The 139107-nt window shown below is 37.7% G+C and overlaps 11 protein-coding genes, 4 long non-coding RNA genes and 1 pseudogene across 27 annotated transcripts; 9 read left to right on the top strand and 7 right to left on the bottom strand.

Moving 5' to 3' along the window:
* Positions 1-14139: 14139 nt before the first annotated feature.
* On the bottom strand, positions 14140-14691 carry LOC131329001 (uncharacterized). Its single transcript, XM_058362017.1, has one exon. The coding sequence runs from the start codon at positions 14689-14691 to the stop codon at positions 14140-14142; it is 552 nt and encodes a 183-aa protein (XP_058218000.1).
* A 12757-nt stretch (positions 14692-27448) lies between these two features.
* On the top strand, positions 27449-33306 carry LOC131317934 (E3 ubiquitin-protein ligase BIG BROTHER). Of its 2 annotated transcripts, none has more exons than XM_058347641.1 (9): positions 27449-27718; positions 28081-28119; positions 29989-30168; positions 30625-30853; positions 31255-31289; positions 31809-31853; positions 32525-32652; positions 32823-32931; positions 33010-33306. In XM_058347641.1, exons 3-9 carry the CDS (start codon positions 30025-30027, stop codon positions 33073-33075), a joined length of 756 nt encoding a protein of 251 aa, XP_058203624.1. In that variant the 5' UTR covers positions 27449-27718; positions 28081-28119; positions 29989-30024; the 3' UTR covers positions 33076-33306. The 2 variants fall into 2 exon arrangements, with proteins under 2 accessions (XP_058203624.1, XP_058203634.1); XM_058347651.1 differs by having other exon boundaries at positions 27514-27677.
* Positions 33307-40346: 7040 nt separating this feature from the next.
* Positions 40347-43173, top strand: LOC131317919 (protein FAR1-RELATED SEQUENCE 5-like). 2 transcript variants are annotated; one of them, XM_058347622.1, is made up of 4 exons: positions 40362-40404; positions 40693-40753; positions 40843-42990; positions 43066-43173. In XM_058347622.1, the coding sequence occupies exons 1-4, from the start codon at positions 40377-40379 to the stop codon at positions 43157-43159; spliced, it is 2331 nt and encodes a 776-aa protein (XP_058203605.1). In that variant the 5' UTR covers positions 40362-40376; the 3' UTR covers positions 43160-43173. The 2 variants fall into 2 exon arrangements, with proteins under 2 accessions (XP_058203612.1, XP_058203605.1); XM_058347629.1 differs by having other exon boundaries at positions 40347-40404; positions 40693-43167.
* A 1529-nt stretch (positions 43174-44702) lies between these two features.
* Positions 44703-46236, bottom strand: LOC131317916 (uncharacterized). The gene is made up of 2 exons (XR_009197449.1): positions 46097-46236; positions 44703-45178 (listed from the first exon to the last, which is right to left on the bottom strand). It is a non-coding gene; the product is annotated as an uncharacterized LOC131317916 (long non-coding RNA).
* A 3265-nt stretch (positions 46237-49501) lies between these two features.
* LOC131317891 (uncharacterized) lies at positions 49502-53798 on the top strand. 4 transcript variants are annotated; one of them, XM_058347593.1, is made up of 6 exons: positions 49502-49859; positions 49991-50046; positions 50572-50621; positions 51012-51530; positions 52124-52298; positions 53373-53798. In XM_058347593.1, the coding sequence occupies exons 1-6, from the start codon at positions 49715-49717 to the stop codon at positions 53541-53543; spliced, it is 1116 nt and encodes a 371-aa protein (XP_058203576.1). In that variant the 5' UTR covers positions 49502-49714; the 3' UTR covers positions 53544-53798. The 4 variants fall into 4 exon arrangements, with proteins under 4 accessions (XP_058203576.1, XP_058203568.1, XP_058203561.1 ...); XM_058347585.1 differs by having other exon boundaries at positions 50566-50621; positions 52127-52298; XM_058347578.1 differs by having other exon boundaries at positions 50566-50621.
* Positions 53799-60849: 7051 nt separating this feature from the next.
* Positions 60850-76555, top strand: LOC131317879 (ATP synthase subunit O, mitochondrial-like; annotated as a pseudogene).
* LOC131317886 (uncharacterized) lies at positions 61563-67881 on the bottom strand. The gene is made up of 2 exons (XR_009197442.1): positions 67703-67881; positions 61563-64570 (listed from the first exon to the last, which is right to left on the bottom strand). It is a non-coding gene; the product is annotated as an uncharacterized LOC131317886 (long non-coding RNA).
* Positions 76556-81922: 5367 nt separating the features above from the next.
* On the top strand, positions 81923-85598 carry LOC131317870 (transcription factor MYB83-like). The gene is made up of 2 exons (XM_058347549.1): positions 81923-82305; positions 84390-85598. The coding sequence occupies exons 1-2, from the start codon at positions 82010-82012 to the stop codon at positions 85054-85056; spliced, it is 963 nt and encodes a 320-aa protein (XP_058203532.1). The 5' UTR covers positions 81923-82009; the 3' UTR covers positions 85057-85598.
* A 5623-nt stretch (positions 85599-91221) lies between these two features.
* LOC131317862 (uncharacterized) lies at positions 91222-94283 on the bottom strand. Of its 2 annotated transcripts, none has more exons than XM_058347540.1 (3): positions 94183-94283; positions 93137-93379; positions 91222-91516 (listed from the first exon to the last, which is right to left on the bottom strand). In XM_058347540.1, the coding sequence occupies exons 1-3, from the start codon at positions 94234-94236 to the stop codon at positions 91397-91399; spliced, it is 417 nt and encodes a 138-aa protein (XP_058203523.1). In that variant the 5' UTR covers positions 94237-94283; the 3' UTR covers positions 91222-91396. The 2 variants fall into 2 exon arrangements, with proteins under 2 accessions (XP_058203523.1, XP_058203519.1); XM_058347536.1 differs by having other exon boundaries at positions 91228-91528.
* Positions 94284-99306: 5023 nt separating this feature from the next.
* Positions 99307-99916, bottom strand: LOC131317855 (photosystem II 5 kDa protein, chloroplastic-like). The gene has a single exon (XM_058347525.1). It carries the CDS (start codon positions 99809-99811, stop codon positions 99464-99466), a length of 348 nt encoding a protein of 115 aa, XP_058203508.1. The 5' UTR covers positions 99812-99916; the 3' UTR covers positions 99307-99463.
* Positions 99917-101099: 1183 nt separating this feature from the next.
* Positions 101100-103605, top strand: LOC131317844 (uncharacterized). 2 transcript variants are annotated; one of them, XR_009197419.1, is made up of 3 exons: positions 101100-101420; positions 102212-102386; positions 103482-103605. It is a non-coding gene; the product is annotated as an uncharacterized LOC131317844 (long non-coding RNA). The 2 variants fall into 2 exon arrangements; XR_009197418.1 differs by lacking the exon at positions 103482-103605 and having other exon boundaries at positions 102212-102462.
* Positions 103606-104129: 524 nt separating this feature from the next.
* Positions 104130-104629, top strand: LOC131317838 (uncharacterized). The gene is made up of 2 exons (XR_009197417.1): positions 104130-104428; positions 104551-104629. It is a non-coding gene; the product is annotated as an uncharacterized LOC131317838 (long non-coding RNA).
* A 2313-nt stretch (positions 104630-106942) lies between these two features.
* On the bottom strand, positions 106943-125543 carry LOC131317812 (uncharacterized). 5 transcript variants are annotated; one of them, XM_058347477.1, is made up of 13 exons: positions 125423-125543; positions 123861-124091; positions 123641-123767; positions 122344-122471; positions 122197-122266; positions 121991-122093; positions 118806-118923; positions 118567-118648; positions 117019-117080; positions 113048-113120; positions 112881-112961; positions 108016-108096; positions 106943-107494 (listed from the first exon to the last, which is right to left on the bottom strand). In XM_058347477.1, exons 2-13 carry the CDS (start codon positions 124061-124063, stop codon positions 107330-107332), a joined length of 1293 nt encoding a protein of 430 aa, XP_058203460.1. In that variant the 5' UTR covers positions 124064-124091; positions 125423-125543; the 3' UTR covers positions 106943-107329. The 5 variants fall into 5 exon arrangements, with proteins under 5 accessions (XP_058203460.1, XP_058203467.1, XP_058203477.1 ...); XM_058347484.1 differs by having other exon boundaries at positions 123861-123986; positions 125423-125518; XM_058347494.1 differs by having other exon boundaries at positions 123861-123962; positions 125423-125518.
* A 1761-nt stretch (positions 125544-127304) lies between these two features.
* LOC131328996 (uncharacterized) lies at positions 127305-129056 on the top strand. Its single transcript, XM_058362003.1, has 3 exons — positions 127305-127882; positions 128218-128285; positions 128782-129056. The coding sequence occupies exons 1-3, from the start codon at positions 127761-127763 to the stop codon at positions 129054-129056; spliced, it is 465 nt and encodes a 154-aa protein (XP_058217986.1). The 5' UTR covers positions 127305-127760.
* Positions 129057-129083: 27 nt separating this feature from the next.
* On the top strand, positions 129084-130830 carry LOC131328985 (uncharacterized). The gene is made up of 4 exons (XM_058361992.1): positions 129084-129155; positions 129249-129842; positions 129957-130079; positions 130539-130830. The coding sequence occupies exons 1-4, from the start codon at positions 129084-129086 to the stop codon at positions 130605-130607; spliced, it is 858 nt and encodes a 285-aa protein (XP_058217975.1). The 3' UTR covers positions 130608-130830.
* A 391-nt stretch (positions 130831-131221) lies between these two features.
* On the bottom strand, positions 131222-133508 carry LOC131317800 (large ribosomal subunit protein eL15-like). 2 transcript variants are annotated; one of them, XM_058347458.1, is made up of 3 exons: positions 133423-133508; positions 132445-132611; positions 131222-131644 (listed from the first exon to the last, which is right to left on the bottom strand). In XM_058347458.1, the coding sequence occupies exons 1-3, from the start codon at positions 133424-133426 to the stop codon at positions 131570-131572; spliced, it is 246 nt and encodes an 81-aa protein (XP_058203441.1). In that variant the 5' UTR covers positions 133427-133508; the 3' UTR covers positions 131222-131569. The 2 variants fall into 2 exon arrangements, with proteins under 2 accessions (XP_058203441.1, XP_058203433.1); XM_058347450.1 differs by having other exon boundaries at positions 132445-132644; positions 133423-133503.
* Between the last annotated feature and the right edge of the window lie 5599 nt (positions 133509-139107).

Here is a 139107-nt window from a genome sequence, read left to right as displayed (position 1 = left end):
TCCGATCCGACTAGTCGGGTAGTCTATTTTCGAACCCATAACCGATCCACAGAACTATCAAAACCGTCCGTGAAACCGAATGTTTTTGTCGGGTCAGGTCCGTCGGATGTGTCGGGGTTGGGCTAAACGAATCTCAGAAGTTCGAACAAATCAAATCTCAGATCTCAGCCAAACACAACTGCAGAGCTTCACTGATTCCGTCGTTCCAAGGTCGAACGGTGGACTCTAGACGCGAGGGATGTGAGAGAGAGAGGCGGAGGCGACGCCGTTCTCCATCAGATCCACTTTTTACGCCGAAATTTTTTGAAAAAGCAAGTGATAGAAGAGAGAAAAGGCAAGTGATAGAAAAGGCAAGCCCCATCTGCATTTCCCTTCCATGGCTTCAATCTGATTTTTCTCTTGAAAAGAGAGAATTGATGCAGAGAGAGAGTGAGTGAGGTTCCCGTTCCGGAACGTGAAATAAGTACTTATTTTTTAAGAAGGTAATTTCAAGCTCAAAAATAATAGATTTATTAAAATCTAAAAATATGCAATATGGATCTAGTTTGAAAGATCTCATTGAGATCTTTAATACGGTGCAAAAAAAAATCAAAAAAATATTTTTATTTACATTATTTTTTAGTTTGAAAATATGAAATAAGTATTTAATTTTTAAGAAGGTGTTCTGGAACGGACTCTGAGTGGGTATTAAAGATAAAATGTGGGTTTTGAAGTACAGAAGTTCAGAACTTCTTTTCAGGCAAAGTAGGCGTGGGTTTTGAAACTTGCACTAGCATTAAATGGGTGTACCGGTGTAGGACATCATATACTTCCTCCGTCTCAAATTCTTTGTCCAGTTCGCAAAATAGAGTGTTAAAAATAATACAATTTTTGCAAGAAAAATCAAAAGTTTTTCAACTTACTAGATATCAATGAGTACTTTTAATTTGTGAAAAAAGTTTGAATTTTTTCTTGAAAAAATTGCATTATTTTTAATACTCCGTTTTGCGGACCGGTCAAATAATTTGGGACGGAGGGAGTATGTGTATAGTATATAATATATAATATATGTAATATGGTCGGGCGGGTCGGACCCCGACGGGTCCATTGAGATGGACCGAACCCCGAATCGAGACCCCATTTTTTACCAAAACCCAACCCGTAACTATCCGATATATCTGTTCTAAACCGACTGAGACCCTTCGGGTCAGGTCGGACCCACGGGTTCGCGGGTATTTTGCACAGGCCTAATCCAAAGGGACTATTATTGAACTATAAGGGCTCGTTTGGATGAGGACTTGTGAGGCGGTTTAACTTTCCCCCCTATAAGCACGTGGGCCCATGGTTATTTCCTGGTTTGGGAACCGAAATTTGGAGGGGTTTTCGTTTATCCCCCTCTTCTATAGTACCGCCGAAGATTCAGTGCCGACCCTAATATTTGGGTTGTCATAACCCAACCTCATATTTTGTTGTCCACCTACTATCAAGTCATATAAATTAAAAAAATATACAAGTACAAAAAAAAATCAAAATTACATATTAATATTATCTTTTAACTTGAATAACATTAAAAAAATCAATATCAAAATGTAAACTCCGATTATAGTACTTTATGATTAGCATGATCCACTTCAAAGAAAACTTCTCCTTGCATTTTTTGAAACAAAATTTTCAATTGAGTCATCATATTTTAATTATCTAAGAACTTGGGACTTTTGATTTTTTGGATTTTTTAGTTGATATATGTGAGAAGAATGATTTGTCTCAAAAAACATAAAAAATTAAAAAAAAGCCGCAAATGCCCAAAAATGCTTTTAGTAGAACGGAGCCTCATTTTTCAATTGAGATAAAAAAATGCCTACTAAAATTAAAAATTGGGAAGAAATAATATTATTTAAACAGAAATGATTTATATTCAAAGTCCAAAAACAACATTAAGGACAAGAGCTTTGGGGCTTTTATATTTTTTCAAGAGAGAGATTAAAAACCTGATCTTTGGAGGGAAATGGACTGGCGGGGTTTTACGTGGTTTGATTTTGAAGATTTTTAGAGCATCTGAGGGAGTAGTTTTTTGCAAAATAGAGTAGATATAAAGCATGAGAGAGAGAGAGAGATAGAGAGAGAGAGAGAGAGAGAGAGGAGGAGGAGGAGGAGGAGGAGGAGGAGGAACAAAAATAAAGAAATATAAAAGAGAGGGTGGGGAGCTGGGATTCAAACTCAATAGCCCAAAACTTTGACAGTTCGTTAGTGACCACAATATCAATCAAGCTCTTTGTGCTATTAATGTAAACTTTTTTATACTTGTACCTACGTTTTTTTTTTTGGTTGCCCTAACCCGGGGGGGTTGCCCAAGCCCGAGAACTTGCAGGGCTTACCCCGAGGCCGGTCCTGTGAAGACTACCTGAGGGGGGATAATTTTTGGTTAGGGCTTGAGATGTCCAAAACTTATCTCCATAATCCCCCTTGAAATTTGTCGATTTCACCCCTGGTAATGCCCCTTCCGCCACCCCAGCTTCCATGTCAGTCGCTACCATTGGTTTTGCTTCATTTTCGAGCAGAGAACTGGGGTTTTGTGCCGATTTGGAGGGTGCAATCGATTTGTTTTTCGATTAACTGAGGTACGGCATCGAATCACTGGTTTTGGTTGATTTTCGAGTCCATTGATACTTGGATTTTCGTTATCTCCCTCCTATACGCAAGGGGGGTTGCCCAAGCCCGAGAACTTGCAGGGCTTATCCCGAGGCCGGCCCTGTGAAGACTACCTGAGGGGGGATAATTTTCGGCTAGGGCTTGAGATGTCCAAAACTTATTTCCATAATCCCCCTTGAAATTTGTCAATTTCACCCCTGGTAATCCCCCTTTCGCCACCCCAGCTTCCATGTCAGTCGCTACCATTGGTTTTGGTTCATTTTCGAGCAGAGAACTAGGGTTTTGTGGTGATTTGAAGGGTGCAATCGATTTATTTTTCGATTAACTGAGGTACGGCATCGAATCACTGGTTTTGGTTGATTTTCGAGTCCATTGATGCTTGGGTTTTCGTTATCTCCCTCCTATACGCAATTTGGTTGTGTTAACTCCATGGATCTGTGGGCTTTTTACTGCTTTGTGAGATTTTTTATTCAAGACTACAAAACCCTATTGAAAACTGTGATTGTGCGATTATAGATCAAGATTATGAAACCCTACTTAAAAACTCCATGGATCTATATTTTTCTGTGTTTTGTGTGTCGATTTTTGGACTGTTTTATCCGAGTCCATTGGCATTTTTTGGCACCAAAATATGGAACCCCTTGCTGCTTCGTCCGTCGATATATCATATATGATCACCCGAAGCGTAGGGCTAATATGTTATTTGAAGTATAATAATCTAGAAGTCTGGGTATCGTACGCCAGGGAATATCATTACGGCTAATTGGATTTGTAGAAGTAAGAATTGCGGCCTTGAGATGACTAACTTTAGGAATAGTTTGAAACGGATAAAAATGTGCGATAAAAGTGTTATTTGAAAACGATTTAAACTAAGCGGCTAAGTATAGAGGATTTCAACATCCACAACTTGAATCAATTATCTTTTATTGCAAATTACTCGGGTTGAGATATGCGTCAACGATCTCCCAACCCGGAAGATTTATCATTAAGACTATTTACTAGAAAAGGAGTCGAAACACGAAGAGAGTTCTAGTATTCATTTAGCAAACGCAAGGGATGACATAGCTCCAAGCATCGATGCGTGGCAAGTAGGCTTGCTCTTTGTAACGCCCCGATTTTCGGGAATAAAATCGGAGGCATTAAATATTAATTTTTGGAAATTTATTAAATTAAATTCAAAATCCAAAATGGATAATTCATCTTAAAGATTCATCTATTACAAACCATTGTGGAAATACTGAAAATAGTCTTTGTGGTAATAATCTAGACAAAATAATAGAGACGTCCTCTAGGATTGATAGGATCCCAAGCGTATTCTGGCTCGACTCCCACATCTGGATTCTCCTCTGCATAAAACTGCTCGCCTTCGGAATTCTGTGTCTCTTCTTGATTTTCTGCAAAATCTAGCACGGATGCCAGGCAATCCGTACCTAAGTGATAGAGTTCATCCCGTAGTATAATCCAACCCAACTACCCCCTTACTTTACAGCTAACAAGTAATCGGATAACAGGAGGCGAAAAGTAAAATAGAGATTTTTCTATATAAACCAGTTATTACTATCCATTAACCTAATGTGAAATTTAAGATCTCTCCACGAGATCTTTCCTCCCCAACCGCTAGCCATGCTCGGTCCCATGAGATCACTTCCCTTTGTTGTCGCAGATACACCTAAGTTATATACCGAGTGTGCACCCCAATAACTACAACAAGAGGAAAGCTTATCATGCCTGAATCACAACTAGGGTTCGCCTATCTTATACACCACTTCACAAATTACTTCACAATCATCACTGGACTCCCGCCAGTTTTAATCTCATCACATCTCAAAATCACGCCTGCAGGCAATCTAAAAATAAAACTTTTCAATTCATCCATTACCTAGCATCGTCTAGGTGAATTCTATTCGCATACCACCCCATGTCTTTAGGGTCCAATCTAGCATTTCAAATCAAGTATCGGTGCAATATACAATTAAATCGAATAATAATTAAAACAAACTACAAGCAAAGCAATCACACAACCTTTTATGAATGGGCCATTGTCCTTAGTCTTGTATGGCCATGATAATAATAAGTAAGAACTTTTTAAAAGAATTTTAAAAAAACTATTTTTCTAGGTTCTCGCTAATTATTTCTAAGTAATTAGATTGATTAAAAACTAATTAAATACATTAATTAGGTAAAAATATTAGAATAATTAACATGACCTTAATAAGAGTCCTAAAGGTCCTATGCAACCAGTTGAGTGTCAAAAGTTGGGTTTGGAGGGTCGCGAAATTATTTTAAATAAAGATATTAACAAAAGTTGTCGAAAGTAAAATAAATGGATAATAAATTATTTAATAAATAAAATAGGTCGAGATTAATAACGTTTCATCTTCGGAAGGTAAGGAGTCTAAATAAAATTAATAATAAGGTTTATAAGGGCGTATGGGAAATTTAATGGGAAACACTGTAAAAATAATAATAAATATTAAATTTAAAAAAATATATGAAGTTAATAAGATATCATCTTTGAGATGCGAGGAATCAAAAAAAAAAATAGTTTGGGTGTTAAAAATGTTATTTGTAATGTCGCAAAGATTTTTCGTTTATAAACTTTAAATGAAAACAAGAAAAAAATTTAATAAATAGTTATTAAAATAAAAATATATATGATATTAACAAGGTATGATCTTTGAGATGTGAAAAGTTTAGGAAAAATAGTCCGGGGGTCAAAAATGGTGTTTGGGAGGTCGCAAAACACATTCGAACCAAAACTGCCCAAACCGCAGGGTCTGACTGCTTTGACCTTGCGGTGGACCCTCCAGCCGCAAACTTGCATCTAGTTCTTGCGGCCCGAACCTTGCGGCCGCAAGGTTGAACGCTGGATTCGTTTTTTTAGTTGTTTTGGCTCGGTTTCGATGCATGGGATCGGTCGGGGCATAGAGTTAAGCATATAAACACTTAATATACTTAGAGAAGTGGTTGTGAGAGATTATAATACCTCGATTGAATCGAATTGAATCAAAAACGAAACTTGAATTTTTGGAGAAGGTGACTTCGGTTTCTTCGATCGAGAGGCCTTGGGTTCGAATTGGATGATGTTTAAGGATGCTTGGGGTTGGGGAAAAAGTTTGGAACGGTCAATTTGGGTTTCGGTTGGTTTTTGGATACAAACCTACTTTTCTTTCTCTCACTTTCTCTCTCTAAAACTCCATGGATTGGAGTTTGATTTTCTTCGATTTTTCTCCCTCTTCTGGACTGGTAGGGCGTGGGAAGTATCATGGTATGTCCTATGGTCGGAGTGATGGGGTATTTATAGGAGAATTTTGAAGAGGGTGATAACATTGAATTAATGAAAATTCTATCTCTTTGGGCTTTGAGATGGACGAGATAAGGATGGATATATGGTCAGGGAGGAAATAGAGACTGAGTAGGAGAGGGAAAAACGGAAGGAGTTTGTATGCATGCATGCATGCAATTTGTAAAAAAAATAAAAATAAGATAAATAGGATAAGATAATTATATTGGTATATATCTATTAAGGAAGGAATTTTCTTGTTATTACGAATAATACCTTTTTTTAAAATGATATTATTAATGGTAAAACAAAAAAAAATACGGGTTGTTACACTCTTACCTACGCATGATCAAAGAGGTTAACACCGCCGAAATTTGATAGACAAATACGAACTATCTTGATTTTTCAACTAAACATGAAGATTTATTAAGAGAAACGCACGATCAACCCAAGTCATGGAGTGGTAATGATCACCCCATGACCAAGCCTAATTAACTACTCACTCATGCTAGGAATTGAATCAACAAAGCTAATTATTGAAAACATAATGAAATTCAAATTAAATAAGAGATTAAGATAGATCAAGAGTGTAGGTACAACTTTAATGAAGAGTAAAACAACTAATTACAATTATCTAAGGTAGAAAATGCAGGATTTAAGCAAGAACAATGAAGAACAAGCAAAAGTAAGCAACAACAAATGAAAAATCCTATTCTAGAACTAAAAAGGTACTATGTGTTTAGATATTGTGACATAACGGGATTTATATACTAGTCCTCATTCGCGCACGAAATCTCCCAAAAACGCCTTTAAAATCCGCTGCGAAGGCCTTCGGTATCGATACAAGGGTTTCTTGTATCGATACCGGATAGCTTTGAGACAAATCCACTGGGGCCGCCATAGTGAACCGGTATCGTATAGCAAAACACTGTATCAATACCCAATTGCAATTGGCATTTCCTAGTTTCTCTGTTTCAACCAGGTATGGATACGAAATAACGTCGCATCGATACTGCCTTCAAATTTTGGGGCTCTTCAGCTTCTGGCCTATGACTTGGCTTCCAAAGGTCTTGGCCACTCGTCGGGTCTTTAACACTTTGTTCTTGGGCCCCGGTGGCTCCATTTCTTGATCATCTTGAGTCTTGGACACCTCCGACTCACTTTAAGCTTTAAAACCCTCTTATTAAGCGGTTTTCCTACAAAATTGAATTAACATACCCTACGTGTAATATCAAATAAAAAGCTAAATTAACTAAACATAAAGCGGTAAAGTTAAGGACTTAAGCGCCAAAAATAAGTATTATTGGGTGCTTATCACTTGCTGAGTTCACGAATTTGTGTTCATCTTTTTTTTTTCGTTTTTCGAATTTGTGTTTATTTTTACGTGTGCTTCGAGTCCATTGTTTTCTATTGATTTTGTTCATTAAGGAAGCTTGCCTATGCATACATATCCCGAATTTGAAATATTTTACATTTCACATTACATTTGGCTAATTCATTTGATGAACAAAGTTGAATCAATGAAACCCTTGTTAGCATTTTTTAGAATGTCAAGATTAAACAGAAAACAAATAAGGAGAAGAGAAGAGCAGGAGGGTGTCATGGCATTACTTGCTTTTATTAACGCTGTAATGGGTATTTTTTTGCCTCTACTTATTTATCACGTCCACGGCTCGCCATCCTCATCCCGAGTTATCTCTGAATCAAAACTTTTACCAGACTCACATAAACAAAATCAATAGGCTTATTAAGGGTAATGATGTCAAATGCCACGACTAATTGAGGGTGAATAGGCTTACTTTTTTGAAATTGTGTTGTTTAGTCCGAGGTGTTAGGTTAGGGGACTCACGCAACATATGTCTTGAGGAGAGGGTAGCAATATTTTGGTGGGTCCTCTCTCACCATACCAAGCAAAGGCGTACCAAATTTGAGTTTTGGAGATCTACTGAGACAATAAGTAGGCATTTCAATGTTGAACTCCAAGCTGTCTTGCGCCTTTACAACATGCTCCTAGTAATACTCGAGCTTGTACCTATTAACTACCAAGACAGTAGATTGAGTTGGTTTCAGGTACTCTTGTGCTTAGTTGTTCCTACTTCTTCCATTATAAAGATTTCCTGTAGTCGCCCATATTTACTTACATTTAATACTCTTCTCCACATTTGTTAGATTTCCTGTAGTCCCTCATTGTATGTTCCTAACTAAAATACCCAAATAAAAAATTGATTGGCTAAATAAAATAAAATAATTAAGCAACTAAATAATTATCAAGCAATAGACTGAAAATAAAAGAGTTAAGGGAGAGAAATATCACACAGAGATGTATAGTGGTTCGGTCTGAGCTTTGTCTACTGCTCAGCCTAGTCCACTGGCCTAAGGAGGAGTCGCTGTTTTACTAATCAATTTACAAGCTTCTAGTTTCGATTAAACCTTACAACCGCAACGCTAACTTTTCCGAGGAGTTAGCCGAACCGCTAGAGTTTATTTTCCAAACTCTAAAACCACTCATAGGACAAAACCCAGTTCTGTAACTGAACCACTGTAACACCCCGATTTTCGGACACGTTAATTAAATCCTTTTCAACTGATTTAAGCGCCCCAATTTTCGGACACGTTAATTAAATCCTTTTCAACTGATTTAATAATTCATAAAACTGATATATAAGAAATGAAATTTTATTAAATAGAGTTTAGCAGCGGAAACCTCAAATACCAAATTCAAACCTACTTAATTGTCTTACAAACCAACAAAATGAAATAGAGTTTGACAAATGTGATAACACTTATGAAAATTTAAATAATAGTACGTCAAATTAACAGAGCTTCTAAGGGTATGGCCTCTAAGGCTCAACAAACTCCCCTTCCTCAGCTGGGAGGTTATGGGCATGCGTGCCCTTTTCTTTTTTTTGGGAAAAGAATTCTGTTCCCTTCCCAAGGAGAGAAAAATGCCGGTTCACGGGAGCGCTTTTTAGCTGGACGTCAAGCGCTCGCGAAAATACAGAGTCACCACTCGGGTTTGAAGGTCCGACACCCAAGGAACCGTATTTCGAAGCACTTGTCGCGCTGTTTTGATTTTGAAAAAGTTAATGAACCAGTCCGTCATAATCATATCTGGGTTCGGGAGCCAAGTTATGAGAGGGGAAGGATTTTATGGCACCCCTCTCGCCCAATCCAGAGATCGGTCTATACTTAGGCATTTGCAAAAGATGTTTGTTTGTGATTCTGTTTGATTAATCAATTTTTAGCCATTTAGGGCGGGGAACAGTTTAATGGGGATTAAAACTGTAACATGTTTGCAAGATGTGAAAGATAGCATGGATGAGCAATTAGTATAGGATGAGAACAGACTGTTGTGGGAGTTTAAACAAATTGGGAGGCCCCTATTTTGGAGTGATGTGCGCAAGAAGAAACCAGCATGCACTGAACAAGTCACTGCATGCTGTTTTACTCCTGCGCGCACAACTCCAAAACACGCGCGCGTCGGTGAGCTCAAACCCACAGCTCTTATTCTCAAACCCTTTGGGCTCTGGAAGGACTAGTGCACACCCAAGACAAACCACGCAGTTTATAGGCAGCATAATATACAGTTTAAAGCCTTACAAATTAATAAAACACCCCATAAATAGTGTGTGGACAAATTAATGGCCTAAAACTAAGATACCCGTGCAAGGCCACTCACTGGTCAGAGGCAGACTATCGCGCGACGGATCCATTTTGGCGCTCGAGGATGCGCCATTGCGCTCTGTCGCGCGATTGAGGCAGCCTGGCGCGCGATGGTGCGCCCTGGCGCTCTGTCGCGCAATAGAGCCAGTCTGGCGCGCGATGGTGCGCCCTGGTGCAACCAGACCAGTGCGTGGTTTACACATTTCTGGGTTCTGGGACAGGTCCAGAATGGTCCCAGAGGTACTCCATAACAGCAGAAACTCATATTGAACTAATACTAGCAGTTTATACTAAGTAAAGCGGTAAACTGATTATTATCATACTTGCAGAATGATCTATATATACATAAATGCAAAATAGTAGGACACCAATCCCCACGCGTTCCATCGCATGCAGCATCGGAGTGTCGCACGAGAGAGTGGGACCATCGCACGCTGGTTCCTACCATGACGGTTTTTGAAACCTTGCCAGTTTTAGGACCAGAACTGGTATTGATTACCAGCCTTGGCCCTGCTAGCCCCCCTCAGGGATCAGAACAGAAAATAGAACAAAGGTAAGCTATACCTTTGATTTTGAGTTTGAAAGAGTATTTGAGCTTTTGATGTTTGAAGTTGATTGGGGTGTTAGACCAGAGTGTTGCGCGAGAGAGTGGGACCATCGCGCGCTGGTTCCTACCATGACGGTTTTTGAAACCTTGCCAGCTTTAGGACCAGAACTGGTATTGATTACCAGCCTTGGCCCTGCTAGCCCCCCTCAGGGATTAGAACAGAAAACAGAACAAAGGTAAGCTATACCTTCGATTTTGAGTTTGAAAAAGTATTTGAGCTTTTGATGTTTGAAGTTGATTGGGGTGTTAGAGGATTGTTGAGTGTGAGAAAATGGGGAAGAACAAGCTATGTTCTTGGATGAGGTGTGAGAATGAAGGATGGTGTGTGTAACCCTTCTTCAAATTTTTTGAACCCTTTAAATGGATGAACAAAGGGGGTATTTATAGGGAGGAATGGTGAATCTGGTTGGTGCCAGGAGAGGAGTTCAGCCAGTCCACGAGGCTGGCTGAAGTTGCATTGGTGGCCAACTGTCCTCCTTCAGAAAGGTTGGTGGTAGGTTGGATCGTCGCGCGATGGAGTCAGTCTGTTGCGTGATGGTGCGCCCTGGCGCTCTGTCGCGCGATGGAGTGAGTCTATCGAGCGAGGGTGCGCCCTGGCGCGGACCAGTAGGGTTTTTGGTTTTTGAAGTGGCTTAGGTTAGGTTAGGTTCAAGGGTTTTGCAAACTCTCAAAGCTCAAACACGCTATCATTCCCAGGGTGTTCTTGATCCATTTCATCATCGGGGAATCAAAAACCGTAAGTAAACTAATCTGGAAGCCCAGATTGGGGTGTCTACAGAGGTCTTCACCCAGGTACGGATCGTCTTGCAGTAGATTCTGCTCTTTGGTCTCTTGATTACCTGGCATGAAACGCCAGCCCAACGGCACTATAATGAGTTTTGAAACTCAGTAGATAAATCTTACCAATTAACCCTTACTCTACAAACAATCACATTATAATAAATAGAGGTAAGAATCGAAGAGCACAAAACTTATTTCATTATATAACTATCTCAACGTAAATAAATTCCAGAATCTCAACTTCTATAATCATTCCAACACCGCAGTATTCACCACGTTCCAAACTCAGAATTTCACTGGATATACTTTACAGGTCCTGCTAGGCTACCCTCTATAACGCGAGGTCCTAGTAGGCTACTCTCACAATTCGAGGTCCATCAGGCTGCCCTTAAGGTCCTGCTAGGCTATTCTCAATACCTGAGGTCCCGCCAGGTTACCCTTGAGGTCCTGCTTGGTCACCTCCACAGTTCTAGGTCCATCAGGCTGCCCTCAAGGTCCTGCTAGGCTACCCTCAATACCTGAGGTCCTGCCAGGCTACCCCTGAGGTCCTGCTTGGCCACCCTAGCTACACCGGGTCTTTCAGGCTACCCTCAAGGTCCTACCAGGCTACCCCTGATCACACGAGGTCCTGTTAAGCTACCCCCGAAGTCCTGCTAAGCCCACCACCTTTCATTTATTTTCTTTTCCCACTAACCAGAACAACGTCTGCATAAGTTCTCTAAGTCCACAACTCCTCCAATGTCCATAATGTCCTTTCTACGTTCTCGGTTCAATCAACAAAGCAATTATTTTAAATGACGAGTAAACATATCATACTATCACCACATACACAAGATAATTTAACCACCGTAGGTCACCTCCAGTGAGCTTAGGTCCAAAATAACCTCACAACAATTTCGATATATTTCAATACCAGAGTAACTACAAGTGGATCAATAATAACAACAATTCATAAAAAGTCAATAAAACATAACATTATCGATAGTTCAAAAGACAAAATGAATTTTGAATAAAGTATTTGGTTTTGTCTTTGTGACTTTTGTGTTTCTTAATGATTTAGTACGCAGGTTCATTTTAGTAATTTCTAGCACTTTGAGGGTTGACGAGCCTTTCGTAAACCATAGGGTCAGTTCAATTAGTAACTTAACTAATCTTAGCGATTGTCTTGTGGTATTTAACCTTATGGTGAAATTTATAGTTTCACTTAATTAGTTAAAATCTTACTAGGCGAGATCTTCTAATTGTTTTAATATTCTACAGTGTCACATTAAACTATTCACCTAAACACCATCTAGTTTTATCAAACTAAATTACTGAAGTAGTCAATCAAGTTCCACTAAAAGGCATACATTTTTATTAACTACAATGATGAATTATAATTATTTAACCTCACACTTTTTTTTTACTAAAATCTGACAATATACCCATATAGTTTTGTTTAGTGAAATATAAACTGTGTTAGTTAAACAAGTAAAATTAATTATCTAGTACATCCGTATAACATCTTAATCATGTAGCTCCAAAAATCTTCTATTTGTTTTAACTTTTTTACACTTCTAAACATACTAACTATTTCGTGCCTTACTAATTAATAAATACTAGTTTTATTCCATACTCATATAGATCAGTAGAAAACTTATACATTTCAAGCACACGACCAACATATCATTACCATTATAAGGCCCAAGCTAAATGTATATCCTTGATTAAGTTACTAACAACAGAACTAGTATTACCCGAATAACCAAACAGATAGTTAATAAGGTGGCGGCTGTAAGGCCGTGACTCGCGGACTCGAGGTACTGACTTGTTCGAACAGTTTTTGGTAGTTTTGGTTTCTCTTTGCACGGGCTCGATTCAAGCCACGGTTTTCATCACAACAAAACTATTTTGATATTCTTAGAGTTAAGGGGTAAAGAAAAATCTACTTTGGTCCTTGGAGTTCTAGCAAGGATTTTAAAAAAAAGAGGTGAGCAGCGGCGGCGATGGAGGAACTCTGTGATCGTCTTTTCCTCTTCCCTTTTTCTTTTTTTTTTTCTTCTTCTTCCTTCTTTTTCCTTCTTTTTCTCTCGGCAAAGTGGAAATGAATTTTGGGGAAGGAATCTGTTTCTCTCTTGATCAAACAAAATAAAACAAAAACGGGAAGAACAAATAATGGAATAAAGACTTTGTATCCTATTCTCTGCTGTCTCTCTCTCTCTCTGCCGAGAGTGGGAAATGAATAATGGGGCTGAAATTTATTTATTTTGGATAGATGATGAAGCCCACATTTCTCTCTCTCTCTCGAAATATATATATGAGAGAGTGGGGAGGGATTTAGTTTTGTAGAGGAGGTGGAGGAAAGTGGGGGAGTTATTGTTTTTCTCTCTCCTCTCTCTCAGCCGAATAAATGGGGGATTGGGTGGGTTTTTTTTTTTTTTTTGGTTAGGATTCTAATATTTGTATCCTTATCATCCTAGATCAATTCGAAGTTTATCTCTTATAACCCTATTTCTTTTGAAGGGGGTTATATATATACACACGCGTATATTAAAATTTAAAATGTTATATAGGAAATTCAAAGTAACTATATGAATTAAATACCTGGTTACAATAATTAAATCGATTAGTCTAATTTAATTAGTGAGTCTTAATAAAACATTGTGAATTTTAAAAAAAAAATTAGGGCCAAAATTAGGGTCGTTACAACCTATCTCCCTTAAAACAATTTCGTCCTTGAAATATAAGAGCTTTCGTTCCGTCAGTTGCAATTGACGTCTGTTGACTTCCAATTTATTCTTCTTCCCACGATCTTGGAATGAGAGTTGGTAGCTATCCTAACAGCTTGTCGTGTTACGTCGAACATCGAGTCACTATTGATTATGGATCCGTCTATCCCCCTTAAATTTAGGACACATGTAGCAGATACAAAAGCGTGCAATGTTCCAAATTGAATAATGCTTAAATATATAGGCTGAACAGTTATGAGATTACCTCGGATTGCCCTAGGATCGTATTCTTCATAATCTCCTTGAAGTGCGAAGATCCTGCCTCCAAATGACTGATTTGGCTTTGCTGGACCATTTCCTGTTCCAAAATTTTGATTTTGGCGGGTAGGTTGTAGCTGTTGATTCCATTCAGTTTGTGGCTGATTTTGACCTCTTTGTTGATTTTCAAAACTGATTGGTTTTGCAAGTGCCTATTGTTCCCCATTTCTGAAACTTCCAGATCCATTCAGTCGAGGACAGGCGAACTTGAAATGGCCTTCTTCATTGCAATGGTAGCATTTGCCTCCCTGGTCATGATTCTTGCTTTGCTCTTGATTCGAGTTCTTCCAGGGTTGGTTAGATTGCTGTGGGTGAGCGTAGGGTTTGGGTGTGTCGAACCCCATATTATTGTTGCGAATTGGTCCTCCAGATGAGAGGTCATTCTTCTTTTGCTTCTCCCATGTCGACTTTGAATCAAATTTCTTGTGCTCCATCATGAGTGCACATCTCACCACATGTGCATAGGTGGGGTACTCATGAGAAACCACACTAGTACGAATAGAGTGGGACAGACCCCATTCGAACTTCCTAGCTTTCGCAACATCAGTGGGCCGGTACTGTGCCAGTTCTTCAAAACAAGCAGTATACTGGGTTACTGTCAAGGTACGCGGCTTAAAGTCCATAAATTCCTGGGCCATGGCTTGTTTCATCGGTGCTGGGAAATATTTTTCTAGGAAAAGGTTTTCGAACATCTGCCAGGTCATAGTTGTCAAATTGTGAGTGGTATTGATCAAGTCCCACCAATGATCTGCTTCCCCTTGCATCTGAAATGTTGCTAAGGCAATGCGATCCCCCGCATTGGTTACGTTAAGTACTTCTAGGTACTTGGAGATTTGTTTGATCCATGTTTCTGCAGCGCTAGGGTCCGCTTCCCCATAAAAGATTGGAGGGTGTCATTTGCAGACTGCATCCAGAAGTTGATCCCTACTCCTAGTTAAAGGTCCACGTGGTTGTTGCTCGTCGGTTGGATGTCGTGGCTGTTGAGGGTTGGCGGCAGCAGCAGCAATAAATGCTTGCATCAGTTGAACTAAGTTCTGTTGCGCTCCTTGCTCATTTGGTTGTGGTCCGCCATCTTGTCCATTGTTTTGGCCACTATTCTGGCCGTTGGCATCGTTGTTGTTTCCATTAGCGTTATTATTTGTTCCATTACGTGTGTTCACCATCTATAACGATCGAGTTCTTAAGTTAGGAGGGGGGTTTCTACATTTCGTACTTTCCAAATCAGGTTCTTTTATTTATAGTACAAGTAATTAATCACCTATGTTCCTACCAACACTTAACCACACAAGTAATGCCACATAAGCAGGTAACGTGTCACATATAAGTCAAACATGTAAGACCTATGTTTTCTCACAGTACGGTTTCGAGTCTAAGTCGAACGACAGCTATTAAGTAATTAAAAACTAGACTTAAAAGTATCATAGATAATAGGTAGAATTAACTACTACTCAGATATACGCTCTTGGAAAGTGATCTACCCCAATCTACCCAAGGCCGGGGTTTTGAACCTAAGCTCTGATACCAAGTTGTAACACCCCGATTTTTGGACACGTTAATTAAACCTTTTCAACTGATTTAATAATTCATAAAACTGATATATAAGAAATGAAATTTATTAAACAGAGTTTAGCAGCGGAAACCTCAAATACCAAATTCAAACCTACTTAATTGTTTTATAAACCAACAAAATGAAATAGAGTTTGACAAATGTGATAACACTTATAAAAATTTAAATAATAGTACGTCAAATTAATAGAGCTTCTAAGGGTATGGCCTCTAAGGCTCAACAAACTCCCCTTCCTCAGCTGGGAGGTCTTCACCCAGGTACGGATCGTCTTGCAACAGATTCTGCTCTTCGGTCTCTTGATTACCTGACATGAAACGCCAGCCCAACGGCACTATAATGAGTTTTGAAACTCAGTAGATAAATCTTACCCATTAACCCTTACTCTACAAACAATCACATTTATAATAAAAGGAGGTAAGAATCGAAGAGCACAAAACTTATTTCATTATATAACTATCTCAACGTAAATAAATTCCAGAATCTCAACTTCTATAATCATTCCAACACCGCAGTATTCACCACGTTCCAAACTAAGAATTTCACTGGATATACTTTACAGGTTCTGCTAGGCTACCCTCTATAACGCGAGGTCCTAGTAGGCTACTCTCACAATTCGAGGTCCATCAGGCTGCCCTTAAGGTCTTGCTAGGCTATTCCCAATACCTGAGGTCCCGCCAGGTTACCCTTGAGGTCCTGCTTGGTCACCTCCACAGTTCTAGGTCCATCAGGCTGCCCTCAAGGTCCTGCTAGGCTACCCTCAATACCTGAGGTCCTGCCAGGCTACCCCTGAGGTCCTGCTTGGCCACCCTAGCTACACCGGGTCTTTCAGGCTACCCTCAAGGTCCTACCAGGCTACCCCCGATCGCACGAGGTCCTGTTAAGCTACCCCCGAAGTCCTGCTAAGCCCACCACCTTTCATTTGTTTCCTTTTCCCACTAACCAGAACAACGTCTGCATAAGTTCTCTAAGTCCACAACTCCTCCAATGTCCATAATGTCCTTTCTACGTTCTCGGTTCAATCAACAAAGCAATTATTTTAAACGACGAGTAAACATATCATACTATCACCACATACACAAGATAATTTAACCACCGTAGGTCACCTCCAGTGAGCTTAGGTCCAAACTAACCTCACAACAATTTCGATATATTTCAATACCAGAGTAACTGCAAGTGGATTAATAATAACAACAATTCATAAAAAGTCAATAAAACATAACATTATCCATAGTTCAAAAGACAAAAGAATTTTGAATAAAGTATTTGGTTTTGTCCTTGTGACTTTTGTGTTTCTTAATGATTTAGTACGCAGGTTCATTTTAGTAATTTCTAGCACTTTGAGGGTTGACGAGCCTTTCGTAAACCATAAGGTCAGTTCAAATAGTAACTTAACTAATCTTAGCGATTGTCTTGTGGTATTTAACCTTATGGTGAAATTTATAGTTTCACTTAATTAGTTAAAATCTTACTAGGCGAGATCTTCTAATTGTTTTAACATTCTACAGTGTCACATTAAACTATTCACCTAAACACCATCTAGTTTTATCAAACTAAATTACTGAAGTAGTCAATCAAGTTCCACTAAAAGGCATACATTTTTATTAACTACAATGATGAATTATAATTATTTAACCTCACACTTTTTTTTTACTAAAATCTGACATTATACCCATATAGTTTTGTTTAGTGAAATATAAACTGTGGTAGTTAAACAAGTAAAATTAATTATCTAGTACATCCGTATAACATCTTAATCATGTAGATCCAAAAATCTTCTATTTGTTTTAACTTCTTTACACTTCTAAACATACTAACTATTTCGTGCCTTACTAATTAATAAATACTAGTTTTATTCCATACTCATATAGATCAGTAGAAAACTTATACATTTCAAGCACACGACCAACATATCATTACCATTATAAGGCCCAAGCTAAATGTATATCCTTGATTAAGTTACTAACAACAGAACTAGTATTACCCGAATAACCAAACAGATTGTTAATAAGGTGGCGGCTGTAAGGCCGTGACTTGCGGACTCGAGGTACCGACTTGTTCGAACAGTTTTTGGTAGTTTTGGTTTCTCTTTGCACGGGCTCGATTCAAGCCACGGTTTTCATCACAACAAAACTATTTTGATATACTTAGAGTTAAGGGGTAAAGAAAAATCTACTTTGGTCCTTGGAGTTCTAGCAAGGATTTTAAAAAAAAAGAGGTGAGCAGCGGCGGCGATAGAGGAACTCTGTGATCGTCTTTTCCTCTTCCCTTTTTCTTTTTTTTTCTTCTTCTTCCTTCTTTTTCTCTCGGCAAAGTGGAAATGAATTTTGGGGAAGGAATTTGTTTCTCTCTTGATCAAACAAAATAAAACAAAGATGGGAAGAACAAATAATGGAATAAAGACTTTGTATCCTATTCTCTACTCTCTCTCTCTCTCTGCCGAGAGTGGGAAATGAATAATGGGGTTGAAATTTATTTATTTTGGATAGATGATGAAGCCCACATTTCTCTCTCTCTCTCGAATATATGAGAGAGTGGGGAGGGATTTAGTTTTGTAGAGGAGGTGGAGGAAAGTGGGGGAGTTATTGTTTTTCTCTCTCCTCTCTCTCAGCCGAATAAATGGGGGATTGGGTGGGTTTGTTTTTTTTTGTTAGGATTCTAATCTTTGTATCCTTATCATCTCAATTCGAAGTTTATCTCTTATAACCCTATTTCTCTTGAAGGGGGTTATATATATACACACATGTATATTAAAATTTAAAATGTTATATAGGAAATTCAAAGTAACTATATGAATTAAATACATGGTTACAATAATTAAATCGATTAGTCTAATTTAATTAGTGAGTCTTAATAAAACATTGCGAATTTTAAAAAAAAAAATTTAGGGCCAAAATTAGGGTCGTTACAACCACAAACTCACTACCTCAGTACAACCACTGAGAAAAATATGTGAAGTGAAAAACTCTCTCAAAGAGTGAATACAACAATTTTGCTCTCAAACCTTCAAACTAATAATGTGAAAATGAAGTATGGGAGGAGGATATTATTTGCTCTGGATTGCTCTGCGTTTGAACGAATTGTGCTTGGTGAATTTTCCTCTGCTGGACCTCTTTCTTTTTATAGCTTGAGAACATTTGGACCGTTGGAAGTTTTTCCGTTTAGATGAAATCCTCTAGCAGCAAGTTTGATCTTCAATAGGCTCCGTTTGTTTGGGTGTAAAATGTTTTACCTATTTTCCGGTATTTGATTGTGTAAAAAATGAGGAAAACATTTTACATGTAAAACATTTTCTAGTAATTGGATGAAAATGATTTATCCTTAAATCCCACTACTTACTTTCCTCGATCGTCAGCCCTGATCCACGTTCAATTTCAATATTCTCAAATCTCTTCACCGTTTAAGCCGCCACCCCCATCCCCCCCCCCCCCCCCCCCCCCCGTTCTACACTATTTTGTTGATTTCTAAAAATATTTTTCAAATACCAATCAAACACTGAAAAATAAAAGTTTAAAGTTTTTTTTTTCTGAAAAAAACATTTTACATTAAAACAAACGGAGCCTAAATGCAAGGAGTAATCGTTGGGCCGTAACTCTGAATTTGCAACGTTCATATATCTAAATTGCAAAGAGCAGAAGTCAAAAATGGTAAAGCTGAAACAAATCCAAATCAGAATACAAGGAACACACTATTGGTTGTTTCAGATTCAAAGGAACAGAGTTGGACACCGCTTGAAAGAATAGTAAAAATGGATTGGGCCTATGACTTTGTTTTCATTTGACCGAAGTGGATCAATTTGGATACAGCCAATTAATAAAAGTGGATTGGGCCAAAGCTATTAATGAAATCAAGAGCCGAAGACTCGTTGTTTTTTTGATAAAAGGAGTTCTTTGTTGGCCATGCTTAAACCAAGAAAAGGTGGCATGAGACTTTCCTAGTAAGTACAGTATAAAACAAGTTTTTACACAACTGTACCCATGTAGTATATTTTTGCCAAGAGAATGGTTTATTGTAGGGGTGAGAAAAAATCCGTCAAACCGTGAATCCAGTCCAAATCAATCCAAATCAAAAGGTTTGATTCGGTTTTTTTAGTAGTGTGGTTTGATCATGGTTTAAAAAAATTAGAAAACGCTTTATATGGTTTGGTTTGTGGATTCACATTCATGGTCATAGTTCCAAACCAATCCGAACCGTATAATACATTTATATATAATTTAATTATTACCACTGCCCTTTTGTTGTCTTAAGATGTTTAATAGTTGGTATTCTTAGTTTGTTCATTTAGTGACTTACCAGTATTTCATTTTCTTAGTTAAGACTTGAGGCAATATTGATATTCTACTCTTAATTAGTTGGTTGAAGTTAGTGTGTTTTTATAATTTGAATGGAATTGGTTTTAATATAAGTTTTCTTCTAATTTATCTTTGTAATTTTAAGTACTTTAAATTTTTTTGAAGATGATAGTTTAGTTCAAAGCAAATCGTGGTTTAAACCGAAACCGAACCGTATTTACATGGTTTGGTTCTATGCCTTTTGTGGATTGGTTTGGTTCTCTAAATTCATAATTCGTAGGTATTGATTTGGTTATTGGTTTATCATAAAACCGAACCAATCTGAACCATGCTCACCCCTAGTTTATTGATGACTGAACATATATCAACGCTTTATCCATTTCAATAGAGGTTTTAATGACTCGGTTTTAACATTATACTATTTAAGAAATCAATTTTGTCCTAACTCATAATCAAAATCAATTATTTCTAACACCATCCTACGGAGGCCAAACATTGGGGCCACTGAGAGTTATGCTCGATTGTTACCTTCAAGACCCCGATATTAGTCGAAGTACGCGCAAACTGACTCGGGCATTCAAATATAATTAAAAAAAAATACATATAATGAAGATTTTAGTGGAGCTGTTTATGTAAGTAATTTAGGAAAGCCAATTAGGTACTCCATTTCTTTGAAGTGCGTGAGCACTGGACATGAAGGTGTCCTAGAAGGAGGGATTTTGACCACAATTGGTGCTTGCTTGCTCGTAGTACAATGCATGCACAGTATGGATAAATGGTTCCACCAAGACTGCACGAGTGTGTCTCTGGGTCCGAGCCATTTTTTTTGGCTTCCTCCAAGACTCAACGTTCAAGAATGGTCTTTGTATTTCCCAACGTATCTGCCTCCCCGTTTGGAACTCCCATCAACATGCACCAAATCCGACCAAATAAACATGGATGGGGGCACGACTGCGCTAAACACTCCTAAAAAATATAACCCCTCCGTCCCGTCGAAACCCGGGGAGGTGTTTTGCACATTCAAGCCGTCCGTTCGGCAATTCAATGGTTCATATTTCATCTCCGCAATAAACAATTCTGATGCTCGGATGGTGGAGATGAAATTTGGACCGTTGGATTGTTGAACGGACGGCTCGGATGCAGCACAACACGGTGTTGTGCGGCTGATGCACAACACCATTTCCCAGTTCCCGTCTCATACTGTTCCTTTTGAACAAAAATTATATATATAATTAATTAATGTTTCCTTAAAAAATTGGATTAGATTTTCTTCATGATGCGGTATTCTCTATATTCTAATAGAGTTAGGTTCCGGTGAGGGATCCCTCATTTTATTAAAATGAGGGACTCCCCTTCCCGATTGAATTTCGATGATCCGAGCCGCTCAAAGTGATCAGAACGTGATTTTAAGGGTCCCCGTGAGAAATCAGCAAAAAAAATGACCGGGAAGGGCTTCATCCGAGCAGTTTTCATTGAACGATTCAAAAAAAACTTCTCGGATGATGCCCTTCCCGGTCATTTTTTTTGCTGATTTCTCGCGGGAACCCTTAAAATTACGTTCTGCACACATTGAACGGTTCGGATTTTCAAAATTTGATCGGGAAATGAAAGTCCCTCATTTTAACAAAATGAGGGATCCCTCACTTGAAAATTCCTCTATATATATATATACTATTTTTTTTTTAGGACTTATTCGTGAAAAGTTGCCTACATTTTTTTACAAAAGCATATGAGACGGAGGGAGTACATGCTTTTGTCTTTTATTTGTCGAGCATTTTAGGAACATCTTAAATAGAAAAAGTCCACAAGTAATATGGAATGGAGGAAATATTAAAAAAAAAATGAGGAATGCATTTAATTTATTTAATTTTTGGAGCAGAAAACGCAGGTACCGAAATCGAACAATGCAGTTCAAATTCACAAGTGCGTACAATTCTGAGACCCTAACATTAATTCTTGTTTTTTTGACGAAAAACATAACATGAAATTGGCAGGGAGAATAATATCCGAAAGTGAGAAAAGCATATTTAAAGATAACATTTCAAGATTATTATTATTTTTTCATTTGTTAAATCTAATTTATTGTATCCTAGGGGACTTGAGGAGAAAGATGAGTACTAACGGGAATCGAACATTACTCATATGCATAGAAATATAAGGGAGGCACCAACTATACTTTACTCTACTTGTAAACATTTCAAGAATTCAACAGTGTGAGAACGGATATTTTTAGGCAATGGCCGCTGTGCAATTTAAGTCCGTGGATTGGACCGTGAAATTTACGCTACTGGCCTATGGGCTTACAGGTGCCCCCACTTCGAGGATCATCTCATTTGGGAGCTATTTTCCTATACAGAAAGTCTAAAGAAATCGACGAAGCATACCGACAGGAGTCACCGACGGGCATGCGAACCCCACTCAAGCCTTTCTGTGGCTCCCTTCAGTTTGTGTAGCAGGGTTGTTTCCTATATATGAAAGTTAAGCACACAAAATAAAAGGAGAATTTTGCATAAGTCCACTATAGCAGTTTCTAAACCCATCTAGTCCACTTCTAAGTTTCATAACCCACTAAATCCACTAATAGTTTTAATGACAAAAATACCCCACCTAAGAAACAAAGGCTTTGTTTGGCTAAAACGAAAATGTATTTTTTTCATTTTTTTTTTGTTTTTGTTGCAATCAAGCCGTCGCCGCCGCTGCCACCACCATTGTAGCCGCTGCTATCACGCCACATATAACGTTATATGTGTAACAAAAAACGTATTTTTTCATTTTTCTCGATTTTTTTTATTGAACCCACTGTACTTTACATTTAACGTTATATATGTGACAAATTTCTCTTTTTGTTTTTTCCTATTTTTCTTGTATTGATTTTTTAACGTTATATGAGCTATAAAAAATTTCTAACATACAACATTATATGTGTGGCAAAAATTTTCTAACATGCAACATTTTTTTTCTTCTTGTTTTTAGTCTTTAACGTTATATGCTGGTCCATACAAAAATATAACATTATATGTGAGTTTTTGAATATCTAAATATCGCAAAAAAAAAAAAAAACATAACATGAAACATTATATTTGAGCTTCTGTAGTTCTAAATCTCACAAAAAAAATAGAATATATAACATTATATCTTAGTCAAATCACATATTTTCACGTATAAGTCGGAGAGGCTGCTACGTGGACCAATTCAATAAGTGATCAACAACGGAGTATATACCGTTATATATGACAAAAACTCATATATAACATTACACGATACAAAAGGTCATATATAAGGTTATATATAATAATATAACGTTATATATTATTATATCTCTCTCTAACTGAGCATGTTTTAAAAAAATGACATTAAATAATAACAAAAACACACATAAATATATTTTTTGTGTGACACAAAAAACACAAACCTCATCGCCGTCCTCATGTTAGCCACGCTCGCCACCGGTTTGCTCCGCCTCATCATCCTCTTTTGATCCACTAGAAAGCAGAAACAAACCGGGGTCGTGCTCGGGGTTATCGCGGGGTCCAGCGTCATCTTGCTCACCGTCGTCTTTCACACAGATCCGGTCTGAGAGAGAGAGAGAGGGAGGGAGAGAGGGGAGGCTCAGATCTGTTTTGTGATATAGGGTTTCTCTCTCCATATGTTATATAGGAGGGTTTTTTGGTCTTGAAAAATATCTCTTTTTCAGTAAATTGGAGTTATTAGGTTATATAACTATATTAGTGGACTAGAGGGGTTATGAAATTTAGAAGTAGACTTAGTGGGTTATAAACATGCTATAGTGGACCTCCCATCAATTTTTTACAAAATAAAATAGATGGTCTATTTTTGACATCACACTTGTACTCAACTTTTCCCCAAAATAATTGCGGCTACGATTATCGAATTTTAATTATATTATTTCGAATGATTTACACATGTCTCTGACTAAGAGACCGAAAGGGAGGCTATGGTGAGTTCATAAGTCTAATTAAAACGTTTAATTGTTGTTGGTAAGTATTAGGAGGTCAGAAGTTCAAGTCTCCTCACCTGCGTGTGGATGTTCTTCTTTTAAAGGACTTTTCTTTTATTTTTTTATTGGAAAAATGACGGCCAAGAATGTGTTTTGACAATTAATACTCGACAAGGACATTTCAGCATTAATAAATGTTCTCAGCATGTCCTTAGATTAATTATCAAAATACGTCATGAGGCGTTATGTTCCCTTTGTTTCTACCCTATAATTGGCTTATTTCTTGTATTGGTTGAGTTGTTAAGCTTGGTTATCTCGTAAACTCTTACAAGTAATGTAGTGTCACGGCTTGTACTCTGTCTTGATATCGTAAAAATGATTTATACTATCGATTGAAGAAATATATATTAAAAAAAGGTTCAGACAACAGATTTATAACACAAATAAAAATTTGGATGTTAATTCAAGAGCCTCAACTAATTTTATTTAAAAAAAAAACTAAAATTAAGAAGTTACCAAACAATATCTTACGAGGTGTTGCCCCATTTTTGCATTTTGGATTATTAGTTCTTGGCAACCCATCCGAAAAATGGATTTTGCCAGAAATCAATTCTCAAAAACATTTGATAAAGCCACATCCCAAAATAAAATAAAATTTTCCATTTTTTAGTAAGAAGCAGGATCTTATCTAGTCCCTAGAAAAGATTCAACCAGGTGGGACTAAATGTGGGACCTTCCAGCCCACATTCATGATCGATATCGTTGAAGTTTTGTATTTGTCAAAAACATCATTATATCCTATCAAAAACAAGCAAAACTTTTTTAATTAAATAACGAAAAGTTTATTCTTTCCGTATTGTACCTTGTTTTACATGTGGCATTTTTTAAAAAATTAAAAAGTAAGAACTCAGGAAACCCAAAAAAAAAACGCTCCAAAATAAAGCAAACTTTTAAGAGAGCCAAAGAAGGCTTTTTAATGCTTAGTTCAGATTGGGTAGAGAAACAGTAAATACTGAACAGAGTGGTAGATCTTGTCATTGTCTCGGGAGTAATAAAAAGCATGTTACACTAATTAAAATAATTATATTTATTTTTGAAATAAGTAACTTAGTAACTTAATTTTTAATAAAAAATAGTGCATTACAAGAAAATAATTTACCTCGTAAAACGAGAATTACTTTAAAAAAAAGAACCTTAGCGGGGCAAAATTTTTTTTTTTTTTGTCATTCGCTAAATCTTATATTCCGTATACTTTATCCTGGGGGACTTAGAGAGGAAGATGGAGATACTTAAAGAAATCGAACTTAGTCCATATACATAAGAGTATAGGAGAGATACTAACTGCACTCTACTCCACTTGCGGGTAAAGTCGAAAGTTCAATGGAGTAAGTACTATTTTGTTTTTGTTATTATGGGAATAGTTAATGTTATCCCTGCAGCCTGGCTAGTGGCTAGCTTTGTACTGAGTAGTTACAACTGGTATTAATGTACTGTTTGGCGACACATAAATGTAGGTGTTGGATTTGGAGGGAGGGGGGGATAAAAACGTATTGTCTGTGTAGGGGTCCACCCCGTAGCAGCAGCAGAGATTTGCAATTAGCTGTACGACTGGAAAGATATCGTGCTTATTGTGTCCAGTGCAGTGCAGTGCAGTGTGCCAGACAGATTTATACTACACGAGTAGTGGGAACATGCGGCTTTTGCCTTTACGTTTACCTCCTCAAATTTTACTAACTTACCGGCTTAGGAAACGGCTTTTGTCTCTCTCTCTCTCTCACTTCGGATTAATTCTCTCTCTCTCTCTCTCTCTCTCTCTCTCTTAATCAATTCTATTGGCACCCCTCTCTTTTCTCGGTACCCACACCAAGCTAAAAATCCTTGTAAATATACTCCTATCAAAGCATCCACAATGTAATAATCAAAATTAAAAAGTTGCTAAAGTTATCAATGTTTACTCAAAAAAGTGCTCACATTGTAATAACAAAACTTAGCAACTTTTTAACAACTCATCAAATTTTGACCTTTGAATAACCAAACTTAACAACTTTTACCAATAACTAAAACTCAATAACCAAACCCAATAACCAAATTCAAAACTAAAAAATTAAAAAACACCTCACGTTAGAATCGTTTCATCGAGACGAATAATTTGGTGTAGTCGGGTGCGTGATTGAAACTCGTTTGCAATTGGACATAGATGCATTGCGTATTGTGAGGGGATTTTTTATAGGGATACAAAAATAACCAATGTGGAGATCAAGTTTGTTAGGTTTGATTATGAACTAAATGGATAATCAAATGCTGACGTGGCACATTTTGGTTATCGATTTTGATTATTCCCATTGCGGATGCTCTCAGAAGAGAGAGTGCTAGGGACACATTCGGTGTGGCACACCTCAGTCACACCCCTCTCACATACAGGTGGGGCCCGTTTCAGTGGGCTCCACCTGTATGTAAGAGGGGTGTGGCTGAGGTGTACCACACCCGATGTGCCTCTAGCATTTTTGTATCAGAATTACCCAATCCATAACGAGTATCTATACCTTCAAATTCAGTGACGGAACCAGAATTTAACTTCGGGATGACGCCGTGTGAAGTGAGTACAATACTGATCTTTGTCTATTGTTATGAACAAAAACAAACTCGATTCAATTTTCATGTAGTCTTTATATGAATTCTGTATTTGATTTGGTATTTGAAAAGTTTTTTGAAAAATAGTAGGGGTAATAAGTGGAAAAAGATAGAGAGAGAAATGTTGGAAGCAGGGAGAATCTAGACAAAGTTTTTTGAAAAATTCTTTTTGAATTGTAAAGAGAACAAGGCATTCTGCTATGGAAACAATTTTTTCATGATCCAAATCATTCATCTTTTAACTCGATATTTTTTAATAATTGTATGAAAAATTGAGTTGCTTGAATACCTATAAATGTCTAATATATACGCATAAAATAGCACTATTTATGAAATCAGGTATGGCCTGTGCCACTCCCCCCTCTATAAAATTCTGCTTATCTTCAAATCTCCATCACTTGCCAACATGTCTTGCAACCACCACCGCCATCCTCAATCACTTTTCCTTTTTGTTTTGTTCTGTTCATTCTTCAATACTGATTCACTTATCCCAAGTTTGTCGAAAAATTCTTGTAACTTACAAGTACTCCTGTCCACTTCTAAGAAAGATGGAAACAAATAGGAAGTGCAATCTGATTGTACTACTAATCTATTGAAATGTAATCTGATTGTACCACTAATCTATTGAAATGTAAAAATGTTCCCATATAAAGTAAAGCTAAGACAAGATAAATATAATGGGTTTGTTATCAAATCTTTCATGTGGCAAAATAACCGCCATTGCTAACCGTTTGTCCCGTAAATGATATCTCTAATGTCTTGTGTGGAGAATTGATTTTTTTGCTCTTAATTTTTAAATTCTCATCAAATCTAACCTTCATGTCTATGTTCTTAAAATCACACGGAGTTCAATTCTCAAACGCATAAAGTGTGTTCATGACCAATTAAGTAAAGTAACCGAGATATGATAATCATATTACTCCAAATTCGAAGGGAGGTAAACGTAATTCACCCAGAATATCTACCGTACGCCCCGGACTTTTATCTCGCGAGACATGGCATATTGAATTCAAATTTATCGTTCTGGTTTTTACGCCAAGCAGGATGGCGTATTGGCGTTTCTATGAAATCAGGAATATAAAGCCACCGAAGAGGAGAGAGAGAGAGAGAGAGAGAGAGAGAGAGAGAGAGAGATAAACTAGAAAGTGCAGCATATATATAGAGAGAGAGAGATCGAAACTGCCGGCCCCATTCCGTTTCTCTTCCTCATGCTTGTCTCTTCACAGAAGAAAGAGCTTTTGCTTTGTCCGTTTCTCCCTTTCATTCTCTGCTCACAACTCTTCAATGTCTCTCTCTCTCTCTCTCTCTCTCTCTCTCTCTACGTATTTTTATATACGTGTATATATAAATGTATATGTCTGTATGAACAAGTTATATTGTGTTTCGTAGTGTATGTTTCTTGATTTTCGTCTCTGATATTAGAGGAATCACAAGATTCATGGAAGTCTCAGTGCCTCTCTTTTCCGTTTTTCGAAATGTTTACTGTGAACAGCGATGGAAATCGAGGATGTGATGCATTTTCGAGCCCTAGAATTAGAGGACCAGTTATTGCTATCTACTTTTGTTAATGTATTGCAGTTGTTGAGTTATGATATTGAATTGCTCAATTTGATCTTAGCGTAAGCTACTTTTTTGGTTCGATTTTCAGCTCCTTTCGCGGATGTGAGGAGGTCGCGCCTTTCATGAGGTATTGACATTTCTATTTGCTTGATATCTGAATGATTTCTGACCGAAACCTCATCATTCTTTCTTTGGTTGCTGATTAAGGGAAAGCCGAGAAAATATTTTCTGTCTTATGTAGTTATGTCAAGGTTCTTTATGCTTCTGGACAATGGAAAACTGAAACTGCTGGGAAAATTTTATTCTCTTCAATTGTTTGGCTTGGGAGGAGAGAGGAGAGAAAATAGCAAACTGTGGAGCACAGTAAAATTTTCCTTGCACTTTTCTTCTTCTTTCCTTCTTAATTATTTTCTCTTTCAAATAGCAGGTTTGCGTTATTATTAGTTGAGTATAGTTTCTAAGCTATGAACCATGAACGCTTCTAGATGGGGTCATGTCTGTACAGTATGCACTGATACTCCGCTATACCCGTGGATCTAGGTCACGTATCCGAGCTTTAATAACATTAAGATGGTGACACGTCTTGTGGAGTTTGAAAGGATCCAATTTTGTTGGATATCATGGGACACAATTAATGCTCTTGACAGAGAGCTCAATAGGGAAAACAGATTTATGTAGCCGACCCCAATTGATTTGGACGTAAGGCTTGGTTTGGTTTGGTTACATTTTAGAAAGAAATACATAGTGAGAGCGACGTGAAGAATGTTGAGAGACTCAGGCAAGCATTTCATCCCATGCTTGCGTATCTGTTTATGTCAAGTGACACGCCAAGAGGCGATATGCAAATAATGCCGAGACATGGGAAAGCCTTTATCTTATGCTATTGAACCATGAATTCATGTCAATTGACACATCAAGAGGTGATATGCAGACATCATTGAGACACAAAATGCGTCAAAGGACGTGACACCAAGCAACGTAACAAGTCAAGGGACTCATGCATGAAAGCCTGAAGGGAATGTAATCTTTTTTGGTAGTTTTTAGAATTTCTTTTTGTGTCGAACCCTCGTTTGATAAAGTTGGAATTTTGACAATTAGACAAGTAATGGAGTAACCTTGTATACAATAGTTTTGTATAGTTTTGACAATTTTGACAAGTAATGGAGTAACCGTGTCCATATTCTCTTTTTCAACATTTTCTATTATTTCTGTATTTATATGCATGCTTTGTAGTTTCTAAGAAACAAAATGGAGGACGAAAGGCCTGATATTATCTCTTAGAACATCTCAAATGGTTAGAGCCAATTACGTTTCAAAGCAAAATCGTTTTTTTGACATGTTATACTGCCGAAATGACAATCTTGCTCCAATAGTTAGATATAAGAGAGAGAGTTTTGGCTTGAGCCATTTTTGTGGAGTCCATCAAAAGAAAGAGAGGAAAAAAATTTCAGCCGAGGAAAAACCTATACTGAATCCAGCATATCATTTGCCATTTGGCAACGCAATATTTTGCTTTGGATTTGGCATAGGGTTGGCAATGGTAATATTTTAGAGTTTTTTTTTTCCCCCAAATTATGGTTTTGGCGTAGTAAATTATATAGGGCTGGAGGTCTCTTATTGGTGGAAGCGCCTATTCATGAAGAAGTGATATCTTTTTTTCACCCTATAGTTGCTGAGATTTATGGTGAGTTCGCGCTGTGATGGAATTTCAGTAAAACCAATTCTACTGGACTGAGAACTTGAAAGCACTCCAATGCCAAGTTGTTTACTTTATGTTAGTCACTAGGACTGTCATACAGAAAGTGCTTGTAAATACCAAAACTAACCAAATAATTCCAAGGATAGATGGTAGATCTTCTGAACAACAAGATTAATGTAGCAGCAGTTTGTTTAAGTGTTGCACATTGTCCATTTTGACCCTTCAATATATTAACCAATATATTTCTTCAATGTTGTTTATAATTAATTAGGTATTTTCTTTGGGTGTATTTTGCAGCTTTTTTTGCACCCGAGCTGGAATTTATTGTGAAAAATGAATGGGAGTCAACAGATGGATGTGCATTACGTGAATACAGGCTTTCCTTACAACAATCCTTCTGAAACCTTTATGGGCTTTTTTGAAGGTCTTACTCATGCACCAGTGCATTATCCACATGTCGAATCTTTTCATGAGCAGGTGATTCTAATCTCCAGTATTAAACTTGTCTTGGATGGAAGGAATTTTACATGTGAGAATGTATAGAAAACTCCTTTAATTTTGATGATCATCCTAGTTCTCCTTATTAATTGACGATTGGTGATACATGATTCCCATGAATTTAGACGGAGACAATGTATGATGTTTTTCACATAATGCTTATTTAAAACATGAATATCTTTGACATATGCTCTCCCTGCAGTATCTTATCATACTTATAATAAGCTCCTAGTCCTCATCCTGTGGCGGTGTCCTGTCTCGGCGCAAATACTGTTAATCACTTGTTGTAGAGCTTTTTATTTGTACAGTTAAGCATATTATGGCTTAGAGAATTACTTGCTTGGGAAGATATATCCAGTTCCTCGTGTGTGCAAATTGACACTAATGTCATTCATGAATCATGATACAAAAAGTTCTTCTGCGTTGTTTGTCCAGGAAAATGTGTACTGGTTACCGAATGTGAATTCATACAAATTTGGAGTTCACGGACAAGGAAGTGCTTCTTATTATGATCCTTACGAGGTAAATGATCAGTTCTCAAGAATGGATATCAACAGAAGGGCTTGGGACTACCCTTCAGTGCTGAGCATTGAAGAACCTGCCGCAATAGATCTGGATTCGGGAGGGAATACAGTCATGAATATGCAAGCGATACCTGAAGAAAGTTAGTTTCATATCTTTATCTGTTATATACCCAGCTAATGAAGCATTAATTTCAAACTGGTAATACACGAAGAAATTGGATGGAGTATATTAGATCTTGGCTGTATTTCCTATATCACCCGTCTAGTTCGCCAGTTAAAAGTGCTCTAAGATCTTACCAGCAATTTTTTTCCTTATTTTCGTTGGTTCGCCATGCAATACAGTGGAGTCCATTGGGTGTCAATGATTAATATTTTGACTTTTCTAGTCTAGTCCCATCTCTGGATTTTACTGAAGTTTGTGACATCAATATCCATTGGTTTCTGGTGAAACTTCAGAGTTGTCCTATACAATCGTATTATAGGGACGTATTTCCAACATCGAATAGTTACTTATTGCTATGTTGTTTTCCTAAACTTTCAGGCAGTCCAAATCATGAAATGTCCGCTAGTTCTCAGGTATACAGTTCCTTTCACTTATGTTACGTCATCTAATAAATGTTGCATTTGACTGTTCTTACTTTAACTCCAATAATGAAGTAATACATGTACTCGTTTGAAGTGGCTTTTCATGAGGTAATTGGGAAGAGAAATCTTTTGCGTATGTGTTTGTATAGCTGTATATGAATATTGCTATCCTCGTTGAAGATAGTTTGCTGTGAAATACTGTGGTTGGAGGCAAGTTTGTGCAGTACGGCTATGCTTGGTGCTACTTTTGACTTGCAAATATCAGAGTATTGATTTTCAAAAATATCTTGTGTATATACTCAATGTTGTTAACATTGGAAGATAAATCTGCTTGTACACATTACATTGCTGATAAAAATGAAAGTCGTGCTTTGAAGAATTTTCTCATATCGGGTTAAATCCTGTTTGCCTTTGGGACTCTCATCTGCTTATGCGTGTGGTGGACATGTAGGCTTTGCATACTCAATACAAGGTTCTAGCTAAACCTTTCACTTTCAATTTATTGTGCAGGAGATTTGGCAAGACAATGTTGATCCTGATAACATGACCTATGAGGTTTGTTTTGCTGAATTTAACTTGTAGACTTTTTCACGTCTATCATGAGGCATGAACTTCATGGTTTGATTTCTTTTCATGTTCATGTAAGCAGTGAAGGAAGTCAGTTTATTTTGTACTGAATGAAACCTCCCAAATATATAGCCATAGACCCGGGAATTTTATTTGGGGGGCTTAACTAGTTGTATTAACATTGCTTGGAGGGAACCAATGATGAATTTCTTCCTAGCCGTATATTAGGAAAACATGCATCCAAAACTATTCCTAAAATTGAAATGTTTCATTTCTATGAGAGAGTCTTGACAGATTTTACTAGAAAAGAAGTTAGTGCTTATCTAAATCTAATTTTTTGCTGATCTTTCGAAAGTTAAGTAAAACATAGGAAGCAGGAATAGAGATGTTCAACAGTAATGATAATGTTGTTCCAAATAAATTATATGGCTACTTCTAATGCTCAAAAGTTGAACCTAGTGACTTTGAAGTTGAGCAGCATCTATGTAAAGATATCAAAGAAGACTGCAATTCAATCCTTCATTTTAAAGTTCAGCTCAGCATTTTTGCCAAAACTAGTTTTGTCATTATTGTCTCAAGTTTTGCATAATTAGTTAACAACTATCAAAATTGACAGTTTGAACTTCTATCCAGATTTCTAATTTGTCTTAGTCCTGCAGGAATTACTTGATTTAGGTGAGGCTGTTGGAACTGAAAGTCGAGGTCTTTCCGAAGAACTTATTAGCATGCTTCCAACTTCAAAGTACAAGTCTGGTGGCTTCTTCTCAAGAAAAAAATCAGGAGAGAGGTAAGATTCTTTGTGAAATGCTTTTTTTTTAATTTGTTTCCTCTGCAGCTCATTTTTTATATTTTGCCACAGTCGTGCATAAGTGTGTGTGCGTTGCCTGTATGTGCACCGTTCTTCCAACCTTTGCCTATAGATTGAATTGCTCATAATATCCAGTATTTATGAAACAGATGTGTGATTTGCCAAATGAGATATAGAAGAGGAGATCGACAAATAAATTTGCCATGCAAGCATGTTTACCATATGGAATGTTGCACCAAATGGCTTGGCATCAACAAGGTAAGTCTATTTTCTCATAGCTATATTCTGCTCCGACATTTTTAACACTTCTGATCAGTTAATCTGCTCTGTTGTCAGACATGCCCAGTTTGCAACACTGAAGTTTTTGGCGAGGAATCAGAGCACAAATCAACAAATGTTTGACAACTAGAAAGCAATATTATTGTGTTCCTTGCTGCATTGCTTTTTGGCATTTACTGTTCTTACTCAATTTTGCTTCATTTTTCTTTTTTCTTGTTCTTGTATTGTCTATCGGGGGTGGAGGGATACGTAGGTGTAGTTTAGGTTTGGCTGTTCTTCGTGTTACACGTACTATTTTGTAGAACTGTCTTGGCCTTTCAGAATACAGTAAATATAATGGATATCGAGGACCAACCTTGTTCTGCTCCTTGTTCTTATTTGCTTTTTCCTTCTTTTTCACCTCTAATGCCTTTGGCTTTCACTTTAATACATTCAGGTTTCTTGAGGTAAATTGAAGGCTTCTAGTTGTTTGTTAGGCATTACTTGGTGATTTGGCTGCTCATGGAAAATAGTAAAACATCGAAACTGCACATGAAGAACTGACAGTTTCTAATTGGCTAAATCATGAGTTATATGCAATTTTGAAAGTTGACAGCTTTATCCAACTGACAGCTTTATTAATTATTTACAATTTTGAAAGTTGTACTATCTTTGTTCATAGACCCACAACGCAAGATGAAGTTAAGGTGAAGGATAAAATTTGCAAAGAAAGTGTATTTTTTTTTTATTGAATATAAACATTTAGTTATTGTGTATCTAGCTGCTCTTAGACTTGATCCACCAGAACAATTCAAACAATTGATTTGTTTTGATAGTTTATGGAATTACTACCTTTTTTAGTAAATGTGTTAGCTTTTTCTATTATTTTTAACACAAACATACTTTTATTATCTTGGTGTTGCTTAATATGATTTTTTCTCGCTGAAGTGTGTTTAAAAGGTGCCCTCATTATTGTCAATTTCTGGCTAGAGAGGGGAGGTCAGGGAAATTTACAAAACCCCCCCCACCCCCCCCCCCCCCCCCCCCCCCCCACACTAGAATAATCCTGGAGAGTTTGTTGATATTAGGCCATCAATGATTTTTTGATGTCACTCTTATTAGAATAGTTTTCCTCCACTTCAGTGTCATTGACTTCGTTGATATAAGGCCATCAAAAGTGTACTATTGCACAAAATTTACATTTGTCCAAAAAAATGTGTACATAATTAACTTTTTTTTTAAAGTAGATAACCGAAAAAGTATAATGTAGCAAATATTGTAAGAAAAGGGGGCGGGGTCAAGACCTAAGTCCTAGTGGGTGCGGATGTAGGAGTACAAGCATGAAAGAATCGTTTAGAAAGTTCTTAAATAATGAAATTTGTGAGTGCAATGATTGAAAGCAAGAGCAAAAGTCAATTGAAAAATTATGTGACTAAGGTCAGAACGTCGCGGGTAAAAGCTCCGCCCACCCTGAGAGAGGGCTAGTTGGACGTTAGAAGAAGATAGAGAGACATTGTAAAACAAATTTTGTGGAGTGCAATTTTGTTCACCATCCTTAAAAGATGATAAATATTATCCTCCTTCGTATTGGTTGAAAAGATGTGGATTCCACCTCAAGTGATGCCATGCTTACCATGCAATACACTTTTTGGTAAGCATGACATCACTTTGTGCTGGAATCCATATCATTTTAACCAATAAAAAAGAGGGTAATGTTCACCCTCTTAAATGGAAGGTGAACAAAACTCAACTCAATTTTGTGTGGCAAAGAGAAATCGAATGGCTAGGATGGGAAAGCACATGTTAATGTGTGTGTGGTCGATACGGGGTCTATCGGATGATAAAGATGACCACAATCTAGTGTGGTGATTTCCTTTGTGTATATATTGTAAAAATGTTACACATATACAACCATTTAATCCAACAGCAAAATTAATCAACGTTGCTATAGTTATCGATGGTAACAATACTGACGGGGTACCGGCGGCCACACGAGGCTCACTACAGGTTCCGTACACAAAAAATTCGAACCGTTCAAAATTTTAAAAAAAAATTCGTGTGGACATTGCGAAAAAATAACTCAATTCGATAAGTGCAGGTACCCAATCTAATCTTCCCATTTTTGCCGATTTTTCAAAATTGAAAGATTGAATCGAGCACCTATACATATCAGATTGAGCTGATTTCTCGTGATGCAGTTTTTTATAAAATTATTGAACGACTTAGATTTTCCATACGAAATCCGTAGTGGGTCCCATGTGGTCATTGGTACCCTGCCAGTATGGGGACCATCAGTCCCATTTGCTTTTCGGAAAATTAATACTCCATCCATCCCGTAATATATAGTCCACTCAGTGGAGTGGGGTACAGTTGATGCCTCTCTTATATTCTCATGCACATGTGATGTGTTCGATTCTCGTAAGCACCCATCCCATTCCGATAGTCCCCTATGATAGAGTAGATTAGAATTAACGAATGGCAAAAAAAAAAAATTAGTCCACTCCAAAAAGACATGCAATTTTCATATCATATTAAAAAATAAAGTACCTTTGTGCATGGTTACCTAAATTTCTTGACACCAAATTAAAAAATTAATTGGGATTTAATTTGATGTCAAGTACTAACATCTTTCTTTCTTTTTTTTTTTTTTGCCACAACGATAACAGATGATATTATAGATTCAAAAAACAGTATATCAAGAAGAAACTTTATCCCTAAATAAGGGATCAAGAAACCAAACAGAAGGCCGGGAGATTCAGTCCAAAGACTACACCCAACTCCAACTAAACTCATCATTCCAAACAGTCAGAGCACTGCAGAAAACATCCAAAAACACCCACACATGGGTGATAGAAGCCCCGCAAGAGGGGAGAAATCCCATACAATGGACACCAAAGAAGATAAAAAAAAAGAGAAAAACAGGTAATGGAATTGGATGGAATCCGTCGTACCGGAGCAGATTTCATCCACCAACCTAGATCTCCCACTCCGGCAGGGGAGAATGCCTCCGGCAATCACAATCTACAAGGCACTACCTTCAAAAGTCATTGGACTGCACGACGAAAGAGGTGGAGGAGGGGCGGTGGATGGTGGTTTGGGGAGGAGGAGGATGGGGGGTGAAGAGGGAATAAGAGAAAACCTTCGAGATCTAAGATCAAGAGATGAAAAAATCCCACAACGGGGATTTCTCTCCCCCCCCCCCCCCCGTCACCCATTTGGGGTGTAAAACCCTAGGGGGGAGGAATGAGGAGATCTGGGGCGGCGGCTTCTTTTGGTTAGAGAGAGAGAGAGAGAGCGAGCACTCCCCAACTTGTTAACTCTCCAACTAACAACGTCTTTGAATTGTGTGATTTTGTGAGAAAAGAAAGGGTTGTTGTCTATCATAAAAAATCTCATCATTTTTTATTTTTTTTGCGAGAAATGATGATAAACAATATAAGCCTTCCATTTACACACATTCCTCATCATTTATCATCAATTATCCAAATAAGTGGTGAGATTCCCTTCTCCATTCTTTTTTTTTTCTCACCAAATTCCTCAATCCAAAGGAGCTGTAAGGCCTCAAAATGTTGGGGGTCGACCCTATATACCCGTTTTTATCGGGTTAAAATTTTAGATAATATCACCTGTACAAGATGTTTGATAAAACTCAAACTAAAAGCTGAATGTTGAAAAAACTATTTGATAAATATATTAAGCATTGAATTAAAATAAACAATGAAATAACTTTAGTTTTAGAAGAAATTAATTAGCCATCCTCTTTACCCTACTTATTTAGGTATCCATCCTATAGCATTTAAATACTTATGTTTCTATCCTCAAAATCTATTATTACCCACTATACCCCTATTCATTTATTAAATATATTATTGTGTATATATATATATATCTCATTCCCACCGTTTCAAACAAGACAGACTATCCCTACAATATCTCCATTATTAACAGAATCCCATCCCCATCATGTTTCCTATATTTACGAAGCCCATCCCCACTGTTTCACTCCGAACTTATCCTATAATATCTCCATACAACCCAACCTCACTCCCTAAATCAATACACCATCGTCATTTTCGTCCATCACCATCAGATCACCATTAGCTGACCACCCCCCATAGCCGCACCACCACCGTTGTACCCTTCTCTCCGGCAACCCCTTCCATCACACCTCCATCGCACCGCTACTTTGTAGACCGACATCGTAGTAGATATGCATAATTGATGGAAATAAATAGGTTTAGGGTTTCGACAGCAACTTACGAAGTCGAGCCATGGTTGAATCGCCACTCACCGATCTATTTCGGAATCGGAGGTGGTGATGGTGATTTTCAAATTCTGGTGATATTGTCTTCTTCTTTGTAGAGTTTCGTCCCTTCAGAATTTGTCATTTTGTTTATTTTTTCCTTTCCTTTTAGCTTGAACGTTCAAATATGGAATGGGAAAATAATCCCATGCTTCTGGGGATAATGGGAGTTTATGGTTTCTACGTTTACAGAGATTTGGGTTTATCATAGATTTGTGGGTTTTGATCAAACGAACCTTATGCAGAAATTTGTCATGATTTTTATGACGTGTTTGTAGCTGAAATTTGATGTATTATGAATGGTTGATTTTCATGACAATTTTGCATAAATCTGTCATGTATTTGTAGGATAAATTTATGTCATGATTTCTATGATAGTTTTACAAAAATTTGTCATGATTATTTTTTTGGGTAATCAATATGGATCTCTAATGTTATCATGTTTGTCACTAGTGTTTGCAAATTCATCATGTTCATTAGTGTTACGCAATTGCGGGTTATCATATTTGTCATAATTTTTATGACGTGTTTGTAGCTAAGATGGAAGATTATGAGAGAGAAAGAATTAAAAAGATTAGGTGAGAGAAATGTTTAAAAGATTGGAGAGAAATTTGGGATAGTTAAAAAAGATAAGGAAACAGAAGGATTTTGAAAATTAGAAGAGAGAAATGGTAGTTTAGAATTTATTTGAATTTGAGAATGGAAAGATAAGTTTTTAAACCCACTAGGATGGAGACTTAAGTATTTATGTTGGAAAGGACCCCTATTTAAGTTCCCTAAAGTTTTATTAGTTATGGTAATTCTCAATTTTACTGACGGTCACCATATATATGTGATAGTGGTGGAGTGATGATTGTGGCGACGGTGGTGGAATGATTATGGTAGTGATGGAGTCCCGTGGGAGTGGTGGTGGTGGGGTGGAGTGATGGTGGTAGTGGTGGTTGTGTTGGTGGCGATGGTGGTGGTGGTGGTGGTAGAGGTAAACTGATGATGGTGGTGGTGGTGGTCGGAGTGGAGTTGGTGGAGTGGTGATAGTGGCGATGACGACAAAGTGTTGGTGGTGGAGGTGGAGGGGTGATGGTAATGGCAACGATAATGGGAGTGATAGTGGCGGGGATGAGTGGTGGCGTGGTAGTGCGAGAGGTGGAGATGGTGGTAGAGTGGTGGTGGTGGTGACGCCAATGATAGTAGCAGTGGTGTGGAAGGTAGTGGTGGAGGAAGATGAAAAGGTTAAATGTTAGCAGTCTTGAATTCAGTCAGAATTAAGTAGCTCAAAACTACTTAATTTTTATCAACTCTTTAGCTTACATTTTAAGAGATACTTCTTTCTGCTAAAAATAAGTACTTATGTTTTGAATTAAAAGAGATGTATTGTGAGAGAATGACCTGTCTCGTAAAACAGAAAATACTAAGTACTTAAAAAATAAGAACATTAGTGGAACAGATTAATCATTTTTACTTTTTCTTTTTTTAACACTAAGGGGGTTAATCTTTTAAGTAATGTAAAATACGGTTATTACTTAATTCATTTAATTTTAAGTGATGAATTTAAATTATCAAACAACCCCTAATCATTGAATTGAATCGAGTATCTATGGTATAAATATGAATTTTTTTATAACCTGGTTAATGGTATAAATATGACGACATAATTAACAACCCGACTACAGCGACCAATCGTCACTCCCCGACACGCAGTGTCTCACTCCGAGTCTCGTACAGGTGATCGAAGCCATTCCATAATTTCTTTAAAAAAAATCGAGTGATCTTGAATTTAAATAAAAAATTGAAAATTTTGATCGAACTCCTACACATATCCAATTAACCTGATCTTTTACGGGCCCACTTATTTTTTTTTAAATTATCGAACTGCTTGAATCATCCGTGTAGGATCCAGTATAGGTTCGCGTACCATAGTGTAACGACCCTGATTTTCGGTAAATAAAATTTTTGTTAAATATTTAAATTTTATTTAAATTACTTGGATTTGCTTTTAAAATTCCTTTTAAATTTTTATAATCCGTCATAATTAGATTTAAGTCCTTTAAATTTCATTTTCTTGACTAGAAATCCTACATGGCAAGTAGAATTAGTTTTCAACCGAACTGTCAATTCACTTAGTTACAATCGACCTTTTTGACCATCTTTGAGCCTTATAGACCCCTCCTAACCCTAATTGAACCCTTGGACCGTATGAAGTAATGATTATACTTCATGTTTAGTCTTATCAATCTTACTGATCATTATTATCCCTTTAACCATTGGATAATATTTGCTAGGGAAATTTCTATCCCTTCGACAATAGGACATTTGACTTGCCAATGTATATATAACTTTGACTAGACAAGTTATAAGCCATCATTTTGCTTCCAAAGTTAACCTAGCCATGCCATGCATGCAAGCGTAAAGTATAGCCTTAAGTCTAATTATCCTAGAGTTACTTTCCTAGATGCATATATATATATATATATATATATATATATATATATATATATATATATATATACACACACACACACACACACACACACACACACTAACCTTCTAATGAGGACGTCCTCACTTTTTAAAAATGCGGACGTTTGTCTTCAGCCGTTGGATCTCATCCAACGGCTCAGATTTTAAAAGAGAATTCGCGGGTTTAAATGAGGCGTGGGTCGGGTAATAACTTCCCGGGTTCCACACACGGGTTAGAACCCCCCCAAATGTTTCTTTCACGGCTCATTTGAACAGGCGACCGAAGAGAGAGAAGAGAGAGAGAGAGAGACGACGAACGACGAAGACAGACGACGAACGACTGCCCTTGTTCTTCTTCAGATCCGACGAACGACGGCCCTTATCTCGCCCTCATTTGTTCTTCTTCAAATCCTTTCAAAACTTCACCTCCAGGTATATCTCACTCTCGCTCTCTACCTCAACCCCCAATTTTTAGGATTTTTTTTCCTTTCAAAAATCTGATTTTTTTTCTCCCGACAAGAACAACCCTTTCCCCTTGCAAATCTGATTTTTGTTTCGAAAATCTTATTTTATTTGAAAATCTTTTTTTTTCTGGTTTATGTTATTTTTTTTCTGATTTATGCTATTTTTTCTAATTTATGTTATTTTTCCGAAGAACGAAGAACAAATCGAACGTGGGTACAACATGACGACGACGACGACGACGCACGAAGGTCGATTTCTCTCTCTCTCTGACTAAAAAATTAGGGTTTTCGTTAACTGCTTAGTATTTTTTTTTTATTTCGAGTTAGGGTGATGATGAGAGTGACTGATTTGTATGAGAAAATAGGGTTTGAGAGGGCACTTACACGTATACGGTCAGTGCACCTTGAATAGTTAGAAATAAACGTTTAAGTGGTAACAATAGGGTCGCTGAATCTGTTCACTGGTTTGTATGAGAAAATCAGAATTTTTCGAACTGATTTGAAAATTTGTTCATGTCTATTTTTTTTCTCGACCAGATATGGAGACCGATCGACAAGAAGAAAGTGTAATGCCACCACCGACCGTCCAACAACCAAGGTCTATCTCTTTCCCTCCCTCCTCTGGTTAAAAAATTAGGATTGTAGTATGCTAATAGTGTCCATAATGTTTTTTCTTTTGGATTGTAGTATGCGGTGTGAATCATCTGCGAATTCTTCACAACTACTTCACACTCCCCAAGTTAAGAATGACTTCATACCCAAAATTAATCAAGAGTTTGATAGTTTACAGAAAGTTAAGGAATTCTACAACCGTTATGCTAAAGAAGGTGGATTTGGTACCCGATCACATTCTAGTAGAAAGAGTACAGTCGATGGAAATGTAAATGTAATCGTTAGGAAGGAGTTTTGTTGTTTCAAACAAGGTTTGCCGGTCAAAAAAAGTACTCAACCAAACAAACGGCGTCGAGGGATGACTAGAGAGAATTGTCATGCAAGATTGGCAGTTGTGAGGAAGGGTGAAAAGTACGTTGTTTCCCAATTTTTTGAGGGTCATAATCACGCACTTACATCTCCGAGGAGGGCACATTTGCTTCGATCCCATCGTAAGGTGTCAGCTGCCAAAAAAGCTTTAGTAGAACAATTGTCAGCAGCAAATGTGCCAACTTGTCAAGAAATGACTATATTTGAGTTGGAATCGGGAGGTCTTGAAAATGTTGGATGCTCACAACAAGATCTTTATAATTATAAAAGGGATAAGAGGATGATGGTAGACGGACATGATGCCAATATGTTGTACGAGTATTTTCAATCTGAAAAAGCAAAGAATGACGGTTTTATTTTTACAATTGAGAAAGATGATGAGGATAGGATGACACATTGTTTTTGGGCGGATGCAACCGCTAGAAAGTCGTACCAGTATTTTGGAGATGTGGTGGTGTTTGACACTACATATAACACAAACCGTTATTCTATGATTTTCGCACCTATTTTAGGGGTTAATCACCATAGACAGACTACTCTTTTTGGGTGTGCATTCTTATGTGATGAAACAGCTGAGACTTTTGAGTGGCTTTTCAAGGAATGGTTGAAAGCAATGCCTGCAGGCCCTCCTAAAATGATCATAACTGATCAGGATCTTGCAATGACAAAAGCAATTGCTAGTGCTCTTCCGAATACGCTTCATAGGTATTGCATGTGGCACATCACGAATAAGTTTTCTGAAAGAATAAGTGCATTAGCCTACAAAGAACATTATGAGGAATTCAAGAATTGTATATGGAATTCCGAGACAAAAGAACAGTTCGAGGCTGGATGGGTAGAGGTGGAAAGAAAATCTAACTTATCCGGCAATGATTGGTTACAAAACTTACACGAAATTCGTGAGAGATGGGTTCCCGCATATGTGAGACACATTTTTTCTGCTCACATGACTAGTAGTCAAAGAGCCGAAATTACTCATTCATTCTTCAAAAGGTATGTGTCTAAAGAAAATTCATTGTGGGACTTTGTGACGCGATTTGAGAGGGCACTTGCACGTATACGGCATAATGAGTTGGACAAGGATCATAAAGATGTGAACGAGAGGCCAAACTTGAAAACTATGTACCCCATGGAGGAAACAATGAGTGAATTGTATACAATTGAGATATTTTACATGTTTCAAGATGAGCTCTTTCAAAATACTGCTTATAAGATGATGGCAACAAATGAGGACGAACATCGGGTTGTGTATGCCATTCAAAGGATAAAGGGGAGTGGTTCGAGGGTTCGTGAGGTTGTGGTAGATAAGTCGTCAAACCATGTCAGTTGTAGTTGCAAGATGTTTGAGTGTGCCGGAATTCCTTGTCGGCACATATTGGCTTACTTTTCTAGAATGCAAATTGAAGATTTGCCTAATGAATACATCTTGAGGAGGTGGACAAAATCAGCGAAGGCGATGCGAGTTAAAGATGACTTGGGTTCGGGCATGAAAGAAATATGTGACACGTCTTTATTAGAGCGGCGAAATAGACTCTTCCAACTTGCTTCTACTTTAATTGATGAGGCCATGGTAACTGAGGATGAAACAGAATTTGTAGAAGGACTTTTGAGTTCGGGTCATAAGAAGCTATGTGACATGACAAAAGTAAGTCAAGATGGTGAAGGGACTGCTATCCAAGTGCCGATTATTTGTGACCATGGTTTCAAAGAACCGCTTCAAGTGAGGGCAAAAAGTTGTGGTAAACGACTCAAGGGAGGGAAAGAGAAGGCTGCCAAGAAGGTTAGGCGTTGTCACGGTTGTGGGTTAACAGGGCAATCGCACGACAAAAGGAATTGTCCAAAACTTCTCAGCACGTATGTGTTTAATATTTGTATTGTAAATTTAATTATTTCATTGTTTACATTTTCATTCTCTCTTTTTTTTGTTAGCTCTTCGCAAAATGCTAAGTTGAATGACGAAGACGACGAAGACGACGACGACGATGACATTGACAATGCCAATGATTGTAAGTGTTTATTATAAAATGCTTCTAATATTTTAAATGGAGCCCAACTCTAAGTGAGTTACTTGTTATTTTCTGCTGCTGTTACTGCATTATTCTCATTTGTCTGATGTTCACACTTTTATGTTAGCTATTGTAGTATTCATCAGTATGGGTTTGTAATTTCTTTTTCCTGATTTTGGCCTATCTTTTGTGTTGGCTATTGTAGTAAGCTGCTGCTGATTGCAAGTGTTCTACTGCTGCTGCTTTCTGCTTGCTGCTGGCCTTTGTGCTGCTATGTTATGGCAGCTATTGATGTTTTGTTGGTCTGCTAATGTTCCCGTGTCCCACGGCTGCCTCACTTTTATCTTCTGTGTACAGTTTAGTAGCTGTATTACGGAACACAGGATTGTATTCGTAGGCTATACAAGCTACTCACTGTTAACTAGAGTAAAAAATACGACTAGAGAAACAACTTGACCATTTTTTTAGTTGGTGTATGTGTATATTGTGAGACTGCTAGTTACAAGGATATGCTGATTCTGGAGTGGAGCTTCAAGTGGCTCTCTTATGTGATTAAATCATAGTTTTGTTTCAGCCGAATCCTAGATTTATGGTCCATTACCATAAAATCAACGTTTGTGTTATCTAAGTTGGAATGAACTACTTTCTTTTGTTAGCAAGGTTATTCTTGATTTTTTGGGAGTGTTGGTTTAACAGGATCTGATCCAAATGGGATAAATCTTTGACTGTCTCAAGATTTCTGTCTTGGCTGTTTGAATTGCCGGTGTCCTTTATTTCTCTCTATCTATTGTTGGCAAGGCTATAGGTCTAGATTCCAAACTTGAAGTAACAAAAAGTCCGCAAATGCAGTGGTGTCCATTGAACCAGAGCTAGAGGAATCCCAGTAAGTGTACTGCCAGAAGGTTCCAAAGCAGCAAATCCTTCAATGCTAGTTGCCTTATGGAACACTATTGAATCTGATATCTCTAACACCATATTTTGTAGAGGGGGTGGCAAGCACTGGGATAAGAAGAAATAATATAAGTCTTTTTTTTTTGCTCAATGAAATAAAAGCATTCAAAAAAAATGACATCTGCTGCAAAGTAGGACATTCACCTTCGGAATCTCACAAAAGCAAATCAGTAAGCTTAGATTACAAAAAGTGGAGTTCCCTTCATGAATTGTTAAATTGTGTGTGATTTCACCCCCAAGATACCATCCTGTTTAGGCTTGTTGACACCATAATTGTTGATATCACCATCATTAATATTCATTTTGGAATCGTTTCAGAAGTGCCATGGCTACAACTAATAAACCGAGCCAAAGTCCATACACATAAATACACATAAATATCACTAATAAACCGAGCCAAGAAGTACCACAAATTGGATAAGAAGTGCTAAAACATACGTGAACCATACACATAAATATCACATTTTGTTATAAAGAAGCCGAGCCAAAGTTGTGACATCCCTTTCATACACAAAAGCAGCATTCACCAAGCCATTTCGGGAGTCAAAACAGCCCATAACACTAGCAATTAGTCTTAAACCAACAACCTACCAAAAGCCCATAACACCTACCACAACCTACTAGTATTACATCATATCAATTACTAAACTAACTGCCAAAAGTATCTCGCTCCAAGCTAGAAATTTTGTTAAACATAACCATTATATAAACCAACTAAAAGAAAATATAGATGATGACCAACAAAATTAAAATTCCTATTACAGCTCCAACTAAGAGCATTGCAATGTACAGGCAATGTTTGGGCAGCTTGGAAGTAGTTTGGTCATCCATGTTTGCTTGCACGGGTACGAGCAAAGGTGGATAATCGGTCGGGAGTTGAGCAAGTTGAGGAGATAGCAATTGCACATTGGAATGAGCTTCAACATATGCAGTCCAAGCATTATTTGCCTCTTTCAATGAGCGATACTTTTTAAACACGGCCCCAGAGAAGCGAGTTACTTGTTCGCTACAAGCTATCCAACTATCATAGATTCCGGGGATTTTTCCAACAAAAACAACATAATAAAACCTCTTTTCTGCCATTCCTAGAAAAAAATCAACTTGATAAGCAAATAAACAGAAAACAGAATTTTAGTACTTAACATGTATTTAAAGACTCACAAAATGAAATAAACATGGATGAAAGTAGTTCAGTCGAGGATAATAAACATGGATGAAACTGGTTATATCAATGCCTTGGTTACTCATTGCATAGGTGGCTTATATTTATACCAGGACGGAAGTAAATTACTGAAGTTTGGAAACATTGGTGTGAGGTTGGAATTTCCCCTTCTAAGTTTCAACACTCTGGTTGTTCGGGTGGCATTGAGGCTGATAAGATGTGCCATGGCAAGCTAGCTACATAGCTAATTATGCAATTGACACTACAAAAACTACAAACATGGCTAACAAGCACAATCAGTGAGAAATTAGTACTATAAAAAATAAAAAAAATACCCAACAACGCCAATTAAAGAAAGAATCAAAACAAGCATCGATCGCGACCTCTTTGTGCAACTCTCGCTCCACGACAAAATCCACAGATTGATTTTCAATCTGATTGCCTTGTTAACCCTAATTTCAAAAAATAACATAAATCAAAAAATTCTTTGGCTCAAAACTGATTCAACAGAATAACATACAACATACACAAAGAAAAAAAAAACAGAACATAGCCTAATCAGTTTAGAAGAGCAACATTTGGGTTTTTTGATTTTGTCACATTTAGGAATGCAGCTTCGAAAATTCTCTGGTTCAAAACAGTTGAACTCCGTTAATTATCCAAATGAATACACAATTACCAGTAAATAAACAGAGAGAGAGAGAGAGAAACATTTTAGCAGAATCAAATTTTCAAAAAAACAAAAACCCTAACAAAAATAAAATAAAATTTTGAAAAAAAAAAACCCTAAAAATTGGGTTTGAACAGATTGAACAAGAAAGAGAGAAAGAGAGAGAGATACCACAACGAAGGTCGAGTCTTCGTCGTCCTTGTTCGTTGTGGGTGTGGGTCTTCGTCGTTCCAAACAAAACCCTAGGAAAGATCGGTTTCAAAGAGACAGAGAGAGTAAGCGAGAGAGAGAGCTCGCGAGACTGCGAGAGCAAGATAGAGGGCGAGATAAGGGCCGTCGTTCGTCGGATCTGAAGAAGAACAAGGGCAGTCGTTCGTCGTTCGTCGTCTCTCTCTCTCTCTTCTCTCTCTTCGGTCGCCTGTTCAAATGAGCTGTGAAAGAAACATTTGGGGGGGTTCTAACCCGTGTGTGGAACTCGGGAAGTTATTACCCGACCCACGCCTCATTTAAACCCGCGAATTCTCTTTTAAAATCTGAGCCGTTGGATGAGATCCAACAGCTGAAGACAAATGTCCGCATTTTTAAAAAGTGAGGACGTCCTCATTAGAAGGGTAGTGTGTGTGTGTGTGTGTGTGTGTGTGTATACACTTATATATTTATGTACATATTACGAGAGAGAGAGAGAGAGAGAGAGAGAGAGAGAGAGAGAAAGAGAGAGAGAAGGCCGAGAGGAGAGAGGGAGAGGGAGAAAGAAGAATGAGGTGTGTGCTTGAGTGTTGTGCACTCCAAGCTACCCCATTAGCCTTAAGCCTATTTATGACTTGACAAACCATTTCTAGTCAATTTCATGTATAGAAGCCTAGCTTTTAATCATCCTAGAACCTAGCCTTAATTACCTTAGGATTTGACTACAAACCTATACCTATGAATGACTAAACATGAAAGGCTATGCCTTAGCCTAATCAAACCCTACCCTAGACTTGTAAGACTTACCAACCTAGACTATGATCACCTAGATTTTCCTAGAAAGCCTAAGATCCTACTTGATTTTATAGCCTTATGCCTAAAGATTTGGATTTGACAAGTCATGATGAGCTTGAAAGATGTGATTTAACTATACAATGGAGCCAAATCCATGGGAAAGAAGAGAGAGAGAGGGCTGGCCAAATATAGGAGAGGGAGAGCCAAATTTTGCTATAAATAGGACCCTTGTCCAAGCATTCAACTCACACCTTGAACTCTCAAACTTCTCTTTCTAGAATTCTTGCATTTGTTCTTTGTTCTTGAGTTTCTTCTTGAGTTCTTCAAGAAACTCATCCTAAACCTCTTTTTCGATCCATAAAGTTTAGTAGTTTTAGTCACGAACTAGTTTCGAGAGAAACCTTTCTCTTTCGAAGCTACCAGAAGTTTACTGTAGGAAGTTACTCTGGCCGATCGTCAACTTACTTTCCGTAGTTGTCACTACCGCCAAGAAAAAAGGTAGAGTTCTTTGTCCACTAAACTCAACATATAACGTAGAACCATATGTTGGAAGTATAAGTAGATTCTCCGTATATAAGGTTATCTATCACCTATAATGTTTTGAAATGCATGATAGTTAATAACTTATTTTCGCTAATGGAAGTATGAGCATGCTGGAATAATCAACTCTTACTCTAATAAACATGTGTTGTTTTGAAAATTCCCACGAAGGAAGAAAAAACGGTTTTCGAAAGATAAGACTTTATCGTTGATAGAAGTATTCGTATTTTGATGTTTAGGATGGTTATGAGCATGTATTATGAATTGTTTGTATTACTTGTCTTGTTGTAAAGCATAAGTGAATTTCACTCCAAAGGCGTCCGTACATGTGGCGTTATGCTTTAAGTTGTGATTTGAGCATGACTAGTAATATAGAGTTGGATGATCTTGCTAGTTTAGTTTCAAGATTACAATGAATGATTTGTGATTTCGTATGTGAAAAGTCCTACCGCGGAATCTATGCATGAAAACGTGACACGAAAATCAAGAAAGTTAGAAACATGACACATAGGGTGTGGTTAATAAAAAGGTGTGTTTTGAAAAGGTGAAATGTTTTGAAAATCGCAATGTGACCGAACGTGGTAGCCTATTGTGTGGTGTGTGTTTTGTGTGTTAATGGGAACCCGGTGCGGCGGAACCATTGCGAGGATACTCGGGAGACCGGAACGGCGGAACCAAGGTTGGGTGTGTGGCTTGGTTATCCGTGGAGATAAGCCAATGCAAAGTGTGCCAATGGGAATCCGATGCGGCGGAACCATTGTGAGGATACTCGGGAGACTGGAACGGCAGAACCGAGATTGGATGTGTGACTTGGTTATCTGCGGAGAAGAGCCAATGCAAAGTGTGCCAATGGAAACCCGGTGCGGCGGAACCACTGTGAGGATACTCGGGAGACCGGAACGACGGAACCGAGGTTGGGTGTGTTAAAACGATTTTAGAAATGTTAATATGGTTTATGAAATGTGGGAAATGGTGACACGGTCTACGAGAAGTCGCGTAGGAGAAACTCGAAAAATAATGGACACCAACGTTAGTTTGGATAATGAATGTGAATGTGCCATTGTTAACTGTTTTGTCGAATATGAATGAACTATGTGGAAATCATTGAATTTATGATCGTTTGTTCATAAGTTTAAGGGTTAGAGAGTATGTGTTATTCTATTGAGCTTTTGTAGCTCACAGTGTTACCTTTGGTGACCCTGACATGTTATATTGGTGGCGACGCTGGTATAATGTGTCAGATCTTATAAATGAACAAGATGAACTCTACACCTTGGAAGCCTTTGGAGCCAAGAAGCTGGCCAAAATGGAGGAACATGTAGAGCAGTAGATATGAACCCTAGTTCCCTCCCTTATTTGAATAAAAGTACTTGTTTTAGGATTATGATGTAATATTGAGTCAGACTCTATTTAGTTTTTCAATGAAATTGTCTATTTAACATTCCCAAAATTCGGAGCGTTACACATAGTGTGTATTGTCAATGCACACCCGCTTGCTGCGTTCTTGCAAACTTATTCTGAAACTTATTTCGGTATTTTTTTACTTTTTATAACTTTTTGGTTAGCTTTTCGTCGCAGTTTTTGGGGTTAATCATTCGTCTCGACGAGATAAATCGAAAAAGTATAAAAATATGGACCGATATTGAAATTTTTTAAATAAGACGATACTTTAAACAAATAAAACAGTTGTTTGATAGTACTTTTTTTTGTCTTCAATGAATTTTTTTTTTATTTCTGTCATAATTTTGTACTTTTTAGACTCCTCTCGTTAAGACGGATAATTAATCGAAAAAAACATTTGAATATAATAAAAATTCAGAAAAAAAACAAACAAAACATAAAAAAAAAAAAAAGAAGAAGTACTAATTAAGTTTATTCGTGAGGCAGAGAAACCCTGGTGAAGGTGCAAAGTCAACTGGCCGAAACACAAACACAAATTAAATACTGTAAACAGATCGTACGAATAGTAAACAAAAAAGAAGGGATTACTCCGCGAATCTCCAACGGTCGAAAAAGTAAATGCTCACTCCCCCGTCACCCCTAATCCCAACGGTTCACTCTCTCTCCACCTCCCCGCCGACGTTACCTCTCTCTCTCTCTCTCTCTCTCTCTCTCTCTCTCTGTAATAATTTCCTAATTCGCTCTGGGGTAAAGTGTTCGCGTAAATACGCCAATTCGTTGCAACTTTTCTGGGTTGTTAAAGAACAGTACTCTTATTCAGCTATTCTCTCTCTCTCTCTCTCTCTCTCTCTCTCTCTCTCTCTAGTAATGGAGCCAGCCAAGATCGACTGGGAAACCATAAACTCTGTGTTTGTAAAAGACGAATTGTTTGAGCACATCAACGCTCCCCAGTGGGTCGACTTCTCTGCTCCTGACGAACCTATTGACGATGACGCTTGGTTCTGCAGACCCGGTAACAAATACTACTCTGTATATAAATGTGTTTATCACACAGTACGGTACTCAATTATATGCACATTACATAAATTCTTGGTTGGAATTCTCGGCTTTGATCCCCTATTTCTGCCTTTTCCGTGAGTGCAGATTGCAATCACCCCAAGACCATCGAAGATTTCCTCCAAGGGACATCTCCTTCAAAGGTTCCAATTCTTGAATTTCTTGATTTCTCTACGGTTTTCTTCTGTTTGATTTCCAAGTACATTGTACCCAGATTCAGATTTGCATGTTGTCACAGCTTCAGTTTTCCCAAAGAAACATGGGTTCAAGATTCAATTTTTTCCTTTTCCAGCATTTTTCTAGCTACCAAACAGATGACTAATGGTCTTGTTTTTGGGGGTTTTTTTCTTTCTCGTTTGACGTTCTTTTTTTTACTCAATCCATTCTACTATAATGTTTGTCCGGTCTGCAAAACAAAGTCTAAAAAACAATGCCTTTCTTTCAAGACAAAATTCCATCTTTTTTCATAAATTAATAGAACTCATCGATATCGGGTAAATGATTGAATTTTTTTTGAATTTTCTTGCAAAAACTTTGTTATTTTTAGGTCTTCATTTTGCGGACCGGACAAATGTTTCCGAACGGAGGGAGTATGACTGTTGAATGGTCTTGTAGTATTATCTGGTTTATCTGATTAGCCTTTCTTTTGCTGTTCTGTGAAGCTTCAGAGGTCACCTACCTTGCCTGAGATCCTTCCGCTAGGTGATCGAAATACAAGGTACTAGTTACACTATAGCTCTTAAACATCATTATGAGTCATACATTTGCGGAGAACTTTTAACATGGCAAGGAAAAGATGTGAGAACCAAAGGGAATAATTCAGATTCTATTTTGCATTACATCTTCGAAAATTGATAGATAGCATTTGTACACCGAATAATGTACCGTATAAAGTACCTTATAATGTACCACACTCATTGTGTCTAATGTCTATTTATTACTGCTCGACGTATTATAAAGGGTTTATCCATTGCTCTCCCAACTATCCTTTCAGTTACATTTCCCTTGTTTTCTCTTGAATCTTTTTAACAAATCCATGATCCAAACATGGCCTAGTTCAGTTAAGTTGTTTGCCGTAGATGCTAAGCTGCCACTCTAATTGTTGCAGAGATGCTAAGTTGAAGAGAAGAGGGCTTGCCCAACCTTTATTTTCATCAGCAAAATACTCAAACGATGATAGATTTGTTGAAGATGGAGAGAATCAGAACCCTAATTTCCCCACGACTCCAAGTCACCAATACAACAGCTGGAAAGCAGCAATCAAATCAAGTACAGAGAAGAAGCGTATTGATAACTCCTCACAAAAGCAAGAGAGGCCACACCTTAGAAGAACCCCATCAGCGCGAAATTTGTTTGGGGGACGCGATATTCTGAGTCAGATTACGGATTTTTGCAATGATTTAAAGAAATTGGCCATGAGGGCGAAAGAGAGTGAAAATGCAGAGAGGGGCTATGGAAAGAAGAGTCCAGTGGTTGCGAAGAAATGGAAGGGAAAGGAATGTGATGGTGAGAATATAGGGGAATTGGATGTGAGGGAGAAAGAGAGGAAGCCATTGCTTGAGGTGAATAAAGAGAAATGTGAGATAGTGGAGAAGAGCAATGTCAAGGAGAAGTTGAGGAGGAAGAAGTAACTCTCTCTCTCTCTCTCTCTCTCTCTCTCTCTCTCATTATGTAGCATGTGAATGAACACTTCTAACAGCACCTACATGCTGAATTAGACCCAAATAATCCTATTTCAATGATGAAATATAGGTAAATAAGGATGCACAGTTTCGACTCCACATACATAAAATTTAAAGACTGTTATGAAACAATACCATTGCAATGATCAGAAAGGCTGACAAAGTTTACGTCTATGCTCTCCAATTTGTTTAATTTCAAGTGCTATATGTCCTGATGGAAAGGCCCAATCCATGTATGTAATCTATATGGTATATGACTGTTCCAAATGTACAGAGCACCTGAATTGACTACTCAACACTTCGATAAGGGTATGTGATGTGTTGACACAAAGATGAACATTCACCCAACAACCCATGTTTAGTACTTTCGACTTTTCCGTATAGAAAAGTCATATAATGCATCAAATGCTCTATCATAGAGTATCCTAAGGAGAGCCATTATTAGCCAAGTTTTATTTTTGCTCTTCAGAACATATGTGAATAATTTCCCACTGGAGAAAGTGCAGCGGTGATTCAATTTTTTAAGCGTATTGTGTAGGAGAGCTGAAGAGGCAGAAAACATCCCAATCTCCTTGGATGTGAAGAATGTAAATGGCAAAGAAGGTGACGTTTTGTCGCAAATTAGAATCTGTCCTCCATCACCTCAATGTTTTACAGTTGGTCGTGCCCCCAGCAAAGCCACCCCTCTGAAAGCTTCCAGATCCAGGCCTCTGGTAAGTAGTGGAATAGGCTCTCTCTTTTGTTCTTATCATCTGTGTTGTGCTTGCATTGGAATCATGATTAGCTTACAAAGCGGGAAACAAAGCAGAATATAACAACTTGATTCTTGACCAGTTTTTTTTTTTGTTTTAATGTTCAAGTAAGATAGGAAATGACATCCGGTTTTGGCTGTTTGCAGTCACAGGATCAGTTTCGCTAGATTACCTTGCGCATTAAAATGATTAAAGGCCTTTCTTCATTGTGTTTTCCCCAATGCAGACAGCTATGTAACCACTTAGGATGAGTGATCCGACCAGATTAGATGTGAGACAATTGCCAATACTCACATCCCCTAAAGATTATATGATTCAGTCCAATGGCCAATTAAGCAAGCCCTAAGTGATTTAAGTCCCCCACTAGAGGAGAGTTGGTGATCTTATCATGCACTTTTTCCTGGTGAGGACATTTACTTTGTGGATAGAGATTCTCACACTCCCCTTTTTTTATAGTGGGATTCCTATTATCTCATCTTGCATGTGAGCAAGGACGCCGTTTTATGTTTTTTCTTTTTTACATATGAAAGGTAGTGTTGTGAATTTACTTGCTTGTCCGGAAGAACACTCTTCCTATGAATCTGAGATTTTGATTGAGTTTTTTGATTTATTTACAATTGTTTTGAAGTTCTATACCCACAGAATCCAAACCAAAATGAAAATAGTTTCCTGCTTTTGAAGGTTGTGATAGAACTAGGAAGATCTTTCAATGATTCTTCTTATGCTTGGCCATTGTTTATTATTGTATGTTTCTCCTTATCGTAGGTGTAATCTTCAACTTGTTGCAAAAGACAAACAAACAAAATGTTATTTTTTTCGTGCTTTTGATGGTAGTGTAGATCTGAGGAGAAAGAAAACAATGAGGTGATTCTCCGTATTGGTCATAACAAATTGTAATGGAGCTCCGTATTGGTTAACAAATTGGATTGGTGATTCTCCATAATTTGATTCATCGAACTAACGAAATTGAGCTCCGACTCGACTGATCAGCCAAAGTTTAAGTCGTTAATAGTTGGCATTAATGATCTCATACAGGAGAGAAGAATCCTTGGAGAGCTGGACTGCTGCAATACAGAGCTGCCAAAGGAGGAAGCTGCGGACAATAATAATTGCGGGAGAACCGCCTCAATTGTGGCTGAAAGAGAACCAAGAACCTTGGATGTGTTCTGGTTCTTGAAGCCTTGCACACTTTCTAGCTATAGCTAAAACTGTAAGCCTGAATCATCGAAATCATTCTTTCATTCTTTTAATTTTTTTCCGCCTTTAGAGTTCATAGTTTCTTCTCATCCAGCGTCTCGATTATCAATCCAATCTTTGTTGTCCAGTTAGATTTCCTCACTGTTGTTCGCTTTCGATACATTTGCCTTGAGGAGAAAAAAAATTTGTAATTAAGAAGCCAATTGTTCAACACTTGTACTCAAAACCAAGTTCAGTGAATAAAATGTACCAGTTGATTCAAAATTTTCATTTCTGGAATTGTCATTTTTTGATCTTGACGTAGCACCAAATATTCACATGCATGTCAATTAGTATTCCTTTTGTCTGTTTTCCAACTCATACCCCACTGCCCATGCTTATTATCAGCATGATTTCGACAAGTGTGGGGAGCCTTGTTTGATTTTGGGGTCTAAAAACACCTGGGCACGGTCTCGAATAAATTTTCTCTATCTATCTCTCACCGTTCATTACTCACAAAAATCTCTCTCAAAATTGAGACCGGGAGTTTCTCTTAAATTGACTTCAGTGTCTTTTTATTTGTCTTCTCTAAATTTTCATTTCTGGAATTGTCATTTTTTGATATTGACGTAGCATCAAATATTCACATGTTCTTCATCAGCTGTTGCATTTCAATTATCATTCCTTTTGTCTGTTTTCCAACTCAGAGCCCTCTGCTCTTGCTTATTGTCAGCATGATTTCGATAAGGGTGGGGAGCCTTGTTCGTTTTGGTGTCTCAAAACCCTGGTTACGGTCTCCGTTAAATATTCTCTATCTCTCTCTATACATTCATTACTTTAAAAAACCTTCCACAAAATCGAGACCGGAAGTTTGTCTTGAATTGACTCTAGTGTCTTTTTATTTGTCTTCTCTAAGTTTTTGCTGATTTTTGCCTCGTATCTTGTTGTAGTCAACATGTGTCTTGACGAGGAATATGTAAATATATAAGAAATAATGAACAAATGCTAAAAATATCGCTTGAGTTAAGTCTCTCTCTTTTTTTTTCTTTCTGAAACTGTTTAACTTTGGGTCCATAATTTTATATTCATTTCATTGAAACAAGTGTTCAATCTCTATAATAATGATAAAAAGCTTTTAAAAAAAGATAGGTAGTCGCAAAAATAAAGTACCGTATTTAAGAATAGCTCAGCTTATGTTCACAGAGTGAGACTAAGAGCAAGTTTACCGGTTGTTAAGTAAAAATGCTAGTAAACAGTATATATATTTTTTATTTTACCTACTCATATATCTTTCAATACTATATAAATACGACGAGGAGACTAATTGTTTAAGAACTAGGGTTTATCCGTGCCTGAAGGCACGGCGCAACGTGAGATCTAATTAGTAGTAATTGTGCAATTAATATTGTTTGAGAGAGAGAGAGAGAGAGAGAGAGAGAGGGAGAGTCGTAGGATTTAGGAAGCAAATCAATGGTTAGGATTTATAGTGAGATAAGATTCAAAAATCTTTCTCCCTTATTATGTAGATGACACATAAACAATACATAGGTATTAATAGCTACCCATTTCTTCAAATCTATTTTACATTCTCCTTTTAGCTTATCAACTACAAGTGACTTTTAGTGTTTTTGTTAGGTACAATAGCTAAAAAAGGCATTATGTTTCATCTGGTAAACTTGCTCTAATAAGGAGATCTCGTGTACCCTTGAGGAGAACCTCACTTGCAGGTAGGGACAGACAACATGGGCAGAATTTGAGTGTGAGTTGTACGATTATTACTACAAAATTTAGAACATATAAGCAGCAACAATGGTTACGCTGACACAAATTGCGAAAATATCATCACATATTTTTTTTAATCAATCTTTACGATTACAAAGTTAAGATCATAAATTATTAAATGCATGAAATATTATGTATCCATTTCTATCTCAAAAGGAAAGATATTGAACATAAAATTGTACTCGACGCACTTTCATCACTTAAAACGCATTTATGAAGGAATCAACATTAAAGCATCGAGCAACGTCTTTCTCAATGTAAGTGAGCATATATCTCACCAAGAAATCATCCTTCATTGTATTCTGCAGTTTGGTCTTCACCAATTTCATCGGTAAAAATGCTTACTCTATTGTCGCCGCAGAAGTTGATAAAGTCGACACAAAAAGAATCAATCGGGAATAATGATTGACTTTCTTGTTTTTGCAATGCTTGGCACAACTCAGAAATTGTGCACAAATTTTGAAACTCCAATGTTCCGAAACATCAAGCTTGTAATTTACTACTGAAATTTTAAATGTAGCTTTTCTTGCACGCTGAAGTCCTTGGGGTAGAAAAAATGTTAGAAGGATAATTATTGAATCTTTAAATAATCTTGAATGGAACCTATAAAGTTGTGAGATTTTTGAAAAAAAAATACTATAATAATAAGGAAGATACGAAACTTGGGTAGGGTGATTGCCTGAGCTTATCCGCCTCTCAGTTCTTCCTTATTTGCATGGGAAGATATAAACAAAATAAATATATACTTTTTTTGAATCACAAATACGAAAGTTGAGTAAGATTAACTCAAATTCATTAAAAACGTAGTAAAAGATATAAGCAGAACAAACAAACAAAAATTGACCAAACAAACAAAAATAGAAAAGTGCAATTCTTATTTATCACTCTCTAAAAACATCTCTCTCTCTCTCTCGGGTGAACATTACTCTCATTTCTATTGGTTGAAATGATATGGACCACACCACAAAGTGATGTCATGCTTATCAAAAAGTGTATTGCATAGTAAACATGACACCATTTTGTGGTGGGATCCACACTATTTTCAATTAATGAGAGCACTATTTCAATTAAGGAGGGTGAACAAAATTGCACTCCTCTCTGTGTTCTCTCTCTCAATTTTTCAAAATTAAAACACTAATGAGGGATTGAAATGAAATTTAAGGAAGGTAAATGATATTGACACTCCAAAATTGATGCAGGTACTTCAAAATCAGTGTAATTCCAAAGCCACTTTCCTTTATTTTTTGGAGTGTCTTTATTAATTTTTAGAGTGCTAATATCATTTTCCTTTAAGGAACTTATTGACTCATTTTAAGACCTAAATTCACAATTTGGGCAAAAATCTCTCTCTAATCATTTATCCAAAATTTTCCCTATTTTGGGTTTTATCAATTTCTTTGTCCAATTTTGGTTCAACCCAAGAGGATGCTTATTTCACGGAGGCTATGTAAAAGAGGTTTTCGTGGCACCCCATCTCACCGTTCGTTTTGGTAATCGACGGGCCGAATTTTAAATAAATTATTCGCGCGAATAATTTAACTATTTAAACTATTCGTGTGAATAGTTTATTTAAAATTTGGATCACACAAAACACTTTTGAACGGATGAAATTGTTTACCTCCGTGAAAATCTTTTTTACGGAGCCTCCATAAAGATGTTTTTCTCACAACCCAAACCTTTTACCCATTTCTCCAACTGCTCTTTTGAGAGAGAGAGAGAGAGAGAGAGAGAGATGGGACTTGGCTGGAGCTGCGGAGCTTCGTTGGTGCCAGCCGAATGTTGTCAGGGTGAGCTGCCAACAATCCACACCGCGAAGCTTTCTTAGCTGGAGTTGCCGAAGCTTTGTTTGTCAAAGCACGGGTCGACATGGGGGAGAAAAATGTGGAAGTTGGCAGTGGTTACGGAGGTTGGCTTCTTTTCCTTGACAGCAGTCTCTCTCTCCACCCCAAATTAAATTTGTTCCCCTCCCTTATTTACATTATATTGTCGTTAAATACTTATCGAATAATATATTTTGGTAAAAGATCATATTATTATTGGAGTGAAGCTGACTCAAAACTTGTTTTTATCTCAACTTTGCCAAAATTTGGGTCTACGACGGAAGATGCTCTCAAGGAGGAGGGTTTGAAGGCTTTGGGAAGAGATTCTTCACGCTATTGGATGTTTTTCACTTTCCATAGCCAAAATTAAAGAAAGTCAATCTATTCCTGCAATTGCGGTCAGTCTCGCTATCTCTGTTGTTGCCGCCCCGTCCCATCCCCGCCCCCTATTTGCTCATTCGCAATTACTACCACGAGAAAGTAACCCCTCTGGTCAGGGGCTAAATTTTACCTAGCGGAAAATCACAATTAAGTAGGAAGGAAAAGAAAACAGAAGGAAATTAAGAAAACACAACAGATCCTTGAATCCTCTAGCATTCATCGGCATGAATTATGAACATAATTGTTCTCGAAAAAAGAGAAGAGAAGAATAATGAACATATTTCCTCGGAAAAGAAGAACAACTGTTCAAAATCTCTGTCCAGAAATATTAGTGAGAGAATTTATATGGATCTGGTGTTGCCAAACAAACGATCCAAGAGCCTTGAACAAACGAACCGTAGACGCTGGTAGAATCTGGCTGTGTGTAAACTTGAATCCGTAAGAAACTCCCCCATTGCCTCTACGAAAAGAGTCAAATTCCTCAACGGAGGCACGTACAGATTCAATGGCACTGCAGAGAAGGCCACCACAAGCAACAACTGCAACATCCCTATCGCTAGAGAGAGAGAGAAGCTGGAAAAGGAAGGAGAGAGAGAGAGAGAGAGAGAGAGATGTGGGTATGTGAAGATGGTCTTCGTAGTTTTTTTATTAGTACTAGTACTATATAAATTAAAATTTCCCAAATAGATGTATACTTCTAACTAGGAGTAATATGTATATATATACACACAAAATTAATTAGAGTTCCACGCAAATAATTCTAGCAGTTCAATTTGTTTAAAATATGTTTTTAATAAGAGTAGTTGCGAAAAATCAGCTTATTCGGATATCGGTAATGGTTTGATCGATTCATTCAATATTATCTCGTAAAATTTGATATTGTAGGAAACAACTGAATGAAGCCCTTATTCAGAGCCAGCTATGAGTTAAAAGTTGTGCCCCTCTTACTTTTTTACCCCTTGTAATAGAGTTCAACAAAAGCGTCACATTTTTAATTTTCGCTTTAGGTCCTTGAAAAGCCAGGACGAGCTCTGCTATTACAAATATTGAGTTGATTTTTTTTTGAAGCTATGTGGTGGTTGGCCGGCATGTTTGGTAATGGCGGATGGGGATGTGATACTGGACCCAGATCAAAACCCGGGGTTTGAACTTTGAACGAAGAGCAGTTGCTCTTTTGGGTCAATTTTCAGCCTCCTTCAAGAGTATGACATGTGGGGTTCTTTATAACCATGCAGTGAGGAGTGAACAAGTGTCCAACCTTCTTATGTAGGTCTGCCCTTTGGAATTTGATGCAATTTCGTGGCCGAATTTAGGACGAGCAATTCAATGGGGGAGAGGGGTGAGCCAGATCGATGACTTTGCATCTTTAAATTGCTGTCTGCCTGCTGAAGGCAGGAAAAAGGAAATTGATTTGGCGCTCCATTTTTATCGCTCAGCATTTTGTTTTATCCTTATTCATGTAGTAATTTGTTTTTTACTCTTCCATGTGTAAAAGTTGAATTGATGAAATGACAGCATTGTAAATTTAAATTAATAATAACGAAAAAAATAGGGCGAATGATAAAAGAAGAGTACGATAGTTACCATCCTTTTAAAAAAAGCTAAATGACAATAACCTCTATTCGGATAAATAAATAAATAAATAAAAACCTCTTGAATACTTCAGATGTATCACTGTCACCCACTCAATTTTTTAAGCAATACCATTGCTTCCCCTTTTAAGCTAATGCTGTTAATAAATTGATATGACTATACTCATCTATTTGGCCAACCAGTATGGCGTCAACAGGGTTAGAGCATCTCCAACGGAGAACACTACTGGTCAAAAAAACTACTTAAAAGTACTAAAAAGGTACAATCTTTGCTTTGTCTATCTACTTTTTCAGCTATCCATTCCAATACTAATCTTTATTATACCCCATACTTGCATCAGCAATGCCTATCCATTCTTCCTGCCCGCGCATGCACCACACGGTGAGAGTAGATCTTACTTGACGGCATCAAACGGCTCGTGAGTGCTTTTCTGGTGGAATTTTTAGGTTGGCCTTTTACCGTCCTGATCGTCTCCTCTTCGCAAACACAACCCCATGGTCAAAAATAATTTTCGACCACTTTGACATACCAGCCAAACTGAACAAAGGCCTGAAAGTCCATTTTTTCGGCGGCCAAACTCAACTCACGGCTATATATAGAAACATACACAGAGAGAGAGAGAGAGAGAGAGAGAGAGAGAGAGAGAGAGAGAGTGAGTGTACCAAGTGGGTTTTTGCTCGGCACTAGTAGCCATCGAAAGTGGAAGAAGGCAAAGTACCGTGTGGAGTATTGAGCCGGTTGGAGGGATGAACAGTGTTCTTGACTCTCTATTTTTGGCAATGGATTCAATTTGTTGAGCCCCTTAGAAATGCTCTTACACAAGGAGGGGGGGAGAGTACACAAAACAAAATGAGGAAGTGGGAGACGAAGATGGCTCCACCGCCACCACAAGCGGTTTGGAGATGTCGTGACTCATTTTGGTAAATTTTATATACGCGTTTGAAATTCCACTAACAATTAATCAAGTGTAGGCTTTTTTTTTTCTTTTCAAAATCCTCAAATAAATGATGGAAACTCTCTCCCCGCTTTTATTGTGCAAAAATAACAAGAACCAAGATATCTTTTGTTTTACTTCCATAGGAGAGGTCATTGGATCAATCATTGCTAAAACCAAAGATCGATTATTATTTTTTCCCGTCAATGTGAGTTACTTATTTATTTATTTATTTTCCGAATGGGATTTTATGAATTTATTAGGCCATGTTTCGTTAAGAAAAATAATTATTTATTTTTCAAATAAATTCTTATTTTTTGAATTAAAAGTGATGTAATGTAAGAGAACAATCTGTCTAGTAAAAAGAAAAATAAATAATTAAAAAATAAGAAACTTAGTGAAATTAGACTATTCTATTGCTTATTACTTCTGGGTGTTAGACCCAATTTGGGTGATTGGGCTTCCGCCTTTAAGTGCGCTTCGTCCCATATGGGTGTCTTGAATTAGCTTTTTGCCAATTATAGGTCTAGATCTCGGGTTGGACCGATTGTTCTTCTGAACATGACGTTATTTTCTTACTCCTATCAGTCTTGTAATAATTTTAATATTAATGAAATTTTTTTACCGTTTAAAAAAAGGAAGAAATTAAAAATATACTACTCCCAAGTCTCCTAACAAACAAAAACAACCGAATCCCGCCGCGCGTAGATTCGGTGGCGACCCAGGTAGAATCGGACGGGTTTCGTTAAGGAAAGGTCGGGTTGGAGTTCACTCCTTCGACTCGAGCAACGTTCTTCAACTACAACTCACCGTTAGGGTTTCGAAAATGGCAATGGCTGGGCGTTTGAGATCAACCCTCCCTCTCTTCTCCAGGATTGTGAGATCCAATTCCTTTTCCACAATCCAGCGATCGACCGTCCATCGTTCCTTGCTTTGCCCTAGCTTTGCAGATACACAGATAAAGACCTAAATAACCGCCAAAAACTTGAAATCGATTGCTTTATTTATTTATTGGTAGTTTGATTTGCGTTTTCCTATGCTTGGATTGAATTCAATTTGTGTTTAATTCCGTTGCTAACTGAAGTTGATATATTTGAAATGTTCCGTTTGGTTGATTGGAAAATGTGACGAGACGTTTTTATGTTATGGGATGGACAATTGGAGATGATTTTCTTGGGAATGGAAAATGAAGGAAAATGTGATAAGACGTGCATACCTTAGTTGTGGCTGAAAAAACTGAAGATTTTAATCAACTTAGATGAGGATGAACAGTCCAATTGGAGATATTTGGAGGAACGCTTTCTGTTTCCTGTAACTTTTTTTTGGTCATCTTATAGGCAACAGAACGAAGAGTTTCAGTTCTACAAAGATAAGCTGATAGTTGTGTAAGTTTGTGCTTATATGTACTCCTAAAGTGGTGCCGCTCCCCCCTTGCGAGTCGGCTCTTGCGCTCCCAATTAAGGAGATTGATGGGAGCCCGCTCTCATCGTGATGGGAATTTTTGTATGTTCTTTGTATAGAAAAGTAGGAATTTGCCGCTCGGCTTTATTAATTGGTCTTTGATGAACTCATATATACAACCCAATCGGGATGTCATGTAAAGGAAACTATGGATTGTAAACAAGCCCATTTCTTACACTTATGATCTAAGAAGCATGGACATAGATACAAGTTATGGACACGACACGACTCATACACATGCACACGTCATTTTTATCGAAAATTAGGACACGAACACGTTGAATATAAAATGTATTTGTATTATAGAGGTATTTTATGAATTCATATAAAAGTTGAAAACATTATTTCTATCAAATTAAGAACAACACTATGAAGATACACGTCAACACCACATATAAGTAATTAAGTATACGTGACCTATAAACTTGTGCAAATTTTCACTCTGCTGACCTGGTCCGAGTTTTAAAAATTACATTTTAACCTTTTGATGTCCTTAGCATGTTCCAAGAGTGTCGCTAACGCGACCTAGAGTACTCACAATGTGTCTGAGTAAAGAAATAAAATTAAAAAAATGGAGCAGTATTTAGGCTTGTCCAACACATGTCCAGAGAGTGTCTTGTCCATTACCAAAATGTGTCAGACATGGATACGTGAGGTCGGTAGACGTGTCCGTGCGAATTGTAGCTTATGGTGGACTTGGCCCATATTTTTACTTCCTAAATTGATTGTACTTTTAAAGTGAATACTCTATGTTGCATTATTTCCGTAATATATGTACACGCTCTGTTCATGCTCTCGACTTTGGGAGCTTCTATATTCCTCTGCTCCCCCACTCCCGCTTTGTGCAACTAAGATACGTACGTATCTGATACTTCATATAAATATCCGATAGTTGAGATTACTATCATTTTTTTTTAATTATCAGATGCTAAGAATGTCGTCAGTATTTACTATTTATTCCCATTTAGGAAGTATCAGATGCTTTTCAGATACTCTATGTTCGACATCCAAACATTTAGGAAATTGAGAATTTGAGATTCTAATACCTGTACTAGAGAGTAAGGTCTGGATTAACTAAATCAATCTCAATATACCACCACCAAAGATGTAACTCCATACGGGGAAGAAATAAACTAACAATGGAAGACTCTTATACAGGAAAACTAACAAATAATTATTGCCTTTTGACACGTTTTGACCCGCTTACCTCTCAGTAGACAGTGTTAAATGGTTGTCAGGTTAGCCCTTGTTGGTAATTTACTAATATTTTGGTTGCTTTTTATTGAAGGAGAAAACAGTAAGATCAAAGCAATATTCTACTTTTTTATAATTTGTCCAAATGATGAATCCTTATTATGTTGCATGTAGACTGGCTTATGGCATATTCCTAATTTCTAGTTTGGTTAATCTTTGTTCTTGAACTTCTGTATGATCAAACCAAACCAAATCGAGCTTTTAGTCCTAATCACTCAAGGCCGGCTACATGATATTTTGAAAAACCTAGATCCCCTATCGAACTATCGCCTTTCAAAACAATTTTGGTCTGCCACTCCCTTAGTGTTACCCTCTACTATAACCATATCACTCCTAACTATTGCATCGGCTGATCTTTGACAAACATGTTCAAACCACCTTAATCTATGTTCTCTCATGTTATCTCTTAACTATCGCCTTTCAAAGGTTTTCGTTTCTAATTTTATTTCGCAAAGCATTACAACACATCTGTTTCAACATTCTCATTTCACCACACTGGTCTTACTTGCATGTTGTTTCTTAGTAGCCCAACACTACGTACGTGGGAAATTTTCCTTCATTTGCGGGTGTCTTGAGGTCGCACAGCACTCCCGAAGCACTCCGACACCTGATCCATCCAACTTGATATGACCCTAAGATTTTAAGACAACTTTAGAAATGTATCTTGGCCATATCTGTATCCTACGTTTTTAGGTTTTTGCATATCGGCTTATAGGTATTGTGTTGTATCTGTATTCCACATTAGCAGCCATGGTTCATAGGCTAGAACTGTTAAGACTGTTGATGAAGAGCAGAGAAATGTTCCACGTCACCTCAGTTTTCACCGGTATAGAAGTTTCTTTATTCTGGAACAAAGAGTCTTTTTTTTTTTTATTTTATTTATTAAGAATCATTATTGCCACCATCACTACCATCATTCGCCACCACATGTGCTGCAATCCACAACCATTCATAGGTGTTGCAGGGCCATACTTATTGCTAGCCGTACCTATTGTTATCAATATGACAATTACCTACAGAGATGAACGCAAATATGAACGAATAAAGTTTCTAGCATGGAAGACCAAACATGTTCCGAGCTATATTATCTGGAATGCTGATTGTTCTGGTACAAGCAACTGTAACAAGGGCATGGCACATCACATTACCGAAATTTAGGTAGTAGTAGGCTTCTGTACACTACATTATTAAAAGATGCTTTCTTTTGCTGTTCAAAAACAAAATGAATTTATTAAAACGTGTTTATTTCAAGAGATCAACATACAATGCACTAGAGCATATAACTCTTTTTGCAACTGAAGTTCTTATATATACCCGAGCAATTTTTCTTTTTACCATCATTTGAAACATCACATTAGGGCAGGTAATTTGGGAACTTCTTTCTATATGTTGTTCGTTTAGAAGCTCTCCTAAATGTATTTCTTATTAAGTGTGCTAATGCACCAATCCAATATTATATCAAATATTTATTGACTAGAAGTGTAATAGTTGGTTGTAAAAAAGCAACTATGACCAAAATGAAAGATTGTACACAGTACACTGTAGCTAACGCTCAACCCGCAACTCCCCTAAAGTAACTTTGGTTGCTGGATAAGAATAGTTGGGATTGGATTAGTTATCTGATTGACCCATGTATCCAACATTTGGTTGCGTATTTGACGATGATAGTTTGTTGAACACTATCTCCAATGTGCAATATTTACTCATTCCTGCAGTGAAGTGGGATATAGACTCATCTAGGATTGGATAAAAACTATGGATCACAATATCAAGTATACAATATGTGAGTCAAATCACGGATGAGATATCTGACATTCTCTTTCGTAATGTTCCTTGTCCCATGGAAATGAAGGGATGTATAATCTCCCTGCCCATCCCGAAGACAGTCCTAACCCATCTTATCCTGTCTGTTGTGTCCTACAACCAAACCTGGCCGTAGGGTACGCAAAACCATAAAAGCTCGTCAAAAGCTAAACAAAAATTTAAAAAACCTGCTTTTCTGTAGCAAGCTTGAGATTTTAAATCTTCTGCGCAAGTTTTTGTTTTGTTCTTATTCTTATCTGCACGGCTATCCGCTTTCCATATTCCCCGACTCAGTCTTTTGATGGAGTTGACTCAGCAACTGTTTCAAAAGCCCCCTTTTCTATTCCCACATTAACACCCCTAGTATTTATGTTGACTGGAACTGCTATGACAACGGTTGATGTAAATATCTCCTGCTCGCAATGTGCATAGCTCGATTTCTATTTAATTGTGGGTTGACTTTTTTTACAGTTCTTGAAGAGTTATGCAAGTGCATCTCCACCAAAGGAACAGAAAGTTAAGGTAACTAGCCTCTTTGAGCTGTAATGAGACATTTGTGGGAGTAATATGGTTCTCCAACTCAATATTCTACAAGAAGCGTAAAATTTTCAAGGCTTATATGATGTGTTAGCAACGAGGAGGTGATGGTGTCAACTTTCGATATGGATATGCTAACCACAGCCCAAGGAGTGGATGATAACCTCAGTAAATATGTAGAAAGTGTATTGAAATATGTGGAAAAGTGAAAAGTGCACCGAGATCTAAATATTTAGCATTATATCTTCTTCATTCTTCACCAACGCCTAGTTCTCGATATCCTAATTATGCCACTGGATTTGCACCAAAGGAACGGAAAGATAACCTAATTTGCTTATTTGAGCTGTGATGACTTATTTGCGGATATATATCGCCGTTGGTATTATTTGCGGATATATATTCAATGCTTTCTTAGGGCTTATATATCGCTGTTGGTATATCTTTCTTTCAGTTTCTCACTTTGTTATACATTTCAGGTGCCTCTCACAATGTATGGGGTTTCTGGAAACTATGCCACTGCTCTGTACATTGCTGCAGCAAAAGCTAATGCACTGGAAAAGGTTGAATCTGAGCTTCTTGACGTTGGTGAGGCTTCCAAGAAGAGTACTACATTTTCGATGTTCATGAAAGATTTGTCAGTCCCTGCCGATACGAGAATAAAGGCAATAACTGAAATTTGTGCTGAAGCTAAATTTTCAGATCTTACTCGGAACTTTTTGGGTATGGCAAAGCTGAATATTACTTAGATGGAAATTTTTGAGTTGTTACTTTGTTATTTCCTGTAATCAACTTAAAGAGTATCTAGTTCTGTTTGGTAAGTCAAAGAGAGATTTAAACTTATTGAGAAGTATTGGCAGCACATTCCAGATGATTTCAGCAACTAATTCAACTTGCATTGACAGAAATGTGTGTCGCATTTTCTGGATGCTTATAGTGTTTTTATGTTCTTGAGCAATGATGGTTATATCCCGAAAATGTTTATTTTACGAGGAATTTGCCACTGATGTTACCTTTATGTGGATGCCTCTGTCTCTAGCTTTGTCGATTAAAACCTTACTATAAGTTGCATGCACAGTACACTTTATGATTTCCAATGGAGATGATACCTCCAACTGCTGCCGTTATGTCCACGCACACTTAACATACAGTAATCGGTTATGTGGGAGGAGTCCTCTTGAGAATCAGTAATAGGTTCTGGTTTCTTCTCTTTAGAACCTGGACATCAAGCAGATCTGTGCTGTTGTCAATCTTTGCCCTTTAAAATACTTTCATTTCCCCTAGTGGATGCCTCAGAGGAGGTACAACGCTTGACAGTAATTGTTTTGGTTTAATAAATGGTCGGTGCAGCTGTCGTATGACATTCCAGATAAAGAAGGAAGTCATGGATGATTTGAACAGGAAGAGGGGATGAACAGGAAGAGGGGAAATAATGTTTATTTACATTCTAAGGACATAAGCAGATTTTCTTCTTTGAAAACCTCTCTGATGTTCCAGAATTGATTTCATTTGGGGGTTGTAGGATTTCCAATGACAACTTGATACTATTTTGGTGGTTTCTTTTGTTGAGTCAGCATTTTGAAATACTTCCAGTAATCTGAATCTTCGATTGGTGGATGTTTGTAACGTTGATGCTTGATGTTTTTTATTTATGTTTGCAAAAGTTTTGATAACTTGTCATGTTTTGAAATGCTTTTTGTTTCTAATCAAATGTAAATAGTTTCCAAGATTACTAAATCTTAAGGATCACAAAAATGTGCTTTCCCAAATTTGTAAACTATCTCAAAAACATGTAGTAATTTTGTTTCTACTCAAATGAAAATAGTTTGGGAGATACTAACTTCCAAGAAACACAAACAAATATTTTCTTTGATTACATTTTTTTTTTCCAAGGCCTCCTCACTCCACTACCCTTGGTCACCATCTCCTGCCACTCCCACCCCCACCAACCCCCTTGGCTACCACCTCCTGCCACCGCCGCTGGTCACCACCAACAACGCATGTTACATGGATGCGGGTATAGGTGTCGGGTATGGGTATGTGTCAAAGTGTCAGATTCTTAGTTGCATGAAGTAGGAGTGGAAGTGGAACCAGGGGCATGAGCGCTGAAGCGAGGGGATATAGGAGCTCCCAAGGTTGGGAGCCTGGAAGGAACGTGTACGTATATATGATGAAAATGAAAATAATGTAGCATAGAATATAAATTTCAATCATTTTAGGGAGTAAACTATGTGCCAAGTCCACCATAAGTGTAAGAAATGGGCTAGTGGTACAATATATGGTTTTCTTTCAAGATATCATGACTTGGACTAGATACATAAGTTCATCAAAGACCACTTAATAAAGTCAAGTGATAAATCCCTATTTTTCGATCTTTGGAAGGAGCGTGCTCCCATCTCAATGGGAGCAGGCTTCTGTCAAGCTCTTTAGTTGGAGCGTAGGAGCGCACTTCTAAGGTGGGAGCAACACCACTTTAGAAGCTCCCTGCTACTAAGGTCGGGCCAAGAACTCAAATTTGTTGGTATATTTGTTTGTTTTCTCGGATATATAGTGTTTATTAATTGCCTTGGGGAATTTTGATTATAATATAGGAGTTCCAAGCATAGTTAATGGTAAATTCAGATTACATAGTATGCTTACTAGGTGATTATCCAACTAATTATGTCAGACACAGATACCATACCCTTATCTCAGTGTCAGGCCTCCGTCACGGGTATTTTAGACATTTAGAAGGAACCATGTTGCAATAGCCCACAACCACTACCTCTGGTCCCTGTGATGACTTCTGGTCAATGATGGCCACCTCCAGCAAAAGTTTTTGCAGAACATATGTACATATAGTTGGGTTTTTGCTTTTGTTTTTAGAAGCGAAAAACTTGCTTTGCCCTCCCGGAAAAGTCGTGTACAGAGAATAGTTGCTAAGTATTCAGGCGCAACCATCTTTATCAGTCATGATATCAACAGGCACATAATAGCTTATTTGAAGCGGTGTTTTCTTCCTCGGCTTTGACTGTTTATAAATGTACGTATTGTAACATTGTTTATTTCAAAATTTTCCACTAAATGCATTATAGACTTTCATTTTGTTTAGAAAGTTACACTTAAAGGGTGAATGTGGATTTACGTAATTGCCTTTCTTTTTGATGTGTCTGTCTTTAGTTGACCTGGAATACAAATCTGATTGTACTTGTTATAACTACGTTGTGATCTCCAAACATATTCAGCATACTTGTTATGTAGTTGGAATATGCACAATCATACCATCCATATGCCCTTGATTCTAGATGCCTTGGTGCTACTGAGGCTTGATATTACAATAATAATCACTAATTTCACCACTGAATTCGTGTACTATAATAATATTTTGATCTCATTTGTTACTAGTTGTTTTGGCTGAGAATGGGCGACTAAAGCACCTGGAAAGTATTGCGTAGAGATTTACAGAGTTGACCATGGTGCACAGGGGAGAAATGAAAGCCATTGTGACAACTGTTATTGTAAGTTCAACTTAGAATGCAAAATTTTGGTTTAACGTACTATATGCAACATATGCTTTAAGCATGAATGGCAAATGTATGGTCTTCTCTCTCTCTCTCTCTCTCTCTCTCTCTCTCTCTCTCAATGTTTCTTTATTGTTATAGGCTGCCTATATGATCTTGTCTAGAAATGTGTTGGGTAAGGTCCACGGCGTGGGTGGCTTTCTCATTTGTGGCACCACATTGAAGTCCTTGTCAGCAATTGAATGAGCTGAACTCTTATGTTGGCAGGAAATGAAGAAAACGTGGACAGCGTCGAGTTCTTTCCCAGCTGTGAAAAACCCCTACAGTTTTCTTTATGTTCGAAAGCCGTTTCCGTATCTATGAAGTTAGCCTGGGTATTGGATTGAGAAATAGAGCAAAGAAAGGGAAAAATCATAGATTGATCTAATATATGTGTGGCCGAGTGCAAGAGAGGGATGTGTGACATAGAATATCAAAGTGCTGGGAACTGGGTACAACTTCAGGGGCTCTAGGGTCTTATTAATTTTGTCTCACCTTTTTTTAACTACCTATTTTTAGTGTATTATTTATCTAGAAGTACCCTCTTATAGGGTTGCTAGGCAAGTCGAACAAGCGGAGCATCTGATTATTCAAGCTTGGTTTGAAAACTTAATGAGCTACATGAACATGTTCAAGCTTAACTCATATATAGGGCAAGTCAATCTCACATGAGCTCTATCAAGCAAAACACAAGCTCACCTGTAGTAGCTGGAACTTTTTATTCATTATAAGCCGAATGAGCCAAGTAGGAGCTTGTTTGACCTTAGTTTGAAAGGTTAACAAGCTTTGAAAGAATATTCAGGCTTGGTTTGTTTATGTAGTGAATTGATATTGAACGAGCAAACACAAGCTTGAACTCAAGTAGCTTGGTTTCTTTTATCAACCCTATCCTTTTTGTGTATGTCTATCCATTGTATACACAAGAGTAGTCGTTATGATAAAAGTAATGTAATCATCTGTCTCATTTTTCTCTTTAGTGCGTACGCTTTGGTTTTGTCATGGGTCTTGAAAAACCCAATAAGTGGTACTAGAGGATAGCTGTAAAGTTTTTGGTATTGGAGGATAGGTTAGAAAATTAGTTTTTTCAAAAAAAAAGAGGCAAAAAGATTGTTCGTGTGCTGCTCGGCATTGCAGCAAAAGACAAGAGACAGACGAGAAAACTTTCGGTGATCTAGGAGGGAACATCAGTTAATGAACAACCAATTGATGGTCTTGGCTAGTTAATGTAGATTGATGACAACCAATATATGGTCTTGGCAAGTTAATGCATATTGGATGTTGCTGAAGTTTGCCTATCCTCTTGAGAAATTATCCAGTACACTGGAAAATTAGCAGCATCGAGTACTGGACCAAAAAATTGATTGTGTAGATTCTCTATGTAGCATGGCCACAGATACGATATGGATACGGACACGGACATGGACACGGGACACGGCAATTCTAAAAAAATAGGGATATGGACATGGCGGGGGACACGCCACATGTATAAATAAAATACACACACACACACTAAGGCTCTCCTAAGGGATCCTGGATAAGGAGTTGGTGCGGGACTCCAAGGACAGCCGTTGGATTAAATCCAACGGCCATGGTTTTAAAATGCCTAAAACCCATTCTTCCCAATTTTTTCCCATTTTTTCAGCGGCAAGAGAGAGAGAGAGAGGGAGAGCGAAGAAAACGATTGAAGCCCAGAACGAAGAACATCGAAGCCCACCAGGTGTCTCTATCTCTCTCTCTCTTTCTCTCTCTGTCTCTGGCTCCTATATCTCTCAACCGGACTGTAAATTAGGGTTTTGTTTCCCTTATTTTATACCAGATTAACGAAGAATGGACACGTAACTGTAGAAAACGAAGACGAAGAGAGAGAACGAAGAGAGAGAGAGAGAGAGAGAGAGAGAGAGAGAGAGAGAGAGAGAGAGAGAGAGAGAGAGAGAGAGAGAGAGAGAGAGAGAGAGAGAGAGAGAGAGAGAACAAAGAAGAACATCGACGAAGAACGAAGAAATAGATAGGAGAACGAAGAAAGAACGAACAACAAGGGGTCTCTCTCTCGATCTCTGTCTCTCTCTCTCTCGATTGAACTCAAATTCTATATTTACTGTGAGTCTGCGATTTAGGGCTTGAAACCAGAATATTTAGTTTTCAGAAACCCAAAAATTAGGGCTTCGATTGAACCGTTCTTGCTAAAGTCAGAATTTTTGCTAAAGTTAGGGTTATGTTTTTAGTGATTTTCGATTTCACAACTGTTAGGGGAAACCCATAAATTAGGGCTTCAAAATCTGTGATAAACCATTCTTGGTAAAATTATAATTTTCTTTGTTATATTTTCTTTGAGTTAGGGTTTGACAGTAACAATATTGAGAGTAACAATAACTGAGAGTTCCATGTGTTTTCTGTTGGCTTGATTGGTTTGAAGCAGGAAAGTTGTGGCATAAATCGTATTTTTTTCACAAACCCAAAATAAGTTCAAACCCAGAGAGAGAGAGAGAGAGAGAGAGCGAGAGATATAGAGACCAAGTTTTGGGTTTCTGAAAACTAAATATTTTGGTTTCAAGCCCTAAACCCCAATTTTTGAGTTCAATCGAGAGAGAGAGAGAGAGAGAGAGAGAGAGAGAGAGAGAGAGAGAGAGAGAGAGAGAGACCTTGTTGTTCGTCTTCGTTTTCCAGAGCTACGTCTTCGTTCTTCGTCAATCTGGTACAAAATAAGGGAAAAAACCCCCCTAATTTACAGTCCGGTTGAGAGAGATAGGCGCCAGAGATTCGAGATTCGAGAGAGAGATAGAGATACCTGGTGGGCTTCGATGTTCTTCGTTCTGGGCTTCGATCGATTTCTTTGTTCGTCTTCGTTCTCTCTCTCTTGAGCTCTCTTTTGCCGCTGAAAAAATGGGAAAAAATTGGGAAGAATGGGTTTTAGGCATTTTAAAACCGTGGCCGTTGGATTTAATCCAACGTCTGTCCTTGGAGTCCCGCACCAACTCCTCATCCGGGATCCCTTAGGAGATCTTGTGTGTGTGTATATATATATAATATAATTTTTTTAAGAACCATTGTATATGACCAAATGAGCTTTCAGTGTATACGATCCATTTTCTGTTTTTTCTTGTATATGTGTGTGTGTGTGTGTGTATATATATATATATATGTATGCATATGTACAGACATGGAGAGAGAGAGAGAGAGAGAGAGAGAGAGAGAGAGAGAGAGAGAGAGAGAGAGACGAGACTAAGATTCTTAGTGCACTTGATGGATGTTGTCTTGCTTGTAGTCTTGTGTTCTTTGATTAACATGGATATGTGATATTTCTTGCGTTAATTTTTAGTAAGCATGGGACGTTTTTTCAACGCCTCTTGAAGGAGCGGCAGAGAGGGGGTTGTTCCCAGCAGCAGGAAGCCTGTCATCCGTTTTTGAAAGTACCTCAATACCGAGGGGAAAAAGATAGATAGTAATGCTTTTGGTTTTTTATTTACTGATAACTGGAATTACATGCATATGCATTATTTTGTAGTTTGCTTGAGGGGGTGAAATCGAGTAGAAATGCACACTATCACATTGGACAATTTGGGGTGGTCTTGTCTTGCTTGCGATTGAGTCCGTTTGTTGTCGCTTGTTTGGGTTTCAGAAGGGTATGCCAGTTGCAAGACAGAAATGAAGGTAACAAGAAACCAAAAGAAAATGACAAAAGACATGCTGACTTAGACCCTCGACTGGCTCAGTTGTATTGTCTGACTATTTAAGGAGGTGTTCAAGATCTACAGGGGAAACCTTGTCTGGTTATTCTTTACTTGAGCTAAGTCTGGTTGTGATGGCTTGATTGTTTACTTCCAAATAGTGAAACTTCGGCGAATTCGGATAAATTGAGAATTGAGTTTTGCAGCCTTTGGGTCCAAACTTTCGATGGATTGTGTCCACTGATTGCAAGTATCCTCTTTACTGTGAAGTTAAAGAAGTCCATGACTGCCTAGAAGGCTTGAGTCAAGGTCCTGACAATGTCCTATTTTGTAGAATGTCCAAATATGTACGACCATGATGACTAAATTGATTGGTGAAGATGTAGGAGAAGTACCCTCTTATAGGATTGCTAGACGAGCCGAACGAGTGGAGCAGTTGATTGTTCAAGCTTGGTTTGAAAAGACAATGAGCTTCTAGAACATGTTCAAGCTTAACTCATTTATCGGGCGAGTCGAACTCAAACGAGCTCTAATCAAGTCAAGACCTCGATTAGCTTGAATTTTGTATTTATTATAAGCTGAACGAGCAGTGTAATAGCTTGTTTGAGCCTAGTTCGGAAGATTAACGAGCTTTGAAAAAATGTTAAAAGCTTGGTTTGTTTAGGTAGCAAATTGATCTTGAACGAGCGAACACAAGCTCACACTTGAGTTGCTTGGTTTGTTTATCAATCGTACCCTTATCTCTATGTGTGTGTGTGTGTAGTGGATACACAATAGTAGTCATTAAGAGTCCGCCAAGAAAATAAATGTAATGTAATGTTGACTATATCTGTTAGCGGGGATTGTTTGTGTGCTCAAGTTTTCCTTTTAATAAGATTATGCATGTCTTTGTCTCCAATATCCGGTTACTGGGTGTTTCGTTATGAAAAAGAAAGATGGCAAAATATTTGGGACACCATCCAGGGGTCTACAACATGCCTAAAAGGCAAAACTTCACTTCATCGAGAAACAACAGAACATGATGGGGATCCAATAGGAGTGGAAAGTAATCTTGTTATTAGATTAGAAGTTATCTTCTTTGTTAATTGGAAGTTATCTTGTTCCAGAATTTTAAGAATTATGATTATGGTATCTTTGGTTCTCTGCATCTGTAAGAGCTTATTTGAAGGACTACAGAATAATGTTTTTATCAGTTGATTGTACTATGAATTCAATATTAGTTATGGTTTTGGCATAGGGATGCCACTATATCTCCGGGCATGGGGATCTCTAAGGTCTTTAGGTATGGGGATGCTGTGGGCTGTTTTCCTATATTAATCTTGATGTTCTACTTCTAATTTTGGTTTTGCCAAGAGGGTGTCCACTGTTTCTCTAGGCATGGTGTTGTCTAGGGGTCCTTAGGCATGGGTATGCTGTGGGTCCTTTTCGTATATTAATCTTGATTCCGTACATCACAAGAGACCTGACCTATGCCTGCAAAAGAATAAACAAACCCGTTGGAATGCGAGAGGCTACACATAGACAAACCTGTTGCAACCATGAGGACAACATTGTAACCTGATTGTTTCTCACCCTCTAAAAACAATTTATTTGTGCTTTTTTCTTATTTTCTCTAGTATAAATGATCTACCTGTGTAATGACTGGAACATACTAATCAACATAATCTCTTGGTTGGCTAACTGTCGAGGGTAGATAGGATAGCTCAGTGTTTTAAAAGGCGCCCGCCTAGGAGCTGAGGCAAGGTGAGGCGCAGCCAAATTGCCTTCAACACCAGGAGACGAGGTGCAGTTCGTAAAGCTCACCCAAGGCTCTTGAGGCACCCGCCTTACTCCTTTGCGTGAGTGGCGAGTCACATCTCTTCTATTTTTAACCCCCAAGTCTCTGTTCTTCTTATGCTGTGTTTTCTTTTTTCTCGGAGTCTGTGCTTCTTTTTATCTACTACTTGTGTTCTGTTTTGTTTTTTGGGAACTGGCAGTTTCTTCTTCTTCTGACACTCTGATTTTTCTTTTTTTAGCTCCATATTGTTTATGGATTCATGTAGCCGACCCAATTGATTGGGACATAAGGCTCAGTTTGGTTTGGTTTTGTTTGGTATGTTTGTTTCTGGGGTTGTGCTCTATTGGTTTTTATTCTCATGCCTTGTTTGTTTTTGGATTTGTTCTGGCCAGTGCTGTCATTTTTTCCTGAGTTTGCTGCTTTATGTTGAAGCATAATCTTTAAAGCGTTACTTTTTATAAACGGATCTCACGTTTTTGTTAGTATTGGGTGATAACATCTGGAATGTTACTTACTGAAAAAAAAAAAATCTGGAATGTTATGTTTAGTGATATTTGGAATTCTAGAAGTATTTTATTCTGTTGGTTATGCATATATTGAAATTACACTTATTTTCTATAACTTGCACCTTGGTCTCATGAGGTGTGCGCCTTGCCTCGTGGTTAGGTTCCAATGAACCACGGCACCTCGGGCCACCTAGAGCTTTTTAAAACACTGGATAGCTATGGTGTCGATTACATGTTTTCCTTGTAAATGTGTGAAGTGCTTGTGTCAAACACCCGATACCAAGGTTTCATCTCTGTAAATAAGATGTTCCTGTGCAATTGTCTGGAACAGACTCATTGATCTGATCCGTTCATTGGCTGATGTTTGGTTAGGCTGGATAGCTATGGTTATATGATGTGGGTCTCTTGAGTATGTGAAGTACTGTCAAACACTTGACACTGCTGTGATTGTATGTGGGCTCAGCATATCCAGTGCATTTCGTTTTGATAGCCCAGTATCCCTGCCCAATTAATCATCAGTATCCAGTGAGGGGACTCGAACTGTTGACCCCTTGAACATAAAGCCAGTGTCTTTACCAGCTGAGCTACCCCTCGTGGTAAACACATCCCATTTCATTATCATCCAGTCAGCACGACTCTTATTGCATTAAACTATGTATATCATATCCTCGTAGCGATACATAATTTTTATATTGGCGGTCGTTGACTAAACTGCTAAACAGTCGAAGAAGTATATTATGACATTCCCAGAGAAAAGGTAAAAAGAGGTCTAGAATCTATCAGACCTGACAGTTAAGGAACTAGCAAATTTTAGATTAGAAATTTAGTTGTGTAGTGAATGTGAATTGCAAGATTCCTCACCCTTTCTATGCAAAAGTAAATGATATGAATGCAGTTATCATTTTGAATCGTAAGTTGAATCATAGACTGCATTTAGGAGATGTAAGGCTGCCTTTTTTGCATTGAAACTCGAATACTCAAGCTAGTTGGGGTTCATCCCAATTCATAAAAATAATGTTGGTTTCAATGGGCTTTAATTAGGTAATGAAATGTTTGATATGTTTACCAATTTTATCAATGTCATTTTGGTTGTTTAGAATACATTTCTGGTTGAGTCTACTTGGTGGAAGCCATTGGGAACTCTATTGTTACTATCACAGTTTCTATTTGTTTGCCAGCCGCTTCCCGCTGAAGAAGAGAAAGAGCTGAAAGAAACACTGCAGGATATAATTGGACAGGGGAAGAAGGTTAACCTTGAACAGACGGTAACTAACTTTCCCGTGCAAATATTAAATCACACTGTCATACACTGAAATGGGCGGCTTGTTTTCTCAGTCTCTAATTTTGCCGTGCATGTGTCAGATCGATCCTAGTATTCTTGGTGGACTAGTGGTGGAATTCGGGCAAAAGGTGTTTGACATATCCATTAAGACCAGAGCAAAACAGATGGAGAGATTCCTGAGAGATCCTGTCAATATTGGTAACCTCTAAACTGCGTTGCCCCCTTTCAAGCCCCTCTCTTTTTGCTGTTTCTGCATGTAACTCCAAGAATATGTAATCCTGTCCTTTTTTGGCTTGGGGGGCATGCTGTTTCTGCATGTAACTCCAAGAATATGTAATCCTGTCCTTTTTTGGCTGTTTCTGCATGTAACTCCAAGAATATGTAATCCTGTCCTTTTTTGGCTCGGGGGGCATGCTGTTTCTGCATGTAACTCCAAGAATATGTAATCCTGTCCTTTTTTGGCTTGGGGGGCATGTGATGCCCCTCTGTTTAGCAATAAAAGGTACTTGTTCGCTTTCGAAATTTCTTGCATGTCAATACACTTTTTGGTAATAATGAGTTAGGTTGTTGTGGGACCTACACAATTTCCACCAATCATAGGGAGGATAATGTTCACCCTTTTTAAAGAAGGGTGAATAAATTATTCTGTGTCTTGTATGAGTTAGTACTCGATGATTCAGATTAAGATGATAATGCGATAAGAATATTCAATTGCGTGCATTTAAGTACTTCAAAGACAAGATGAGTATGAAGGTGGAATATGAGCGGTTGATGAGTTTTCTTTTTTTGTATCCTGTGCCAATTTTTTTCAGTTCATCTGTTTGGTGGAAGCTGCTTTTATTGATCAGTTTTCCCGTTGCTTCTTGTTACAGAGTCCATTCCTGCATGCTAGACTTGCTTGTTTAAGGACATCATACTGAACTGTGTTTTAGATATTGCCATGTTTTTAGCTTGTGTTTGGATCTTGGATTTGTGGACGGACTTGTGGGATGGGGTCTCTTTTGGTCACTATGGATTGTGGTCTCAGTTCTCTTACATATAGGTATTGGTGCTAGCAGTCTTTTTGGATATGGAAAAGTTAGTCATAACTAGTCACTATACCCATTTTTATTAGGTAATATATCGATATCTTTTGGTACTTTTTGGATTTCCATTCTTGATTTCCTTTTTTCACAGTGTTGAATTGGTCCATGTCCAAACTGAAAACTGGAAATCCTTCTATTTCTTCGGTTATTCAAGCTTTGTTTCAAATATTTTAGGGTTTGTTTGGAAAATAGGAGAAGGAAAGGAAAAGATGAGAAAAAAAGATCCTCTTCTTTGTTTTCCTCAGTTGGGAGGAGGTTAGTAATAATATGTGAAATGTAGTGTTGTCATTATTATTATTATTACTATTATTATTATTTGTTTGGGAAAGAGCAAGAACTTCAATAAAACAGTTAACAGAAAAAGAACAACAGCAAAACAAGAGCTACAAATGATAAGATAAATCTGCATATTGTTATCTTGTTATTCTTACTTCTCTCTCTAAAGTTAGGGTTTCTGATCTCTGTGTGTGTGTGTAGTTTTCGTTCCTTTTTATTGGTTGGTGTTTCCTGTCCACTTTTAGCGCTTGGGGTTTGCTTTGGCGTTTTTATGGTGGGGTGTGCAGCAGCGGTGGAGGTGGTTCTTGGGTGTCATAGCTGTGGTGCTTCAGCGGCGAGGATTTGTAGCGGTTTTTGAGGGGTCATAGCAGCAGCAGCAATTTAAGTCATTTGAGGGCTGAAGTGGTGGTGAGGCAGTGGCGATGTGAGGTGTTTGTGGGCAAAATGGGGTTGTGCAGCAGCGGCAATTTAAGGAGTTTGAGGGCAGCAGCAGTTGTGGGGTTTTGAGGGGTTGATTCTAGGGGTAATGTCTTGCGGGGGATTGATTTGAGGGCTTATGCTAGCGGTTTTGGCTATGGCTACAAAGGCGAGAGGCTGAGATATTATTGTTTGGGGTTGTTTTGGTTGATGGTTGCCGTGGTGAATCGGGTTGCTGCGTTCGAGGGGTTTTTGAGGGGCTGAGATATGGGTGTTCAGGCTGCTGGGCAGAAGGCAGGAGCAGTTGATTTCCGGTCGGATGCAATGCGGGTTTGCTGGATTCAAGTGACTAGTTGGCAATAGATCGATTGATTGGTGGATTTCGAACCATGCGCCGTCGGTAATGGGGTATCGCGGGCGGATTATTCACGGCCAGCCCAGAGATCTTAGGAGGCGGATGGGGTGCACTTTGCTTCGGTTGATTTTGTTGTTGCGTTAGCTTTGCCAACATGTTTTGTGTTTCATTTAGTTTTGTTGTTAATGTTTCCTTTAAAAAAAGAAATACTTTGTGCCTTTGAGGTAGATTTTGTTTCTACGAGTAGCATTAGTAGTAGAGATGGCAATCGGCCCGAACCCTTTCCAAACGGGGCGGGTTTTTCATCACATTTTCGGTCGGGGTAAAAATATTAAAATCTGGCCGGGTTCAGGTAGGTGATAGTACCCCGCCCCCAAACCCACCCCGAAATGTATTTATTTATAAAATTATACTTTTATCCTAATCTAATTATCATTAATACTCAAATTATATATTTTTATCCTAATATTATTATCATTATACTAAAAAACCCTTATATTCTTACCCTTATACTAAACTGACACTTCATTTATACTTATTTTCTTTTTTTTGCTTTAAGATTACCAATTTTTTAAATTTTTTACGAAGCGGGACGGGCCCATTCCCCGATCGGGGTGGGAACGGGGTACCCAAAAAATACCCGGCCGGAGTCGGGGTACACAAAAACCCGCCCCGTTGCCATTCCTAATTAGTAGGAAGAGTATTTGTACTCCTCGAGGCTCTCTCAGTACATTTGGCCTCTTATTGTATTGATTTCCTCTTTCGATTCAATCCTTTGTTTGTTAATAAAATCCTCTTTCACCGTTCAGGGAAAAAAAAATGTTGCCCTTTTGTCAACGTAATAATTGTTGACTTGTTGCTCTTGTAATTCTGTTACCTTAAAAACTTTATGAGCCTTGCAATTGATTACACTCTATATATGTATGCTTTCCTAATAATACAAGAGAAAATTCAGTTTGCATTTGAAATCGATGCAAATTTCTTGATAAGAAAAGGATGAATGGATACAATCACGAACCTTAATCTGTCAATTTTTAACGGGAACATTATTTTTGAGAGAAACAAAAATACAAAAATAGACCAGTAACTGGGGACGGAGAGGAAGTAATATTCCCCAAACAAGTCATTATTAAAATGTTTCAGCAGAAGCAACATTAAATAATCTAAGAGCATCTCCAATCTAATCTTTCATTTTTACCTCTTTTTATCTATTTAAGAGTATAAAATAATAGATTATATACACACAAAAAAAATTTGTTTTGAAGGATACTCTATTTAAGACAACTCAACCCATTGCTCTATTTTTCATGAGTAAATTTACTCCCTATCTCAAACATTTAACACTTTACCTCCAAAAGCTAAATTATATATGTTAATAAATTTTATTAAAGATATTCAATAGTGGTCTCGTATGAGAGATATTGGGAATATCTAGAAAATGATACACATTCTATTACATGTATGAAAATATTTCAAGATTAAAATACGACTTAAAAAATACGAATAGTGAAATGCCCTAATAAATTAATGGTTGATAAAATAACTTGTTGGTGATGCCCTAAAAAGTGGAGAAAACATATCAAAACTGAACATAATTTTTTCTTTATTAAAAAAAATAGTTTTTAACATAGTTTTTATCTTTTTAGATTTTTCTTGTTGAGGCAAATCAATAATCTACACAAATTGACGCAAAACAAAAAAATGCAAACAAAATTTGAATAAAGAAAAATAATACTCCCTCTGTCTCTTATTTAGAGTCCAGTATTCCATTTTGAGCTGTCCCTTAATAAGTGTCCATTTTGTAAAGTTAGTGGATAAAAGTTGATGCATTGTCTATTTTGTCCCTAAAAGTAGATTCCATTTTGAAAAGTTAGTGAGTAAAAGTGTAATGATGATGCGTAAGTAGGGAAAGTGGAGAAAAAAATTGATGTGAAATGTATAATGATATTTTTTTAATAGGTTGGAGTTACGAAGCAGGACACTTAAAAAGGGGACGAATGGAGTAATCCACAAGAATTATTAAGCCAACCACCCCTTAGTCATTACAACAAAGTCGCTCTATTTTTCGGACAAAACAATGAAACAGATCGATAAAACAATGAAACAATTTATATGCTACAAAAGTTAATTTTTTTCCCATATCAATTCAATGAACTAATTAAGATATTTAGATTTTGTAAAAAAAATTTAGGAATGCATAAAAATATGTTTTTATTTATTTAAAAAGGATACAGCATTCGTAATAGGCTAAAATTATGGGACGGAAGGATTAGCATGATTAATTATCCTAAGGATGTGGCCTACATTAATGTGGCTAATGTGAGCCTAACATTAAACTGGGTGGTTTCCTAACTTTTTTTTTTTGTGTTTATATTCAATTTTTTTTTTGAATTTGTTAATTTTGTGTCAAACTTTTGTAACTTATTGATCCATCTCGTCGAGAGTAATTGGAAAATTAATTTTTTAATCGAAACTCATAATTTTTTAAAAAAGACAAAAATAGGTAAGAAAGATAATTTTTAAACTTATTTTTTGTCTTTATTTAAAAAATTACGAGTTTCGATTATAATTTTTTTACTTTTTTGATTCCTCTTGTTAAGACGAATTTATAAGTCACAAAAATTTGACGTAAAACAAACAAATGCAAAAAAAAAATTGAATAATAACAAAAATAGTAACTTAACTTATTAAGCCAAAACCACCCGAAGGCTAAGTTCCGCCAAGTATTTTGGCCGTTTTGTCCTTAATTATTCAAATTTATTTTGCTTTTATTAGTTTTGCGCCTACCTTTTGTGAATTATTGATTCGTCTCGAAGAGTTGAATCGAAAAAGTAAAAAATTACCCAAATATTTTTGAAAATATATATCCAAGATAAAGCTTTTTCTTGGATATTTCCGAAAATATTTGGTTAAAAGTCATAAATTAATCTTACTTTTCCGACTCACCTCTTCGAGACGAATCAATAATCTATAAAAGTTAATCGCAAGACTAACAAACGCAGAAAAAATTTGAGTGAGGACAAAACGTCCAAAAAGCTTAGCGGAACTTATTAGCCAAAAACTATGATTTAAACAGCCAATAACAGTTAATCATTTGAAACAACGAACAGCCCACTGAAGAAAACAAATCAAACCACTGTTTTTTTTTTTTTGACTACCCTCCTGTACTACTACTATGCCTTGTATTTCAAGGAAGAAGTACTAGACCCTACCTTCCTCGATCTTCTTTTTCCCTTCTTCGATCTTCTTGTTCTAGAAGGATTGAATTAAGGGTTGGTGAAGTAGGTGCGTGCATAAGGCTAGCTGGCCATTACAAATTAATTGTATCTCGTTTAAAATTTAAAAGCAACGCATGCATTAATGATTGAGTACGTACGTAATATTCAGAGAACAATATTATTGTGTCCGTCGATGGTGTTTGTATGTATAAAAACATGCGTAAGTGTCGGCAGGGAGGTGATTTGATCAGGTGATTTTTGTTTGCTTGAGAATTAAGATAAGATGATTAAGATCCCAAACGGAAATCTAATTTTCCAACTTGAGAGTGTAAGTCGTAACAAAAGTGCTTCTGTTTCTGTACGATCGCTCTCTCTCTCTCTAAATTGCTTGCATTACACATTGTTCACATGAATGAGAGAGAGAGAGAGAGAGAGAGAGAGAGAGGGGTACACAACTACACATATTGCGGAATGATTATGTGAAGTGGAAGCAATATGCTAAATTCTAATATAGTTATTATTATGATGATTACCTTGTGAGTGAAGAAAGAAAAAGACAAAGATTGAGTAAGGACAAGACGAAGAACCATCCCCTCTCTCTCTCTCTCTCTCCAATAATCTAAGCAAACGTGAAACCCCACAACCATCACCATCATCCTCACCATTACCATTTCATGAAGCCTCCTCCTCCTCCTCTCTCTCTCTCTCTCTCACAGACACACACACCCTTTATATATTCGCTATGTTATCTCCATCAAGTCAGTTACAATAAGAAATCTCTGTCTCCCCATCTCGAGCTTGTTGAAACCCTACGATGAGGAAGCCAGCTGAGACAACAATGGGAAAAGAGAAAATGAAAAACAACAGCAGCAAAACCAAGCTGAGAAAAGGGTTGTGGTCGCCGGAAGAAGACGAGAAGCTTATCAAGTACATGTTGAGAAACGGGCAAGGTTGCTGGAGCGATATCGCGAGGAATGCCGGTTTGGAGAGGTGTGGGAAGAGCTGCCGCCTCCGTTGGATTAACTATCTGAGGCCTGATCTCAAGCGGGGCGCGTTTACCCCTTATGAGGAAGCACTCATCCTTCATTTGCATTCTAACCTTGGCAACAGGTCCCTCTCCCTCTCTAGCTACTTTGATAATCTCTCTCCCTTCTCTTTCTCTCACTTGTATTTGAAGAAGAATCTTGAACTTATATTGGCCACTTTTCTCTGTATGAAGTTTCTATCTATTTGTAGATCATTTTTTCCCCAAGAATTTTAGTTAGTGTGCAATGCAGGTAGATTACCTTCCATATACTGGAGCTAGAGCAGAATGTCAAACGCTTGGATATTTAATCCTTTTTTAAAAAACTACTCCAGATGAATATTCAATTTAGTGAGATTTTCATGTGCAAAATGAAATATGCGTAATAGGTTGGGACTGCAAACAACCTTTAAAGCTTGTTCGTTTTTTATTTTGAAGGAGGTTTAAGTGGAAATAAATAGATAAAGAAAATGTATTGGAGACCGTACGAGGGGGTTTTAAAGTCCCCAAACGAACAAGCTCTTAGTCGCTTCAATAGACAGCCCCAGGGTGGGAGGTTGCTCCCGCGATTGTTGACCCGAATTAACTCTGTATATGTAACAGCAAGTCCATCCATTGCCATTTAGGGTGTAAAAGTCATAATTTGACAAGGTGTTTTTTTTTTTTTTTTGCAAAATCCAAGTTCACTGTTCACCCATTGCCATTTCATGATGCCAAAAAATGGCAATGACATGCCAAATTTGTCGCCCTAGACGGTTATTGCCGTTTCTCACACACCATCCAATCCATTTGATTTCCTCAATTGCTTTTTTTTTTAAGCACCATAGCAAGCCAAAATATGAATTTAACAAAGTCATTTTGACACCAACGAGTGGACTTGCTCTAACGTCTTACTACTATATGTTTAGGTATGACAATTGGGGGGGGGGGGAGCGTAGCTGTTCCTTGAGAGGGTGAAAAGGTGTACGTGTTCTCCATAACTTGGATATAGTGAACTGTTGAGGCTTTCAAGTTCACTGTTCACCCATTGCCATTTTTTGATGCCATTTTGATGCCAAAAATGGGTTTGACAGTCATTTTTCGTGACAATAGGAGTAAAATGTGAGAGTTTATAGAAGCATCTCTTCTGTCTCTGGAATTTTGTTCAATTTCTTTCAACTCATCCATATCCACAATTAATACACCGCGTTCCTTGGTGGCACATACTTAGAGCATCTCCAATCAAATTTTCTCTATTTTTTCCATTTTAGAGGATCAAATTAATATTTGTTGAATCAAATAGTGAATATAGAGGATTTTACTATCCAGATAAACTCCAATCACAACCCTCTATATCTCTATATATTTACACTTTATTTCAAATACTTCATCACTCTTCCTCTCATCATTATTCGCTACACTGAAAAGCATGTGGGAGGAACTTAATTATCATCATCCTGTCACTCACTCAAAATTTATTACTTTTTGCATTTTAGCAAAAAGTAGTTTTGGAGGATCCTTCAAAACTTTTTTCCATACTCTATATGGAGGATGAAATTCAATCCTCCAAAATGGAGAAAAATATGGAGGATGGGTAGGAGTTAGGGGTGAGTATGGTTCGGACAGCTCACTTCTTATAAGGACGCTCTTATTTTAGTTAAGGTAAGGACGTCCATTTTTCTCCCACTTCTCGACAAAATTTCGATGATTCGAGTCGCTCAATGTCTTCAGAACGTGATTTTAGGAATACGCAACAAAAATCGGGAAAAAAAAAGACCCGGAAGGGCTCGATCGGATCAATTTTTGATAAAAACGCTATAATAACGTTTTTATCAAAAACTGATCCAATCGAGCTCCATCCAGACATTTTTTTTGCCAATTTCTCGGGAGTACCTTTAAAATCTCATTCTGAAGATATTGAGCGGCTCGGATCATCGAAATTAGATCGGAAAATAACAAGTTAAGTGCGCCTTTATAAGAAGTGTGTGTGTGTGTGTGTATATATATATATATATATATATATAGAGAGAGAGAGAGAGAGAGAGAGAGAGAGAGAGAGAGAGAGAGAGAGAGAGAGAGAGAGAGAGAGAGAGAGAGCAGCCATGCTTACGAGATGCAATATTTCATTTTGACTAATGCTATTACTTTCAGGTTAATTGTTTTCCTTATTTTGTTAATTTGATTATCGCAGGTGGTCTCAAATTGCGGCACGCCTTCCAGGAAGGACAGACAATGAGATCAAGAACTTTTGGAATTCCACCGTGAAAAAGAGGTTGAAAAACAACGGTAATTATTCCACATCCTCATCGTCTAACGTCAGCACCGATGAGTCAAACCCTAAAGATGCCACAGGAAGAGAGATCGTGTTCACACACGACCGCGACATCATGGCCATGTTGATGGACTCGTCATCGTCTTCATCAATAACCATGCATGGAATGGCCACTCCAAATTACCTCAACTACCCTTTCCCTTTCCTAGACAATAGCTACGACGTGTTCAATATGTCCCCTCCTTGCTTACCAAAGGGAGGTGCAGGAGAAGGGTATTGTGGGGAATTCTCGTTCGTTGAAGCAGGTGTGATGGAGCTAGAAAGTGACCCTCTAACTCCTCCATTAGAGAGTACTACTAGGTGCTTCGTTGAGAATAATGCTGGTGGTGATCACTACACCTTTGATCATAAGAAATATTGTAACAACTACTCCTTGGCTAATGTTGATGATCAGGGCAGCAAAATAGAGGACGTGTTTGAGGTTGGGAATCCTTGGCAAGGAGAAAATTACTCCAAAATGGGAGAATGGGATTTTGAGGGCTTGTTGGAGAATGTCTCAAGTTTTCCTTGCCTAACTGATTTTTAAGTTGCATTACACACACACACACACACACACACTCTCTCTCTCTCTCTCTCTCTCTCTCTCTCTCTCTCTCTCTCTCTCTCTCTCTCTCTCTCTCTCTCTCTCTCTCTCTCTCTCAATGAGCTTTCCGGCCCATCGCATAAGAAGTTTTGAAGATATATACAATTTTTCCTGTCATACGTACGTCAAAAACCTACATTTGCCTCTTTGAGCCCTGAAACCCTTCCCCTCTTTATTAAGGTAGTGAGATCGATAGTATGAGCCAGAACTTCAGAGCCTCGGAATTAGTAGATGTGTGAGCAAGTTGGCCCGGACATTCACAATTGTGACAAAAAAACAATACGAGTGAGAAACTGGATGAATGGGCGGCCACGGTACAACCAATACCTGTGATACGAAAAACAAAATCAGAATGAGGAGCTAGGCAGTGTAAATAGCGAATTGCAAGGTGGATATGAAAATAAAGGCTAGCTAAGCTAGCTAGTTTGTAATAAATTTCTATTTGTATGTTCCGATGGAATAATGAAGATGTGGAAGTTGTTATATATCCTGTGGAATGCAATAAAATAAGAATCATCTCTCTCCGTGGCACAGAAACGTAACTGTTTATTGCAGTACGTGGCGGAGCCAATGTAGGACCACTGAGGACACGGGCCTCCACTGTGTTTTTATTTATTTTTAGTTTTAGTTTTTCTTAAACCCAAATAGATATTGCTTTTTATATCGTTCAACCAGTTCTTCCAAATACGCACATTCATATAAAAGATATTTTGTTCAACAAACTCAAGAGTAGGGTGAACATTTTAACATTACTATCTACTTTATTTAGGATCCGTATTAGGTGGATGAACAAAACACTGTTCTAAAATCTGAAAAACTTGCATTCGTTTTTCGTGATGTAACACGTAAGCCATTGTCGTATTGCCAAAAAACATCAAGTTCTTGGTCGATGGGATGGGATGTCTGAGATTCGATCCGAAATTTTTATTTCATAGTGCCCCACTAATGCAAACTTGTACGTAGTCACATGCACCACTGGCTAATGGTAGGACTATTGTTCAAATAGTAATGTAGGGACATAACGGACCCAACAAAGATGGTATTCTTTTGAAAACGGGAAGAATGTGTTTGTACCCAAACATGATAGACTGTGGAATTGAGCGGACCACTTTTTAAACTTTAAAAATAATAGGCTTATTAAAATAAAAAAATATGTAATATGAATTTTATTTGAGATCTATTAAATCCTGCAAAAAAAAATTAAAAAATTATTTTCATAAGTCTATTATTTTTAAGCTTTAAAATAAATTCTTATTTTTTAAGTACTTATTTGAGAATCTGGAATAGGTCAGTCACAATTATCTTTAAATTTCAGTTTTCGTAGTCCAATACGATTTGCTTTAATTTTATTCTGCATATTTAATTTCCTCACACTCCATAATTGTGACTTTTAATTTCGGTAATGAAAATCCCTAGCACTTTTCATTTCAACGGTGTTCTTTGCATTTGAGCACCGCGCTCGATCACTATTTTTTTTTTACATCGCTTGAAAAAATTATCAAATCTTTTTCGTTTTAGGCAAAAATAAACCGGTGGTAGATTTCATCTACCTCGCATAGTTAGCCTATTCAGAAGTCGTTCTATAAGCACTCAGACCAACCTTGATCCTGACACACTTGCGCATCTTGATCAAGTCGTTTTCTAAGCACTCGGACCAACCGTGATCCTGACACGCCTGTGAATCTTGATCACACGGCCAAGGCATTGTTTTGCCTTTTTTTTTTCCAGAGAAACAAAATGACATGCTAACAACCTGTTGTTTCCTTCACTCTCTTTTTCAACAATTTGGATGGATCCCATTCTAACCTTTGAGTAAACTAGTTTTACCCATGTCAATTTAGTCTTTTGTCTATTAGGTAAACTTCATACATCAAAAAACCAGTACATGGATTTTGTTACAGAGGGAGAATGAAATGCTAAGGACACATCAATGTGTCACACCGGTCCCAACTACAACTCTTTCACATGCATATGTGAGAATTTTACAATAAATACTAAAGACCCGCTAAAAATCTACATGTATGTGAGAGGAGTGTCGTTGGAGTATGACAAATTGATATGCCCAAAAAGAAAGATGAATTTTGTTGTTTTTATTTTTAAAAAGAAAGAAAGATGGATTTCGTTTTTATGGTTTTTAACGCCTCGACTTTCCGGAAGCAAAATAAAATAAAATTTTAAGAAAATTTACTAAATAAATATAATTTTCCAAAATAAAGTTTAGCTATTACAGTCACAAGATAAATTTACTGATTCAAAATACATTAATTTCAGAGCTGACTCTAGGCTTGATACAAATCCGAAACATACTCGATCTTCGTTCCTGATATTCTTTCCGAGTTGAACTGCAACATCTTTGAATCCTCTCCATCGAATCCTGCGCCCACTGGCAAATTGATCGCCGAAGCAACCGATTGGCTAGGATATAGACGTATCCGTGAGTGATAAATCACCCAGTAGAATAATCCAACCCAACCACCCCTCTTACTTTACAATTAGTAGATAACAAGATAATATTGAATCGAAGAAGCCAAACAAATATTCTCCACATGAGTCAATTCATTACTATCCATAACCTAATGTAAAATCTAAGATCTCTCTGCGAGATCTTTCTTCCCCAACCGTTAGCTATGCTCGGTCCCATGAGATCACTTCCCTTTGCTGTCGCAGATGCACCTAAGTTATTTACCGAGTATGCATCCCAATAACTACAACAAGGGGAAAGCGTATCATGCCTGAATCACAACTAGGGTTCGCCTATCTTATATACCACCTCACAAATCACTTCACAACCATCACTGGACACCCGCCAGTCTATCAATTTATCACTGGACACCCGCCAGTTTTATTTTCATCAATTTATCACAGGTGTTTTATCACTGGACACCCATCAGTTTTATTTTCATCAATTTATCACAGGTGTTTTATCACTGGACACCCATCAGTTTTATTTTCATCAATTTATCACAGGTGTTTTATCACTGGACACCCGCCAATTTTATTTTCATCACAAATCTCAGGTGTCTTATCACTGGACACCCACCAGTTTTATTTTCATCACTGGACACCCGCCAGTCTATCAATTTATCACTGGTGTTTTTATCACTGGACACCCGCCAGTTTTATTTTCATCACACAATTTATCATTGGACACCTGCCAGTTTTATTTTCATCACACAATTTATCACTGGTGTTTTTATCACTGGACACCCACCAGTTTTATTTTCATCACATAATTTATCACTGGTGTTTTTATCACTGGACACCCGCCAGTTTCATTTTCATCACATAATTTAAAATCACGCCTGCAGCCAATCTAAAAATAAAAACTTTCCAGTCTATCCATTATCTAGCATCGTCTAGATGAATTCTATTTCGCAATACCACCTCATGTCTCTAGGGTCCACTCTAGCATCAAAGTCAAGTATCGGCACAATATGCAATTAATCAATAATAATTAAACAATAAATAGATAATGAAATCACGGAACTTTTTATGAATGGGCCGTTGCCCTTAATCTTGTATGGTCACAATGTCAATAATAAAGTAAGAGTTTTAAAATAATTTAAAAGGAAAATTTTCTGGGCTCTTATTAATTAATTCTAAGATAATAGATTAATTAAAAATCAATTTAAATACATTAATTAGATAAAAATATTGAAATATTTATCATGACCTAAATAAGAGTCCTAAAGATCCTACGCAACCAGTGGAGTGTCAAAAGTTGGGTTCGGAGGGTCACGAGATTTATTTAAATAAAGACGTTAAATAAAGTGGCCGAAAGTGAAGTAATAGATAATAAATAATTTACAAATTTAAAATATGTTACGGTCAACAAAATTTCATCTTCAGAATATAGAGAGTCGAAATAAAATTACTCGGGCATTTATAATAACGTTTATAAGGTCACAAAGAATTTTTGATCGGAAACACTATAGAAATAACAATAAATAGTAAATTAAATAAAAAATATAACAATTTAACAAGATATCATCTTTGAGATGCAAAAAGTCTAAGAAAAATTAGTTTGGGTGTTAAAATGTTGTTTGGAAGGTCGCAAAGATTTTTCGTTTGTAAACTTTGATAGATAACGAATAAATAATTTAATAAATAGATAATTAAATAAAAAATGATCTTAACAAGTTATGATCTTTGAGATGTGAAAAGTCTAGGAAAAATAGTCCGGGCGTCAAAAATGGTGTTCGGGAGGTCGCAAAGTTGTTTCGAAACGTTTAAAACCAACTTAATCTACCAGATAAATTAAACTGATATAATTAATACGTTTTATACTAAGTTGATATTATATTGTAAGAAAATAATATCAAGTCAGTAGTTTTTTATAATAATAATATCATAAGGATTTTAAAATAAATATCAGAAAAGTCATCTTCTTCGTAAATAATTTCAAATAAAGTATCGGGCTCAAAAATAATATCAATTTGGTAAATACGGCAGAAAACGCGCGGTTGACTATATTTTTTTCGTTTGGGACATAGGGTTAAGCATATAAACACTTAAGATACTTAGAGAAGAGGTTGGATAGGATTATAATACCTTTAATCGGATCGAATTGATTTAAAAACGAATCTTGAATTTTGGGAAAGAAGACTTCGGATTTTTTTTTGATCGGGAGACTTTGGAACCAAATTGGACGATACTTGGTGATGCTAGAAGTTGTGGGAAGTGATTGGAATGATCAATTCGGGTCTCGGTTGGTCGTGGCTATGAAACCCACTTTTCTCTCTCTTTCTTTCTCTCTCTAAAACTCAATGGATTGAAACTTGATTTTTTCTGATTTTTCTCTCTTTTGGACTGGTGGGGCGCGGGGAATATTGTGGTGTAAATTTCGTGGATCAATGGGGTGAAGTATTTATAGGAAAATTTTGGTGGAAGAGAATAAGAGTGAATTTAATAGGGTTGGGTTCATGGGATTTGGAATGGACGAATTTGGTTTGGTTTTAGGGTTAAGGAGGAAGTAGAGACGGAGAGACGGAAAGAGTTTGAGGTGAGGGAGGAGAAGGAGTGTGCATGTACGCATGTATGTGTAGGAAAATTAAAAAAAGAATGCATGTATATATTGTATGTATAATTGTATTTAAAAAAAAAGAATTGCATTAAAGAAAATAATTCTAATAATATTATATTTAGAAAAAAAAAATTGGGTCAAAAATTCGGGTCGTTACAGATTTAATATTCAATTTTTGCTAGGTACAAAGTAAATTGAATTGGGATTTTTTTTGGGGGTATAATTTGCTACTTTCCAATATTCGGAGTTCTTTTTTTTTAAGGTCCCATTAGGCCTAAATTTCAAATATGGTGCTAATGCCAAAACTATTGTGCATAAAAAACTTGTACCATGTGCAAAGTATAAGACTTTTATGCACAATAGTTTTGGCATTAACAAAAATAGTTTTTGCATTATCATTTCCCTTTCAAATCTCTCTCAATCGTATATTTCCCTTTCAAAACTGTTTTGCATCAAAAACTTGTACCATGTGCAAAATACAAAACTTTTATGCACAATAGTTTTGACATTATTATTTTCCTTTCAAATCTCTCTCAATCATATATTTCTTCTCTCAATTAGATTTAAAAACCCTACACGAAACCTTTAAATGTGTCGAAATCTTTTGAGATCCCAAACAAGACGATGGATATCCATCCGTCTCAAGTTATACTGATGGCCATCTCAAAGGAAAACACCGCCAATTACCCAAAAAAGAAAAGGAGAAATGACGGTCAATGGCGTGTTTTGATAATTAATACCCGCCAAAAATATTTTCAGCATTAACAAATGTTCTCAACATGTCCTTGATGATTATTAATTATCAAAACATGTTCTTGGACGTCATTTTCCAAAAAAAAAGGAAAACAACACCAATCCGTATCATGGATTTCATAGTTTTTTTTTTTATCGACAAAAAGATTATATTATTAAAAACTTGATACGGGTACATTAAAGAAAAGACACCTAAACCATGATATTAATACATGAAATAGGGAGAGGAAAAAGACTTCCAATAGAGCATTGGAAGAGAGGAGAAAAAAGAAGGCCAAAAATAGCTGGCCAGTAAAAACTACGAAGAAAATATCCTACGAAGAAAATATCATGGATTTTATAGTTAACCGTATAATACACCTTGGTTCACTTTTTATATATGTACAAACTAAAAAAACTCCGTAAGTAAATTGATCGAAAAAGTAGCGCGCGCCATAAAATTCCTACATACCCAAAACCATAACTAAAACCGTATATACATAGCTTATCTATTTTCCATGCCTTGTTTCATATTTCCTTAGTCTTGCTTCCTTTCGCGCATGATTTAACCAACTGCTTTAGACCCTTCTTCTTTTTCTTCACCTGGGCAGCTGGTAACGCCTTCTCGCTCTCCAGTTCTTCTTCAAACTGCACGCACAGCTGATACGAAAAACATGGTGAATGAAATGCATTTACTTCAATTTTTTAAATATTGGATTGGAAAAGAAAAATAGAAAAAAATCATAAGATTTCATTTTTGCCTGTCAATATACATAAACACGAAATGCTGTTATGCTTATTGAATTATATGTAAACATTATACAGAATGATCCGCGTGCTGAATTTGTGATAGCGGTATTTTGGAAACAATCAAGTACAAGAAGCTGTGTATCCCTATATATACCGGAGAGAGAAACACAAAAAGAAACCATAAAGAGCAATGCTACTGACACCGTATTTTGACACTGGCCACAACTGCAGTGGGCTCCACACAAACACTCAGTGTAGGGATCATCACACTTGCATCCTTGGAGGAAAAAAATGCAGTGTCAAAATGCGATGTCATTAGAATTTTCCAATCTTAAACTCTACAAATGGTTGGACCCAAGAATTCAATACAGAGCTTGATGTTTCCAGACCAAGTGAGATGATGAGTTTTCAAGTTCGAAAAAAAACTGCCAACCCTTATATATGCTTCGTCTTCATGCTAAAAGCAGATAAGGTATTCCATGAAAACCTTTAGGCTAATAGCAGTACAAGAAATTATAAATAGTAGCCTTCAATTCACTCGCAAAACTATGAGTATTAGCTAAATAATTGAGCCAGATTATTGTTTTTCTTTAGTCATTTTCCCCTTAGTTTAGGGCCGATTTTGTGTGGATTATTGATTTTTTTTTGTCAATCGATATAAGAGATCATTTTTACATCAGACACGAAGTACAAAGTACAATCCTGAGACTCTATATCAATTGTGAGAGTCCACGGGACAATCAAGCCCAACGACCCAACCAATACACAAAATAAGCCTATTATAGGAAAGAAACAAAGAAAGCAAGGAAAAACAATCTAAGGTAGAACACTCATACGCAGGTGGAGAGACTCGAACTCCTGACCTCTTAGTGAGATGCAAGAATCCTGGCCAATTGAGCTAGCCCCTGTTGGTCGTGGATTATTGGATGAACGATAAAAATATAAAAAGTAAAACATTATGGTTAAACTCTTTAGTTCACTAAAAAAATTAATCCAAAACATGTCAACTTTTTGTATTATGTTTCTTTATTTAAAAAATAAATAAATTTAGTTTACAATTCTTTACTTTTTAATTCTCTCGTCAACAAGAATTAAAAATCCACAAAAAAAAATTGATACAAAACTAATAAATGAAAAAAAAAACCCCTCAAAGTCGGCTTTTGAATTGTTCTTGGATATTTCTCCAAAAAAATTGGGTAAAAGTCAAAATTTTTTACTTTTCTAATTTCTCGTGTCGAGACGAAATCGAACCAATAATACATTAAAGGTTGGAGTGAAAATAACAAACTTGAAAAAAAATATGAACAAGGACAAAAAAAAAAGTCGGCAGTCTACCACTGGTTGATTAGTAAAAACACCCCGAAATAGCCTTTCCTGCAAATTAACAAGTACGGATATAGAGATACATGCATTCTGTCACCTCCCATTTTACATTCTGATTTTAGAACTATATATGATTTATTATTTTTCTGAATTAATAATGAATGGAGTATAGTATATTAATTAATACGTATATACCTTAAGCACTCGATTCTCCAGGAGAACCAGCCTCTCAAGGAGGGTACCCTTCATCTCAGCCTCCACCACCACGACGTCGACCGGAAGGCAGTGATCCTCTATGCTCTCCGGAGATAAATCCGCGGTGGACGATACCCGGCCGTCCCCACCACTAGTGAGGGTCCCACTTGAGGTAGTAGTGGACGCATACGAGCTCCTTGGTGACCTGGTTCTACTGCCTCTTCTTTCTTCCAAGTGATTCAACTGCATCATCATCGTAAATTAGCAATGATTTTTTTTTTTTTTGGGTAAAATAGACAAACAAAACATATATATTTTTTGCCAATACTGTAAATATAAGCGTAGTTAGCAGAATGTTAAAGATTAGTCCATAGGACTCATGACGAAGCTCGAACCCTGACCTTCTACATTGAAATCGATGACAAGGATTACCAACTGAAACAGGAGCCCATTGGTAAACAAAGCATGTTGTTTGATAGTGTATACTTCCTTCCTATTCATCAGAAGACAAAAAGTCATGTTCCTTTCTTATTTGTCCTTATTTTAGGTAATATTCCCAAAAATGAGTACACTGGCTATTAAGCATTTCGACCACTTGGTTTTCCAAATATATCTTTTCCTCACGTCCAAGTATACACTCCATCTGTTCTGAATTGTTGGACTTATACGAAAAAACGTGCAATTTTTGGACCAAAAAAATCAAGTACTTTCATGCATAATTTTTTAAATTTCTTGATTTCGATTGAGATATCTAATTTGGTGTCAAAAATTTTAAAAATTATGCACGAAAATACTTTATTTTATGATCCAAAATTTGTAAGTTTTTTTCGTATATGACCCAACAACTTGGGACAGAGGGAGAGTGTTTTTTTGAGGTTTGGTTTAATTTTCAGGAAAATGACTACAAACCTATACTTGTAATTCTTTTGAAAACAAATACTATATGAAATCTAACAGACACTCTCAGTATCTCAAAAATAAAAATAAAAATCCTTGTTGAAAGTTTTTGAAAGATAAAAGACAAAATTAATACAGTAAATACTTACAATTTTGTCTAGACGATGGAGTCTAGACATGATCGGCTCTTCGGTAGTAATCATTTCTGGGTTTTTCTTTTGAATCTGCGCTTTGGAGGGTAGTATTTGGGATTGGGTGATGAACGGTCTGCCGGGATCCGTAAATAAATACTCCAGATTGAGAGACAAGGCGTAATCAAAATAATGAGACGGTGACACGTGACTGAGTATTGGAAGGCACGTGTATGTTAGGGCAAGAGATATAGGACACGTGGGGACCTGGAACGTGTGAGTCCGATGATAAGAATATATATATATATATATATATATATATATATATATATATATATATATATATATATATATATTAGAGCAAATTTCCAATGAGGGATCCCGCACGACCTTACCGTGAGGAACTCCCCTTTTCCAATCGAATTGCTACGATCCGAGCCGCTCAATGTGTTCAGAACGTGATTTTAAGGCTACCCGCGAAAAATCAGTAAAAAATATGATCGAGAAGGGCTTGATCCGAGCAGTTTTTTACTGAACCGTTCAATGAAAAACTATTCGGATCAAGCCCTTCCTGATCATTTTTTTTTCTGATTTCTCACGAATACTCTTAAAATCATGTTCTGATCACTTTGAACAGCTCGGATTGTCGCAATTCGATTGGAAAAGGGAAGTCCAGCACGGTAAGGCCATGCGGGATCCCTTATAGGATCCGGTATACGGAAAGTTTTAAATTAAGACCTCTTAAAATGCGGACTCCCTTTTTTCGATCGAATTTTGATGATTCGAGCCGCTCATTGTCTTCAGAACGTAATTTTAAGGGTACCCGTGAAAAATTAACAAAAAAAAAATGACCGGAAAGAACTTGATTTGAGTAGTTTTTTATTGAACCGTTCAATAAAAAACTGTTCGAATGAAGTCATTCCCGGTTCTTTTTTTTTTGCTGATTTATCATGGGTACCCTTACAATCACGTTCCAATCACATTGAACCACTCGGATCATCGAAATTCGATCAGAAAATAAGAGAAATAAGAAAGTCTGTATTTTAATTAAAGTGAGGACTCCCTCGTAGAAAATAGACGTACATTACTACTACTTGTGAATTGTAATGATTCCTACCTTCTGCGCGGTCTTTTAACAGTTGATTCCACACTCCAAACGAACCAATCCGGACCATGCTAGCTCACCCCTAATTCAACATACCATATGGGTTCTGGTTTTGTATGGGTGTGTGGGAGTTATGGGTTCTAGTTTTTGTATGGCTTTGACTCCTTTGAGTTATTTTGATCTGCTGCTAGTATCAGAATGAATGATAAGTGAGAGAATCTTGATTTTTGTTTGTTTGTATTGTTTTTAAAATGGTTCCGTTCCATTTTTTTTTTAATTTTCACATTTGTGTATAGTTGAAAAAAATTGTTTTTTTTTTCTTTTTTTGCTAAAATTCTGGAAGCATTTAAAAAAATGGATTGAATTCTGATATTCGATTTTATAGATTCGGGTTACCACGTACTAACAGATTTATGAAGTTTGGATTTGGATTTGTCGGATTTAGATTCAATTCGGTCCATTGACAGGCCTAGTTCCACCATGTATGCATAATGGTTCGTAACTATCCGTAGTAAGAAAAATAAATAAATTTTACCACAAATTTCATTACTATTCTTACCAAAAAATGTCATAACAAAGCAACATAATGGTTTTGGGACACAGAAATTTGGGTCATGCTATAAAGTCATGACCATATATGCACAACATATGATTTTATTGATTTAAATAAACAATTGGTAAAATCCTGTGTGATTTGTCCTTTACCAGGAAATAACAAATCCTATGATTCGATCTCCAAAACCGATCACGATCCAACGGCTATAAAGCTTGTTGTGGAATCTCCCCTATGATGAACTACTTCTAGCTCTGATGAACTACTTTCAATCTCGGTTCCGACATTTGGGTTGTTCAAGCCCGATCTCTAACTTGGTTGCTCAATTAATATTAAAGCCATAAAAAAAAGTACAAAAACAAAAACAAGATTACATGAATCACTGTGTTTGGTTGACAATTTTAGAATAAAAATTTTGAGTTAAAATGTAAAAACATGTGATTGGATGCAAGATCTCAAAGATGAGTGGGGACTTGAGTGGGTCCCCTTGACTCTCTCATGAGAAGGGGAAAAAAAACTCACTCAAATTACTCACGAGTTGCCCCAAGTTTTCAAAAGTCTGTTCTGATCCACCCAATCTCACTTTTTTAAAGCAAACAACTTCGGATCAATTTCGTAGGAGAGAGAGAGAGAGTGTGTGACCAATTTCGGAGGGGAGAGAGAGAAGGGACCTTCTTTTTTAAGGGATCCGCTACTTTTGGTCCACTTACTTTACAAAAAGTTTGCATTTAAAATTAACTTCCTGAAATAAAAGTTCAAAAAGATTAACCAAACACAGTATTGTGTTTTTAACTTGAATTACATCAAAATTTTAAAATCAAAAAGCAAACCCGATTATAATGTTTTCTAATTAGCATGATCCAGTTCTAAAAAAAAATTAATCCAGTTCAAAGAAAATAACTTCTTGGTAAGGTTTGGATTCATTTGGTCTCTTCCTTCGGCCTACAAAAGGCACTTTAATACCTTTGGTTCAAACACATCAAGAAAGAGTAATCCTCTTCTTCCTTGATAGTTTCTACTCCTAAAACTCCTTTGTTTTAGTGGCAGAGTACAAACACAGTTTGGTTCGACGGGGAGTTTAGGCAGCGTTTCTGCAACTGAGTTTGACCAAATTCCTGAGAGACAAATGCCGACAAAACCTCCTCCAACTCCAGTAAGGCGGCGAATTTGTCTTAATGACAACGTGTGAAACACGGGCATCGGTTTTCAATTCTAATCCTTTTAAAGTTTCTTTTATAATTTTAATTCAGCTACTATAATTATAATTAACTGTTTTTCCTAGCTAACACATGGTACCATAGGTTTTTCCATGTCACATGATCCATTGATATCAAATAGGGGTGCAAACGAGTCAAGCTGAGCTTTGTAGTGTTCAAGCTACTTGTTTACTAAATGAGCCTAAAATTAGAGCTCGAGCTCGGTTTAGTTGTAAATAAGCCAAGCCCAGTTAATTTACTTAGCTCCTCTTTAAACGAGCCAAGCCTATGCAAATAAGCCGAGCTTTTAAGAACCGAGCCGAACTTTTGAGTGTTGATCGGCTCGTTTACTAAATAAACCTTAAACTCGATCTTGAGGTCAGCTCGATTACTTAAAAAAAATGAGCCGAGCCACAAGCTACTCGCGAGCAGCTCAATTCATTTACAACCCTAACCAAGATAAACACACCCAATGATAGACAATTCCTTATGGAAATGCCCATTGTTATGAGAGAATTTGTGCTTAGAGATAGCCTGAATATTAGGCAAGTTTTAGACTAAGCTTAGTAGTTATTTACTTCCTTGCACGCTATGTTTATTATGTTGATACTCTTGATGTGGTATTGTGTTTTGTAAGTTTTTTATGAATTTCCCGTTTGACCCCCAAAAAAAATAGAAAATGACAGACAATGCATTTTTTTTTTTTGGTTAGATAACAGAGAATACATAAAAAAATAAATAATAATAATAATGATAATAATAAATAAAAAAACAAAGAGTACCCATATGGATGTGATTTCAATCTGTGAAGGAATCCAATTGCCAATAGAAAGGTAGGTTTATATTTATGATAATCACCCTACTCTTTTTCCTCTACCTCCATTTTCAATTTGGTAAGAATGACAATATTAAAGCATCTTTTGCTCTAATCTTCCAAATTACAGCCTAGATTTGTGACGACCCACCAGAAAAAATGATACTTGCAATTAGATTTGTCTCCTTAAACAAATCTTCCTCAATTCCGTCATACCAATAATCAATCAAAATACCAAAAACAACAAAGAAGGTGAGTGAAATAGTACAAAATAGAACAAATTAGAGTAATTAATTGTTGGTTATTGGCTTGGATTCCCGAAGGTTATATAGTTTTCCCGAGTTCACTTAGAAGATAAACACAAGAATTGAGTAAAATGATAGACGTGTATGACACATTTGACCGGATCCGGGGGTTCTGTAATGCATCCTCCGTCGAACCGACCGTCCATCTCGACAATGGACGTGCTGCTCGGATTTATAGGAGTTAAAATTAAATTCGTGTCGTTCGTGCCGAGATGGCTGATGCACTACATGCAGCGTTTCCCATTCCTAGTTGACCATTGTCGCCACGTCCGCCACAAAAGTAATCTGGTGATGAAACAAAAAACTTGAAGATCGAGATGTTCATGTTTTTTTTTCACCTAATAATAATATTAGGGTCAGTAGTGGTTAGGTTACAATCATGGCTCGATGCTCTTGTGCTCAAACCTCGGCCCCATAACAAAAACAAAACCACGTACTATATACAACTTCTTCACTACTACAAGAAAAAAGTATTTTAATTAGTACGTACGCTAGTATTGACAGCGATTTTAAGCTTGACATGACCCGGGATCGATGGACAAATCAATACGACCTTGACCAAAACACAATTCTCAACTCGTGTTATATCGATTGACATGTTAAATTTCATACATCTTTCGTCCCTTTTTAAATGTCATGTTTCGTAATTTCAACTTATTAAAAAAACATCATTATTATACTTTTCACATCAATTTTTTCCTTCACTTTTTCTACTTATCCATCATCATTACACTTTTACTCACTAACTTTTCAAAATGGAATTTACTTTTAGGGACAAAATAGGCAATACACTAATTTTTACTCACTAACTTTAGAAAATGGACATTATTAAAGAACAGCCCAAAATAAAATACTAGACTCTAAATAAACGACGGAGGGAGTATGACGACGACTAATTACATATATATGTAGGGTTTGACCTAGCTATTAATTATATTGATGCTAGCTAGCTAGCTCATCTTCTAAGCTTTTCTTGTTGTCCCCCCTCTTTGCTTAATTTGAGCTGTTCTATACAGGCTAGGCATGTGGCCAGGATCAAGTGCAATTGTGCCATTTTGAGGTTTGGGTTTATGTGTCAAGGCAACTGCTTCTTTTGAGGATTTTAATATCAAAATTCTTTTACTATTTTCACTTGGTCGATAATTATAATATCAAGAAGACAATCAGAGTAAAATAAGAGAGTGATTGATATACTCAAAAGCATCATCTATGGTAAGAAAACATTGAGAGAGAGAGAGAGAGAGAGAGAGAGAGAGAGATCCAATGCTAAAGTATTACTTCAAACAAATCGAAACAGAAAACGAAAAACCGGGTGTGCAGAGATCCTCATTTGTGACAGATCCTGGCCGTTGGCATGGTGACACAAACCGGAGCATAGATCTTCCTAGCCACCGGGGTTCCCCGTTTCGGTTCCTCCGCCGCAGCAAAGCCGGCACCAGAGCAAACTGCAGCCGCCGCTGCGGCAAAAACCAAGTCTCGCCTTCCGCTGCTGCTGCTCTGATCATTCTTGCTAATTTCTTGGCTTATCTTCCCTTCTCCTCCAACACTTTTGGGCATACAACTTCTGATGATAACAAGCGACCTCCGGTGAGTGGCGGTGGCGGTGGTGGCCGGAGACCCGCCCGGACGGGTGGCTCCACCGAGGAATGAGGCTGTCACGGAGACTGATGCCATTCTTCTACACTTAACCGAAAACTCCCTCAACTTTTCTTTTCTTTTCTTTTCTATAGTGTACTTTGTTAATTATGCATGTGTGGCATGGAAGTAACGGTTATGAGAAAGCTGACTGTGGGGATCATCATCCTATCACAAAGACATGTCGGTCCAATGGTTTCTTGCCACGTGTCACGCTCTTATCTATATGTATGCTTATTAGAGCCGGTGGTTCTCAATTCTCTTGTTGATTTTAAGGTCAGAATATTAGGACATGTCTGGACATGCCAAGCACCCCCTGTCTAGCGGGCGCTGAGCGGCATCTAGCCGTTCATCTCGGTACAGATGATTCGGTCTTGACACAGATGGTTCGGATTAAATTTGAACGCATACAGATCTTAACCGTCCATTGCTCGACCAAATCTGAGTTGTCGATTGCCGAGATGAATGATCAAATCAGCCGCTCAGCACCTGCTTGACAGCATCCCCATTCTTGTCTGGGGTGTTTTGTGTTTATAAACCTCTCAAAAATCAATTTCATACAGCCGGGGAAAAAATAAATTTTAAAATGGTACAGTATCCTTAGCAAAAAGCACCTTCAAAAGATAAATTAGCCTAGTTTTGACGATAATTTTATGGAGGATGCCATTTTCGAACCCACTTTGATGATTAAAAATGTTTATTAGTCTCTCCGAGTTTGTTGAGAATATTAATCATGCAAAACTTATGTTAGATCTCAATGTAACACGATTATCTTGAGATGAATATAGATCTTCGGTACCTATTTCCTCCTCCTATATAAAAGGAAGGAGTTTTTCGGAGGTCAATTTCTAATTTGGGACGAATTTGCCCCTCAATTGCAAATAGTGCAAGCGTAGCCACATGGGTAATTCGGTCTTTTTCAGCCTATGTAAAAAAAACGGACGGCATCAAGCCACGTCTCCCCCTCCCTTTTTCTTCTCTTCGTCTTCTGGTTAGAGAGAGAGAGAAGTTTTGAGGCGATTTTGTGGGTTCTAGCCTTCAACAGCGTTGCCGCTTGCCGTCCAGAGCTGACTGCCTCTTCACTCTCTCTGTCTCTCACAACACAAACGCACATATACCCCTGTCTCTCTCTCGCCGCCCATAGTTACCAGGCATCTGGATTCTTCTTTGGGGTGTGCTCAAGGCATTCTTCTTCGCAAGAATTGCAAATAGTGCAAGCGTAGCCACATGGGTAATTCGGTCTTTTTCAGCCTATGTAAAAAAAGTGGACGGCATCAAGCCACGTCTCCCCCTCCCTTTTTCTTCTCTTCGTCTTCTGGTTAGAGAGAGAGAGAAGTTTTGAGGCGATTTTGTGGGTTCTAGCCTTCAACAGCGTTGCCGCTTGCCGTCCAGAGCTGACTGCCTCTTCACTCTCTCTGTCTCTCACAACACAAACGCACATATACCCCTGTCTCTCTCTCGCCGCCCATAGTTACCAGGCATCTGGATTCTTCTTTGGGGTGTGCTCAAGGCATTCTTCTTCGCAAGAAAAAAAGGGCTAGGGTTTCATGTGCGTTGTTCTCTCTCTCGATGAAGGATAGGTTTGCGAAAGCTTGACAAAGATCTGGATCCCCGTTGTTTTGCACATCGTTGTTTGATCACGAAAGAGGTAAGTGTTTCTATCATTCTATCTGCCCATGTTTGTATTTATCGATTTTGTTTACCCGTTTTGGAGATTTGCCCACTCTGAGCCGTTGCATGCTTCCAGATCGTTCTTGTAGAAGTGTAGATAATTTAGTTCCAGTTGGAAGACCATTTCTTCCCTTGTTGGCTGTAGGCGATGCCGTGTTCTAAAATACCATGTTCCCATTTTTTTGGTTGTGGTTTGCGTGTTTGGGGTTTTCGGGTTGATGTGCAAAAGATCTACGTGTTCTCATCGTTTTGTCTTGCTATGTGTTGTTCTGCAACTGTTTTTGGGGAAATTGTTAGATATTGAAGTTGCGATGTGTTATTTTGCAACTCTTTTTGGGAAATTTGTTAGATATTGAAGTTTCCGCTGTTTTCATCTTCAAAAAAATTGGAGTAGTGTTTATTTTGAGAGCAACTTTGCTCAGTTTTAGTGTTAAGGGTTTTCTGGTTTGCTGTAGCTCTTTGGTTTCTTAGATGCATCTATTTAGATAATTTGCCGCTGTCTTTAATATGTGCTTTTGTGGTGGGTTCACACATGTTTGGTACATTCTCCGACTGGGATTTTGCGATTTTTGTGTTCCGGTGTAAATGCGGGTTCCAAAAAGTGTTTATAGTTTCATGATTTTTCTCAGTTGTTAATTTGTCATTGATTTAGCTAAATAGTGTTATTGCCTGCCATTTTTTTTTGTGTGGTTTCTTTGTGCATGGCTTAAACCCTTGGTATTGATTCACTAAATTTATATTTTGATTGTTGTTTCATGGCAATGGTAGTTCAGGTCCCCTTTGTGCGTTGGATCCGTGTGGAACGTCAAAGCCATCTGGCCTTGAATGGAGTTTTTTGCTGTGGAAACCGCCGGTAGAATGAGAACAATTGCTGTTGTGTCAACTCATAGAGCCCCTGGACACCTCTACTACAGACCATTTAGCAACTTTGTGTGTGATTAAGGTGAAATTCTATCTTTGGGCGGTACCTCTGAATGAGATTTGAAGAGTAAATTAGTTGATTAGTTGGATTCAGTTGTTTGTCGCTCATTTGTTCGTTATAGTCTTCAAGGTATCATTATTTTGATGATTCATTGACATGCATATTATGTATTAAATTTGTTTCAACTAAATTTTATAAGGATTAAATATATTGCTTTACCCATTATTGTCCCTGCCACGATTGGGAACTCTTGTATTTTGAGAACCTTACATTATTTTTATTCTTTTTAGGTGTGGTTTGTTGTTGGCACCAGAAATAAGTTTCGCCCTTGATTGACATAAATGCGCCACTGGTTTCATTACTTTGTTTCATTCAATTGTATTTACTCATTTATTTATCTATCATTTCATACCTAATTTGTTGAGGCATGTCCATTGTGAACTTATTCCTTGATTTTTACATACTTCTCCGGATATTCCAAGGGTTTACATCTTTGCTGAAAATAGTGGGTAATATGGAATTGGACTTGCTTAGAAGTTTAAGTATGTGAGTCCATGGCTACTCTTGTAAACTTATCGTTATTGTGAAGGACATTAGTCCTGGGTTGGAGGCATTTTTTTAAACTCAAGAATGGTCAGTTAAGGCCGGAGATTAGAGGAATGTTGAATCAAACGATATTATGCCATTAGTTTTGAACATTTCAGTTTTGTTCTGTTTATTTTCTAATAGTTCATTTAATATACATTCAATGTCGAAGCATAATTTACGTTTGACCAAAAAAAATATGTCGAAGCAAATTTTACTTCAAGTTTAGAGAACCTAACAGTAGTTGAGGCTAAAATTAGTCGGAGGAGTTAGCCGGCCATCTTCTTTTATTTTCTTTTTTCCCAATTTGGACCTGTTAAACTTGCAAGTTGAAGAAATTGACAATGTATTTTTACAGTTGTATATGACACATTGAGGTTAATGATCTTTTCCTATTTAATGTTTTGCTAACAGTAAGTTCTATTTCCCATTTCGCATAATTTCTGTTTATTTTTAGTTGTGTAAATTTTATTTGTTTGTCTTTGAACTCCAACATTTCTCTCACACCTCTTCTCTCTCTTTTGAGTTCAGATTTTCAAAGCTAAAACTTTTCAGAATGCAGGAGCAACAACAATTAGAACTGTTTCTCTATTATGCCCGATTGCTCCACATGTTTGGCACTCTAATTATGTTGAGAATATAGATAGTATGGTGCATATTCTTTTTTGCAAGATTGACTCTCAACGCTGTAGTTTCGCATGATTAGATGCTTCGTGCCATTTTAAAATGATGAATTTTCGTTTTGAATTATGTAAATGCATTTGCTTCCACTTGGTCAATTGTTATATTTCATGTTCGTTTGGACTCCTCACATTGTCTGCTTTCAGAAATTTGCACAGCTGGCTGCTATTATTCATAGAAGAAAATTTTATCTTCTTTCCCATATGAGTAGTGAGTTGTTTGCATTTTTCACATGTGATGCCCCTATTCATGTTTAGTTTTCATTTAGTGACACAAAGATAAATATGAAAAGAGATTTGCTTTAGTTTAATTCCTCTCCATTGTGTTCTGGTAAATATGGCATTACACAAATACCAACTAATCAAAACTTATTCCCTGCAATTTGGCTGGATATACTTGCATAAATGGCAATCATAGTGATTTCATTTGGTATTCACCTTTTTGGCCCTAACAGAGGTTTCAATGAACTAAATAGATTCACAGGACACAATCCCTTTTAAGCTTTTGCAGATCCAAACCTGTTTTATTTGTTGCTCCAGGAAATTTTCGTTCCTAATGGGGTCTTTGTTTGTTGTTTTGATTTCCAAGGACAGGAGCTTGAATCATGTCTTACCGAAAAGGAAAGCTATATCAAGGAATTGGAAACTAATTTAGGTGCACGAAAAGAAATTAATAGTCATCAGCACAGTGAATTGAAGGTGCTCAATGAAAAGAGAAATAACGAGGCAAGAAGAATGAAGTCATTGGAGAGGGAGGGTAACCGTGTACGTTCTGAAATTTTCCTATTCAAGTCCAAGGTTTGTTTACCATAGCTAAACCTACTTGGCATCCTGCTGGTTTCTGTGTCAATTTAGTTATTTGTCGCATTTGTGTGGTGTATGTGGGTGTGGTACATCTCTTTTCAATATTGGTTTTGCAGGTTAGACTCCGCTTGGGACTTTGGGATGCATAAGTTCAATCTAGATTGATTTATTTTGGCATTCTACTGGTGTGTGGAGGTAACCATTTCACCCAATTATTTAGCTCTCTACATTCTTGTATGGCAATACAAATGAAGAATCATTTGTCTGCTTTGTTTTCGTTAAATATTTTGGGTGCATTTTTGGGTTTGTGTCAAATCGATTCCATTTTTTATACTGTGTTATGTGGGGGTTTCTTCAGTCTTGTTAATGGTGACCTCTTTAGAGCATGTTTTGGCGATGGTTTGCTACATTTTTTAATTTTTTAATTTCCTGCCTGTGTAAAAAGAAGTTGTTTTGGGTTGCCATTTTTCAATTTGGGACACATTTGCCCCTCAATTAGGGAGCTACTGGTTTTGATGAGGAGGGTAATTCTGTCTATTTGGCTCATGCGAAAAACGTGGACCAAATCAAGCCACCTCTCCCCCTCCCCTTTTCTTCCTCCGGTTTAGAGAGAGAGAGAGAAGGATCGCCCCATCGGAACTCAGAATCTTGATGCGATCCTAGCGCGGCAACCCGACCCAAGCCCAGCTCAAGTCCATTGTATTTTTCCGTTATTTTGACCTCATGTCCAAACACCTCAGGCCCAAGCCCTTCGACTGCCAGCTGAGGACGCATTCAAGGTGTTGGACAAGGGTGTTTATTTAACATGTTTTTACATTGCATTTAAATTTGTGGCTTGGTCTCCCAACTTGGTTGTCCCAATTACCAGTTTGTCATACACTTTGTTACATTGATTAAGTTCATTTGTTTGTCAGACATTTGCTGTCTATTCTAGGAATATCACATCTTTATGCGCCACATTGCCATTTTTTGATGAATTCAGATAAATTGGGCTCCATGCTTTAAGGCTTTGCATCTAGACGATGTTGCTGACGAAAAAGTCACTGGAAAAAATATTGGCTGAAATGCATTTTGCAAAATATACGGGAAAATGTAAAATTTCCAAACCACGAGCTCTTTGGATTTCATTTTCTAATATTCGATTGTTTAGTTGTATTTATTCTTTTGGCCACTTTTGTTAGATTTACTCTATTGTTTGAATTATTTTGTTACAGGAAATGTTCAAAATTCTTTAAAGCTTGGCAATGTAGCTCACACAACAGTCGCGGAAGAATGATTCAAAGGAGAACTCTCAATATGTGTAGATTTGTTTTTACTTAGACATTCAAGTTTTTGAAGCTATCGTGAAACATGAATGTGCATGTGGATGGTGTTTTGCGTTTGGTGTGTTGCTTTTCCTCTTTAACGGACATGACATTTGTACCTTGCACATAGACTTTCTGGCAGCTGTGCACCTACAACGTCTGCAAATAACCCTTTTGCTACTTTAAAACCATCTACCTATAACTACCGCAAACTTTTCTGTGCTTATGCTACTGCAACAGCTGCCAATAGATTGCACAGTGTGTAATTTCTATATGCAAGGAAGAACTAATGCCTTAGCTGTTTTGATCAATACATGTGCTGTGCCTTCGTAGCTATTACCCGCTACTTCTTACAGTTTCAACTATGCAGCTAAAACCCAAAAAAATTATTGCCCTCAAACATAACTTCTTCCTTTCGACGGGCATGGCATTCGTGCCTTGCACGAACGAAGAACCTAGTTATGTTTGAAAATCCTACTACGATTTTTGACATGACTAATATTCTCAATGACCTCTTGAATATAGCAGTTCCAACAGTCGATCTTATTGCAATCGGAGAGAATCTAAATCCCAGGTTCAAACTAAGCCTTAACGACTTATTATTCGGCTCAATCATAACCTACAGCTTATAAAAGAACAAACTCACAGATGCCAAACCCAATCAAACCATGTCTAGAAAACACATTTGCAGTATTTAACCATATCTCGAAAGCCCTCCAACTTCTATGAGCATATGCAAATTCTCTGTCAAATTTGACACAGTTGGCACATTACTGTTTATCTAGCGATTGAGGAGACTCAGAAAATTAGTTAAATAATCATTTATTGACACACATGCCAACACAAATTTGCTAAAAGATAATTTTCTCTAGTATTTGAGCCTAGCAACAATATACGTGATGAATAACAACTGCCGAACACAAACAGCTTGCAAAGAAAGAAATGCCACGGTGCATGACAATAATTTAGAACCGCGTAAATCCAATTGAGGTAACCAAGATACAGAACAAATTATGAATGACCTACACTTCTACCGTCTCTGTTTTTAGGTAATCTCCTTCCTGAACAGAGCTAAGAATAGCATAGAAAGGAGGGCAAAGGGAGCATTGCCCAAATTCATCGAAAAGGGGTCAATTTTTCAAAAAAAAAAATACAACCAAAAGCTTAAGTGTGAAATTTCCCCTACGCAAATAACTAAGAATAATTTGGACACAAAAAAAATATAAAGCTTTAATTAATTAAATCTGTCCAATACGACTACACAGTATTCAGCCCACAACCAGTCAAACAGATCTAGGACTTCAACAAAAATAGCACTCCACCCATCTAGCTCAAGGCATAACCCAAAGATTAGCATAATGTTATACACTGACTTCAGGTGTAGTGTTAAAATTTAAGTACACTAATCAGACAAGTATTCGATGCAGCAATTGTTACATGGGACTCTTATCCCAAAGAATTAGACGATCTTTCTAACAAGGAAATTTAGTCATTGGCTTCTTTTTTTCCTTTTCCTATTTTCTTCTTTGGCCGATCAACAGAAAAGGGATACAGTCATCGGCAAGTACAAAAATGAACTTCATTGTACAAACTAAGCACGCAAGGCTTCATGTTGTATTGCGGCATATGGAGGAGGTAGCGAATTACTTAATTTCGCGAAAGTATCTACACAACCAGAGGGTGCCGCACCAACAGTTGAATCCAAAACAAAATCGGGAATCACCACAAGAGATTCCTCACAAAAGGACTTCACTGTCTGCATATTGAAGAACCATGAGAGAAAGTTAGTCCATGACTGATGGGGATCATTGGCATGCTCCATAGTTCTTAGGACAAGCCGAGGTATTGGAGGGTTTTGCCCTGACTAGCCTCCTGGGGACATGCAGTCCCTCAACTAGCACATATGGGTAACTAACAGGCATAGTCCAGGGGTGTCCCTAGGGGGACCAAGAGCAACCACTTCATGAAATTCAAACCCATGGTCTTAGTTTCTTGAGGTGCTATCACCGTTCAACTTACCACTCAGCTAACCCCTTGGAGTGGGTGTCTTAATTGCGTCCAAGATGTTTGGTAAATTATCTTGACGGTGCATGCTTATGTGATGGTTTTGATCAAAAGAGAAAAGTGGGCTACTCAAGGTACTTGAGAGAAGCATGAATTTTGAACCAGTTTTGCGAGGCATAACTGTTGATCAAACCCTTAGGTAACTTTATGAAATTGAGACAATAACAAAAGAATTTTGAATACGAAAACTGTAGCCATTGGTAATTGACATACCGTGCAATGCAGTAAAGCAGCATCAGCTTTTCGTTTCCACAAGCCATTTCCAGGTGCTGAATGGAAGAGACTAAGCAGAGGCTGCAATGCCGAGGGATGATATAAGCATAATTAACATCGGGCATGTGGGAATACATAAGATGCTCCTAGAAACTATCCCACAAGTGACACGTGCTCAGCAGATTAAAATTAACATGGGATGCATTTAATTTTTTATAGTTGGGAAATCAATGAACTGAGAAATCTTAAGAGAAACAAACCTCCCTTCACGTCAACTATTTATCCTCCCACTTACCAAGGACTAGATTTGCAGATGGACATAACTGCATAATTCCATGAGGTTAGAACAGAACGTTCTTTGTCCGAGAAAGCTTCCCAACACAGTAACTCTCGCACTGATGATACCCAGCCAATAATCCGCAAGGGCTAATCTAAACTACCATCGTAGCAGCAGTGACAATCACAGAGCACAGACCTAAGGATTTTCCACATTTTAGAGCTCACGGACAGGATACCATATCCATGGGACATGGGATATCCTTGGGATATTGCTTGGCATATGAGTTGGTGGAGAAAAAGTAACTCAGGTGTGGTATGAATTGGTGTTTGTTTTGGTTGAAACTATGGCATGAATTTCCAAAATTGTCCTCATGCAAACACAAGCTTCATACAGACCAAAGGGCAAAGTTAACTCACAAAACCAAGATGGAAGGGATATATAGTTTCCCCCCACCTCCCACCCAACGGGATCCATAATCCAACGTCCGTACGGGATGTGGATGCCCTCCTGAGATGTAATCCTATCTCACTTTGCAGGCACCAAACACCGGATTTATGGACCCCATGGGAATACATCTCCTATACCGTCTTCAAATCAAACAAGCATGGGGTTGAACTTTGGTGCATGAAGGTAAGGAGCTATGGGAATGCTGTAAAGATCTATAGGATGATCCAAGATATGACCTTTGTGAAGCCCAAAGACCAATTCTATTTTCCATAATCTCGCAGTTTAGGGAAACAATATTACCAAGCAATTGTTAAGGAGAAGCCATCTAAAGATCTCAGCTAAGGGTGTGAACAGGTCAGGTTTCCGGCCAAACCGTCACCCAACCCACAATGTTTGGTTTCCCCTTTTTTGAATCCAATTCAGACTGTACATGGCACAAAAACTGTCCGAAACTGCATAGTCGATTTATCAGTTGGGCCAGTCAGGTTTTACGGGTTTCAAAGAAAACCTATAATCAGAGCAAATATGAGATTAATGCCTAAATCCCGAAAATCGAACCCTGTAGGGGTTAGGGTTAACATACAGACTTTCGAACATGAAAGTGATGAAGTGACTGTCATCGTCGGTCTTGGTACAGTCGGTGGTGATTGCCATCGCCAGGAGAGATTCATCACAGGAGAGGGAGAAGAGAAAGAGAGGAGCATCGCAAAAAACCAATGCAGAATCAAAAAAAAGGAAGAATTGGGTGCAGAGTAAACACTGTAGGTGACAGCATTATTGCCACACATATGGCTCAGGGTGTATTTATTAAAATGTCGGGTCGGGTTCACAAGTTTTGCAGCCTTAACCGGCCCCCAACCAAAACACAGGAAAATCTTGAATTTTCAAACTGATATCGAATGCTCAATGCTTGGAAACCATCCAACGGCCTTCGGACCAGATCGCAATTTGATTCATTGGGTTCATCCAAAGCCTGCTCACCCCTACAGTATTCTCAGCATGTTAAACCAGGGAAGTGTTGTAATTATCATGCTATATTGATACAAATATATGTAGGTTGAAGGGGCTACCAACTCATGCTTCTCAATCATTTTATTGAAGGGGCAAATTATTCGGCGTCGGATGGTTATTGTGAATCGGCATTGCATGTGCTTGAGAGATGAAGAGTCGGTGGTGCATTTTTTTATTCATTGTCTTGTTGCAAAGGAGCTTTGGAATGCAGTTCTTGTTTCGTGGGGTATGTCGTGGTCAAGGGTGGTGGAGCTTATTCGAGAATCGTATGGGGCTAGAGTGGGTAGAAGAAGACGGAAGCTTTGGATAATGATCCCGTTGTGCTTGATGTGGTCAATCTGTAGAGAGGAATCGAAGATATTTTGACGGGGAGTATAGGACACTGCAAAATTAAGAGACTTGACTTCTACTTTGTTTAGTTGGGAGACGAGGGGATGCATCCATACATTAGATCAATTCTTTGACATGAAGATATTTTTGGACTTTCAAGTGTGTATAGGTCCTTTCATAATTTGGCCTTTTCTTTTTATTACTCGCTTTCTTTTGTACATGGGTGCCTAGGCCTTTTCAATATAATTCTATAACTTATCCAAGAAAAGGTTTAATAGTTCATTTTTTATGCTTGCTAAACCTTCGGTGAATTGTTTTAGGGAACACCTTGATTTCATACATGACTGAGAGCAAACCACCAACTTGCCTAAGATCCACAACATCCAAGATGCATGGCCGTAAGTTATTTGGAATGGACACATGCCGTGGGGGTTCAGTAAGCAACAATTGATGTATATCACTAATTAGTCGCCTTCAAAAGAATATAAAACACTTGCTGATTGGGAGCAAGAGGATCCTGTTATTAGAAGGTAGTTATGGCATAGTAAGAAGCCCTTGCTACTACATGAGAGTTTTGGGTTGCTAGTACAATTGAGTTTTGGTTAACAGCCAAACATCTTTCGGATTTTCTTGCCAAGTCTTTTTGACAACTGAGAAATGATTACTCAAGTATATTTATTATGTATAAGGTTCATGAGAAATTTTGGGTCCTAAGCTGTCTAGAAGTCCTTACATAACAACTACAACACCCTTATAAGCTCTACAAACCAATTGTTGCAGCGTCGTCCTTTTACTCTAGATTCGGGGCAGCAAAATCATGATTTGGAGGATTTTAAGATTGTGTCATTGCCTTCTAGTTTTGATTTTATCTTCATGGGTGAAATATTAAATTCTTGCTATTTAGAGATAGACTCTAAATACCATTTTTTGCTAGTCAAATTCATCCCTGGGACAGTCTAATGTGCCCAGCTCCTTTGCTCCCACTCCCTAGTTTTCTGCTTTAGTTTCTAGTAGTGGTGGCCGCAAGTGTTTCTGTGGTGATGGATGTGGTGGCAGAGGTGACCGTGGTTTTCTTCATTGTTCTCCTGGTGGTGTCCATACTAGATATCGCGGTGAAAGGAAATGTGATCATTCTGGAACAACTAATCACGTAGACCCTACTAATGAAGTATGGTAGACCAATTATATACATCCAGTGTTCTAAATGGCAGCCGCCTAGGCGCTTGGAGGTACCCTGCCGCCACGCCAATAGCCCTTGGCGTTTGATTTGGCGCCCAGGGAGGTTTGGCAGTGCTTGGCGGCGGTCTTGGCGGGCCTTAGCGGCGCCATCGGCGTCTTTGGAGGCCTTTGGCGGCCTAAAAATATAATATATATATATATAATAATACGAGGGAGGTGAGCAAAGCCCTGCTACTTATTGTCTTATTCAACTTGTTTGCTAGTTGCTACTACTTAATTTCATTTGGGTTTATACTTTGAAGTTTGAACTTGCATTATGGAAACATGGAATATAGTTTGATTGGATAATTGTTTGTTAAAAAAAATAAAAAATAAAAAAATCCGCCGAATTTCTTGGCGCTGCCTAGGCGACTTGGCGCTTGGAGGTGGGTTTCCGCCCTACTACCGCCAAGCGCCATTTAGAACATTGTATACATCGAGTCTCAAATAGTCTTCTACACCACCAAATAGTCTTCTACATCACCAAATAGTCTTCTACATCACCAGCCTGTTAAGTTGCCAATGTCCCAAAAGCTTAAGTTAGAAAATGGGCCCTCCTAATTTTGATTCTCATGAAGCACTCACTATTCAGCCCTTGTACAGCTCCTACTCTTTTTGGTTATGGGCCCTCCTAATTTTGATTCTCATTGAAAAGCTTAAGTTAGAAAATGGGCCCTCCTAATTTTGATTCTCATGATGCACTCACTATTCAGCTCAGTGAGATTATCCAGACACTTCGTTCAGATTCGATTTTGCCCACATTTCCCAAGAAAATGACCCAAGTCCTGTTTGTGAAGCTAGGAAGGGGTGTCACCGAAGAGGAAATAAGATAGGTTTTCCGTCTATTGCTACTTCAGCAAATTCAGATAACATTGCATTTGCAACTCTTAAGCCCCGCTTGGGTTCTAGATTATGGCACTGGCACACACGTGTTGTAATTCCTCCTTTTTATTTGACATCAATACTATTAAGCATCATATTTTTTAGCCAATGGTTCCTGTCAACCTGTACATGGGCGAGGTGCTCATCATCCTTGAACAACTTTTTTTTTTGGTACTTCAGAAATTAATCCTTGTACAACAATTATTTGCTAACAGTCACTATAAAAAGGATCTACGTTTGGCTATTGTACAGTAGTCAGCGACAATCTTGTTACCTGACGTGGTTAGAACAATATATCATTGCCCGACAATCACTAAAATGGTGAGGGTCCGCGCTCTTCATGTGGATTTTGGCATCATCATTCCTATAATCCCAAGGGGTTTTGATAATTCTAATTTCTAGCAAATATGATTTCCCATGAGCACACTAATCATATTGAGGTTGATAGTCACTATATTCGAGATTTAATGATGCAGAAGTACATCATTACTCCTTACATTCTGGGAGAATTAATTGGAGATATGGTCACAAAACCCTTACCCCGTTTTACTTTTCAGCAATTAACCATCAAGTTGGCATGTTTAATCTTTATGCTTGTTTTGTTAGCGTATTAGCCAGTGCATTCTTGTAATTATCATGGCCCATCACAAATGAATGTGGGTTGAGAACTTCGTAACAATATATGAATGCATCCTACCTTAACCACTTCCCGAACAGAGGGTCTGTCTCCATACTTCCGTACCACAGAATCCGCATATACTTGGTACTTTTCAAGGACCTACACAAGATAACATCAGCATCGATTTAGTGGTTAGTGGATATTCAGCAGATTTCTCCCACAAAGAACTGAGTCTGTTGCATAACCTGACGACGTGTAACATTGGATTGAGGTGCCCCATAAACAGCACTATCAACGTGTCCCAAAGTGTTCCAAGTGCTGCCAGAAACACATAATTGCATACAGATTGAGAGAAGAATTGCAAAGCAACAGAAGAAAATGACTTAAGAAAATCAAATAAGAGTTCCAGGAGTATACAAGAATATTGTCCCTTGAAATCCAATCTATATGGTGATATACATCAAATAAAAAAAAATTGCTCCAAGTTCAGGATGTGTTGACCAGTCTACAGTGTTAACAGAAAACACAAATTCAAGTAACATTGAGCAGTACAAGTTCTATTTCAAACCATTTTTCAAGCACTTTTCACCTGTTTGCAAATGCCAACTTATTTTACAACCCTATGAATCATCACAAATCGGCTGATTACGTGCACAGCTATGCCCTTAAGTCCTTCAAAGTCGTCATGATGAAAACAGAAATAACATTTTGTGCGTAATAAGCAGCCATAAATGGTAAAGGAGAGCCTATGCAGGGCCGCAGGCACCTAGGCCTTGTTAGGCCTCAAGTTGGGCAGCTTAAAGCAGGTAGGGAGAGGTATGGCCCAAGAATGTCTCTAGAGTCCAACGTTTTGTAGTAAGATAGGCAAAAACTGACTACATGATCTCACAAAAGAGTACTCATAATAGGGTTATAGCATCCCTAGCACCTGAGCCTTACACCTCAAATAGAAACTTGCGATATCATCCCCCCGACCCATTTAGAACATCACATGCAAGGTACATGACCACAAAAATAAGAAAAGAAACGTAGTAATAGTTTATAAACTATTGTAAGCAGGACAGAAAAAGGCAAAGAAGATAAATAGCAAAAGAAATCTAAACTCCATGTTAACTAGTGGTTCGACCAAGAAAGTGGACCCGCTTTGCCTTCAAAAGTGCTTTGTATGCTCCTACATCAACTCCTCAGGTTGGAAAAAACTTGACCAGGGGCAAGGAAACTTCAATGCCCTCAAGGAAACTTCAATGCCCTCAGCATACACCTGAGGATCAATTCTTTTGAGCTCTTTCTTCTGAAATCCATGTACTTTCACTAGTTGGTTTGCGTAGCCACTTCAGTAAGAATTGTCTGTACTAGTTGCCTCTCCTGGATGACCCCTTCTTTAATGTCCAAACCATCTTCAACGCATTGTTTAGCCTTTGGAAGCTGTTCAACCTGATCCTTGGCAGAAATTGTTTCTCCAGTGAATCCATCGAGCAAGTACAAATCAGAGACGTTGAAGATAGGGCTGATCTGCAAGTATGGTGGTAGCTCCAACATATAGGCATTTCAGCTAATTTTCCTCAGCCCTTTGCATGGCCCAAACTTTTTTGACTTCAGCTTATGATAGGTCACCTTGGGAAATTTGTCTCACCTCAAACGCACTAACACCATGTCACCTTCTTCAAATCCCTTAGCTCACTGATCTTGGTTGGCTGTTGCTGAATAGGATTATTTAGTAGCCCTGATTGTTGGTTGTTGCCTTAACTCTCATGAACTTTAATATATGATCCGCAACAGCTTCTCCATTTACTCACCCTTCTTGTGGTAGCCGAACTAGAGCAAAAATATGCTGAGGTTTGTGTCAAAGAGGTGGCTTAGAAGGGTGCTTTCTTCGTGGTCCCATCCACTGAGTTATAAGCAAATTCTGCTTGCGGTATCATAGAATCCCATGACTTCACATAACTTCCAACAAGGCATCTCAACAAGTTGCCCAAAATTTAGTTGACTACCTTTGTTTGGCCATCTATTCGTGGATGGCGAGTACTAGATACTTTAGTTCAGGCCCAAGTTCTCCAGAAAGTCCTTCAAAAATGCCCCACAAATTTGATATCTCTATCAGAGTCAGAGATAAAGTTGGAATTCCATGTCACCTCTTGCTTACTGAGTAAATCAGTAACACGTGTGGCATCAGCCGTCCACAAACAAGGAATAAAATGAGTCAGTGTAGAGAATCAATCCACCACTGTAAAAATGGAGTCGTGTACCCTTACTATGTTGGGAAGTTTACAAGCCAGTGTTTTGTGAACTCCATTTGCCAAATTGAAAAATTCGACACTTTCTCACTAACTTCTCCACATCCTTTTACATATTCGCCCAATAATGGTGATCAACAACCATATCCACTGTTTTATCCCTTCCAAAATTGCCCCATAAGCCACTGCCACACTGTTTTCTGATAATCTGCTCCCATAATGATCCCTCCGAAATATTCACATAAATTCCCTTAAAGAAATACCCATCATTCATCATGTATAGCAGCTTCTTCACTCCTACTGATCCTTATAGCTCAGCAAAGATAGAAATGAAATTGCCAATAGGCCTATGATAGATCTCTCAATGAAGAACCTCTATGACTTGGCGTAAATGGACTAAATGCTCCTCTGGTCCAACTATATATCAAAATGTTATCAAAATAAAAAACAAAATATAATCCCAATAAATGTTTGTGTACTCCTTAGAAAACCGCTAAAATGTGCTTGGCGAATCAGAAAGTATGAATGGCATCACTAACAACTTGTAGAGTCCATCTGGCATCTTGAATGAAGTCTTCCACTCACCACCACTTTGGACCCAGATTTGGAGATTCTCACTTCTCATGTCTATTTTGGAGAACAACTTGGATCCAAAGAGCATGTCAACCATATCCTCCAAATGACTCACGCTCTCCTACAACCAAACCATTGGCAAACAGTTCTTCCACTTATTTTTGCATTTCAGCACGATGTGCAGGTGGAATTCTATTGGTGGCATTCTGTACCCTGGAAAATTTGGTAAAGCTGCGCCTCTCAGTGGACCAGCATGTCGGATGCTTCGCATTCTATACCCTGGCAAATTTCAAGAAACAAGATTCTGGGGTTTATGGCCCAAGAATGTCTCTAGAGTCTGAAGTTCTGTAGTACGACTATACGATGCGAAAAAACTTCCTAGATAAGGTCATAAAAGAATGTTCACACTGGGTTACAGCAGCCTGAGCATCTACGCCCCACACCTCAAATAAAAAGTTCTAAGCTCCGCATTAAAGCTATTTAAAGTATCACATGCTAGACACACGACTACAAAAATAAGACCTGAAACATAATAAATGTTTATAAGCTATCGTAAGCAGTAGAGAAAAGGCAACTAAGATGAATAGCAAAAGAAATTAAGAAATCTAAGATCCATGTAAGCTAATGGCTCAAACAAGCTGTCTGATGGGCTCGCTTGGCCCTCCATCACGTTCAAAACCAGCCGATTGCCAATCGAAGTCTCGGGTGTTAACGTTGGTTGACAGAAGTCTGGTACTTCTTCTCTCCTCCTTATTCTTCTTTAACTGCCCAAGTGACCTACGATGTTATACTTGCTCCTATTTTATGAGTGCTAATTTTATTTTATTTTTTTGGCCTATATCTAACTTTGATTATTTATCTATGTCTTCATATATTGTTGGACTTGCAATATAGAAAGATTCTTGGACCATGGCTGGGTAGGTATTAATTCTGTCGTGTTTGGACAGTCGTAAGGCTAAGCAAGTGGAGCCTCCCTAAATGATGTGGTGCATACAGCCAGGGCTCAAAAGCATTTTAAGGCGTGAGCTCTCTGTTCATAAGCAAGCATTGGATGTTGAGGTACTTGTTGCTGTTCTCTTGAAGAATTTTTCTGGCCCGGTGAATTCATATGTTAAAATTTTGAAGAGAAGAGCTGTCCCTTTGTGCCTTTTTCTTCACTTTCTGAGGATCATAGTATAAGAGGGGGGAAATTTTAATAAATACATCTAGGCTGGTTTTCAATTATCACCACCTAGAAAGCTGTAAAGGAAATTTATCTAAATTCTTCAAGTCTAACATACTTTTGAAAATTACTTGTATTCGATTTGTATGGCAGAACTAAATAGCTGCATAACTACCCTCTAACTGTCCTAACACAGCAATAGTTTAATGAAGAAAAACAGATACAATTGATCGCGCATTGTACATACTTGTTGTAGGCTGCACGTCCAACCATAACCCCGTGTGCGCCTGCCTTTAGGGCAGCGTTCACCTATGAGTTAAAGTTTCACAAATGAGCAGCTGTAAGCCTTCAACTGGAAATGCAAGTTTTCAGTCGAAAACAAAATAGGTGGCATACAATTCCATGTCGTGGCAGAAAACAAAAATAATACAACAGTAGCATAGTAACCACTATTCTTGACTGTAAACAAAAAATAACGAAAGAGAAGTTAACATAACTTTAGCAAATACTTAAAGAATCCAGGAAAAATGCAAGGGATCGATATTCAGGAAAGGTTTTGGGTCTACAAAGAGGATTTGGTAAACAGCTAACCGGCTACCTATCTTCAGTAGGTACTATGGGTGAGAGCAATGGCTGGCTCGAAGTCTCAAGGAAAATGATGATATTGTCTCCATTTCTATTCACTTGGGCTGTGGATGCCACCAGCCTTTCACTAACGTATAGATAACTTTCAAGGACAAAAGATGGGAAAAATAGGATTGATGGTCCCCCATTTCCAGTTTTGCCAATGCTACTATGGTTTCATCATTTTCTGAGAAAAGTAGAGTTCAAAATCTGTGTGATATTCTTACGCTGCCTGCTGAAGTATTACCACCAGATTAAGAGAAGAAACAACAAGAAGATAAAGGGTGGACAAGGCAACTAAAAGAATTTTGATGTTAACCACAGGCAGTTTGCAGAAATACCTTAAATGCTTTTCCAGAACATGCATCTCCCTGTGCATGTGTGTGTGTATGTGAGAGTTTTGGGGGTTGTGCGGGCGCTTATCTTTCTTCTACGTCATCTTCTTCTTTCAGTTTAATCTGTCAAGTTTTTGCTTCGTTTCTGTTTTCTTTTATCGGGACATTGGATCCACATGCCCATGCAGTTGAGATCCTTCTTCTAGCAAAGCTACAAACAAATACTTTGCATACGTCTTGTAGTTTGGAATGATAGTTTCTTTGCTTCTTAATTTCTAGTCTTACGGTTGACCTACGTTTCTTTGAGTTGCGGTGTTGCTCTATTATGTTTTACCGTATGCAGTTCAATTCCAATCAGAAGGTATTGCTATCCAATATTTCCCTTTATGCCCACCTTTAAAGCACTCGTGATGTAAAGATATGCTGGAAAACAAAAAAGTTGCATGCTTTGACTTTCAAAGTTGAAATTCATTTCGGGACATCCCAGGAAAGGTGGACAAACAAAATGGGACAAAGAGAGTATGATTTTTCATTCCTTACCAAACTAATCAAGATCATTGCCACAAAGGGCCACAGACAAACTAACCTCCTGATGTAAGATACTTTAAATTTTACAAAATTTAAGCACCACATGATTTCGAATACTGAATTTGCATTAAGACAGATAAGGTCAGGAAAGCATCAATATCTACATAACATAAGTAGCAATATGAAAACCTGTGCACCAGGTATGATCTCTTTGAGATCTATGTTTATCAAAATTGGTGTTTATTGGGCATAAGTACATGACTACCCGGTATCCTATTTCAAGGTTGCTGGACCAAAACAACAGTTACCTCATTGATACCATTTATGCCTCCATTAATAGTAAACCTCAAGTCCGGAAAGTCACGCAAGAGGGCATAATAGTACTCATATCTGCAATAAACAAACTTCATAACAGCATTGAAAAAGTAGACTGTTCAGATCTGAAAACCTTGTTCTTAATTAGTTTTGATCAATTCTTCCGCTGTGAAACAATGAGCTAATAACCTTGAAGCCAACAATACAACCAAAGAACCAAGGAACTACATACTTCAGGGGAGGGATTCTTCGGTTATCGGCTGGGCTAATGCCATTGAGCAATGCCTTTCGTGAATGTATAATGAAATGCCTAGTTGGAGATTGCGAAGAAACCTTATATATAAAATCACCTGCAAAAAAGAAAGAGAAAAGAGAAATTTTTTTGAGATGTGTCTATTTTTGCATATCAGATTGCCATAGATATCGACATCTAATGAAACCACAAATCTGACCCTTACCGAATAAATAGCAAGGAAATTAAAGGAAGACTGCCTAAGTCCACCCTATGCAGGTTTTTGGATTAACTAGCATAGCTGCGCAAGGACATTCAAACTATCTATTGATACTGTTTCTGGCATGATGTTATTGGTTGCTTTACAGGTGTCTAGGAACCCTAAATCTTAGGACATGAAGGCAAAGAAAATTATCACCATTTGACGATTTTATGGGAATTTTCATTAATTCATAAGAAGCTTTCCTTACAGATTTATTGCATGATGTAGTAAACCAAACCAAACCAAGCCTTAAGTCTTAATCAATTTGGGGTCGGCTACATGAAACCGTTTTCTTCAACCGCATGTAGTCGATAAAGGGTTTTGATATCAATGTGTCAAGTACTTTTTGTATCTCTAACACCGGAGTAATCAATATATAACCAAAGAGGTAGCATACATTCAAAGGAAAGCAGAAATACTGAAACCAGATGGATATATTTATAGCTTGTGGCCTGCTTAGTCTCTTGTGACTTGTGAGGGATGATAGCCAGCAGGAGAAAATATAAAAGAAAAATAAGGCATATAATGAACAGCACTACGAAAATGCATGCCACTACAACGTGTACACCAAACAAACAAGAAGGAAACAAAACCAAAGGTAACTTCTTACATGTGAAAGAAGTATAATAGATACTTTGCATTGTCCCGGTACGACATGAAAATTAACGAAATCTGACACTTAGACACAGCACCCCAAGTGCCTGTACCCTAATCCATGCAACATAGAGTTGAGGCTTGAGCCAAACATATTGCAAAGACAGTCACCATGATTTGCCAATAGTAACTTTTTTCTTTATCGATACTACCTGAATTTTGACACGTGTCGTACGCGAGAATATCAATGTACATAGACATTTGTCTTTGTGACTAATGACACTAACAAAATGGAAAAGATATAGTTACAGTCAATATATAGAACACAACTAGATATCTAAAACAAACACTAAAGTTATAAAGGGTTACTCCCGTCCATTGTAAACAATTAAATACAGCAGAATAAGATCTCCCGTCATCATTTTTTCCTATTCAAATACTCCAGAAATTTGCAAACGGAGACAATTTCCCAGAAGCATCCCTTATGGAAAGAGACCAGTAAAACCAAAACCAAAAACCAAATCCGTCAAAATACAGTGAATCCTTCTTTCTCTGCTTCTTCGAGAAGGGAAGCAAATGTTCCGGAAGCTAGGGGCAAATGCTTGATCAGCCACATGGAAACAAAGAAGGAGAAGGCCAATGCAGGTACTGAGGCCAGCAACACCAACACAAGAAGCAAAATGTGGAGCCACTAATCAAAAGGAAAGAAAGAATGCATAAGAAAATGTGTCCTAAAATCGTCCTACTACCCTTTCTGACCAACCAAATATCACCCCCAACTTAGTTAGGCTCACCAAACGCAAATATCTAAACAAACAAGAAATTCTGAACGTGCCGTTGCCCTGTTGCGTGCATGACAGAGAGGGGATCATTTGAATAGTATTGCAAACCATATGAAGTGAGTTTACAAGAAAGTTGATCCTCAAATGACAAATTAAATACTCATTTCTAACACCATCAAGCATAACAACATGACATGGCTAATCCAACCATTGTAGTCAAATTTATCCTGAATAGTGAAAACAGCTTCCTTATCTTACACTCCAAAGTAATAACATCACTCCAGTCCCTTAAGCAGACTCGATTCCCAGTGCAGAACAATAAGAAGGCACATTCCAAAGATAGAACTCTCCATTTATTCTTTGGTCTTTTTTCCCTTCCTACTATGTTTTCTACTGTTGGACAATGCAGATTCTAAGAGAATCTGAGTATCTGACGACCAGTTTACAAAGGATCGCAACTTTTTGTAATCCATGTAATACATCCAAACTATTGCTTGCTGCCTTGCTTCAACTTCATTTAAAAGGTATCGGTAAAGCACCATTCTCAACTTATCTATATAATGTACATTATGTATTCGCCCACTTAACAGACCGGAGAGGAAGAGGATACACACTAGCAGAAAAGGAAGTACATGCGTAAGCAATGAACCACAGGTACAGATCCAGGATGTGGGTACGGTACAGTCCATGTAGGGGATACGGAAAAAAACCAAAAAAAAGTAGGGTACAGGTAGGGCAAGGGTACGGCGAACTATTTTTATATCTTTTTTTTAATAATAATTGTAGGATGATTACGTGAATAATAAAACGGAGGTGCACCATAGAGGGCCTAACTCTTCAAAAGCAGCAGTATAGTTTAAGACAAATCCACGCAAGTCCCTAGATTCATTTCGGAAGCAGCAGCGTGCAGATTGCAGAATTCAGAATGATTTCAAATGAAAAATCTCGAGAAGATTCAGATAAACTTAGCTTTTCTTAGTTTTCTTTGGTAAACTAGACAGATTCAGGAAACGTTAGGTTTTTTGTTTTTTTAACAATCAGGGTTTCGATGTTTTTGCATTTTGTGGTTGTTCCACTTCTCTGTTGGCATCCCTGAAGATTTTTCTATTTCGACATGAAATTTATTTCACGTTTCCATATCATTTCAATGGTACACCATTTCAAATGGTGTATACTCTCCTATTTCACAAAATATAAAATGATCAAGCTTTGCTGAATGCCATGTCAGTCTCATTGTTTATGTTTTACCATCATAGCTGTGTTATTCAGAGGAAAAATATTACATTGGAGAATATGACGTCATACCAAACTTCCAAAAACATAAAGAAATGTTTCACATGCATAAATTTTAAATGTAAGTTACGAAAGAAGAGCTCTCATCTGCTGAGATACACCAGGAAGCACATAATATCGTTCGGAGGAGAAAGTCTGTTCCATACAGATTTTCTCAAGGTATAATTTTAATTCTCCGAAATAGTACTCCAAAATCTAATACCGAAACAGCTTTAACTGAATATTTAGATAAATCCACTAAATTAAATGCTTACAGAGCTCATTATATGAATCATGGTTGTCAACACCAATGCGGCACTTAACGCTGACTGGAACATCTGAGTTGGCAGCAATCACTGACATAGCCTCAGCAACAAACTTTTCTTACAAAAAGTAAAAATGTAAGTCAGAGCAAATTGACAAATAAACTCTGCCAAGAATGGTTGCACAAATAAGATGTAATCAGCGCAATTATCCAAACCTTCGGATCAAGCATTAGACGCACACCAAAACATCCATGTCCAGCTACCTTCGGGCTAGGACATCCACAGCTGGAAGAAGAACAAGATCTCAGTTTATTGATGGAATTGAAGAATTCAAAGAGATTAGCAAAAGTAATAGAACAAACTTAAAATTAATCTCATCATAGCCGTAAGCATTTGCTAGTTCAGTTGCTTTTGCTAGATTTTCCAAATTATTTCCCCCAATTTGAAGCACGACAGGATGTTCTTCCGGAGAATACGCTAAAAACCTGTCCTGATCAATCCCACACAAACCACACAATCAGAGGTATTTGGAAAATCAGATCTAAAAAAGTTGAGCAATCACAAATATAAGGCTAAGAAACAAATATCATCACAGACATAATTGTTTATAAGGTTTAAACAATTACATATATATTATATACAGCCAGCTATTGAACCACTCAAATCAGACATAAAACCAAAGAATCCCTAGTTATCTACCGATGCAAATAAGAGTGTGACGTTAATAAGCTACAGAGTATTTAAAGATCACACCACTGAACCACTCAAAGAACTCAAAATACCAACCCAAAAAAATTAACATATAAACAAACAAAAGGATTGCAAGAATTTCAATGCAATTGAGCTAATATGATCTGCCATACAAAAGCAGTATCTCATTAATCTAGTGAACTTTGTGCAGAGAAAAAAACTAAAATCATGTCACCTTCCCCACCTGTTTATCAATGTTGATCAACAAAACAAACACCAATAATGATTGGCCAAAAAATGCCACCTTATGTTCGTCCATAAACAAATTGGAGAGAACCAATTCAACAAAAAGCCAATTAAGGAAGAAGGCTTGCCCTTTGACCAATCTAAACCATTTCATTCACAAATAAAACACCAAAGAAACTAATATTAAAATGGACAGTCAAAAGAAACAGCAGCCCACTCAAAGCCAATGCATAGTATGAAATATGAACCCATTTTGTTCACAGCCCCAATTACCTAGCTTCATTCTCCACACCACTAAAAACCAATTTTTTGGTCTTACAATATGTCTTCATTGCAGCAGCGCAAGTTACAATCCAAGACAAGTCCCTTTTAAGTATTAGAAAACTAGAATATTATTTCAATTGACTCACATATTTCCAGGGTTGGCTTATTTTATACTCTAAAGTCTAATTGGCTTATTATACTCTAAAGTCTAATCATTCTCCGCCACTCCCTTCCACCTTTTAATCCCAGATTAAACTTGGATGCCATGGGAAATGAGTATTGCTCATGTAGTCTCATCTGCTAAACTGAGTGTTTTACATAGAGGAAGGTCATTCAAAGTTTATTTCTCAGGTAGTCAGGGTATTATTAAGAGTCCCCTTTTTCAACTCCACAATGAATTGTCAACAATCTTTCCACTTGGTCTCAACAAAAGCATATAGTCAATTTTGCAAAGCTTACCAAATTATCCTTCTGATAAACAATTGTTTCTGCAGCAAGCATTTCGGTATACAGCCATGCATGTTTCGTAATGAGTCGGGCAAGAGTCCTATAATGAGTATCTGTCCATTCCATCATCGGTGCAACACTAAAGATCAGAAAGACAGCACAAATCAGGTCATAAGATTTAGTAAACTACTTATGGAATGCAAGCTCAAGTGAAAATCAAAAAATTACTTGCCTGAACAGAGGGGGAAGATACCGCGTGCCAACCATCCTAGGTTTTCTATCTAGTTGATGCTTCTGATTGTATATTGATAGTTTTCTTCCTTTTGTGGAGCTGCTGCAAATTTTAAATAATGGAAATCTGCGATGATGTTTCAGGGAAAACGAATGAATAGGAGTCAAAGAAGCAAACAAAGTATGCCCGGTAGACTTCATCATCCCCTAACTAGCCTGCTCTTTTATGTACCTATCCATTAAATGAAACTACATCACAAATGAGAAATTGAAACCTCAGATACAGAGATAAAACGTATCGCATGCATGGTTTATCAACTTCGTGTCTTGTGCACTGTATAAATTATGAAGGATATTTGATCGTTACCTGACCACAAGCACCACCATGTGTGATGACGGACAAGAAAAAGAAGAAGGGGAGAGGGGCACACACAAGGGTCAAAACCCTAATTCTCAAATTCCCATTAATCAAAGTCTCGATTACATCGTTGAACACCTTATTTATAGACTCATAACCCTAACGGAAAAGAAAAGGAAACATTAAAAATAACCTAATTAAATATAAAAAATGCCTCCTATTGCTAATAAGTAAAATGACAAAATTACCAAAGACACTTATTGGACCAAAATGACTAAATTCTACGCATTAGGCCCATGGGATTTACTTGAGGCTTCCAAAGCAGACGACTACAGTCCAACCAATCAACGGCTACCCCATCAAGTAGTGAAGCATCAATGCAATGAAAAGCAATCCAAAGCTGTAGCCAGAACTTCTCTTGAGTACGTAGATATGCTTCATTCTAATTAAGTATACAAAAACTAGCAGCCAGCATCCATGACACACAGAATTGGAACACAATTTTACCACTTCAAACGTTTATGTTACCAGATAAAAAAAAAATGATTCTGCCTCCTGCTTCTTTCAAAAGAAATCACCAAACTAGAATCTATGCGATTTTTCAGACTACTAAACGAAGTCCAATCGGACTACCAAGTAGTATCACATCACTTGGGTATGAAAGTGATATGCTTAAGCGCGAGAGGCCAACCTCACACCAATAGCAAGCTTTTTGGATTGAGCTCTATTGACCATGCTGGGGAAAACAACACATGTTTTAGAAGACTGCGCCCACTCGCTCAGGACACATTCACCCAATACAAAACCTGAAGTTTGAGTCTCCCTAACTTGCCAATAAAAAACACAGATGGGTCTCATAATCCAGTGCTTCAGCTGTAAGCCTGTAATGAATCCATAACTGGATCTGTCTGTTTCATCTGAGTGTCCTTTAACAAAATTAAAATCCAAAAACACTAAGAAAGGGGGAAAAATCAGAGTCCAATTATTAACATAGGACACAGATAAATGTGGATACACACATCATATGCTATAAATTTAGAGTAAAATGACAGTAAGCAAGAGTTTGAAAGAATTAAACCAAGTCAGATGAGATATAGCTAATACAGACAAAGATTATAATTGTAGCTTGAATAAAAATAAATGTGTTCGAAAATTGCTGTATATGTAGATAGCACAAGAAAATAGAAAGAGGGTTAGGGTTTTACATGGACAAGACAGTGTTCTTCGCCGCGAGGTAAGGCCACCGCGAATTCCTGGCTTCTCTCACTATCTATCAGTATAAGGTTGAGGATCCGGATCCGGATCCGAGAGACTTTTGTTTCGGGCCAATTTCTCCGACCTCCTCTGAGGTTTTTAACAAAATACAGATACAGATACAGATACCTCTCCTGGGTTTTTGAAATTCCACAACGCTCCCTGATTTCCGCTGACGATAGAGACAGTCCCCCTCCCCACCAAAATCTGGGTTAACCGTGTAACGGTGTTAACATTGCGTTAAGGGGTCGTTCCAGTTTTAGTTAAGGGGTCGTTCCAGTTTTAGAAAAAGTGGGTTTTTTTTGGTCCAAAAAGAAGGGTGATTCCAGATCTCGAGCCTTCCTTTTTTTTTGAAAAATGTTCGGCCAAAACGACTTCGTTTTGGTCGAAGTTCCCCACTGTCCGCGAGTGAAATGACCATACTGTCCTTGCCCCATTTTTTTCTCCCAGGGCTTCAGTCTACGTTCACAACAGAAAAACCCGAGCCGCTACTGCTGCCCTCCCTCGTCTCCACAGCCAGAAGTCCCCGTCCCTCTCCCCCTCGCCGCCCTCTCTCTCCCCCTCTCCAGAAGTCGGAACGGGCCTTAACTCGTAGCAGCCGCTACTGTAGCTCGGTGGTCCTGCCGGACGACTGTAGCACTCGCTCCAAGTGAGTTCCCCTCTCTCTATCTCTTTCCCCTTGTCTTCACAAGCATTAGATCTGTGTTTTTTACGGCCTTGTCGCCGTCGTTTGCGTCCGGCGAAGGTAAGAAAGGTTACCCGTCCCTCTCTTGCCTTCTTCGTCTGGTGTAACGATTTTTGGGTTTTCCGGCACCGACGGCGAGGAATGTGGCCGGAATCTCGCACTGTTTTCAGATTACTCCAATTGGGTTTTGATGCTGGATTTTCATATATTGTGTGCGTTTGATTCAAAAGTTTTCATATTGCTCCGTCTGGGTTTTATTTTCAATGTGGATCTTTAGTGTACCCAAATAGAAGTTAAAATCAATAGAGTTTGGCGGTGGTTTTGATTTCGTGAATTTTGGATGTCGGTGGCCGGTGGTTCTTATTTCGATTTTCCAGCTGATTTGGATTGGGATGTCGGTGGTTTTACTGCCAGTTTGTATTGCATGTTTTGGTTGTTGAAGTAATTAGCAGATGGTTAGCTTGATTTTCATTTGTCTACAACTCCATCTTTCCCTCAAACTGGTTCATGTAATTGATTACTTGTTGCTTGTTCTTTTTTCTTTTTTTTTTCATTTTCCTCCAAATGTTGCGTATGAAAGTCATGGGATTGAAATGTAGTTTATACTTTTTCATGGGTACTGCCATCTTATGAAAAGCAACATGTACTTGGTCATCCAGAGTCCATGTGGAAGGACCTTTTGAGATATTAACTTCCCTTTCTGCACATCAAGATACTTCTTATAGAATCATTGCATTGACAAGCATTATGACACCTACTGACAAAGAGAAGAACTCGTTCATATTAGTCACACTTGCATATCAATCCTGCATTGTCCATAGATGTCAATCTGCGTGTTATTTCCTCTGCATTTGACAACATATGAAGCCATATTTGTTAGCTGGAGGTAAGTATTATAGCTTTTGAAGCCTCCGTCATCTGTGTTAATAATTGATATATTGACAAAGACATTGATTATGTTGGTGACCTCCCATATTTTGGAATGAAGAATATTTTTAATAGTGGTAATCTTTTTGCAAGTCACTATGCTGGTAATTTATACGTTATTAAGCCTACGGTCTCAAACGTACGACTATTGACCTTAGGTTAAGTCGTCCTACAAACGTGACTACGTACTAAACAACATAATTTGCTTAGGATGTCATTCAGTCTATTGGAGATGCTCTAAGGGTGCGTTCTTTTCACAAAGAACAGTTTACATAGATATGTACTGTTTTAGTAGTCTACAATTAGATTTTTTAGGGAATCTAATGTCTCTCATACTGCAATATCTCATCATTTAGCAAATGCGAGTTGTTTGGGACTAGTCTGCAAGTCAGTATAATTTGAACAATGTAGTCTTAGACAACTCAACTTCCTGCTATTTCCTCTGCATTAATTTCATTTGGTTTTTGTTATTGGTTCGAAATTGTTATCATGTCATTTTCTTAGTCCGGTTTCAATGTGTCACCGAGCGTTCCTTATCCTGCATTTGTCTAGTACGAGGATAGAGAACTTAAAATTACCATATTGTTACCCCAACATTCTAATTGTCCACAACCTATTTTCCATATTAGAGTCATAACAAATTTCCCAATCACTCCACATGGCTTCCGCTGCGTCCAATGCCACCTCTACATGGCCCACAAGGCTATGCATTTATGGAGTTGGTCCTTACATTCCAAGAAAATCTGGCTCCCGCGCAAAGCACCCTGGCTAGTGGTACTATGACTGCCCTGGTGACCCTGTAAGCCTCTCACTTCTTGTGACCTTCACTTAGGAAAATGATTTAAAGGGTGTTCCACTTTCTCAAAAAAGGAACTTTTAGAAGAAAAAAAAAAGGGTCATTTAAAGCTCAAATATAATAAAAATGGAAAATAATTTTTTAATTTTTTTGCACCATTTAAAAGATTTCAATGAGATCTATCAAACAAGTTCACCATTGTAGGAAAATTATTTACGTAAACATGATTTTTGAGCTTAAAATTGCCTTCTTTTTCTAAAAGTTACTTTTTTTAAAAAGCGGAACACCCCCTTAAACAATCTTTGTTGTGACCTTTTATTTGTTTATTTTCTGAGTAGCCTTGCCGGGAGTGGAATGGTTGGTGCAATGAAAGTATTCCGAATGTCGCCCATTCTCAAGATGATAGGTCATTCCATTTCACGAAGTCATCCGAAGCTTACAACTTCAACGGCCAGAACTTAAGTCAATGCATGTTAGCTTTAGAAAATGCCGTCCGGACCTTAATGCTTATTGGAATTGTAATTTGTGTCCTACTACTTGTTGCCCTACTGCGTATGCCATTGTAAAAGTTTGGATTAAAAAGTTAAAGTTAACTTAACGAAAGTCTTTAGCCATGCAAATGCGTTCAAATATGCACTAAATTTTAAAATGAAAGACAAGAATTAAGTTAACTCCACTTTTGTAATCCAAACCCACTTGTACTATGTGTTTTCCTATGTACGTTTTTTTGTAATACTCGTACTGCATAAGACCTTGTAATATTGTAGAAATCGATGTCATATTTGGGACTTCTACTGTGTTTCAGATGAATGCATGGGTTTGCTAGTTATGTAAATGTGTTCGGGCACATTATTGTAATCTGAACTTTTGTACCTAAACAACTATGTTGTTTTTTTCCAAAGCATGTCGTCACCGGGAGGTGGACGTGGTAAGGGAATTAGGTCAACCCCCCGCAAAGCCATCTTGCAGCCTTCAGAAGAGCAAAACTTCTCGCAAAACTTCTCACAGGTTTCACCGTGACGACAATTATTGCAGTCTTATGAACAACCACACTTCTCCCATTATTATGACCAGCCAAACTTCGACCAGGCTGCACAAGAAGCCAACTTCTTGCAGTCCTCACAACATACACATACTAGCATGTTGTCACCGAGCGTTGGACGTGGGAGGGGCATGAGGGCAAGCCCCCGTAAGACCTTCTCCCATGCCTCACGACAACCAAACTTCTCTTTGGTCAGGAGCTGGTAGTGGAGCTCCATTGTGGAGTACGTCAAACGTAGGTCTCTTTTGTAATGAAAAGACTGAATATGGGAGTCGTTACGGTGGGACTGGCCACGGGAGTTCGTCCAATTAGTGCGGTGGGTTTCAGAATGAAGGTACCGAAGATGGGGGTGAATATGGTGCAAGTGAAACGGAAGAGGAGGATCCCATGGAAACCGACGAAAGTTTGTTCCTTGAAGATGAAGATGATGTTCCTGAACATGTCGCACACGCTGTCTACGAGAAAGATGTGCAATATCTTGAAATGCTTAAGAATCATGCACTTCAATACGTCCCAGTTGAGATTGTGAGGATACCGTACCATACGTCTACACACAACGGTTTTGATTGGGTGATGTCAGTCTTAACTTGCCCAAATGCTAGAAGGTGTCCTGAGAACTTCTCCATGACAAGCGAAGTTTTCGTGAAGCTATGCGAGGAATTGGTTTTCAAATACGGCTTCCACACAATACGAAGACATGCAATCGGAATTTTTGAGAGCCTCACAATGTTTTTATGCATATTGCGTGGATGCTCCATAAAACTCGTGGGGGAGTTATTAAACCATGGGCAGGCTACCTGTTCAAGGCAAATCAATAAAGTATTGGTTTGTGTGACGCGTATGGCCAAAGAAGAGATTCAACCGCGCGATAATCACCCACATTCTTACTTGTCACATAGACCTCAGTATAGACATTTCATGGTAAGTTAGAAGGCTATATATTAATTTGCCGTACTTTGGTAATGTTAAGAAAAAAAACCATATAGTATTTGACGTCACCCCAGTATACTAATGTGTTATGTACATCATTCCCAGGATTGCATTGGGGCGATGGATGGTACGCATGTATTTTGCAACCCGCCGCCGAAAGATGCCACAAAATATTTTGGTCGCAAGGGTGGCCACACGATGAACATAATAGCCATTTGCGATTTTGATCTCTGCTTCACATTTGCCTCAGCTGGATAGGAGGGATCGATGCACGATTACCACGTATTCAGAGAATGTGTTTACGGCAGGGGCAAAAATATGTTTCCCCATCCGCCAAACGGTAATGTTGTTGTCCCAGATTTACAAGTTTTTTTCCTAACATTTTTTTGTGAAATGCACAATTACCACCAAGTAATGCTTTGATTATATTTACACGTGATTAGCCCCAACTCATGCTCTGCCCATCAGTAGGCATTTGATGTGTCGTCTTTGAAATAAGGTCATGCCATATTCAGGTAAATACTACTTGGTGGACAGTGGCTATCCAAATAGCGACGGATATCTCGCACCATACAAAGGCTACACGTACCACCTAGAAGACTTTAGGCGTTCACGAAAACGGCATATGGATCCGTACGAATATTTTAATAGGTAGCACTCATCACTTCGTTCTGCAATTGAGCGGACATTTGGGGTGTGGAAAAGTCGGTGGAGAATGATGAAGGAGAGCTCAACTTATCCACTTCGCATTCATAAGCTGTTTGTTATTGCTTCCATGGCAATACACAACTACATTATACGGAATTCTATACACGATGACGAATTGGAAGAAGCGATCTGGACGGACGAGAGGTACGTGTTCCAGGATCTGCCAGACATTGATCCCACGTATGCGGCGCAGGAGGACACTGAAGGTTACCTATATCCTCAGTCTGCAAATACTTTGGACATGGAAGTCGTGCGGCACGGCATAATGACAGCCTTGAACAACGATCGGGCAAGTGCTGAACAACCACAACGTCGACGAAGAAATTGACCTGAGGAGTGTTAATTCCCTTTTCCTGGAGAGCACTCCTGTACTTGGGTTATTCTATCGTTTGTACTATTGAAAAATTCATGGTATGGTCAAGCAAATTTTTTTCCCTGCTTCCTACTCAATCCTTTGAAATACATTTGGTCCACCGGAGCCGACGCCCTACTATTATCGGTTTCCGTCTGCACACACTGCATAGAAAGTGATGGATTCCAAACGTTCTGTAATGATTTTTTGCGTTTTAGCAGAAACAACTTATGTATAGTACTGTTCATTGCGCGAAAAAGGTGTTGTTCATTACGCGAAATCACAGAAATTAGTACCTCAAATGTGGTTAAAAGCCTCAAATGTGGTAACAACTAAGATAAAACCATGGAAAAAATGTCTCTGAATAAACCATCCATGGAGATAGGCTTGGAAACCATCTCCGAATTAGGTTGATACATTCTTTGCCTATCTACTGAACAATCTCCCACTAAAATGTACATGAATGCCTAGTTTTTTTTGCTTCTTTGAAGCCTGTATCACAACTACACTCCCGCAACAGGAATATATTCCCCAGAGGCCTCACTCTCCTTAATCAAGCATTCAATAGTGTTCGGTAGGCGAACACATCTGGCTTCTAGGATGAAGCCATATCCCTTCTGAAATCACAAGTGATTCTCGTACAAACCTCATTGAGCCACTATGAGTTGAGAACCTTGGGAACTGGTCGCTTTCGCCCTCCACGACTTACACGGACATGGTAAATCACATAGCCCTAAATAAAGAATTACTTTCGGTAGCCATACAAGAAGTGTTTCAAAACACCAGAAAAAGAAGGAAGAATATAGCACCCTAGTCCCCATCAGCACCCGTTTTTGCCAAGGGAAAATTGGGTTTCTAATGAAATTCAGATGAAAGGCTTGTCAGACGGTCTATGTACTTCATGAGCCTGAATATTTAGATCCTTCCAAAGAGAACCTGAAAAATCCACGCCGGCTTGAACCATGAAATACCAATTACCACAATTAAGTTGACATTGCTTTAACTGTAAAGCATTAAAAAAACTACCACACGCTCCGCAAAAATGTCGTACAACATACAAGTTTGTCACTTTGTCTCACAAACTTTTGGAGCAAACATGTAAGACTTGAGTGTATCAGATATGTACAGGCATATAAAGCATTCCACGTACACTAAAGCTGGAGGAATTAGAATTAAAAACAAAACATACTTAAGAGGACACGTACAGCCGGTACAGGCATTGTAGAAAGTAGACCACCACCATATTTGATACAATCACATATTAAATTTAAAGCCTGAAAATGACCAATCTGTTCATTGTTGGTGTCAATGGGGTTCAAGGCTATCCCCTTAGGCTTGAACACCCCCCTCCCCCCCCCCCCCCCCAAAAAAAAAAACAAAAACAAAAGAAGGCTATGCCCTTGCCTTCTTTTTTGGTGTGTTTTTATAAAGAAATAACTCACCACAAAAAACAAACAGCAAAACCACAAACTAAAATAACTAACAAGAGTTAACGGAAAACATCGGACGCGAACATCAAAACACATCATATACCTGCTTGGCCTTGTAACCCAATCTGTTGGCTTTATCAGGATGAGTAGGGTGTCTGACACGCAAGATGGAAGGAAGCAGGCGATATTCCCAGCACCTCCACCTCAGCAGACACCTCATCAAATCTGATTGCTTCTTCCTCCATATCTCCGAAAAGTAAGCGTAAGCCCCTAACATTATTCCCAAAACAAAAACCAAATTTACTTAACAGATGTCAGACCAAAATGTTTTATAACCGTAGATCAGCATATACATGGTGCTGTACTATCTGAATATTTCTTGTTTCCATGAGCTTGAGCATATCAATATGCAAAACCCAACTACTCAAAAGCAATGACTAACAAGGTATGGAAGCTAGGGATGAGCAACAATCCGAACCTATAGTTGTAGAATTAGAATGCGATTCACCCCACCCTGGGATTTAGTGAAAAAATTACTACCTAACCCGTAAGATCATTTGCTTTATGTATGCTATTCAACACCTCCAACTTCAAAATCATATGTGTTTCCTTGATCAGGACCAATATATACATCTTGTCGGAATCAAGATGCAACATATGATAAACAGCTCAAATTCATAGCTTTACAGAAACAAAAACTTTCCTAATGTATGAACTTGAATTCAGATACGTTCGAAAATTCAGATGTATATGTATACAAAGCCAAGGGCATCAACATTCTAATACATATTGATCTTCGATAACATCGCCACTAATCAGAGCCAAAAGAACTCATACTGACAAGTCACAAACTAAAGGGGAAAAAAAAACAAACCCTAAAACAACCCAAATCCGGTACCATATGAAGCGCACAATGAAAGTAACAAGACCCAAAAGAGGTTCCAGCTTCACGTCAAAGCACGAAGAAAAAATGAAATCATTCATACCATTTATGCAAATCTATGCATATTAGGTGAACAGGCGGAAAAACAAACCAAATCTAGATTTGCAAACAGGGGAAAATACATCCAGAAATGCTTACCCATTGTCTGTTTTTGTTCAAGTAGAGATCTCTCTGAGTCTCTCTCTACTCGTTTGGGCGAGACAAAAAATGAGTGAGGTGAGGGTTTGAAATAGGGCGTCTGCTCTGGGCGTCAAAGAAGAGGGAGGGCGTCTGGGGAAGAAAAGGGAGGGAGGGCGTCTGCGCGTCTGCTCTGTGCGTCAACGAAGAGGGAAAGAAGAGGGAGGGCGTCTGGGGAAGAAGAGGGAGGGAGGGCGTGCGTCTGCTCTGTGCGGCAACGAAGAGAGAAAGAAGACGGAGGGCCGTCTGGGGAATTTATAAGGGGCAATATGGTCATTACGGCTATAAACATTTTAAAAAGGAACAACCGTTTGGAAGAAAGTGGAACGCCCATTCGGTTTTGGTACTGTTCATTACACCAAAAGTTGCTTTGGAAAACGGAAGCAAAACTGGAACACCCCCTAAGTACATTTAACATTGGTTGTAATATATGTCTATGTAGGAGAGAGTTCAATTTTATTTCAATTATATGTACACTCCTTTAATATATAATAATAGAGGTGGTAATCTCAACCCATATTCTCCTTTTTTATTAATCTGTACAAAGCCACCCACTTGTAATCCAACCCAATCCGTCCACATTATATAATGGGTTGATACGTATGGGTTGAACCCATATCAACCCATATTTATATGGATTTAGGTGGGTTAAAAATCGTTTCAAAAAAAAAAAAAAAGGTGGGTTAAAAATGGGTTCAACATGAACTTGACTGAAAAACACAAGTGACTACTTTTCAACCATTTCTAACCACCATTCCTCGAGGAAGGGGATCGATGCAACCAAGAATGATTCCGTCAATACATACCTGTTTATTAGTACAAGTATTTATAGTTACAACCGATATATAGCTTATTAATTTACTTACAAAATCATGAAGATTGTTTGCTTGTAATTATAAATAATTACGTGGGACGGAACAAGGATTTTGTACACGTGGGGGCCGAACTATGAACAACAAAAATTTAAAATTTCAAGGTTCGAGAATCTAAAGGATTCAAATGTCTAAATAACACCACATACAAAACACAATATCTAACAAACAAAAAACAAATATTGGTATATCAATACTAGTAGTAGAAGCTGGCGATGAAGTCTCACCAGCATTTTCCTCTGGTATGTCAATTTTTTCGATTGTTGGCATATCGATAGTTGTTGAAGCCAGCAATGAGATCTCACCAGCATTGACCTCTGAAATTGAACAATTTGGAGTTTTTTTTTTGAAATACCCATCAATGGTAGACACCATTCTCATATCAATAAACTACAAATACAAAACAAACATATCTTTTTTTAGTACAAATCAGGTGCGACATGTGAGAGATAGCCAGTTCAATGCTCTGATAAAAATATTGCAAAGATCGGAGCTTTATAGTTTATACAACTAATACAAATATATTAAAATCCAAACTGGTCCAGACTCCAAAGGAAGAGAGAGGGGGGGAATTACCTGCGGTCTAGAGACTCCAAAGCCAGAGGTGAGACTTGAGAGAGAGCAGAGGTGGGTGCTCCTACTTTATCGTGAGAGAGAGAGCCGGTCGTCTGCGTAAAGCCCTAAATTATTTTTTGTAACTGTTCAAGCATCTCGATTGTATTTGCCGGCTAAAAAAACCCTAATTTATTCTAGGGTACAATTTCAAAGTGGGGGCTCATGTGGTCTTTGGTTCTACTGTTCTAGGCTTCAAACACGTTTTTAGTTTCAGAGTGGGGGCCACCCATGTTGTTTCTAGTCTCTTTCTCAAAGTCCAACCTGGGGGACCACCAGGCACCATGAGTACAATATTTATAAATAAATAAATAATCCAGAAAACACGTGGTGGCCATGGCCCCCATAAGCCTTCATTTACCTCCGTCTCTGAGACGGAATTTGAAACTATTAATCTTATGATGTTCATTCAGCAGCTTAATCTTTCTGTAGGGGAGCGATCTCTCTTGCTGAGTGAAATGATCAAGTCACTAGCCACTAGGCCACATTCTTTCCATCCGTATAACTCCCTTTTGTGTTATGGTATCTTTTTAGGCGTCCCCCAAACTCGGAACAACTGTCTGGATGCATCAATAGGTCATCACCTTTGTCTGACCGCTTTCATTCTCTAAGCTTAAACTTTACAACGTCATCACCTTTGTCTAACGTGTTTCTATTCTTAAACTTGAAAGATTTATCACCTCGTTTTCCATGGAATATCTTAAATAAAATTATAATATTTTCTCAACATAAAATCATGCTACTTTTGTAAAGAAAACTCATGTAACTAAAGTATAAGTATCTCACCTTGAAACTTTGTGAGTGTAGTGAAGACTTAATTCGTACCATTGCTAAACTCCAGATGACGTGGTGGTAGCTCAACGCTGAAAAATAAAGCACGGCAGAAACACTCCCTCTTTCCTTCTTCTATTTCTCTTCTTTTACCTTATTGTTAACACCAATTAATCCAACCTTCCTTTGCCGTATTAGTGCTGGTAGGTAAAACACTAACTATTTTCTTTTTCTCTTTAAACTTATCGAAAGGGGTAAAATTCTATTCATATGCTTCTTGAATTACCATAATCTTGACACCTAACTTATGAAGTGTCATAATCCCAAGCTTAATGTGGCAAGCCTATATATATTACATGGCAAAGCTATAATTATGAGGTATCCAAGCTCCCTCCATCCCATAATGTTTGTCCGGTTTGCAAAACGGGGATGTAAAAATAATGTAATTTTTGCAAGAAAAATTTAAATTTTTTCCAACAAGATATCGATGAGTTCTTTTAATTTATGAAAAAAATTTGAATTTTTTCTTGAAAGAAATGTATTATTTTTGAGTCCTCGTTTTGTGGACCAGACAAACGTTTTGAGACAGCGGTAGTATATCTATGATATGGCACCCTACTTTCTCTAGAAATAAGTAGAATTTTCTCTTTTTCTTCTTCTCTTTTTTTTCAAAGTTATTACGTACCACTGTATATATACTCATGATATTTGTTACCTTCTAAGTAAAGTGTCTAATTATCATTATTATTATTTTCTTTTTATGCTTACAAAATGTGAAAATATTCCCAATTCTTATTCCGAAATAAAACTAAATAATTTTACGTGTCAGCTCCTATATTGTGTTTACATTTAATCGAGTTGCGTATGAATTTCGGGTCGGGGTGTTACAAATCCATTTTTGATATCTTCCCCAAAGCCACGTGGGATCGATCAGTGTATATACAAAACAAAGGTGTCCTCAATTATCACATAACTGAGTTTGATGAGGGCTATTTACTCCTCTCAACAGCTACAGTTAATGTACGTATATTATTTCATTCATACTCATTTCTCCATAAAATGATTTGAACTCCATCGAAGATCCAAGTGATTATGTGTACTTTTGTAAGAAAAAATTGGTAGAAATCTTGAGACTAGAGCTCAAACACTAAACACCTCTTGGGCCTTTAATTAGGGTGAATACCTAGGGAATCTCTTAGTTATTTGCAATTAAAGTTCCAACTTGGTAATTCATGCTTCTCTTCAATAGAATTTCATAATTCTTGAGTTGAATTCCACTCTTAAATATTAAATTCCATGTCTTTTATAGTTGAATTCAAGATAAAGTTAGGTATTAGGTAAGTTGATGTTCAGTGGATCTCAATTTTTATGTAATTTTTCAATCGTAAACTTCGAATTAGGTTTTGGTTCCTTCCTACAATATAAGTAGACTCAAAGCTTGTTTTTTTGTCACTGAAATCACTCAAAACCATTAAGAATTCAATTTATAGTGAATTTTTAAAATCTGGGTTGCAACTAGGGAATCCGTTTTTAGATAAATTCGCGAACCAACTGTATTTTCTCAATTTTTCATCCTTAGGATTCAAATTTGACATGGGTTCCTTCACAACTTTTAAAGTACATCTTGTTTTGCAACTTTTGACCCTAAAATCATTGGAAAATGTTAAAAGTACGATTTTATTGTGATTTTTCAAAGTCGGACTGTCCTATGATATTTCCTGTTAAAAATAATCATCGGTTTGTCTTCCTGGGATGAATCTATTTGGAGTTTTGATTTCCAATATTTGTTTGGGAATATTTTTGTGAGTTAGCTATCTTTAAGTCCTGGTTTTTGCTCTTTTTGAATCTCAATTGAATTAGTTATGATTTAGTTTGGGTTGAATTGAACTTAAACACTTTTATGATATTATATAGAGCATAAATAAGATCATTGATTATTGTCTAAACATGTTTCCATTTGATTGAATGTTATAGGAAGCTCGGGTTAACATGTGGACCGAGATGAGTGATTTATTCCTAAATTACATGAATTTTATACAATGTTTCGATTCAAGGCTCTATTGAACATGTTTTATACTTTGAGTTGAACTCCATGAAAATCAATGAAAGGTAGATATATTTTTCTATCTAGTAAAGACATCCCTACTACGTGACATATATACGCTATGGGTAATGCTAAGAAGTCGAACATTATTCACTAGTTATACAGACTATGGAGAATGTGCTTTATAAAAGTTATGCTTCTATGATTGAATCTCTATGAAATGTCTTTTACCATTTCCATGGAAAGCTTGTAAATTATATATTGGTCACTAATACAAGCTTTAGCTTATGTATTTTCTCCACATTTTAAGTGATGAAGATTAAAGTGTCAATGTGGACTCTTTTTGTGTGGATAGACTATAGGTAGAAGACTTGTACTTTTATCGTAGATAGTAAAGCTGTACTTTTGAGACTTGTATGTTTGTAATTATTTTGTAAGACATGTAAAAGGCACAACTCTTAGAGGTTAACAAGAAAATTTATGTAAATAATCTGTTGTATAATATGGTAATGTAAGTTTGTTTGTTTCAATTGAATCTATGTTTTGTCCATTTGGTTATTGCTTATAAGATGATTATTTCTTGAATGGCTTTGGACGAGCAAAGGTCATGACAATTAGGGCGGATGAGTTTTGCCCCTAGTAAAAAGGTGGGTAAAAAATAAACCCCCAGTCCGACTTAGGTTGGTTTAGAGAAAAAGGCTGATGAGTTCCATTTGGCTATCCAAATAAGAGGAAATAAGTCTCATCAAGCCCTCATTCCCCCGGATATTCTTATCCACCTCGCTAATCCTCAATCCAATTGGGCCCCTACTATCTTATCCACCCTTAATATTTAATCCACCCAAAACTCATCCCACATCCAATCAGCTCGTCCCTATATAAAAAATGATAGGATCCATCAAACTGTCCATGAAACAATCTGGATAGTCTTGTTTAAAGTGAATTTGGACCATCAAGATTGTTTCATGGACAGTTTCATGGATCCAGTGTCATGGACTGTACCGGGTCTCTTCCTACAAAACCTATTTCGCGAGACCCAGATCTTCTGTCTGAAATTGCCTGTCCAGTCCTCTATCCCACACTTCTCCTTATGCCACATTTTCACTCCAAACACCCATTAACATCCCTTTAACTTTTCCAACCCCACGTTAACTTCCTCCTTAACACTATTACATACGGACGAAACTTCCCTTTTACGGTTAACCTTTTTATTTTTGGCGTGAAAATTTGTGGAGGCAAAAGTCTTAGTCTATTCATTTAGGATTTTTTTCGTCCACCTTTGGCACTTACGTATTAAGAGAGGAAAATACAAAGAAGAGGAGAAATAGAGGAGGGAGAAAACAAAGC

The sequence above is a fragment of the Rhododendron vialii genome, chromosome 1a, assembly GCF_030253575.1.
Source record: "Rhododendron vialii isolate Sample 1 chromosome 1a, ASM3025357v1".
Lineage (NCBI taxonomy): Eukaryota > Viridiplantae > Streptophyta > Magnoliopsida > Ericales > Ericaceae > Rhododendron > Rhododendron vialii.
The sequence above is the reverse complement of the archived record's forward strand: the minus strand, read 5'-3'. Positions and strand labels throughout refer to the sequence as shown.

Coding starts and splice junctions, on each gene's coding strand:
- LOC131329001 (XM_058362017.1), bottom strand. CDS start 14,691: ATGACCTGGCAGATGTTCGAAAACCTTTTCCTAGAAAAATATTTCCCA.
- LOC131328985 (XM_058361992.1), top strand. CDS start 129,084: ATGCCTCACGACAACCAAACTTCTCTTTGGTCAGGAGCTGGTAGTGGA. Junction 129,843..129,956: donor CTCAGTATAGACATTTCATG/GTAAGTTAGAAG, acceptor CATCATTCCCAG/GATTGCATTGGGGCGATGGA. Junction 130,080..130,538: donor TAGCCATTTGCGATTTTGAT/CTCTGCTTCACA, acceptor AATTGAGCGGAC/ATTTGGGGTGTGGAAAAGTC.
- LOC131317934 (XM_058347641.1), top strand. CDS start 30,025: ATGAATGGGAGTCAACAGATGGATGTGCATTACGTGAATACAGGCTTT. Junction 30,854..31,254: donor GCAAGCGATACCTGAAGAAA/GTTAGTTTCATA, acceptor CTAAACTTTCAG/GCAGTCCAAATCATGAAATG. Junction 31,290..31,808: donor AAATGTCCGCTAGTTCTCAG/GTATACAGTTCC, acceptor TTTATTGTGCAG/GAGATTTGGCAAGACAATGT.
- LOC131317891 (XM_058347578.1), top strand. CDS start 49,715: ATGGAGCCAGCCAAGATCGACTGGGAAACCATAAACTCTGTGTTTGTA. Junction 50,047..50,565: donor AAGGGACATCTCCTTCAAAG/GTTCCAATTCTT, acceptor TGTTCTGTGAAG/CTTCAGAGGTCACCTACCTT. Junction 52,299..53,372: donor CTTCCAGATCCAGGCCTCTG/GTAAGTAGTGGA, acceptor GATCTCATACAG/GAGAGAAGAATCCTTGGAGA.
- LOC131317812 (XM_058347470.1), bottom strand. CDS start 125,075: ATGAGACCCATCTGTGTTTTTTATTGGCAAGTTAGGGAGACTCAAACT. Junction 123,987..124,908: donor AAGCTTGCTATTGGTGTGAG/GTTGGCCTCTCG, acceptor ACATCATCGCAG/ATTTCCATTATTTAAAATTT. Junction 122,094..122,196: donor GTCTAATGCTTGATCCGAAG/GTTTGGATAATT, acceptor TTGTAAGAAAAG/TTTGTTGCTGAGGCTATGTC.
- LOC131317862 (XM_058347536.1), bottom strand. CDS start 94,236: ATGATTACTACCGAAGAGCCGATCATGTCTAGACTCCATCGTCTAGAC. Junction 93,380..94,182: donor TCCATCGTCTAGACAAAATT/GTAAGTATTTAC, acceptor ATGATGATGCAG/TTGAATCACTTGGAAGAAAG. Junction 91,529..93,136: donor TGGAGAATCGAGTGCTTAAG/GTATATACGTAT, acceptor TTTTCGTATCAG/CTGTGCGTGCAGTTTGAAGA.
- LOC131328996 (XM_058362003.1), top strand. CDS start 127,761: ATGCCACCTCTACATGGCCCACAAGGCTATGCATTTATGGAGTTGGTC. Junction 127,883..128,217: donor ATGACTGCCCTGGTGACCCT/GTAAGCCTCTCA, acceptor TTTTCTGAGTAG/CCTTGCCGGGAGTGGAATGG. Junction 128,286..128,781: donor GCCCATTCTCAAGATGATAG/GTCATTCCATTT, acceptor TTTTTTCCAAAG/CATGTCGTCACCGGGAGGTG.
- LOC131317870 (XM_058347549.1), top strand. CDS start 82,010: ATGAGGAAGCCAGCTGAGACAACAATGGGAAAAGAGAAAATGAAAAAC. Junction 82,306..84,389: donor CATTCTAACCTTGGCAACAG/GTCCCTCTCCCT, acceptor TGATTATCGCAG/GTGGTCTCAAATTGCGGCAC.
- LOC131317919 (XM_058347629.1), top strand. CDS start 40,802: ATGCTAATAGTGTCCATAATGTTTTTTCTTTTGGATTGTAGTATGCGG.
- LOC131317800 (XM_058347450.1), bottom strand. Junction 131,645..132,444: donor TGGGTTACAAGGCCAAGCAG/GTATATGATGTG, acceptor TTCTTTATTTAG/GGCTATGTGATTTACCATGT.
- LOC131317855 (XM_058347525.1), bottom strand. CDS start 99,811: ATGGCATCAGTCTCCGTGACAGCCTCATTCCTCGGTGGAGCCACCCGT.